The sequence below is a fragment of the Sebastes umbrosus genome, chromosome 4 (assembly GCF_015220745.1).
Source record: "Sebastes umbrosus isolate fSebUmb1 chromosome 4, fSebUmb1.pri, whole genome shotgun sequence".
Taxonomy (NCBI): Eukaryota; Metazoa; Chordata; class Actinopteri; order Perciformes; family Sebastidae; genus Sebastes; species Sebastes umbrosus.
The window spans coordinates 20,766,245-20,878,970 of record NC_051272.1 but is presented as its reverse complement, the minus strand read 5'-3'; the positions used below and the strand labels follow the sequence as shown (position 1 = coordinate 20,878,970).

General features: G+C 38.5%; 9 protein-coding genes across 21 annotated transcripts; 7 read left to right on the top strand and 2 right to left on the bottom strand.

Annotated features, from left to right (window-relative positions):
* Nucleotides 1–5,541: 5,541 nt before the first annotated feature.
* sqor (sulfide quinone oxidoreductase) lies at nt 5,542–16,440 on the top strand. Of its 2 annotated transcripts, XM_037767717.1 has the most exons (11): nt 5,542–5,720; nt 6,496–6,700; nt 8,516–8,686; nt 9,557–9,610; nt 9,705–9,899; nt 9,992–10,201; nt 11,100–11,283; nt 14,913–14,980; nt 15,100–15,278; nt 15,370–15,444; nt 16,328–16,434. In XM_037767717.1, exons 2-10 carry the CDS (start codon nt 6,503–6,505, stop codon nt 15,425–15,427), a joined length of 1,317 nt encoding a protein of 438 aa, XP_037623645.1. In that variant the 5' UTR covers nt 5,542–5,720; nt 6,496–6,502; the 3' UTR covers nt 15,428–15,444; nt 16,328–16,434. The 2 variants fall into 2 exon arrangements, with proteins under 2 accessions (XP_037623645.1, XP_037623644.1); XM_037767716.1 differs by having other exon boundaries at nt 15,370–16,440.
* Nucleotides 16,441–18,948: 2,508 nt separating this feature from the next.
* On the top strand, nt 18,949–29,630 carry ctdspl2a (CTD (carboxy-terminal domain, RNA polymerase II, polypeptide A) small phosphatase like 2a). The gene is made up of 13 exons (XM_037767749.1): nt 18,949–19,267; nt 21,751–21,962; nt 23,057–23,192; nt 23,335–23,481; nt 23,579–23,806; nt 24,253–24,346; nt 25,133–25,244; nt 25,347–25,433; nt 25,522–25,584; nt 25,682–25,761; nt 26,526–26,652; nt 26,757–26,852; nt 28,429–29,630. The coding sequence occupies exons 2-13, from the start codon at nt 21,774–21,776 to the stop codon at nt 28,492–28,494; spliced, it is 1,425 nt and encodes a 474-aa protein (XP_037623677.1). The 5' UTR covers nt 18,949–19,267; nt 21,751–21,773; the 3' UTR covers nt 28,495–29,630.
* A 3,378-nt stretch (nt 29,631–33,008) lies between these two features.
* Nucleotides 33,009–34,947, top strand: si:ch73-330k17.3 (IGFBP domain-containing protein). The gene is made up of 4 exons (XM_037766971.1): nt 33,009–33,339; nt 34,241–34,328; nt 34,411–34,606; nt 34,711–34,947. Exons 1-4 carry the CDS (start codon nt 33,009–33,011, stop codon nt 34,768–34,770), a joined length of 675 nt encoding a protein of 224 aa, XP_037622899.1. The 3' UTR covers nt 34,771–34,947.
* A 3,954-nt stretch (nt 34,948–38,901) lies between these two features.
* parp16 (poly (ADP-ribose) polymerase family, member 16) lies at nt 38,902–46,889 on the bottom strand. 5 transcript variants are annotated; one of them, XM_037768036.1, is made up of 7 exons: nt 46,744–46,889; nt 44,447–44,643; nt 42,876–43,013; nt 42,585–42,791; nt 42,278–42,449; nt 42,049–42,193; nt 38,902–39,642 (listed from the first exon to the last, which is right to left on the bottom strand). In XM_037768036.1, exons 2-7 carry the CDS (start codon nt 44,633–44,635, stop codon nt 39,507–39,509), a joined length of 987 nt encoding a protein of 328 aa, XP_037623964.1. In that variant the 5' UTR covers nt 44,636–44,643; nt 46,744–46,889; the 3' UTR covers nt 38,902–39,506. The 5 variants fall into 5 exon arrangements, with proteins under 5 accessions (XP_037623964.1, XP_037623962.1, XP_037623963.1 ...); XM_037768034.1 differs by lacking the exon at nt 46,744–46,889 and adding an exon at nt 46,351–46,737; XM_037768035.1 differs by lacking the exon at nt 46,744–46,889 and adding an exon at nt 46,441–46,737.
* A 2,543-nt stretch (nt 46,890–49,432) lies between these two features.
* Nucleotides 49,433–58,644, top strand: scamp5a (secretory carrier membrane protein 5a). The gene is made up of 7 exons (XM_037768769.1): nt 49,433–49,648; nt 50,493–50,567; nt 50,708–50,827; nt 54,702–54,858; nt 54,953–55,054; nt 56,786–56,903; nt 57,752–58,644. Exons 2-7 carry the CDS (start codon nt 50,561–50,563, stop codon nt 57,959–57,961), a joined length of 714 nt encoding a protein of 237 aa, XP_037624697.1. The 5' UTR covers nt 49,433–49,648; nt 50,493–50,560; the 3' UTR covers nt 57,962–58,644.
* Nucleotides 58,645–63,437: 4,793 nt separating this feature from the next.
* Nucleotides 63,438–74,120, bottom strand: LOC119486855 (ubiquitin-conjugating enzyme E2 Q2-like). Of its 3 annotated transcripts, none has more exons than XM_037767321.1 (13): nt 73,853–74,120; nt 71,096–71,200; nt 70,837–70,959; nt 70,697–70,753; nt 70,463–70,612; nt 68,395–68,479; nt 68,248–68,308; nt 68,070–68,160; nt 67,926–67,984; nt 67,167–67,215; nt 66,865–66,960; nt 65,902–65,968; nt 63,438–65,811 (listed from the first exon to the last, which is right to left on the bottom strand). In XM_037767321.1, exons 1-13 carry the CDS (start codon nt 74,009–74,011, stop codon nt 65,780–65,782), a joined length of 1,134 nt encoding a protein of 377 aa, XP_037623249.1. In that variant the 5' UTR covers nt 74,012–74,120; the 3' UTR covers nt 63,438–65,779. The 3 variants fall into 3 exon arrangements, 2 of the variants coding, with proteins under 2 accessions (XP_037623249.1, XP_037623248.1); XM_037767320.1 differs by having other exon boundaries at nt 70,463–70,615; nt 73,853–74,118; XR_005206601.1 differs by lacking the exons at nt 63,438–65,811; nt 65,902–65,968 and having other exon boundaries at nt 66,867–66,987; nt 67,096–67,215; nt 70,463–70,615.
* Nucleotides 74,121–76,284: 2,164 nt separating this feature from the next.
* On the top strand, nt 76,285–86,905 carry LOC119487625 (UDP-glucuronosyltransferase 2A1-like). 4 transcript variants are annotated; one of them, XM_037768665.1, is made up of 3 exons: nt 76,285–76,429; nt 82,820–82,994; nt 85,333–86,905. In XM_037768665.1, the coding sequence occupies exons 2-3, from the start codon at nt 82,839–82,841 to the stop codon at nt 86,779–86,781; spliced, it is 1,605 nt and encodes a 534-aa protein (XP_037624593.1). In that variant the 5' UTR covers nt 76,285–76,429; nt 82,820–82,838; the 3' UTR covers nt 86,782–86,905. The 4 variants fall into 4 exon arrangements, with proteins under 4 accessions (XP_037624593.1, XP_037624590.1, XP_037624592.1 ...); XM_037768662.1 differs by lacking the exon at nt 76,285–76,429 and adding an exon at nt 78,694–78,794; XM_037768664.1 differs by lacking the exon at nt 76,285–76,429 and adding an exon at nt 82,065–82,148.
* Nucleotides 86,906–90,031: 3,126 nt separating this feature from the next.
* On the top strand, nt 90,032–107,069 carry nptna (neuroplastin a). 3 transcript variants are annotated; one of them, XM_037767977.1, is made up of 8 exons: nt 90,032–90,373; nt 99,589–99,757; nt 99,881–99,975; nt 100,986–101,119; nt 102,381–102,654; nt 104,247–104,268; nt 105,901–105,977; nt 106,115–107,069. In XM_037767977.1, the coding sequence occupies exons 1-7, from the start codon at nt 90,283–90,285 to the stop codon at nt 105,959–105,961; spliced, it is 846 nt and encodes a 281-aa protein (XP_037623905.1). In that variant the 5' UTR covers nt 90,032–90,282; the 3' UTR covers nt 105,962–105,977; nt 106,115–107,069. The 3 variants fall into 3 exon arrangements, with proteins under 3 accessions (XP_037623905.1, XP_037623907.1, XP_037623906.1); XM_037767979.1 differs by having other exon boundaries at nt 90,033–90,373; nt 104,262–104,268; XM_037767978.1 differs by lacking the exon at nt 104,247–104,268 and having other exon boundaries at nt 90,033–90,373.
* LOC119487256 (neuroplastin-like) lies at nt 96,066–98,339 on the top strand. Its single transcript, XM_037767980.1, has one exon. The coding sequence runs from the start codon at nt 96,491–96,493 to the stop codon at nt 96,887–96,889; it is 399 nt and encodes a 132-aa protein (XP_037623908.1). The 5' UTR covers nt 96,066–96,490; the 3' UTR covers nt 96,890–98,339.
* Nucleotides 107,070–112,726: the final 5,657 nt, after the last annotated feature.

Sequence of the window (112,726 nt, the reverse complement as noted above, 5' to 3'; positions counted from 1 at the left end):
AGTGTGTAGGATTTAATGGCATCTAGTGGTGAGGTTGCAGATTGCAACCAACCATGGATGTATAAAGAGAACTGGATACAGCGTCGGAGGCGGGCTCCCGTTCATTCCTATGAAAGTTTCTCGGTGGCGCATGAAGACAAAATGGCTCAACACCCGAGTGATAGTAGAAGTACCAGGATTTTTATTTGTAACAGAGTATTTCTGTGGTATTGCTACCTTTAGTTAGGCCTATAAGGTCTGAGCTATACTGAGGAGCATTTTAACCACACTAAAGTGATGAAATACAGGTTACATTTACAAAAACAAGTCTATCTTTCAGTCTTTCAGGAGTCTGAAAGCATGATTTAAATAAGTGTCCTACAGCTGTATTAGTTTAAATGTTGCTCTATCGCCCCCATAAGGACATACACTAAACATACACTATATTTTCAAACCAAAACAAACCAGTGAAATGATGATCCATCACTACAATTCTCCTCCAAAGTGAATGTCTCTGATTCAGTTAAATTATTTAAAACAATGAGGGAAAAAAAGATTTGTGGGAGAGTGTCTTTATCTTGTCTTTTTTAGGTGGTTATATCTGCATTTTGATTGATTTCACCACAATTTCAGTGTTGTATTGTGATTATAGTTTTAAAATTATAGCCCCCAATCAGTGTCCTTTTAAAAGCCAGGGCACACTGCAGAGACAAACTCTTTGCTGATCTGAAGCGAAAGGCGAAAATAAGTTCTGGAAATATTTAGTATTTATCAGCATATGTATTTGTATTGAAGCATTTTCAAAATTCTTAAGTGATGCAGTTCAGTAGCTTAATTTTCCATAACATAAACCAGCAGATAAAACACAGAACATGTTGAACACTCGAGATGAAATGGAAAAAATGCCTTTTTAACCCTTTTAGAGAACAACCACGGTCAGAGTATGCACCTGTTTAACAATATATACTAAACAATATCAAATATTTATATCAAAATCCAATCATCTTGTCTTCCCGTAAACTAAAATATGATGTGTGTACCGACTAATACCTGGGAAATACTCAGTACAAAAGACTCTCTAACTTCTGTTTCACTGGGTAAGTAAATAACTAAAAAATAGAGTAGTTCAGGCTTTGTAGTTTATAAGAAAGCTATCATCTTTTCAGTACTGGAAAGATCCAGTTTGTCTGAGGTGTTAAAGTCTTAAGAGTGTTGATTGATATAACTTCTTTCTTGTAGCTACCTGCATTGTATGTATAAGTTGTACTTTCCCAGGAGCTGCTGAAAACTGGTGTGTTGTTTGTAAACAAGTGTTGTTTACAAATCCCCTACTGAATGAATACCATTGAATTTCCATTGTAAAAATGCAGTTCCCATCGCAGATGGGAGAAAGAGGGATTGTTTGACAAAGGCAGCAAAAAAGAGCGTTCCCTCAGGGATCTCTTGACCTGTTTCCATACACAGATAGCGCTATGAACGGGGTTATAAAATTCAAATTCAAATTCAAAATAAGCTTTATGGTTATAAGGGTTATCCTTACTTGTATGTAGACTTACTCATTGGCACTGGTGACAATGGCGTTAAAATCCAAGGGCACACAGTCCAACAGTCCTCTCTCGTTTTAACCAAAACGTGAAGGTTCATATTGGCTGCCCAGTAGCTTAATACAGTATAGATGTGGAAGAGCCAGACCATCTTCTGACTAGTATTTACACATAGCCTAGATGTTATTTGCTTTCTGTGACCGTCTCAAATAAAGGATACTATAATAGAGTCCATTTTAAAAAGAAATGGGCAATCAAAGGAGTAAAGTTTGCACCCCATCATGAGGAGTATTTCTTGGTAACCTCAATTCCCAAGTATGCAAGTATACTGTATGTATCCAACTTGATCTTAAAGGGAGACTGCTCGAGCAGAGTCTTGAACATTCAAAGGCATCAATTCACTCTTTGAGTTGAGTTTATGCGATATCCAGAGAATGCGCCAAATTCATTTATTAGAGCTAACGTAGGCTTAAATACGTGGCTTAGGATGGGTGCAGATTCTTTCAGCCATGGGTTCAATCGCTAGAGTGAACAGCAATGGCGAGAGCACTCATCCCTGTCTATTTCCTTTGTAGAGTGTATCGAGTTTTGGCGATAGATTCGTATTTGTAAGAATTCGGGCAGAATCTGATCCAATTAAGAAAAGTTTCTCCCAAGTTAATTTTTTAAGCACCTCAGAAAGACAGCCCCACTCGACTTGTTCAAAGGCTTTCTCCGCATCGAGTGAGTTAATGTCTGGAGGTTTTTGTGGTAGTCTGGGAGTGTACATAGGAGACTACAGTCCAATACAAGCACTGAGTGAGTGCATTGAACAAGTCAATAATTGGATGTGCCAGAATTTTCTTCAGCTGAACAGAGACAAAACTGAGGTCGTAGTTTTTGGAGCCAAAAAGGAAAGATTAAAGGTTAGTGCTCACCTACAATCTGTGATGTTAAAAAGCTCGGACCAAGTCAGAAACCTTGGTGTAGTCATGGACTCTGACCTGAGCTTTAACAGCCATATTAAGACAATTACAAAGACAGCCTTCTATCACCTGAAGAATATAGCAAGAATTAGAGGACTGATGTCTCAGCAGGATTTGGAAAAACTAGTCCATGCATTTATCTTCAGCTGACTTGACTGCTGTAACGGCGTCTTTACCGGTCTTCCTAAAAAATCAATCAGACAGCTGCAGCTGATTCAGAACCTGCTGCTGCTAGAGTCCTCACTAAGACCAAGAAAGTGGATCATATCAGTCCAGTTCTGAGGTCTCTACACTGGCTGCCTGTCTCTCAGAGAATTGATTTCAAAATACTGCTGCTGGTTTACAAAGCACTAAATGGTTTAGGGCCAAAATACATTTCTGATCTTCTGCTATGTTATGAACCATCCAGACCTCTCAGGCCATCTGGATCAGGTCTGCTTAGTGTCCCCAGAGTCAGAACTAAACATGCAGAAGCAGCGTTCAGTTTTTATGCACCAAATATTTGGAACAAGCTCCCAGAAAACTGCAGGACCGGTACAACTCTGAGTTCTTTTAAATCAAAGCTTAAAACTTTCCTGTTCGCTGCTGCACTTTGTCGCAATGTTCTTGAATGTTTATGTAAAGCACTTTGAATTGCCCACCCCTGTGGTTGTGGAAAGATTTACGCCCTGGTATGAAACTGGTTTGGTCCTGGTTGATTAATTTGGCCTTGACATAGCCAGTCTGCAAGGGATTGATTATCAATATGCATACATCCTTTGTAACAGTGGTGAGACTGGGTCTACGAATTTCTTATAAAATTTGTTACAAACCCATCAGGGCCGGGGGTTTTACCTGATTGTTAAGTTTTGATGGTGTTTCTGGATGGTGATTGCAGCACAGTAGGCGTTGGCGTCAGTCTCGCTCAAAGATGGCAGGAATTACAACCGTACCGATGAGTGATCGAATGGGTAGGAAATCAGTTGTTTGTTTGTTCCTTCTTTCCTTTTATTTATATCAGTGTATGAATCGATCTCTATTCTTATTAAATCTGATCTCAACCAACTCCACTGCCTATAATCCATCTGTTTCACCTCAATTTGCTTGTAAAACCATTGTTATATTAATATCATTTGGTTCGCATTTACAACACTTTTTATTTCATGTTATTTCTGTGAAACGGATAATTGATGAAGACTGTTTGTTAATAACCAGTGATTTTGTTTCTAGAAAAGACAGTCATATAAGTATAAGCATATACTATACCAGTACCACTATACTTTCCTTCATGGAGCCTTGAATAATATGACTGTAATATCTAGGAGACAGGGTTGGGCAGTTTACCACCATATCAGTGTGGTCCCTCAATAAAACATGCATGAAGAACCAGACTCCACTCATATTTATACCAGGAAATACTTCCAAAAGCTGGAAACTGAAATACCATTCGGCTCCTTGCCCAAAAGTATAATTATTCTTATAGCTGCCCAGCCCTCTATTAGATGATACCTTATGGTGTTGCTTAATAACCGAAGAGGTGTGCTGAAGGTGAGGCTTAGCCTAGAAGAGTATAGAACCACCTGATGTTCTCAAACAGAGCAGACTGTTTATTTTTTTATGACACAATTCTCCAATAATGTTGCGTTATGTGTGGGGAAGTTGTGACGCAAGTTAACACACCTTTTCTTTTTTACATTGTAGACCTACAGAGGTGACACTAAGCTATGTGTAAAAAAATAAAATAAAAAATGTGTGTCTGAAAAGCAGAATAGTCACCATTTTGACAACCCAGTAATACGAGAAAATCACTTCTGGGACGTCAGTTGTGAAGATGATTGAAATCTGCTCCGTTGTTACATAAAGTTCAGATATATGATGTTTACAGGTGCAATGTGTAAGATCTGGCCATAATTTTAGTTTAAAACTAGGGCTGTCAATCTATTAAAATATTTAATCATTGTCCAAGGTTAATCACGAGTAATCGTAAATTAATCAGCAAATATGCTGCTTTATGCAAATGTATATATTTATTAAAGTCTCTGAGACTAAAGTTTTCCAGAGGGAGGACCCCAGACCCCCGCTTTGGTTTTGAAACCCTCCCTTTTTTTGAGGTCTCAAGGTTGGCAAGTATGCAATCTGGCTACGAGACGCATTTTAAAGGTCCCATATTGTAAAAAGTGAGATTTTCACGTCTTTTATATTATAAAGCAGGTTTAAGTGCTATATAAATACTGTTAAACTATCAAACCGCTCAATATACGGAGAAATACACACAGCCCGTATTCAGAAATTGTGCATTTGAAACAAGCCGTTAGGATTTCTGTCCATTTGTGATGTCACAAATATACAATATTTAGACCATCACACGGTTTTAAATGTAAACATTCTAAATGTGTCCCAGTTTATTTCCTGTTGCAGTGTATGTGAATGACATCAGCTGACAGGAAGTAAACATGGACCCAAGCTGTTGCCTAGCAACGCAATTCTGCTGCAATTCCCTAAATCTGAGCGTTTCAGACAGAGGGTAAATACAGTAATATATTCAGGCAGACAGTATGAGGAAAATAAAGTTTTTTTTTTAACATTACAGCATGTAAACATGTTCTAGTAGAAACACAAAATGCAAGTATGAACCTGAAAATGAGCACGATATGGGACCTTTAAATACTTGAAAAATCTCCCTTTAAGGTACATTTTGAAAAAAAAAAAAAAAAAATGTGTGATTAATTTACGATTAATCGTGATTAACCTTGGACAATCATGAGATTAATCATGATTAAATATTTGAATAGATTGAAATAAAGTTTTTTTTTCCTTACTGTAAACATGTAGTAGAAACACAAGACACAAGTATGACCTGAAAATGAGCATGATATGGGACCTTTAATGCCAGGTGTAAAGGGGGTCAAAGTTTCAGCAGAAATGGTCAAATTTTAATTTTGTAGTTGGCTTTTTTTTCTTAGATAGTATGGACTCAGGTGAAATGCTGACCCCTATTAGTGCATGTTAAAACATGTTGGTCTCTTGTGATTGGTCGAGTGAAGGAGGAGGCGGCACTTCAACCGTCCCTCCTTCCGTTCCTCCGGGTGAAGACTCAGTTCACATCAGGGTGACGGTCCACACCGAGCTGGAGGACAAGTCCTGCTGTCTTTACCGAGTCGCAGTGAGGTCGGACTTAATTCTCCCGGATTTAATCTGAACTGACGGTCAGACAGACGGTTAATAAACGTGAGGAGAACAGCAGCTGGTCAAGGTAAGAATCGCACAAGTCTGGTGTAGTTTCACAGACTGAGACTCTCTGACTACGCAGCATGCAGCAGCACCGGTTCAGATCAGGTCAGGCTGCACAGAACAGCACAGAGAAATACAATACCATTATAGTAACACTATTAGTAACTTGTGCTATGAGGATAAGAGTCTCTGGCTTCTGTCAAACTAGAGCAGAGACTGAATGTCAAAGTTATATAATCTCTCTCTCAAGCTACAGCAGGTGCTCTTATTATGCTGGCATTTACTCTGCAATATGTTAAATCACCTTAAAGAAGATATTCTGTGGTGTGTGTATGTGTTTTGTTCAGATTCATGATCTTGTTGTCATTAGTGCATGTCAGAACACTAAACATTAAATAATTTTAAATAACACATTAAATAATATAATATTAATAGCATAATATTTAAGTTTAAAATCTACTCCAAACCTAACCCCACTTGGATTATTTACAGTGGTCATTACTGTGATAATAAATGCAAAACTATAGTTACTTTACCTCCTGATAGTACAAATGTAAATGTGGAGCAGCCAAATAGGAAGTGCAAGTTGTTGACAGATTTTGTACATTAGGGTTGGAAATGAACTTTTTCTGCCACTGAGGCTGGTGGATCCAAAGACCTAGCAGCTAATCAATACATTACCATTGTTTTTATTTGCATATTGTACCAGCTGGTAGCTGGTGCTAATTTCCAACTTTGCCAGACAGACAGCATAACTGATTTTATTGCCAATCCAAAGTGACATTTTATTCTTTCAGACACAGAATGGCTGCACTGCGTCATCTGAGGCAGTGCCACTCCTCGGGCATTGCTATCTCTCATTTTCACACGAGCAGCTGTGCCTCTGCCAAACAGCACTACAAAATGCTTGTCCTCGGAGGAGGAAGTGGGGGCATTTCAATGAGTGCAAGGATGAAGAGGATGATGGGGGCTGAGAACGTGGCCGTTGTGGAGCCCAGTGAGGCAAGGATCCAGTCCAATATATTCATGTTTGCATTTTTATGTTTCAGTCCCTCAGAAACAAAAGAGTATTGTCCACTGTCCTATAAGCCAAATTACAGAAACTTCCTATCTTAAGTCTTAAATTAAAGAGACTATTTGTAACTTTCAGAAATGCTTGTTAACAGCGACATCTGTGGCCGTTAAGTCAACGAAAGTCAGCGTCGGGCTCGCGCTTGCTCGCTCTAAATAGACATGAACGAGCATCGCTCAAAACAGTGAGGCGACACACGTCAGCTAAAACCACAATACCACTCTATATTTCACCTGCTTGGCAGTAATGTTAGTTGACCAGACGAAGTTCCCCATGAATCAATGCTGATCCTAGTGTTGGCTTTGAGGCTGAAGCAGGAAGAGAAATGTTATCGCTAACTTCTTCTGCAGTGTGGAGTGAGCGCGCATGCACATCTAGAGGTGGAGCGAGAACGCGCGTGCGGTGTTTGTGAAGGCAAGCAGGCAGAGGAGCAGAGACTTCAGCCACACGCGAGTGTGCATATGCGAGCGCGCATGTGTCCCGACCCGGTACATTTATAAGCTTAAAAAGTTACAAACAGTCCCTTTAAGATAGAAAGAGTCTAAGACAGGATTTTTCCCCAATTTGACATTACAGAAGCAAATCCTAAATAACTTGAGGAATCCTGTTTTATCTCAGGTAGCGATGCAGCAATCCGACTTTTTCAGTTCCGATACCGATAGCGTTAACTGGGCTTTAGGTATCGGCTGATACCGAGTACCGATCCGATACCAGTGTTTAATTAATATGCTGTATGCCTCACTGTGTGGAAGTAACTGGGATTATTCTTTTATGTGTAAGGAAACATCAGGCTTAATTTAAACATTGCTTTCCTAACTTGTAAAACAAAACGTAACAAATAAATACCTAGATATAAATCTCATTAATTATTTATTATTAAAATAAAAAGAATCGTACACCAGTGATTTGGTAATCAAGTGTAAACCTTTTTAATGCAGCTACAAACTTAAACAATAATTAAAATTCCAGTATACTGTATGTAGTATATACTGTAAACAGAATTAGATAGATTGGCCGGGCCCAGTCATTTGAGTTAGTATCGGCCCGATATCCGATCCGGTATCGGTATCAGTGCATCCCTAATCTCCGGTTAGGAAATCCTAAATACTCAATCCAACACCTCTAATCAACTTCTATGTCTGTTACCTACTCATCTCGTTGAGCTCAACAACTTGTAACCATTGTTTTACTCATTGAAACATATTGAAACGTACAAAAAATGGAGCCAAAACAACAACAGGCACTTAAAGACAGAGGAGTTAAAAGTGTTACATCTGGTAACATCTGTAGAGAAATCCTAAAGATGTTTTGGGGAAATTTACAACATGACTCACTCTGTTGATAAAAGAAAGAGAGTGGGCTCAAATAGCAGACACAGTCTCCACCGTATCTGGCGTCTAACGGAGCGTTGATGCTATCAAAAAGAAAACAAGTACACTGACAAGTGATACGAAGAGAAAGGCAGCTCTTGAAGAAAAGTGGTGGAAAGTGAAAGTTAGGACAGCTTAACAATTATGCTAAAGTTAGGAGAGTTTATTTAAGATTTTTGCAAGTTAGGATACTTGTGTAATACACTTTTCCTATCTTAACTTAGGATAGGAACTGTTCATCTGTAATGGCTTTTTTCCTGAATTAGTTCCTAACCCTAATTGCCATGGTTACCAAAGAAGTTAAGATATGATCTGCAAGTTAAAACGTTTTTGTAATACGGCCCCTGATGTCTAATAACTTTTTCTATTTTTCAGATGCACTACTATCAGCCAATATGGACCCTGGTTGGTGCTGGTGCAAAAAGTTTGACCTCATCAGGTCGTTCCACTGCCAGTGTTATGCCCTCTGGAGTGAAGTGGGTGAAATCTAAAGTTCAGGAAATAAACCCAGACACAAATACTGTCCGCACAGACGATGGGACCGAAGTATGTTTGCTTTAATCTGACAGTATGTGATGTATATTGAAGTGTGTACTACTGGCTTCCATTGAGTGGTAGTTTGTTTATGAATTAGGGCTGTCAATCGATTCAAATATTTAATCGCAATTAATTGTATGATTCTCCATATTTAATCACGATTAATCACATATTAATCACACATTTGTATCCGTTCAAAATGTACCTTAAAGGGAGATTTGTCAAGTATTTAATACTCTTATCAACATGGGAGTGGGCAAATATGCTTGCTTTATGCAAATGTATATATATATTTATTATTGGAAATCAATTAACAACACAAAACAATGATGAATATTGTCCAGAAACCCTCACAGGTACTGCATTTAGCATAAAAAGTATGCTCAAATCATAACATGGCAAACTGCAGCCCAACAGACAACAACAGCTGTCAGTGTGTCAGTGTGCTGACTTGACTATGACTTGCCCCAAACTGCATGTGATTATCATAAAGTGGGCATGTCTGTAAAGGGGAGACTTGTGGGTACCCATAGAACCCATTTTCATTCACCTATCTTGAGGTCAGAAGTCAGAGCTCCTTTGAAAATGGCCATGACAGAGTGACAAGCTAGTATGAAATGGTTGGTACCAATGGATTCCTTAGTTTTTCTAGTTTCACATGAGACCAGTATCTTCACTCTAGCTTTAAAACTGAGCCCACTACAACCTAAAAAGTTGCGTTAATGCGTTAAAGATATTAGTGGCGTTAAAACATATTTGCATTAACGCATTTGCATTGCTGTTATTATCGCAGTAACTTTGACAGCCCTAATATGAAGCAGATTATTTTTAAATGATGATGATCTATGTAACCTACTTAGACTTCCTTTCACATTGCAGATCACCTACGAGTATTTGATCGTGGCTCTTGGTTTACAACTCCATTATGAGAAGGTGAAGTAATGCTTTGTTCATTCATAGTAAACTTGTGCCATTGTATCTGAATTCAATGACATCCCAGGAAACTTACACTCTTCTTAATATGTAGATTAAAGGACTGCCCGAAGGATTTGAACATCCAAAGATCGGGTCAAACTACTCGGTCCAAACTGTGGAGAAAACATGGAAAGCACTGCAGGATTTCAAAGAGGGCAACGCTGTGTTCACGTTCCCAAATACTCCTGTGAAATGTGCCGGAGCTCCACAGAAGATCATGTATCTGTCAGACGCCTTTCTCAGAAAAGTACTTACATTTCTGAACACAATAATAATGTTGAAACTATCAAGGTGTGGTTCTGCAAAGTAAATGAACAAGTTTTTATGTTGCTCTCCAAGACAGGAAAAAGGGCAAAGGCTAAAATAATATACAACACATCGCTGCCTGTGCTCTTCGGGATCAAGAAGTATGCTGACTCATTGTGGGACATTGTGAAACAGCGTGACCTGCAAGTGAATCTGAGGCAAAACCTAATTGAAGTGCGGGCGGACAAGCAAGAAGCTGTGTTTGAAAATCTTGACAAACCAGGCGAAACCAACGTGATTAAGGTAACTGTGTTACTGTACCTCAACAGTAGCTTTCACATAGTAGTATAGTGTTAACTGCTTTGTACACTGGACAACTTGTCCTATTCCACCATGTGCTGTCATTTCCTTCCTCTTTAAAGGGATAGTTTTTTTTTTTTTTTTTAGTAGGGTTGTATGAGGTACTTCCATCCATAGTAGATATATTACCTACAGTAGATGACAGCCTGCGTGCCCCCAGCATCGAGAAATAGACAAGAGTACCGACAACAGAGCAAAGCGTTGTACTGCTGTGGACGGGGACGGCAGAAAAACACGTTTTAGCCACCTAAAAGAAAATCTCATTGTAAAAGAATTATATCGGTTTAAGTCTACGCTTTATTCAGCATATTTTCCGACGTCTACCTGAACTGAAAATGAAACTTATCTATATATCTATACTGTTTTTGTCATCTGAGCCTGCTGGCTTTCGAGAGAGCATAGATAAGTCTTAGTTCAGTTCCCCATCAGAAAGGAGAAGGAAAGGGCTGCCTGACGGCAAGATAAAGCAGTGAAAATATTCTTAAACGGATATTGATTTTTTTAGGTGGTTAAAATACGTCCTTTTCTGCCGTCCCCGTCCACAGCAGTACATTGCTTTGCTCCAGTGTCAGTGTTCCTGTCTGTTTCTCCAAACTGGGGGCGTGCCGACCGTCATCTACTGTAGGTAATACACTGACTATGGATAAATACCTCATACAACCCTACTTCAAAACACCCGATCTATCCCTTTAAATCCTTAAAAAAAAGAAAATTGTGCCTGTATGTTATAAACAACCTAATACACTATACATTGTTTCTCCCTTTGCACCTAAATATACGCCAAATTAGAAAAAGAGACTCCAGTGAATAACTCTTAACCTTTGCTGCTTCTCTTTATTAGTATGAAATGCTTCATGTCACGCCACCAATGGGACCCAGTTTGGTGATTAAAGGCGGTCCATTGGCGAATGAGGCTGGCTGGTTGGACGTCAACAAAGACAACCTCCAACATAACAGGTATCCAAATGTGTTTGGGATCGGAGACTGCACCAGCCTGCCTACAGCCAAAACAGGCGCTGCTGTCGGTAAGTATTGTGTAATTAGTTTGGACATTGCGTCAATGCAACCCTGGAATGTACTCTATTGCTTCATACAATTCATGCATGAATATCTCTTGTTATCTGCTTGAGGGTTTTTTGTAATTTGAGAGGTACCTTCCTGAGTACGTGTATGGCACACAGGGTTGGGTACTAACAGATTACTTTTAATCGGGGTTACATAATCAGATTACGAAAACTATAATCAACCCAGATTACATTTAAAAAAATGTGCAATTAGATTATAGTTACGTTGTCCAGGATTAGTTGATTACATTTTGATTATATCTTTAAAATACAGCAATTTTAAAATTCTGAAACTTTTTTTCATGATAACTTTTGTGTTATATTGTCTGTTATACATAGCAGCAGTCTGCTATAAAGTAATAACAGACCTTAGAACGCCGTGAGTGACAAATCAGAATTGAGTATTCAACAAAGCCGTGTAATAAATCAAAGTAAGTTACTTCTCTCAGGTTGCTAGTTTTGTTAATGGTGACTTAAAGGGACTATTTGTAACTTTCAGAAATGCTTGTTAACAGCAACACCTGTGGATGTTAAGTCAACGAAAGTCAGCGTCGGGCTCGCGCTTTCTCGCTCTAAAAAGACATGAACGCGCATCGCTCAAAACAGTGAGGCGACACACGTCAGCTAAAACCACAATATCACTCTATATTTCAGCTGCTTGGCAGTAATGTTAGCTGACCAGATGAAGGTCTCTCCATGAATCAATGCTGATACTAGAGTTGGCTTTTCCTGCTTCAGCGTCGGTGCCGGGGCTCCGCAGCGAGACATGTTATAGTCTCCCCGACCGGGTGTCGGTGTTTCCCGTCTGCGCCCGCAACGCATAAAAAACAGCTGCAACAAAAACATGACAAAAGAAACACAAACAACAAAGAATACACACAGTACTCCTGTTGTTTGACCTAGTACTGTTTTTGTAAGGGTAATATGATCTGAATGTGACACTACAACAAAGTAATCTGACCCAACCCTGATTGCACAATGGAGAAAAAGTTTAACCCTCTGTGCCGAGCTAATTCCAATTCCCTGTGTTTGTTTCCTGCCGGTAAACTGACGGAAAGTTTCTGGCAACTCCACATTACTGATGATAATCAGTGTTTATCACTTCCTGCACAACTGTAATCTGACTGCAGTAAAGAATTTAGCTTAATCATGTTCACCATGTGGACATTCAGTGTTTTAATGCGAGGTATGTCATTCTAAATGCTGTTGGGGTTTTTTTTCAATGTGGAGGATGTTGGTGTTTTTAGCCACATGAGCAACTGTGAATCAGTACATCTGTCTGTTCTTAGATCAACTCTAATCCAGAGGGAAAAATCTCAACAATTATCATGTGGCACCGATATTCATGATCCCCGCGGGGTGAATGTTGATGATTTTGGTGGCCCGCTGGTTTTTAATTATTTACTTCATGGCAAGATAACTCAATGATGCCCTCGTTCAGTGAGCCTCATAGTGATTAAATGTCTTACATACATCAGTTTAACTTAAAATCAAACGGCTGTCACATCCAATATAAGGAAGTGTTGCCATAACAAACTTGACCAAATTAAAATATGATAAATGATTTAGGTAGAATGTAGACCAAATTCACTTTGTTTGCTTTCGTCAGGGCATATCAGCCTCTCGATTCACACATAATGAGTGGATAATAAATACACACATTGAATTTTATATTACGCCACCAAATGTCAAACTTTAAAGGGGACCTATCATGCTCATTTTATGGTTCATACTTGTATTTTGGGTTTCTACTAGAACATGTTCACATGCTTTTAATGTAAAAAAACCCCACAATTTTTCTCATACTGTAAGTCTGACTATACCTGTATTCATCCTCCGTCTGAAACGCTCCGTTTTAGCACCTGTCTATTTAAGCCCCCCTCCAAAAAAAGCCCAGTCTGCTCTGATTGACTTGCGTGAAATATGATGCACCTTTGCAAAGGTAGTCCTCAAGCCGTGGGCGATATATTCTAATGAGCCTGCATGTGACATAGGAAGGGGAGCCTGTTGAATGGCTTGTTGAATCACAAGTTTTCTGATTAAGGCAGCCCACAAACTAATTTTACAGTTTGTGGCAGGGTACGCAAATAACACCTGCCAAGCGCCAAAGGTGGGTAAATTTTCCGCGTGGCATGTAATCTCAGAAGGCTATCTGCCACACTGGCGGGTATACATTTGTACCAAAGTAGTCATGTAAGAAAAAACTATGCTTGGTTACACTGACAGTCTGTACCGCGTTTTGGTGTCATTTTGGACGCGCCGCTCCTGTCCTCTTCGCTCTTTGTCGGAGTTTGACACCATGGATGTATAAAGAGAACTGGATACAGCGTTAGAGGCGGGCTTACGTTCATTCCTATGAGAGTTTCTCAGTGGCGCATGAAGCCAAAAAGGCTCGACTGAAGAAAGTTCGTGTGTTTTTTGGGGTGGCAACGAAAAAGACGGGTTTCTGCCAGCCAGTGTATTGCAAGCCCGGCGGCCCTTAACGTTAACGGTGTCCGGTTGAGAGACACAGAGAGAGAGAGAGAGCAAGCAAGCGTGTGACTGATGGTGAGTATGAAGCTAGCAGTAGCGCTGTGGCTGAACGTAGCCGTGCAGTGTGTGTGTACAGTTCAGACTGTTCCTGTTTTGCTTGCTACCTGCTGATTAAAGTGAAGGCGGTCAGCCCTGAAGCTAGCGACAACAGCTGACATTTAAGGTGAACCGACTGTTGTCATTTTAGTGACAAGCCACTACACCCAGTGAAATGTCAGATTGAGCCCAAGCCTAGTATTCAGCCTTGAATTGATAAGCTGTCAATATATTTAGATTATTTTATATATATTTAGATAAGTTTGCATTCAACATAATACCTTATCATTTCAATGAAGTGTTCTGAAACAAATGTATATGTGACACAAAAAGGCAATTTATTATTTTGGCCGGTGGAGTTTTTCATCTACCAGTCCCCTTGGCCGGTGAGTCAAAAAGTTAATTTCGGACACTGGTTTGTGAGTTGGTGGGCACTCCAGATACCTAAATGTATGTGCACAAGCACTGAACGAGAGAGTTTTTCATGATATGTCCCCTTTAAACTATATGCCCTACTAACTTCTTGCCTTCTGCTGTGTATAACTCCAGCCCTTCAGGGGCTGCTAGCATGTCTGTAAACTGGTACAGCATTTCCCAGATCCATACTACATCCTGATTCTAAGCAGACTTTTAGTATATAGTGTACTCAAACCAGACAACATGCATACTAAATACGGTCAATTTTTGAATGTGCTGTTTGCTGTTGATGGATACTATTCTCCCACAATGCAATACACAAAGGAAATAGAGGAGCTACTGGAAAAAAACTACGTTAAATTGTGGATGGTGGTGAAGCAGCTCCACAAATATCTTGGAAAACAAAAATACGTAATCAGTTTTAAGAAAGGCACTTTGCTGAGTTTGACTTGCAGTGACATAAGTCTGCTATGACAGTTAGTAAGTAGTTCATACTGTAGAGAATTAGTAGATGGATTTGGGACACATTGTTAATCTTCTTAATTCCTAAAAAGAGAATTTAGACATTTATTTTAAAAACGTACCATTTGTTTTCTCATTCTCAGCTGCACAGACCGCCATCTTGAACAGAACCATCAGCAAAGTCCTGAAAAACGAGAAGCCAGACAAGACGGTAAGTGACACACAAACATCATCCATGATTCATCTTTTTGATTTTGAAATATGTTATTATTTCTCTGTTGGAAGTATCTCTGTTGAAAAATGTGCAATAAGTAACCTCCTTGTTTACAGTATGATGGCTACACCTCGTGTCCGTTGGTTACCAGCTACAACACGGTGATTCTGGCAGAGTTTGATTACAACGGACAACCACTGGAAACATTTCCGATCAACCAAGCCAAAGAACGAAGAATCATGTACCACATGAAAGCTGATGTGATGCCTCACCTCTACTGGCATGGGCTTCTACGGTGTGTATTAAGTTAATTAACAACATGTTAACAGTTGGTAGTATTGAATCATACCACATTTTATTAATGCTCTTTATTTTTCTTACTTCAGGGGCCTGTGGGGTGGACCAGGACCATACAGGAAACTCTTCCATCTTGGGATGAAATGAAGCCTCACCATCAGTTTGTAAGTTAGTTCCCTACACGTTTAGGGGAAGAAGTAGCACATTAAATCCATCATTCTCGAAAAGGGTGAACACATGTAATGGCTAGTGTTGTGGCCTGGACATCATGATTAATCACTACAAGTTCTCGTGAATTTAAATATCTAAGTTTAGTTAAATCTGCAGTAAGTGGTGCATTGATATTACCATGGAATAAAAGGACTTCCTGTTATGCGAGAGAGTAGAGAACATTGATAACCAACGCTCAACTCTGCAGTTCTATGTATCTTTTAGCTGCTATAAGTCAATCTTTCAGTTCTTTTGCGGCACATTGAATGTAAAGTCTTGCTGCTGCCATTAACCAGCAATGAAATTTCATTATCCAACCAGCAATGTGAATTCATAGGAGCCCTGAACAAAGGTTAAGAGAGCATTCTTTGATTCGCAACCCTAGGTCAACCAGTGTACTTTTATAAGCCTGCAGGTTTCACCCACAACCTAACGGAAGTTAGCCAGACTCCACCAAAGTTTATTCCACTTCTTGCTGCAGATTAGTTCAGTGGTTCCCAACCTTTTTCCTTAAGGGACCCCTGGTAAATATGGCTTACTTTCAAGACAAAGAGGTTATTTTGTGGTTCAGAGCCTCCATTAGCATCTACTATGGACCTCATTCAGTTATATGCCAGTGGTATCATTGAATAAACTGACAACCCCTGACTAAGTGACATATTTTATGGATATTAAATATTATATTCAATGCATAACAATAATGGTACAGAACAACTGATACACTATACATAATAAACTTACTCACTTTGGCCTTTTTTTTAAATGTTCACATAGTGTAAATGAACAATCAAAAATGTATATGTTTTGGTACAATTACATGATCATTTGTTTTTGCAGGATATTGGATGGACTCTGCAGCTGTAATCATTGTGTTGACAGTAGTCATTAATTACAGTATACAAATATGGTATTTCAGATTGCTACACTAAAAATGGTGTATATTGGTGGAAGACCGTTATTATGTCCGTTATAGAGCGGTGCAGGAATCAGGCCTAAATCCCAGAAATGAGTTAGCATTTTAGCACTTCTGGTTCTTCATCTGGAAGTCAATGGGTTTTTAGTTAGATGGCTGAATTAAGGTCTGTGGTTTTAACACAAGCTGAAGAGATTTTTAACGTTTTGTTCTATGATATTAAATCTGTCTGTAAATACCCCACTCATGAATTTTGAAGCTTTTACGTGTCTTAAAAAAGGCGGTTGCTAACAAGTGGCTAAATGAGACTATTAAACGTCATCACGCCAACTCGTCCGCCTTTACAGCCTCGTTGTGTTTACTCCTGCTCATGGGACCATGGTGTAGTTAGTTTATAGCCTAACGTTAGCTTTTTACTTCTGCCGATTGCTTTCACACTTCATAAATCATAAAAGTGGTGTTCATTTGTGAAGATTATCTTGCTGAACAAAACGCGTAACTATTACAAACGAGTGTTTGCCACAGAGCTTATTTTCTGCAATAATCCAAAACCCAATGGGATAATTCCATTGGCTTTTTGTCGAGGGAACCAGGGCGATGCTAACTTCCTGGTCGGCCTACAAACATACGTCATCGCTGCACCACACTTATTAGTCTTCTTCAGGTTTGTCTCCAGCTTAAATGCTAAAGCATCCTGCCTGTGAATCTATTAATCATTTGTGCCACCAAACATTATACAAGTGATTGTCTTTGGGAATGCTTGACCATCACCATGCAAACTACCATAAGTGCTTTTCGTACACTTAATCATCAATGTCAGAAATAGAGTTTTGTACATAGTGATTATTTTTCTATGTGTGCTTAACTGAGTTATAAACATGTTGGTGTTTATACAGTCAAATAAATCTAAAGCTAAATTCATTATTGTATTAATTACTGTTTAATCATTAAAATGACTGTGTATACTTGTAAACCCAATGTGATTATGCTATTGAAGTAAAAACTGAAATCGTAAATCATATTTTCTCAGTATACTTTCAACCTTGTTGCACTTTATTTTACATCCAACAGTGTTACTGAAATAATGAATGTTATATTTGACATAGTTTTGCTGTGTTTTTTGTATGGCTAGTATTATTTACTTTTCTGAAGTCCCTGATAAATATTATCACTTTAGAGCTGAGGACACAACCTTTCTGCTCAACTGCCAAGAGTCCACATGGTTCGCATTCAAATAGAGAGAAAGTCATCATTAGTGTGTTGATGACAGTGATTACTTCCCTCTTGGCAGGCAGTTCACTTTCGTATGAAAGTCAACCCCTTAGGGCTTAAAACTTGCTTGAGAATCTGTTTTAATGAATGTCAAAGTTTTCTTGGCAATGCAGCTGAATGCACCGTGTGTTTCAAAGGCTCTTCATTGCTGATGCAAAGTTTGGACAGCCAGGACTTGATCCCTACCGGAAAAGTAGTATACTTCAAGTTTATTTTATGAAGTATACTTAAGTAAAATTCAAGTATATTTCCCCGAAGTATACTTTATGTAGTAGGTGTACTAATTCAATACTTCTTTGGACTAAATTGGCCCACTTTTTAGTTTGTAAAAGTATACTTTTAAGTGTAAGAACAGTAAACTTTGAGTACACAACTTGTTTACATCTAAGTTGTATTTTGTACTGCCACTATAAATAAATTGGTATACTGTTTGTTTAATAGTTATATACTTGTAGCCCACTTTTTAGTTTATGAAAGTACACTTTCTATACTTTAACTTATAGTACTTAGCCAATGATTTATGTATTACATGAAGAGACTTGCTCCTTTTGCTATTTGACTTGATGTTTTGTGATGATAAAAAAATTTTTTTTCTCACATGCTTCCACGGTGAACGGAGAATCTAAAAACGTAGAAAATTCTTGATGAATTGAAGTAAATTCAAATCCAAACATTCGTTTACAAACTCTCACTACTGCAATACGACATTCATGTTTAAATCTTAAATTTGTAAGCAAAAAGATGCCAAACTTCTGCCTGGTTCTTCTTAAATGTAACAAGAAATTATAGCTAATGCACATAATGACACAAATAACTGTGCGTGCACCGGTCTGCACCTTCTTTTTTTCTTCAATATTATATTTATTGTTTTTTTGTTCATTTTTAAACAACAGAACAAGCATTCTCAAACGTCCCCAATAATAACATTCTCGGTACAATGAAACTTAACAAACCTAATATTAATATAAAGTAAGCCAGTATAGATACAGGAAAAACACATTATATACAAAAATATAGATAAATAAGTCAAAAGAATATACACAAGTAAAATAAATAAATAATTAAAAACAATAAAATCTATTTATATATACATATATATATACTGTATAAATATATACATACATACACATACAAAAACACATATACACATAATCAATTAACAAAAGTCAGTCTTCATCCTATTCTATGTCCCTATTCACAAGTCTGCACCTTCTTCATATCTTCCTTGTAGTCGCATAACAATACCAGCAGGGATAAAGAGTGGTAGTGAGTCTCCGTCCAGCTGCAGACACATCCACCACCACAGCACCGTGCCTCTCTCTGTGTTGACTCCGCGCTCCGCCACGTTGGTCTCTCTCTCTACGTCTGTGTCGCATTCCTCTGCGCAGCACGAGCGTTGTGTTTGTGATGAGGCGGGAAATGGCGTCCGCAGCAGACATGTTTGGTCTGTGACTACCTACCGACCGAGCGACGGACACACAACAGCTGCTCAGCAACAACCGACAGCACCGACCTCTACCGGGGGCTGCCACGGTTCACGGCGGAGCGTTGCCAACGCTGCGGCAAGTTTAGAAGAGCTTCCTCGATCATCAGTAAGTAACAACAACGTCAACATGTAAACAACAACGGCTTGTCCCCCCTCTGATAGCCGTTAGCTAGCTGTTAGCAAGGCCTATGGAGATGAGGCTAGGACACGCGTCATATCTCTTGGGGTACTGCACATGCGCAGTAGAATCTAATCTGCACTCCTCGTTATTGAGCCAATGGTAAAGCAGGACCGCAGCTTAAGTTACACTGCGCATGCGCAGGTTTCCACAAACGCCTTGACCCGTGTCCTAACCTCCTTCCATAGGCCTTGGCCGTTAGCTAGTTAGCTTAGCGGCTAACGTTAGCCAGCGAAGGGGGCGTAGTCTAATTGCTGGAAATAATGATGGAAGCGATCAAAATGACGCGCTCAGCTAGCTGATAAATTACTTCATTTTACAGATGAATTAACGGATAGTTTGCGTGTGAAACACATAACATGTTTACAGGGACACTCTGTGAAGTGAAGTGAATAAAGTCACGGCCTTGCTTTGACTGCCACTGGCGGGTCGTTAGCCTGGATGCTAACTGTTAGCCTGGATGCTAACAGTTAGCATCCAGGCTAACAGTTAGCATCCAGGCTAGCAGTTAGCATTCATTCCAACCGACAGCTTTAATTTAAAGATAAATTCAGATTGATGGCAGATTATATTTAGCTGACAAGTTGTCCAGCTGTTGTTACATTGACTCATAGTTCATGTGGAGAACCAGTGGTGGCTGTCCGCTGGGCTTTTTAATGCTAACTACCATTAGTTGGCTGCTAACGTTAGCCGCTAGCTAGCTGACGTCGTTGGTGTTAACAGCAGCCTGTGTGACGTTACATAACGACCGTTGTTATGCGACCAGATCTGATTAGCAACAAGAAGCTAATGAAGCTGCAGCATGGAATGAAACAAACAGACTCTGTTTACTAAACAGCAGCTCCATGTGATCATATTAAAGGCCTCGCATTAATGTTTATATCACGTAACGTTACACACCGCCCACTGCACTGACCGGTCTGCCTCACACACACTGTGACTTGTTCTCTAAACTTTGTTTATAATACATATTTAATGACAACTAATAGGGAAGTTTATCTGAATTACTGAAGATACAGTACTACCTCCTTTTTATTTATTACATCTGCCCCACCTATTTTACAAGTGTTTACATTATCTATTTTATTTTATACCTCTAGTGTAACACTTCTATTTATATTTATTTATAACATCTACTTCACCTGTTTTATTTGCTTTATAACTCTGTGTTTTACCTGTTATATGTTTTATCTGCCTCGTTTAGTCTTGTATTTGTTTTTAAAGCACTGACCAGAAGTGGCAACTGTGAATCTCGTTGTATTTAATACGATGACAATAAAGCTTTCTATTCTATTCATGCTAACTTGCCCATATTAGTGAAAATTATGATTAAACAGTTTTACTAAATTGGTCTCATGTAATGTTACGACACTTATTTTGATTAGTAATTTACAATTTATTTATTTTACACAAATATGTATATAGAAAATAATGGTATTTTTTTTTAACAGCAAATTGTTTCTACACAGGACAAATATATATATATATATATATATATATATATATATATAGCCGCGTAATTGATTTTTTTAATACTTTTTAAATTCAGTGATTAAACCAAAAAAGTCTGAAAACATAAATTTTGAGTAATCAATAATTTAGCTATGTACAAAAATCACGTATTTGATAGAGGAATTGAACAAACATACTAGTTATATTATACTGTCAATTAATTTTACGTGCAATGTATAGGGCTTTTTGTTTGTCCTTATCACCAATTATCAAACACTGTATACTTCAGTAAGTTGGCATCAAATATCCGGATAGATAAATAATCTTGTTTACTTATTTTTTGATAATATAATTACTGATTTTAATCAGAATTTGCCGGTTTTAGACTATTTTATTCAGGTCTTGTTAGGGCTGACCCAAATGCCTCGACCGTTGCCATGATAATCAACCTCCAAATTACTATTCGAATGCTTTGTTTTTTAATTTTTTTTTATATAAGCATGTAATAATGCAATAATAATGTATAAATCCCCAAATAGCCCTGAAATAAGGAAAAATCCTACATTATTCATATTCAACATTATTAGTTATTTTCAGACGGATATCGCTGTTTGTTGTGTTTAGAGGTGCGTGTGTACAGTAGTTCGGCAGCGGCGCTGAAACGGGGGAGATGGAGACAGACATAGCCTACAGAAGAACATGTCAATCTGCTGCGCCGCGAAGCTTTGAATACCTTAGAATATTTCTCACCGAAGCTTCGAAGCCCAAAAAATGGTATTCGGTACAGCCCTAGTTCTTGTAAAGCTGCTTGTGGTTGGAGAACCTGTAACATTTAACAACTTTATTTTGTTCAGTGAAAACAATGATTTTGTAGGCATCCACATTTATATTTCACAGATTAAGGTATTGTTTTCATTATTAAAGCAATGTTTTGTAACTTTTTTCCCCCCCTTTGTCAGATTTTTCTATGTGACGCTGGAGCATGATGAAGCTGAGAGTGCGTAAAGCTCCTCAGCAGCCAAATTTAGGCCGTCGAGTCCTCCCGTCCCAGGCCAAACGGAAACACCGTGAAGTGGCGCCATCCCCGGTGAGAGGTCGAGGCAAAATGCAGAAGAATGAAACAGGCCTTTTCTCCACTATAAAGAAATTCATCCGTGGAAATGCTGTCAAGGTGGGCTTGCATCAGCTGCTCTTTCACAATTTAGTTTTTGCTACTGTAACATAATGATACACTGTAGGAGCACACACCCTGACTTTATGCACAGAAAGCAGTGCTTCAGCTGCTTTTTTGTGCTGATAATTTGAAACAGTGACTCACACATAATAGCTAGGAGTGTTTTTAGACGCTTAACAGAAAGTCTCAACACAGCCAACATTGTTTCCTACTGGCTTTTTGTAAGTTTCTGTGAGCGTCCTCTATTTTCACTCTGGCAGCTGTTATAAATTATAATGTTAAATGGTAATCTAATTGGCAACTTTAAAACCAAATACTGTCTGTTTATTTTATTAACAGCATTTCTCTAAAATGCAAAACTTTTCCCCACTAAAGAAATTGCTTTACTTTATCTTGAGACCCTTTTCAGACATGCAGCTCACTACCTCATTACTTGGGTGTCTGAATAAGCACCAGAGTCACTTTACATAAAAGTCTTAATGTCAATCATACTAGGTCGGCCTTAGTAACCTTTCTGTAACTCTCTCAGAACAGTCTCAATTGAATGCCGTCACATTAACGTAAACGGTGCAGTGGCACAAAGTAAAATGCACATGATATTGCATTTGCGATATTAGAGGTATGATCATTTTTACATAATTATTCTCATTTTCATTGTAAAAACATTAAAATGATTATGGTTATGTTTTCTTAAGTCTGTAGAATATGATTTGTAGGCCAGCGGACATCTCCGCAGCATGATAATATTTAATCTAAAATGCTATTTTAACACACACATTTCACCTTTAACAAATATTGCGTCAAAATTAAATGCATGTTTTGTTTGTCTACAATCTAAACTCTAAAAATCATCTTTCCTCCTGTGCACAGAAGAGAAATCAGTTTTTATTTAGTGTTGTGGAAAAAAATACTTTAGGGTAATTTAAATTTTTTTTATGTGGATTGAGACACAATGGTACCATGAATTTATGCTGACATATCTATCTATGTATCATTTCAGATTAAATGACTAAAAACACAAACAAAGCTGAAATTATGTGAACAATTTGTAACCTTTATCGGTTTTGTGTCCCTGTTTTTATTTTTACCAGGTGGAGCAGGATATCCCCGCAAAGAGGAGTCGTATTGATTGTAATTCTGAGAGTGATCTAATTACTTCAACACCACAGACTAGAGGCCTTTCCAACAAAACAGTCTCCAAAGTTTGCCGGAAAACTCCAAATAAAGGTATTAAAGACCCTGTAATGAGTGTTGTAAAAGAAATATCTCATCTTCTCAACAGATCATATGCCTTTTCCAAGGTTACAAAAAAAGAAAACATACAGATATCTTGTTTTTGGGTTGTTATTAAAGAGTTGTGTTTTTTTAGACACGATGACCTGCAACAGTAAACCCCTGAAACCGAACGGTAAACTAGAGGCACCCGTCGAGGCAGCAAGCAGCCCACCACGCACCACTCTGCTGGGAACCATCTTCTCTCCAGTCTTCAACTTCTTTTCACCAGCAACTAAAACTGGTAAGCAAAAGAATCCTTAGATATTAAAATCTAAAAATATCTAATATTTCTGATATGTGTCCAAACCTTACTGAGCGCACTTGTCATTTGTGTTCAGCCACTCCTGGTTCAGACTCTCCAGGCCAAGCGATGGAGGCCGAGGAAATCATGAAACAGCTGGACATCGAGCCGGCAGAAGAAATGCCAAGCAGCACTCTCACATCCACAGAGGGCATCACTCCTTGTCACACTGCCCCGATGTTACCGCAGAGGCTTCAGATTACCTCTGATACAACCATAGAAGAAGGAGAAATAGTCACTGAAACTGACATGCCACCATTAACGGGTATGACCACTCTCACATTTAGGGCTGCTACTAACGGTTATTTTCATTGTTGATTAATCAGTTAATTAATTTCTTAATTACTCGATTAGTTGTTTGCTCTATAAAATGTCAGAAAACGGTGAAAAATGTCATTTTTAAAAGAATGATCTAATTTTCAACATTTCAGTTGTTTAGTGGCCTTTTAACGAACAGCATTTCCCATAAGACCTGGACTATTGTGGGTAAACGTATGCTTAATTAATTGTTTTTAAACTCTGGTTTCAACTTCTTCCCATAGCAGGTACTGTAGTAGATGCTGATTTGTGTTAGAATATGAAGAACAGGTTTCATTTTGATTTAACAGAAGCTTGTGGAACAGAGGTTACCCCAAACGTGACGTCACGACTCTTGGTTGCTCAAGAACATAATATTTGAACTCCTTTTCCATCTTTCTCTGTCTTTCTCAGCTCCTGGTTGTATGCCAGATGGTGTTTACCCACATGCGTTACCTCCAGCTCCTCCAGAAACCTCATATGAAGAGGAATGGGAAGTTTTTGATCCGTAAGTTGATTTTTAACCAGTTTATAACATCAATAGCTATTTATTTATTTATTTATTTTTAAAAAATGAGATGGTAAGTAAAAATAAGGTTTAAATTGAGACAGATTTTTGGGTTAAAGTTTCAACTGTACTTTTGTGATCAGATATATTCAAGGCATTCAAGGTGACATTGCATGTTGGCCTGTGAACAGAGCTGCAATGTGACACTTTAACCACTAGATGGCAGCAGAAACACAACTTTCAGCCTTTGTGTGACTACTCTGTGATGATATGTGACACCATGTTTACACCACTACTGTGGACTAAAGAATTCAGTTGATTCAAACATTCAAACTCTTATTTGAATCTTTTTTGACCCCTTTAGTACTGAAATTAGAGTAGACATTTTCTGAGTCCATCCTGTTTAAAGGGCACTTAGAACAACATTTCACAGAGAACAAGATTAGTCATCACCTCAGGTCTATCCTTTATATCATCTAGTTCGACACTGCTCTATTAACTGAACAGCAGCTAAATCACAATTTGGATTTGCTCTGGTTATAAAAAAAATCCTTTAGAAACTGAATCTAAACAGACAGCCTCACGCCAAATGCTCTGGTTTGGGTCTGAAACTTGGGGTGAGGGAAGGGAAGCATCTGAAAACTGGTGGTGAAAAGGCAAAATCTGTGCCATTACTACTTCACATTTCAGCCAGGATGACTAACACTATATTTTGTTGCTCTTTGTTGGGAGACTCCTTGTTTGTTTTGTTAAATGAGGGTCTTTATATTGTTTCTCTGCTTTAAGGTACTTCTTCATCAAGCACGTGCCTCCGCTGACAGAAGAGCAGTTAACACGCAAACCAGCACTACCTTTGAAAACACGCAGCACGCCAGAGTTTTCTCTCGTCCTGGATCTGGTAAGCAGTGAACACTTTCTTGTGCTGCATCTCATATTAAAAGTAAATTCACTTAAATAGATTTTTCCTACTGATTTTCTTCTTTTTTTTCTCGGTTGTCAGGATGAAACTCTGGTCCACTGTAGTTTGAATGAGCTAGAAGACGCAGCCCTCACATTCCCTGTGCTCTTTCAAGATGTAATATACCAGGTATGAACTGTTACATGCCGTTCTCTAATCGAAACGTCTACATCTCCTTGCTGCTGTGATAACATTTCTTCATTTTTTTTATCTGAAGGTGTACGTTCGGTTGAGGCCCTTTTTCCGCGAGTTTCTTGAGCGCATGTCTCAAATGTATGAGGTGAGATGCCACTTTCATTTCACTCCAGACTGTTCAATCTGCCCTGCCCCAAGTTTACGTATTACTCATTTATTGCTGCTCTCCGTTCCAATTTCAGATTATTCTCTTCACCGCTTCAAAGAAAGTGTACGCCGACAAGTTGCTCAACATCCTGGATCCGAAAAAACAGTTGGTCAGGTCAGTGACAACACAGGACTCTGGAGCAGCTTTTATAATAAATGATGATTTAACAGGATGTTCAATCACAATAAAGCTAGAGGAAGTTGTTTGTCACCCACGTCACAACCAGGGAAGTTGACAACAGTTGGCCTAGGGAAGTAATCGAAGATAAACATATGACGTTTGTCAGCGGGACAGAGAAGGCTCGAGCTCTTTGCTGCTTTCTTTTCTCATTTTTTTTTTAACGGTCTCACATAAAGGAGAAAAAAAATTGCTGGTTTTAAAGTGAATCAAGTTTGCGCGGCGTAGCGAGCCAGCAACAGTATATGTATTGATGTTTTTGTTGATCCTTCACACACAACCATGCTTTCTGATCCTCCACACCTCTGACCTCTTTATTCATCTTCAGCCACAAATACAATATGTACAATAGTCTGGTGGACGCAGCTTCCTCTTCCTTTTGTCAAATGAACAAATGAGAGGAAGAACCTGTTTTGCTAAGAGAAAGCAGACAATCACTGTTCACATAACTGGTGAATGCTTGTGTAGGCTGCTTTTTTAAGTTTTATGAAGACTTCTTTTCTCAGCTAGTAGAAGTTTAAATTCCCGTCATTTAACCTAGAACCCACTGCAAAATTTAGTTGTGCTATTTTTCAAATAAATGAGGATTATCACCACACTTAGTGCGTGATTTTTTAACTCAATATGGCCTTTTAAAATAGAGATGTATTACTCCATGTTTTAACTGAGGAATATTCTCTCTTTGTGTTTTGTTTTTTTAGACATAGGCTATTTCGTGAGCACTGTGTGTGTGTTCAAGGAAATTATATTAAAGACCTAAACATTCTCGGACGGGATCTTTCCAAGACGATAATAATCGACAACTCACCCCAAGCCTTTGCCTATCAGGTAGAATTTTTTCACACTTTTTTTTCATTCATTACAGACATGCATTTTTCTACCAATGTTTCTGTCACAGTGATACTAGAGCATAGATTTTGTGTCTTTTGCAGCTTTCCAATGGAATCCCTATTGAGAGCTGGTTTGTGGATAGAAATGACAACGAGCTTCTAAAGCTTGTTCCTTTCCTCGAGAAGCTTGTGGAGCTGGTATGTATATACACTTGTTTCTTTCTAATTTACAGGGGAATGTGAAGGAGGTTACAGGAAGTAATGACTGTAATATAAAATACATAAGTTGTATGTATATATCAATAATTTTAGACATAGTAAAAAAAGAGACATAGTTTAGCAAAGTACTTGTCAACAATGCATCCAATAAACCCCCATCTGTTACACAAGTATATTGGATCAGTCATAGTCATGAGACACACGCAAGAAGACTCATTCATGAATCACTGTCCTTAACAAACTCAGAGGAATCACTCATGTGACATGGCGTAGAGCAAAGACAAGAAAGATAAACAGAAACTAGAGAGAAAATAATGAAAGAAAGAAAAACAAACTGGTTAATTTTTAAGAAAAAAACGCAAGATGACGTGAAATACAAGAGGTGCTTTTCTTTTAGTCCGTCGCTCTGTTGACTCCGTGAGCTTTGGCGCTGCATTTCTAAGTGAAGCTAGAGGAGCTGAAACTTTAATGTTTTGAGTAAATGTCTTGACTTTTTATTTTATTTTCTGTTGTTGGCTTTCCTGAAGTTTATTGTCGCATTTAGATCAGGCCATCGTTAAGGTCGCTCTGACCGATAGGCCACCGATCATTATCAGTTTATATTGGTTCTAAATGGTTTGATCGGTTCTCTCTATAAAAGCCATTTTCATTACTCATGTGCCTGCTTTCTCGACTGCTCTTCAATTCGCTCTGAATTCCAGCAAGAGAAACTTTCATAAGATTTCTGTTGCAGTGTAACAAGTAATTTAATTAAATGATGCGTGGTTTCTTTATCTCTGAAAGAACATCTTAACAGCTGAAATGAAACGATATCCACTTCAATGGTCTCTTTTGTTAAACCTGAACAACTGAAGCTCCTGTGAGGCTCCAGTCTTTTGAGGAAAAACACCATAAAAACCTTCTAAAAGTAGCCTGAGAAAAAGTTAAAGATACAACTGAATATCTCCCTGAAAGCCTTTTTGCACCCATGTTAAATTAACCTATTTTAAATTAACTTGTAGACCGAGTCCGACATGTTTAACCAAAAATCAAATCATATCAATCAATCCTATAAATCAAAAATATTCTCGGTGGTTAACCGTTGACATCCCTAGTCTGGAGGCTGATGGATCTGAGGCTGATATTTCACAGATGAAGGTCTGTTATCTTAATATATCACTGTTGAGACGACCCATGCAGCTCATTGTTTTCACCTCATAAATCTTGTTCCTGCCAGCTTTACCCACATTGCTGTGAAACTAGAGGCGTTATGCTTGATTCATGCTTGCTGCATCCGTGAGTGTCTGCACTGCCAAAGTGACGTCACACCATCAGACACGGCCCTTCACGGGGGTTAAATGGAGAACTTGAGGAGCTTTGTGGGTGCGTGTTTGCCGCAAGGAGAAATCCGCACCGAGCATAAAAGATTCAAACGCTTCCTTGTCACGATTCCACGTCAGCTCATGTCCGTGCGGCCGTCCTTGTGGAAATTATAACTGAAGCTTTAGTCGTAAACACTGAACTAAAAAGTCAGGTTTCCTTGTAGTTTCTGATCTGTTTTCTCTCTTTATCGCAGAACGAAGATGTCAGACCGCACATCCGAGAACAGTTTCGTTTGCACAACCTCCTTCCTCCAGACTGATGACCTCGTTGTTCGTCTCTCACTTCAAGATGGTATCATTTGAAAAAAAAAAGAAAAAAGACTCCCAGAAGAATATATTCAGTGGATTTCTCTTTGCAAACATTGCCATTATTATTATTAATATTTTTTAAATCATGCAAAAAATTTAAAGTTGTGTTTGAGTCAAAAAGCCCTGGATGTTTTTATATATACACACATACACATACACACACACACACACACACACACACACACACACACACTCGAACCAGATTCAGAACAAACAGACTTTTCACTTTTTGCGACTTTGAAGGCGGCTTCCTGGAAGGTATTTTGTCTTTTTAAGAACCATTTTGGACAAAAGTGAATGTCATGCAGTGTTGGATCACATGGACCCTGGTGGCTTCAGCCTGACCTGGAACGGCCAGTCAAACCTGTACAATATTCACTCTATTTACTTGTAAATATATGTACATAGTTTTTTTTCTTCAAGGTTTTTAAGTCATTTTATTTCAGATTTTAGTATGTTTTCTTTGATTCGGTTGCTTTTATAAACCAACAAGATGTTAGTGTGTTTTGTTTGAAGTTGTTGATGAACAGCTGCTTTTCTGTTGTATGCCTGCATTATTCCTGTGATGCTTTACTCCATTACATGCAGTTGTCTGTAATAAGGTGCAGTTTAAAAAAAAAAAAAAAGTATCGTTGGGAGGAAAATGTTTCTGAAACAATATTTTAAAGCTATGTAATGTAAGCTAGACTTGGGTCTCAACTGAATACAAAGCCATAATGGCTGAATTATAATTTTTGGAGATTTGTATTTGACAGTCCATTTCTGATTTAATGAGGGGAGGGGTGGGGGGGTTCAGGCATCTTGCACTTTGACATCCAGCCCTTTGTAAGTTGATGTAAAATCTTGTCACTTTTCTATACAGGTGTGTATCACCTCGATTTGTTATGTGGGAAGCGGTGGGTAAATGAAATTGTAGCACCAGCAAATTGCCAACATGTTTGCTTTGAAATCTTGTTTTCCAAGACGTCTTGTATGTGGGATCTTTATGATGTAGGAGTCACAAGTTTTATTGACTATTGAATGATCACTCCTGTTGTATTCAGTGTTACTCAATGGTTTCCTTGAAAATAAATACATTTTTTTACGACTCAAAGCCTCCTAATAATAATTAAAACACATAACATTGGGTCTATTTTAGGGCTGTCAATCGATTAAAATATTTAATAGCATAATTGTCCGTAGTTAATTCTGATTAATCGCAAATTATTCACATTTTTTATCTGTTCAAAATGTACCTTGAAAGGAGATTTGTCAACAATTTGATACACTAATCAACATGGGAGTGGACAAATATGCTGCTTTGTGCAAATGTATGTATATATTTATTATTGGAAATCAATTAACACAAAACAATGACAAATATTGTCCAGAAACCCTCACAGGTACTGCATTTAGCATAAGAAATATGCTCAAATCATAACATGGCAAACTGCAGCTGTCAGTGTGTCAGTGTGCTGACTTGACTATGACTTGCCCCAAACTGCTTGTGATTATCATAAAGACTCGTGGGTACCAATAGAACCCATTTTCATTCACATATCTTGAGGTCAATGGTCAAGGGACCCCTTTGAAAATGGCCTTGCCAGTTTTTCCTCGCCAAAATTCAGCGTAAATTTGGAGCGTTATTTAACGTCCAAGCTGGTACGACATGGTCGGTACAACTGAGCCCGCTACAATCTCCGAAAGATCGATTGAGTCAATGTTTTAAATAAGTGGCGTTAAAGCGATTTTGCGTTAAGGCTGACAGCCGTTATTCAAATACATAACATTGGGTATATTTATGAACATTTAGATTTCTTTTTAATTTTAATTATGAAAATAACTGCTAATTTGTAAGTTATTATAATTCAACAATACAGTAATTAAAGCATACAAGAAAATTGAGTTTGACTTGTCATTTGGATCTCGGAAACAAAACCTCAACATTGAGTTTGCGCAGTTTTTAACATTTTTCAATTTAACCTTTATTTAACCAGGCAAGCCAATTAAGAGCAAATTCTTATTTACATTGGCAGCCTGGCAGTTGCCATGCCAACTGTAGGTGTTAAAACTGTCCCCGCTGATGAGGACCGTGTGATTTGGTCGAAAGCTACACAACAAATACGTAGGTAAGTGGATCTTGAGTTGAAGTTGTTTTGTCAACATACAAGAGAAACTTTCATGAAGAGCTCTGTTGCAGTGTAACGAGTTAATTTAATGGAATTATGTTTGGTTTATGGATGAGGTTTCTTTAATTATCGATGAAAGAACGTTTTAAAAGCTGAAACTTGCTTTAAGGGTAAACGATTTTCACTTCAATGGTCTCTTTTATTAGACCTGAACAACTGGAGCTCCTGTGAGTCTTTTGAGAAATGAACCATACAAATCTTCAAAAAAGGTTGAAGATCCAACAGTTTGAGTGAGTTCCAGTACAAACAACTGAAGCTCCCTGAAAGCTTCCTTCGTTAATGTGATTATTTACACCTGTGCTGTTCCTGCTTTAACAAGTCAAAATGTCAGCAGTGAAAAGTCTCTTACAGAGATACAGAACCCACAAAGGGTTTCCCTTTGCTCATCCAAACACAAACACTTTGATTTTTAGTGTTATTTTTGTGCCCAACATTTATGTCAAATAAAATATACAAGTATAGTATTAGAAAAGGTAATGTGGTAGCTGCTGTTCACTGTCTCTGTATTACTGTAGTGATATGTTAGTGGATAAAATACACATACAACCATCACAGAACAGCACATATTGAATATTTCAGAGCCACTCAAATCATTAAGATGTGTTTATTTGTTTTTTAAACCTTTTTTAATATAAGAGCAGCCTGTGTTTGGGGTAAACACTCTGCCTCTTTGTTTTGAAAGCTGATGAAGTCTCAAACATAGAGATGGGTTTATTATTCCCACAAACTACTTATTTAAAGGTCAAATCCGTTAAATCCTTTTAGAATTTGTTTTCTGGAACATTCTTTACTCATGTGACCTTCAAAAATAGTTGCAAACATTAATAATATTTTCAGTAGGATAGCAGAGTGTAAACAAAGGCTTGATCGCCTGTTTCAAGTGCACCTCTTTGCAATCTCAGATTAAGATTTTTAAGAAAAAAAAACTAAGACGCATTAATGCAACTTGTGATTTTTAGGTTGCAGCAGGCATCGGTTTTAAAGCGAGTGAAGATACTGTCATCATATGAAACTAGAAAATCAAAGGAATCCATTGGTACCAACCATTTTATTCTAGCTTGTTGCAAAGGTTAAATAACTAGCTTCAGATTTACGCAAAATTTTGGCGAGGAAAACCTGGCATGGTCACTTACAAAGGGTCCCTTGACCTCTGACCTCAAGATATGCAAATGAAAATGGGTTCTATGGGTACCCACGAGTCTCCCCTTTACAGACATGCCCATTTTATGATAATCAAAATATTTGTCATTGTTTTGTGTTGTTAATTTATTTCCAATAATAAATATATAAATACATTTGCATAAAGCAGCATATCTGCCCAATCCCATGTTGATAAGAGTATTAAATATCTCCCTTTAAGGTACATTTTGAACAGATAAAAAAATGTATGATTAATCTTGATTAAATATTTGAATTGATTGACAGCCATAAAATACATAATTTCAAGACCTACAACATACAGTAGACTGATATTAGTGATTGTATATTATCCAGATAATTTCTATGTATCTGATAGTGTCAAATAAGTGCTGTTACTTTGTAATTTTATGGCTTTTACTTTGATTTAAAAAACTGAAATGCTACATAATGCTTTGCCTCGTTCTTACAGTGCAAAGCAGCTCATATTTTATGTTATGCTTTAGTTGCTGATGAAATGCACTTTTTTATGTTGGAATAAGGTGGTAATTATTCAATCTCTTTACAATCCCCTCGTGTCTGTGAATACTTGTGATTTATGAGTGAACTCATTGTACTCTTCAGCTACTCGCCGCCCCGTAAAAGGAAGCCAGATAAAAAAAAGAAAAAGGTATTTATATTGAAACGTCCGGTGTAATTTAATAGATATCCAGTGACAGTAGTCATCTTTTACTGTTATGTACACACTTTTTATTCAGTGATACGACACTTACGAGATGTCTTGATCAGATAACCTGCTGATGTCTCGATCCTTTTGTTCTTTGAAGAAATAGGTCATTACCTGATTGTAGGTGTGCACTGAATTGCCCCTTCCAGAGGTCATGTTACTGAAATACAAAGGGGGCCAGTCTTCATCAGACTTATCTTACAGGTGTTCAAAAGGAGGAATTATTTCAAAACAAAATCACACTGTTGATAGTGTGCAGATAAGATGTCAACTGTGTATTTAGAGTGGAAACCCCTCATCTATTGGCTGCTGGTGGGGGGTGGAGGTTGTGGCTCATAAACTATGAAGCCTTGCTGGTGTGTTAGGGGCCGACGTGTGTATAAAAGGGGCCGCAAGGTGTTCTCACTTCAGGATAACATCAGGTGGATCGAGGATGTGGATGCTCTTCTTCTTGAGTGCCTTGCTGGGGGTATTGGGGTCACAGGAAACGCCCTCTGGAGCAGCCCAGCAGCTTCAGGCCCTTCACTGCCCGCCCTGCGAGCGGATACACTGCTCCTCCCGGCGGGCGCTGAAGCTCCAGTGTAAAGGCGGCGTCACGACGGGCGTGTGCGGCTGCTGCCCCGTCTGTGCCAGAGCAGAGGGGGAGACCTGCGGAGGGACGTGGGACTATCTGGGCAAGTGTGACGAGGGACTAGTGTGTGTTCACCAGGACTCAACAACAGCTGACAGAGCAGACGCAGAGCGCAGAGGCACCTGTGAAGCAGGTGAGAGATTATAGTTTATAACCTCAATTAGTATCAAGCAGGTAATGTGATGACTTTTTAATCATTCATCAATATAAATGAGCCAAATTTATTGATACAATTTAATTTAATTTATTTGAAAAAAGATGCAGCTATCACAAAAAGTCAATAATGTAGATTAAAAAATGCATGTTGTAAATAGCAATATCATAATGTATAAATAGTCCAAAGAAATGCACTTAAAGTATAAAAAAAAAAAAATTACAGCCGTGAGGTAGAATTGCTCCTGCTAGAGTTATAATTATTGTATTATTATTATTATTATTATTATTATAGATTCATTAAAATACAGGATTTATTTATTTATTTTATTGAAGTTCTGGCAACAATTTATTTACAGAAATAATTCCTTTCATAGATTTTGAACAACCTACGCATATAAGATGATTAGTATTGTTGTAGCTGATCGAGGGGGAGCTTCTCTTGACTATTTTATATACTGTTGGGCAGTTCAACATATAGCAGGGCATTATATTTAAAAAACGGATCATATGTTTTGTAAATAACTATAGCTGTGAAATAAATGTAAGTTAGTAAAAAGTGCAAGATCTTCGTCTGAAATTCAGTATCCTTTAGTATCTGTGCCAATGTGGTCAATATAGTTTATGAGCTGTGAAGACTGATAGTGTGGTCAAGGCTTCCTTTGATTCAAAGGTTTCTGCTAACAGTTAAGTCATAATTACACCTCTTATCTCCTCATGGTGAACACAGTTGTCACTGTTATTGATATGATATCAGACGTAGTATGAGATTACAGACATTTTCATGTTTTGAAAGATGTAAATAGTAAATTTGTTATGTCTAATATATGCCTTGTGAATTGCAAGTGCAGTGCAAGTGTTTAAAATGTTGTTTTGTGCAGTGATTGAGTCATCGGATCCAGAGAGCTGTCACCCAGAGTGCACCAGGGAGTACTGTCAGGCCAACCCCTCTGAAATCTGCTCTGCAAGGTGACTAAAAAAGAAAAAGAAAGACGTTATTACCTTGATATCTTCTCGTGCTGCATTTTTATCTGAGTTTCCTGCTCTGTAGGTTTGTATCTCTGGAGAAGACAGCGTGCCAGGGCTCCTGCCAACACACCTCCTGTTCAAGCTGTCTGCTGTTGAAACCTCCATCATGCCCTCAGACCTGCAGCCCCTCCGACTCCTCCTGTCTGCAGCACTTTGGGAAGTGTGTGCACAATCACCTGACAGCCACTCATAATCCTGTATGCCACAACAACCTGCAGGTAGGTGGAGGAAAGCACATCAACATGTATTTCTTCATTATGCTGCTGTACTGCCTTAAATCACTCATTAATCCAACACTGTGTCTCTCTATTTCTCTCTGTAGAGTCATCCTGAGGGGCATTTCCTGTGTTTGGTCCCAGCCTGTCCGAACGCAGCCAAGTAAAGAAAAGAAGTCTTCACTAGTTCATGTAGCAAAATGGAAAAAAGGCAGCTATCTATTAACTTTGTGTATAACTTGAAAATTCAAAAACAATCACATTTTGTATGCAATGTGAATAAAAACCTGTGAAATGTAATGTATTATTGAATCATGAGAAATAAAATGACATGTCATACTGTGCTTTCTTTGATTTTATTAATCTAGTGGGAACAATGGTGACGTTTTATCCATTGATGATTGGGTTGACAGTTTATATCACTTGATGTACATTGTGGGTTTTAACATTTGTTTTCAGTTTGTTGTATGTTTTGTGTATCTTATGTTTAAGCCAGTGCGTGCTCTATGTTTTTACCTTCCTGCAAGTAGAGCTGGGCATTTATGGCCAGCATTTTCTATCCAGATATAGGTTATCTAATATCTCGATAACGATATATATCACGATATAGCATGGTTTCTGGTTATTCAATAAATAAATACTCTAATAAATACTTTACCACATGGTAAAGCCTATTTTTGTATATTCCTGTGTGAATTAAGTGCTTGACAAAGGAAAAAGTACGGAGTATTTTCTCATTTGATTAAGAACTTTAGTGCAAAATAAACAAGTATCAAGTGAAATTATTGAGAAAACATAAATATTTCCAGCTATACGCTGATAATGTTTACATGCATGCACACAATACAGAGTAATCAGATTACAACAGTTTAACTGAGTTTGATCGGATTTTCTGAGAAATTTGAGTCAGTATGTGCTGCTTATTATCAATTTAGATGAAGTAATTGTGTATCACGATAAATGATTTCATCACATTACAATTCCATTGAAAGATGATAAATTATCATATTGAATTATCGCCCAGCCCAACCGGCAAGACACATTTCCCCTCATGGTCACAAAGTTAAGTTTAATAAGATTCAAGTCATCAATACACAAAATCCACCTGCTTTGAAAAGTTCTCTATTGAAAATGATTACACTCCATGTATTTGGACTTGATTAATCCCACAATGCAACAATGTTAGATACAGTTTTTAGCCATGCTAGCAGCGAGGCTCTAGAGATGTCACTTTGGTACAGACTGAAATATCTCAACAACTTGCATATAGATTGCCATGAAACTCAGTTCAGACATTCACGTCCCCATTAGGATAAATCATCTGACTTTTCATGTAGCACCATCATCAAGTCACAATGTTGACAGAGTGCTGCAGGAATGAGTCCTAAAACCTGGAAATGAGTTAGCATTTTAGCACTTCCAGTTCCCTTGTCTGGAAGTCAATGGGTTATTTGAATGGGTTTTTAGTTAGATGCCTGAAATAAGGTCTGTGGTTAACACAGCTTTTACGTGTCTTAAAAAAGGCGGTTGCCAACAAGTGGCTAAATGAGACTACTAAACGTCATCACGCCGAACACTAGTCCGCCTTTAGCTCAGTGGTGGTGACCCTATGTGATGTGACTGTAGGTTGTTTATAACCTAACGTTAACTTTTTACTTCTGGCGATTGCATTCACACTTCAAAATTAATTTGTGAAGATTATCTTGCTGAACAAAACTTGTACGTATCATAAACGTTTGTTTGCCACCGAACCTATTTTTCTGCAATAATCCAAAATCCAATGTGTTTTTGACGACGGAACCAGAGCGATCCGGACTTCCTAGTTGGTATACAAAAATAAGTCATCCTTGGAGCGCTCTATTTGTCCAATACTTTGGTTTATGATGAAATACCTGGAAAACTAATGGCATTCCCATCATCCTCAGCTGTACATTGTGTTTAGTGCTAACATGCTAAACTAACATGGTGAATAAGGTAAACCTGTTATACCTGCAAAACATCAGCACATTGCCATTGTGAGTTGTTACCATGGTGATATTAGCATTTAGCTCAGAGCATCTTTTTCTCAAGTCTAGCCTTACACAAAGAACTCCCTTCATAGTGAATGTTGAACCATGAATGAGTGACCCACACCACCATTGAGTTAAGCAGAAACAATGAAGCCAGATTTAAAAAAAAGAAAACTAATGAGGCAGAGAAATGAAGTGGAATAATTTGGGTAAAACAATGTAGTAAATTAAGCGATCATATCAGTCTAGCACCGTCTCTCTTCTGTTTGAATTGTTCCCCTTTTGGAGAGTTTTTTCTGGTTCACAGGACTGAAGTGAAGCGCCTCGAGTCCCCTCTGCCATCGCTAACCCCCTGACAGTCGATGGTTATTGAATAACAGACGGTTTATGAGGCAGCAATAATGAAGCTTGTACAGAAAGGGAATAAAGTGTGGACCAACAATGGACAGTTTGTTCTGTGTCCTTCAAATGTGAGCCGTTTCTGAAGAGGAGAAGTAGTTTATCTGAAGGATTTCGCAAGAAGGAATCGGGTTTTATACCAAAACAAAGGCCTGCGTTTTCTTTCATCTTCTTTTAACTTGTCAGTCATTTGCATCACTAAAGTAATGCGATATATAAATAATATCCAGCGTTTAATCAGAGAGAAGAGAGGAGTGTGCCGACACTGTCAGTATTATACAGGCAATTATGCTTAAATGAATGAAATCATTATTAAATACAAGATACTCTTATTGTTTACAAATCTGAATATAATACCAGAAAATATATATAATATTTAATGCAAAAACTTTAAACTTTCCTGTTTGTAAAATGTGTAGAGTAAATATAGTACTCATTTAAAAAATTCAGTTAATAAGTTGTCCTAAAATAAAAGTTTTATGGCAAACCATAAAAAACTGTCCAAATTGTCTTCCTTTTGTACATTTCTTGTGCGTCTAAGTGTGGAAACACATCAGCCTATCAGGGCCAAAGCAGGCCGCCTCTGTTATCAATCCCATATAGCCGTCTCACTTTTTTTTTTTACTGATAAAAACAACGCATAACAAAGGACCGTCTGCGTGCCAGCGGTAATAAATGTGCCCCTGTCAGAGGAAACCCATGTTAAAGTTTGAATACAACACAAAACAATAGAAAAGCACAAGAGATTATTATGAAGGAGTGACCTTCAGGTAGATGTTGATGTGCGGGGAGCAGCTACAACCTGTCTGAATAATGCGAGACACTACCACTTTGGAACAAACGAACCTCACTCAAACCCTTGAAACAACTTAAATCAAAAGTATAATTTTATTAGTGCCAAAGATGCAACAAATTTTCAAAACCTGTTGCCTGGTACAAGTTGGTATCTTTGAGCGAATATGATAAATGAATATGAGGCTTGGTTTTGTCTTGACTGTTTTCAACGTGGCGGCTGGGTCACAAACTTTCTCATTTCACAGCTAAACAGTTCACTAAATTTGATTTATATTTGATCAGTGCTGCCTAGATTGACAGTTGATCGGTGTTTGCAAGTTTTGTCATCAGTGATTAACAGCTGCGGTAGAGACAGCTCGGCTCTGATTGGTTGTTTTCCTTCGGGCGCAGTGAAATCTTGCAAATGCACAGAGGAAATTTTTTTTCACAGATTATCTGTTTCTCTACTGTCAGGATATAGTGACCGTCTTATAAAAATAACTTTTTACCATATTTACTCAAAGTTACCAACTGCAGCTTTAAGTGGATAAACAGTTTACTTCCTTTACTAATATAAGGATATAAAAGCATATCCTAAATTATAGTGAATGAGGTCATCAGTGGCCTTTCATCATTATAAATCAGGCTGTTCTCATACAGTGTTCGTAGCTACACCTATGAAAAGTAACGCACTGTAATTCATATATATCCCACAATTTGTGTGTAATTAACGTAATCGTGAACCAGGAAATACAGATAGCAGCGAATAATGTGTAGGGAGGAGATCGGGGTGGATAGATGGCTCAAAAAATACCGGACTTTCACCCCGTTCGTGTCCCCATGTAAAACCAGACGGTGATTTGTCACGTAACTTACATACTTCAGTAACGCCACTTCCGGAGTTATTTTAAGCCAAACCACAATCTTTTCCTAAACCTAACTAAGTAGTTTTAACGTAACCAAGTTGTTTCCTGTGAAGACGGGTGTGTATTTTGAACTGTATGCATATAAGTAGCAGAAATTGACACGTGTTGCTGGACATTCACATCACATGAACCGTTGTATGAGAATACATTGTATGAATACAGTATGTCAGCAATCATCACAACAAAAATGGCCACCTCATATATTCTATCTTTATTAAACCTAACCATTATATTGAATACCTTAAAATTACACTTAAATCATGAGTTATAAAAAGGTCCCTACCCATAACTGAGAGATACAAAATCATAACATTAAAAAGTAAGAATTTAAATTGGGACATTGTCATTAGTGCCATTCAGGCATCGCTGGCACTAATGAGTCCATGCAATCAGTTAATGTGCTAATAATCCTCTCAGAACTTAAGACCTAACTTAAGACCTAACAAACCAAAAAGGACATTTAACGCTCGACTCTTCGCTGTGAAGTTATTTAAACAAGAAGATGTTGTTTTCTTTTAATTCTTTGGTTAGTAAGACTGTGTCCTCACTGGACTAAAACCACACAGCAACAGATCTTATCTAAAATCAGGATGTTTACTAAACCAAACAATTTACAGTTGAAACATTGCATAACATTTTCAAAATGCAGAATTACCCATTTCAACAAAATTAATAAACAAGAAAACAGTATAAAAGGTGCATAAAACTTTTATCTTTGCTCAGGCCTCGAGCCAGTCTCTGATCAGGAAGGCACTGTGGATAATAAACATCCAGGCCGTCTGTCCCGTTGTTTCGTCACCTGAACAGTCTGTTCCAAAAGGATACGAAGTTGGTGGAGTTAAAGGCACCGATGAATATGAGCAGCAGAAGGTAGAGACTCATCATGATGGCAAAATGATGTCTCAGGAGCCAGGAGGGTCTGCGGGAACGTCTGAAGAAGAAAAACACAAAAATGACCATTTGTTTACCAGCACCAACCAAAACTGACTCTTTAAGTTTAGTTTACTTGTAGAGATGCAGCAGCAAATATTTAAATTTCTGCCAAAGGTTTGAATAACTGTTAATGGCTTTAATGTGACCCTCTTTTATTCCGAAACTACGGACAAGTATTTATAAAAGTATAGTTGTGTATTATCAACAAAAACAGTTCTAATGCGTGGAGTTGTAGTGAATTCACACATACAGATACAAAGTGGGACGAAGTCTCTCGTCTGTCACAAGCCTGAAGCTTGTTTGCATTGAGCACATCATTTACATATTCACGTGCAATTGGACAGTCTTTTGCCTACACTGCCACTACACTGGCACATAAAGTATTTTATATTCCTGAACGATGTGTTTCCATGCATCTTTTTTCTTATTAATGTCCCAGTAGCTCACTCAAGTTACATCAAAGGTAATTAGCATTGTCACCACTGACCACAATAAGAAGCCTTTTTCCACCAAAATTAGTGTGTTTATGTTTAGGTTTTTTTTTAAACACAGAAAACCTGCTAAAAATAGGCAATAGTCTCCTTTCCTTCTGCCATTCTGTTCCACTGACCTTCCTGTTTTTTTCCTACTGTGTCACGTTTGATGTCACGGACACGCCGGCAGCAGGGTTAGTAACCATTGAAAATGTTACATGGTTACTTATTTTTTTTATATCTGTTACTTATTCAGTCTCTTTTTCAAACTCATGGTGATTGTTGGATCAGTGGAAAGACTAACAAAGACGGTTTTGATGAGTTTTATTTTGGTTCTGTCTAGTTTTGAATGAAGTATGTTTTACAACGATCAGTGTGGTAAAATTACTGTTCCTGTCAATGAAGTCTGGTGGCTTTGCGGACAGCATATGAATTGTATGTTTTGTACGTTAATAAATTAGAATAATTGCACAAATCCCTGTTGATTTTATTTATTATATATATTCACTTCAACGCACGCCACATAGCATCACACCGGAAAAGGGCAGAGTCATTCAGAGTCATTTGTCCCTGGAATGAATGCCAGTTGTAACCTTCCCTACTGAAGACAAAAGCCAGATGTTAGTGGGGTTTTTGTCCAGAGGGAAAGGGGTTTAAGAAGCTTTTCTTCATTTTGCTTGAATTACTTTTACATTGTTGAGTGGAGAAGAATACAACATTGTGTTTCTGTTCCACGTGGGAGTGAAAACAAGCAGAGTGGTTGTTGCTCCTGTATGCTTAGAGGACATTTGCATAAAGTTGAACCTTTCTCAGCTTTCCCACATCGTGTCACTGGGCACATTTTGCACATTTGCTTTTCAGTTAAAGCTGAAGTAGGCAAGATTGGAGCAAATATGATTAAAGAAATTTATTTTTATAAAACAGTCACTATATCCTGACACTAGTGCATGAGACAGGAAATCCGAAAAGAATCATGTGCCTCTGTGTCCTTCGGTGCTCCTAAAGACATCTGCAAGATTTCACAGACCGGAGGAAAACAACCAGTCAGAGCTGACCTGGAGACAGTCGTCCAGCTGCCGTCTATGAGGGACGTCTGTCAATCACTTGCGAACTCCGATCAAACTAGGCAGGGCTGATCAAATATGAATCAATATTATGTTACGTTAATACCTATTTCTTTCCTCAAATGTTTTCAGAATTATCTTGTAGTGTACTGTTTAGCTGTAAAATGAGAAAGTCTGCGACCCGGCAGCCATGTTGAGATCTCTTGAGGGAATACCAAGCACTGTTCACATGGCCGGAGCACAGCCAATAGGAACGCTCTCTCTCTGAAATGACCTGTGATTGGTCAAAGTCTTCTGTCACAGGCTAGATTTTCTAAAGCCTGAAAACAGAGCCATGAGGAGGTGGAGAAGTCTAGTTTTTTCTCAGAACACTTGAATTACAATATGCTGAAAGGTTATTATGGCATTTTTGCCCAATGATGCCAAAAAATTATTGCCTATTGAAGCTTTAAAGGTGCAGTGTGTAGGATCTGGCGGCATCTAACAGTGAGGTTTCAGATACAACCAGCTGAAACTTCTCCGTGTGCCAAGCGTGTAGGAGAACTACGGTGGCCGACGCAAAAACCCAAATGGCCCTCTCTACAGCCAGTGCTCGGTTTGTCCGTTCTGGGCTATTGTAGAAACATGGCGGCCGGCTCCGTGAAGAGGACTCGCTCCCTATGTACACATAAACAGCTCATTCTAAGGTAACGAAAAAACAACGATTCTTATTTTCAGGTGGATATACACTAAAGAAATCATACTTCATACTGCCAATAGATCCCCCTAAATGTTACACACTGTTCCTTTGAAAAAAAAATAAATATGTAATTTGGCTCATCAATACTTTTTCAGCATTCACATCCTTTACCCATAAGTGATTCTTACCTGGACATGTGCTTCCTCTGAGAGTAAACAAGCAGGTACTTGACTCGCAAAAGCTGATTGTTGGTGACTACAAAATACTTCTGCGGTACGTCCCCTCCTTCGCTGTTCTTTGCTCTCAAGCGCTGGCGGTCAATGATCTCAGAATCTGAAAGGGGAAGGAAGCGATTTAAAAATCAGTGTTGCAGGATTTAAAATGTGTTTTATTCTGCGAGTCACACGGTTTACACACCTTTTTTCTTCACCTGGCACTTCACATCTGGGTGATCAATGACTTCACACAAGGCAACACAGCTGAGCTGTGGACCCAGGAGACTTTCTCGCCAGCCGCTGCTGTGGGGACTGTAGAGGACGGCCATGGTGAGGTCACTGGTGAGGTAGGTCCCCTCTCCAAACACCGAGTTCTGCACACAACATGCAGAAAAGAAACCAAATCGACTGAGGATCTCTCATTTCCACTTCATCCTTTAGTAATCTCTTCTTTATTATATCAAATAATACAGGTCTATACGAGATGACGCAGTGATGACTGCACTAACCTTGTTGAGGTGACAGTGCAGCCCGCTGTGAATGATAGAGTGAAAGTTCTCCAGGCGGCTCCCGTGGAATGCATAGAAGACGTCTCTGCCTTCCCTCGTCTTCTCAAACCTGGCGTTCATCTCATCGCAGTACTCCAGCTCAAACAGGAAGTCGGGCACAGGCGCAGAGATCCCTTCATTTTCCGTCAGGTCACAAAGTTTGGCATACTGGAAAAGATAGAAGAAACACACTGTAAACAAAAAAGCGAGTAGTAAAAAAACATTTCTGTGTTTATACTTGCAGTGATGTACCTCATCTTTCTGTAGCGTCTTCACAGCGAAGCTCTTTGAAGAGAGAATCCAGTGTGTGAGCGCCAGATGATGATCTCCCTCTCTGGGTCGGAGTCTCACCAACTCTCTCACACCAGGCAAAGAGTGCACATCTGCCAACTAGAGAAGAAAACTTTTTGATCATATTGCCACAACAGGAGCAGTCCCACCTGTCCACCGGTAGGTCTCGTCTTCCCTTTCACTGTGTGTGAAGATTTACTTTCATTGAACCATGTGTCTTTCAGAAACCGAGTTGTCATCTCTGCATTAATGTCATCGCAAATGTCTGTTTTGCATTTGGCCATATAAGTGATTCTATATCATGACCATGCCCACAGAAACCAAGATACACATCTGTAATATACAGTACATGATCACTGCCAATCAAAATGTTCTGTACACCTTTAGTTTTAGCATTTTTGATCAGATGTTAGAGACATGTTCATTGCAATGCAAATACCCTAAAATGATAAACTACTGTAAAGTAGACAGAAAAAGTTTCAGCCTTTTATTCCTGAGAGTTGTGTTGCCAAAAATATCGACGTATTGATATATATCAATGCTGAATATTTGAAACGGTTTCAGTACTCATTTTCCACAGTATCAATACATGAGTACCTACTGCGCTTTCTGCTCTCTCATCTCTTTGACAGCGAGTCGGAGAGAAGATTATCGCTGACATTTATTACCAATCTTCTAGCTTGTTTGTGCTTAATTTATTACTTTTATATATGTGTGTAGTCTTTTTTTTAATACAATGCACCATTTGAGAGCAAAGGCAATTTCATGTGCTTGCGTAATGACAATAAATTACTTGAATCTTGAGTTGACACACACACACACACACACACATTATTTATTCTTTAATAAAAATCTAAAAATGTTATGCCTTCAATGTTGTTTAAATTTTCCCTGTGGTATCGAAAATAGTATTGAATATCAATATTTTTCAAGGTATTGTATCAAAGTTGGAATTCCAGTATCGTGAAAACACTGACTCAAAGTAATAACAGCTTACTTGAGCCTGATATTTGCATCCCAACTAATGAGTCACATAAAGTGGCCCAACAAAGACATAAACCTGCTAAACTGAAAATATCTCAAATCTTTATGTGACTCCTAAACTGTGCTTTAAGTTGTCTATAGAGTTTTTTAGTGAACACAGTTTTGTTTAATTTACTTTCAGTGTTTCTCACCAAAATGCATTGTTTACTGGTATATCTTTGAAACATTTACTTTGCAAAGCCATTTTAATGTTTTAAATCTGCATCACCGTCATGCGGTCTTGTTCTTCACCTTCTTTAACGACACTGCCTCTAACAGCACATTACTGCCACCAAGTGTATGTGTATCATGCCACCACCATACTAATGGTGTTCATGTGCGTTCTTTCTAAACAATAGTCACATTTTTATCTCAATTCACTTACTGCCTTTATTGCTTACTTATAATATCTAAAATGATGTCAATTGATGATGAAAAGTATGTCATTAAGCATAAATGCTACAAAAAGAGGGTGTTCAAAAGCTTTTAACTGTCACTATATGTCTTACCAGCTCTTCAAAGTCCTTATTTTCACCACTTATGTATCTCGGGGGGAAGGGTCGGAGCAAAGAGTCCCTCTTGTAGTTCTGTGCAGCAGCAACAAACAGGCTGCAACGGAGGTCTGCTGCTACTGGGTCTCTGTGCAGACAGGAGCACACCAGCTCTCTGACCGCCTCAGGTGGGAGCGGTGGCTGCATTCCCAGCACTGCAGACAGAGGTGATAAGATATAATGGCACACAGGTGAGCACAGCCAAAAAATAAGTTAGGTGTTAACAGCACAGCAGAAACGTCTTGACAGACAACATATGTGAGGGCTAAAAGAAATTGGTTAAACACTGGTGTGTTGTGACAAACTGTGTACTCTTATCGATATATCGGGATCGGTTTCCCCCAAGTTATTGTTTTCATTATTAATTAATCTGGTGATCATTTTCTTAATGCACTAATCAGTCACTTGGTCTTTGAAAAATAGTGAGATCACAATTTCCCAGAGACCAAATTGCTTGTTTTGTCAAACCAACTGTCCAAATCCCCAAAATATTCAGTTGTTTAGACAAGTAATTGCATAAAATCCTCCCATTTAAAAAGGTACTATTGATAACATTCAGCCACTAGATGTCGCATTCTCCATCCCCCGTTCCATTGGATTCACTTCACAACAAGTCGTTGCCAGGCTCTTAACGCCAATAGCCATTTATCTGGTCTTTCCACACTCACTGAAGATTAAGGTGACCAGATCTCAACAAAGGTAAGGTAAGTTATATCTAGTGAGGCCCGTCTTGCTAAACAGTGTCGGCCGCGGTCAGAGGACGCGGGGGAGACCGTAGCATTGGTCTCCAGGACCGGAGTCTCTGCTCCTCTGCCTGCTTGCCTTCACTCAGCTCGCTCCACCTCACGTGCATGCGCGCACACTACACACTGCAGAAGACTTGGGAGAAGTGACGGGGCTCCGCAGCGAGACGCGTTATCGTCTCCGACCGGGTGCCGGTGTCTCCCTCCGGCCGCGGTCGGGAGGCTGAAGCAGGAAAAGCCAACACTAGGATCAGCAGTGATTCATGGAGAGACCTTCGTCTGGTCAGCTAACATTACTGCCAAGCAGGTGAAATATAGAGTGATATTGTGGTTTTAGCTGACGTGTGTGGCCTCACTGTTTTGAGCGATGCTCGTTCATGTCTATTTAGAGCCAGCACAAGCCTGACACTGACTTTCGTTGACTTAACAGCCACAGGTGTCACTGTTAACAAGCATTTCTGATTCTTACAAACAGTCCCTTTAATTCACAATCATAATATTTTTTTCAGGAAAAATCATACTTTTATTTGGCACCTTTCTAAAGGCTTTGTATATGTTTTTTTAATATATATATATATTTGTCTACATACAAATGTTATCAATAAGACCTTTAAGAAGCTGGATCCATGAAATATTTGACATTTTTGATTAAAAAAAAAAAGAATAATCAATATCAAAATGACTACTGATTAATTCTCTGTGAAATAGTTTCTGTTTTAACATCATCATAGTCCAACATGTGTTAAGGAGAAGGGGATGCATATTAAGTCTTCTCTCCTCCTCATCTTCTCTTAACTTTGAAGGGAAGACATTTTCTGACAGGGAAACTTAACTTGTCATTACACCTACCCTAGCTTAGCTCGTTTAGCACCTGTAGTGAATTGGCTCAGGTTAGCTCATCATAATAAACCTTACTTGTATAGCACCTTTCCAAACATAGTTACAAAGTGCTTTACATAAGTTAAAATAGTGCAAACATCAAGATAAAAACAATACAGAATAAAAACACAAAAACGTAGGCCAAAATAAAATATTGAACTTAAGACTTTTGTACAAAAAGTCAACAGTAATGAAATGTATCATCTACTAATTTGGCAAAGAGTTAACACTTAAGCTTACTTTCATCAATAGTTACTTTTATGGTCAAAACATCAAAACAAAAACTGACACTCCAACACCAAAAGTCCCACACAGGCTGCTGTTTTTTACCTGAGCTGACACCTTTGCTGTGAATCACCTGTTCAGTTATCTAGTGACGTCCCATTGAACACGTCACACCTCCTGTTGTTATCTACCTCTTCACCAGGCTGAGAGGAAGCTAACACTAGCATTAGCGTTAGCTGAGCTACAACAAGTGAAGATATCTGTCGCTGAGTGACGAGTTACTGATGACAAACACGCCATTATCGGACTACTGTTTGATCCTGAACATATGAGGAATAAACCCCTGTAGCACACAGACCTGTTTCACTCGACAGACAGTAGTTTATATCATTATGTTGCCTTAGTTACCTTCAGTCCTGCTCAACTCATAACACACTACAGGAAGCGCTGCGTTAGCTTTACGTACTGCTGCGTTCACGGTCCATACAAATAGGCAGAATTATTCGCTGCATGGATGAAATATGTTAAACACAAACCTGGCAGATTTAGAGATGTAGAAAGGCGGAGATGAGCGTGTCAGTAGATTAATACATAAAAAAAGAGCACGTAACTTAATTTGGCATAAACGTCAATACATGTTTGGTGTGTGTTTTTCATCTCCGTTCTATTATGTTTCAGAAGCGCCAATAAAATTCAAATTTACGAGGAGATTTGAAAGCAGCATTCAACATACAGGACTGAGTCCAGAGCAGCCTTTTAAATATCACAGCAAAAACAAACTATTACAGTAACCCTATATAACTCTGTTTCTCCTGCTCCAACAGCTGCTCAGAGCCATGCACAGACTGTGTCAAGTACAGGGCAGTCAAAAGCACAAAAAAAAAGAAAAAAAAGGGGCATGGTTGATTGTGAAATAAGCCACAAACATGCATAAACTTACCTTGCTTTCTTATATCTTTGAGGCAAAATATGTATCATCAGAACACAGGTTTTTATAGCCATGTCGAGGTAGATACAGGCAGTGTGTTGTTGTTTTTATTCACCCCTTAAAAATAAAACTTTTTGCATCCAAGAGTAATGCAAGTAATGCAAGACTAAAAGGGCAGGGGAGGTCACTCTGCTTGCTCAACTTGTGACTACAAAACAGGACATGCATATTTTCCTACTCATACAGTCCAGAGCCGACATATTACCTGAAGACTATTTTGATGCTGACATCAGATCTGATTTTAAAACTCTTTTTGTGTCTTAAGTAGCAAAATCTGACCTTTTACAGTCTATACAATCCAACAACCTACATAAAGACTTTTGTCAGGAAAAGGCCTAGATAAACCAAACCTATTCTTACATGTCATGAACCTGCACAGACAAATAAACTCCCAGCATGATTTGTCCAAAAATTGGTCTTAGATTAAATTAAAATAATTAAAGAATTAGAGGATTCATGTCCAGGCTTCAGTTAGAAAAACGTGTCCATGTTTTCATTTCCAGCAGGATAAACTACTTTTATGGTCTTTTCTCAGGTCTCGCCACATAGACTGTAGATATGGATCTCACCGAAAAAATCTCAGGCAACTTCAGCTCATTCAAAATTCCTTTGTTAAAGTGATAATAGCAACCAAAAAAATGTAAGTCTCTCACTGCAAATCTACTTCTGTTTGTCCATATGAACCGTCTCTGCTTCTCAGATCATCTGGTAGTGGCCTACTAACCATTCACAGATTCCAAACTAAACATGGAAATGAAGCATTGTGCACCCACAGAGCTGGAACAAACCTCCAGAAGATGGAAGACTTTGACTACCCTTAAAGCTAGAAAACATGGTAGGCTTCCACTTTCTCATGAGGCATCCATTATAAAGGGTTTATAAATTGTTCCTAAATCATTTACTAAGGCAGAAAGTTTTTTGGTATAATTTGGCAAAAAATCCATAATAACCTTTCAGCATATTGTAATTCAAGTGTTCTGAGAGAAGACTAGACTTCTGTACCTCCTCATGGCTCTGTTTTCAGGCTTTAAAAAATCTACAATCTCTGTGCTCTGGCTGGAAGGCGGTGCTTGGTATTCCTCAACTGAGCTCAACGTGGCTGCAGGGTCACATACGTTCTCATTTTACAGCTAAACAGTACACTACAAGATGTTTGTGAAAACATTTGAGGTGAGAAATAAGCATTGCAGTAACATAATATTGATTTATATTTGATCAGCGCTGCCTAGTTTGACCGTTTGATCGGAGTTCATGAGTGATTGACAGCTGCTCAGAGACAGCAGGCTCCAGCTCGACTCGGATTGGTTGTTTTCCTCCGGTCTGTGAAATCTTGCAGATGCTGTTAGGAGCACTGAAGGACACAGAGGAACATGATTTTTTTTCAGATTACCTGTGTTATGCACTACTGTCAGGATATAGTGACCGTTTTATAAAAATAACTTTTTAAAATCACATTTGCTCCAATTATACCCAATGCAGGTTTAAGTAAAACATTTCCTAACATTATTTATGCAGATTAATCAGCTACATTAATCTGCATAAATGCTAAGAGTCAGAAACACTCTGCAAACCCAGGGCAACAAAGAGGAGTGTCTGTGATAAAACTCTCCTGCACCACCACACCTTAAAGGTAAATAAAGGCAAGCACTTGTGTATGTGTTGTGTTTATATTGTATTACAGCACACTTTTTAAAATCACATTTGCTCCAATTATACCCACTGCAGCTTTAATAAAACATCTAAAAAAAGTAGTAAATGTTTCTCATCCTGTTCACTAAGTTTTTTTAACCCCTGTATCACTGTCATATTATTTTCCTTCAGAGTAGGACTGTCATACATCTTTTTAATGTTTTGCTGTGATATTTGTATATTTGCATATGTAATAGAGTGATAACAGGCAGCCAATCAGATCAGTTTGTGTAATAATGCCTCTTGATATTCAGCACTGTGGACAGCATCAGAGGGGGCGGGGCTTTTTGGAATATTCCTGCTTTCTGATTGGTCGGTTCAGGTGTCAGTTATCCTCCTCCCTGGTCCTCCTGCCTCCTCCTGCCTCCTCCGGCCTCCAGCCCGGGCGGGTAAAACCAGCAGATGATGAGGAGGAGGAGGGGTATATATGTGCGTAAAGAAAAGACCTGACGTCACGTGACCGCCTCTTACTCCCAAACCCGTCATTTGAGGAATAACGTAACATATTTCTTGTTTCAGCCCAGCCAGGATCTGTCTCTTTCTTCCTTTAATGTGTTTTAATGCAGATTATAATTCAGAGGATGCTATTTAAACGAGAGGAGGGATTCTAGCAGCATTCTCGAGAATAAACTGGAGGTAAGGCTTTTTTTTATTCAATGCATTTCCATTCATTACAGGAGGAGGGAAATAATTAATGTGTTTAAATAAACCTTATTCAGGGGCCTCAGTAAAAAAAAAACTCGAAATCTGCATCCTGGGTGGTTTATTGTGAGGAGTTTGACCTGCTCGGATGCAGCGATGCACCGTGTCGCACAGGCTGCAGGCTGAAGGACGCTTCTTCTCCATCGCCCTGTGATCACGATGTCCTACTGCAGCATCACTGAAACAAATACACACACAGAGGGCAGTTTTAGCCTCATAATGCATGCAAATCAACCAGGATCAGAGTGTTTTTCGTTACAGAAATTGCTATATTTTGTTGAAGAAAGATGCCCTTCAGAGCTCCACATCCACCATCATATAGCCTATATGCATTGAAATGTGGCTTACAAACATAGTCAAATAACATGGACGCTGGTTGATTATAGCCTGTTAGAGATAAATAAACATATCTGTCATGCACAGCCCAATCTGTTATCTCTGCAGGCCTGTAAACGCCTATTTTGCGCCCATATAGGTTATGAATATATTTTAGGACTCACGACAAGGCCACAGTGTTTCTCCCTCCGCGAGGATTACACAGCTTTAATATGTGCAAACATGTTTGTCTCTGTCGATATAATGAATGATGCTGCAATGGATGCACTGGAAGGGCTGGGCACCACTTCTACTGCAATCATGTAAGGATTTAAAGTGTTTTATTCCAGTGAAGTGTGTGCATGCATCCACAGGAAAGGCCTATATGGAGGATTGTGGCCCTACAAGAAGAGCAATGTGTTGCACTTATAATAAAACAGCTATATCCTGTGTTCCTCTGCAGTTTGGTTTTCAAGGCAGCTGAGATTGAAGTCTGTGTTTGGAAGTGGAGGAAAATACTGAACGGTCATCATGGCAGGTAAGCTATCTGTTGTGTGAGTCTATGCACACAGTCAACCCATTCATCAAATTGTAATCTCTCATGCAGCTGTTTGCTTGAATTCTTTATGTATTTGGTGTGTGGGCAGCTGCGTTGAACTGTGTCTTTGTGTGTCCTAGAAAACAACTTCCCTCCCCTGCCTCGATTCATCCCCCTCAAGCCCTGTTTTTACCAAGACTTCAATGAGATCCCAGACCAGCGTCGCACGATGTGCAAGAGGCTCTACTACCTATGGATCTGTGAGTTTTGCCTGCAGTAAAAGTTTGGGTTGTATAACATTTACAACATCTTTTTACTGCAACTCATGTGTCATGAATGTTGCTTGCATCATGGTATAAGCTGTTAACCTGTACACGGCTTCTGTGTTTTCATGCTGTGTCACTTTGTTTTTACCCAAAACAGCATGAGAGCCAAGCATCACAGACACTCCAGTATAGCTGTGAGACCAGATTGACCGGTCTCACTGTCACAGAGACAGTTTACCCCTCATCCTACCAACATATTTAACATACAAGGACTACCGACCAAGAATAAACTGTACACGTCTGGGGTTACTGGCGGCACACCGGTTGAAGCAAATGTGCATTTCTGTGACCATTGGACTCTGCACGCACAAGTTAGATGTTATTTCCTGCGTGGGTTGAGTGGCACAGGAAATGGCAGATTGCAAATTTTGCACCACTTAATAATGCATCACCACTGTGATGCACAATGTTGCTCTATGTCAAGTGTAGATCACACAATGTAAATTTCATGTAAATCGGATGTTTGTCATATAATGCAGACTTTCTGTTGCCAGTAGGTGGCGCTATGACTATGAGTCAATATTGCCATGTAGATGCCCTCAGGCCTGGACTGCTATGAAGTAGGTCAAGTTTGGGGCAGATTTGACCAAGTACAGTCGAGTTACAACAGTTCGTCGTTCAATGGCGAATCATGTAAATTCTCTGCCACGCCAAAGCTCAAACTTTTAAAAGCTTTTCATCACAAAGGTCTTTAGATTGTACTGACCACAGCAGAAGTAAATCAGGTTAAATCTCTAGGAGGAGTTTGTTAAAGTTCAGAGCCTGGAAATGGCCAAAAATACATGAAAAATTCACACAAAATTCAAAATGGCCGACTTCCTGTTGGGTTTAGAGCATTGCCTTAAGAGACTTTTTTTTAAGTCTACATGTGCCTACCAAATTTCGTTCATCTATCTTCTCAAAACATTATTAGTTATGTAATTAATGTCATCTAAATAAAAAAACAAACAGATTATTATTATTAGTAGATCCTTCAAAATAACTGACAGAGTGCCTAAACCCCCTGATAGTGTGTCAAACTTTAAATTAGGACCAAAGGCAAATATATGATCTATTCTATCTTAAAATATTTTAACTGCATAGGCTGCAATTGGGTGCTTTTGACTGGGTTCCCCAGGACCCCAATATATTGGTATTTTTTAAAAAGCTCTAATTAAAGGACTAGTGTGTTACATTTAGGTGGATCTATTGGCTGAAGTGGAATATAATATTAATAAGTATGTTTTCTTTAGACTCTAAATTGCCCGTAGGTGTGAATGTGAGTGTGAATGGTTGTCTGTCTCTATGAGTCAGCCCTGCGATGGACTGGCAACCTGTCCAGGGTGTACCCCGCCTTCGCCCAATGTCGGCTGGGATCGGCTCCAGCCCCCCCCGCGACCCCTAACGGGATAAGCGGTTGTAGATGGATGGATGGATGTTTTCTTTAGTGTATAATCACCTGAAAATAAGAATCGTGTTTTTGTTACCTTAGAATGAGCCGTTTATATCTACATAGGGAGCGGATCCTCACCACGGAGTCCGCCGTGTTGCACCGCCATGTTTCAACAATAGCCCAAAACAGACAAACCAAACTCGGAGTCGATAACGTTACTCGCTCCCGTCGCTGCCGCTCTCTCTCTCTCTTGCTTCACCACTCACTTCCCACGTACACACACACTCTACGCACTGGCTCTGCTCCAAATGGCTCTAGAGAGCGCCATTCACTTTTCGTGTCTGCCACCGTAGCTTTCCAACAAGCTTGGCACACGGGAGAGGCTTCAGTTGGTTGCAATCTCCTAACCTCACCGCCAGATACCGCCAGATCCTACACACTGAACCTTTAAAACAGGAACAGTAAACAATGACATGAAGTCATTAGGAACAAATTGATTGACAAAGTCATGAAAAACTGGAATAATAGAATAAAGCTCCTGTGAGATATGACAAAAGTATACCTCTGGGGTCTGCGGGGACAACAGTTGGTAGGATGAGGGTTAATATATTTTCTGTTTTCTTGTGCATTTTTAAGCATAAATTGAAATGTTGTGTCTTAAGTTGATTCAATCTTGGTGGAATATGGTCTCAAACCAATATAATATGCAAGTCTCCTTCAAAAATCACTTCAGGAACAATAAAACAATTATGTTTTGATATAGTGAACTATTGAAGGGTATAGTGATTTTGTAGTCAATATGTTTGTAGGCATGAACAGAACAATGTGAACCAGGTTATAGATTTAGGGATTCATCATGTGTAAACCTATATAAAGAAAGTATTAGGTCCACCTTGAATTAGTAGTCCCATTATATCATATCGTGATCAATCTCTGTTTTAATCATTTAGGTTTTCTCCTCATCTCCTCTATCTTCCCTTCCCTTTCCTCTCCTGTCTATTGATGATGTATCACTTCCTTGTTTTGGACCAATAGGCTTACACATTGATGGAGAACCATCCTCCACCTGTATTGTGTTACACTAATCAGTAGAGGGACTGATAAGTGTAACACAATACAAAGTGCAAGCTACTGCTGACTGCTGACAGAGACCCTGATGAAGACCCAATGCGTTGGTCATTTTAATGCAATGAGCCCTTCACAAGATTGAATAAGCACAGTACACCTGAGTACCTGTACTGTATGTGATTACTACAAGGACCCAGCAACTTCTACTCCATTGTCTTCATTGTGTCTAAGTTTGACACATTTGCTTTTTGCTTTTACTTTTGAGAAACTAAATCTTGACAAATCTTAAACAGGAGGTCGGGTTGGTTTTGATCAAGTCAATTGGCAGAAAATGATTATTTTGAGGTATTATTCAAGCAAAATGACAAATCTCTCTGGCTCCAGCTTCTTAAATGTGAGAATCTGCTACTTTTATTTGTTGTAAATCATTGAAGAATGAATATCTTTGAGTCTTGGTCCAAAAACAAACAAGATATTTGAAGACATCTTGGGCTCTGGGCAACTTTTTGTCACAATTTTGTCGTTACATGGACTAAACGACTTATCTATTAAAGGAACAGTGTGTAACATTTCGGGGGATTTATAAGCAGAAATGGAATATAATATTCATAGAAATATTTTCATTAGTGTTTAATCCCCGGAAACAAAGAATCATTATGTTTTCATTAACTTAGAATGACACGACACGCTTGTGAAGCTGCGGTAACGTGAGCTGCAGAGTGCAAAACTGTGGTACCACCAGCCACCGTCTGACTTCCGTTGCTCCTAAAGTAGTGTTATTATGGTGAGGATGACCTCTGAGTGAGGCGAACAGCGTTACCACGGTTTTGCACTCTGCAGCTCAGGTTACCGCAGTCTTGGAAATGGAGGAATGAGCGGAGGGGTACTCAGTTGGTTGCAATCTGCAACCACACCACTAGATTCTGCCAAATCCTACACACTGTACCTTTAATCAAGAAAAATAAATGGCAGATTAATCATTTAAGAACACAACTGTTAGTTGCAGCTCTTGGTGATAACAGTAGGTTGTAGTAATGTGTCAAATTGTAATATTCACATGACCATCATGGTATCTTTTTCCATTACCACATTCAGGTTCTGCCATTTGAAAACAAGAATGTAAGTCTGGTGAAAAAGTAGATTAGTCTCCACAAACTGTTTGGTACTTGTAGAGTAGAAACTGTGTGCTGTGAGTGCAATGTTATAGCTTTAATATAGAACTGAACACGTGGTGTTGAGTAGCTGCTGAGATTCGTAGTGATTCAATCCTGCTGAGTAATGCAGCCTGTGGCATATTCACCATGGAGGCTTTTGTCTTCAGTCCGTCATGTTTTGGTCATCCTCGCTCCTTCTCTGTGACGTTGACAGTGAATAGTGCCACGCTGGCTTTTAATCTGATTGGCTGCCTGGCGTGGATGTGTGGAGGTGGCGGAGCGACCAACTTCGGCATGGCCTTCCTGTGGCTCATCCTCTTCACCCCCTGCTCCTATGTGTGCTGGTTCAGGCCCATCTACAAGGCATTCAAGTGAGCTGGTCCCACCCTGAGTTTACTCAACACTTTGTACCTGTCGTTCTGTTGAATCACATCATTTCTGACGTTTATTATCCTCTCTATGCAGGACTGACAGCTCTTTCAACTTTATGGCTTTCTTCTTCGTCTTCATGGCCCAGGTGGTGATTAGTATCATCCAGACTGTTGGCATTCCAGGCTGGGGAGTATGGTAAGAGCTTTGACAAACACAGAGATGTTTGATATGAAGTGTAAATACAGATGGGAGACAAATTAAAGAAAACAAACACCATTCTTCTAAAATATATTCACCCATTTGGATCTTTGATTATAGTGGTGGAGAGTCACCGTCTAACACTCTCACTCCAAAATCTCCCAGAAGTGACGGTATATGCCCGAGCACATGATTCACATCATTTTCATACTTCATACTAATAATTTTTAGGGCTGTTAATAAATTAAAATATTTAATCGCAATTAATTGCATGATTGTCCATAGCGATTAATCGCAAATTAATTTTTTATGCGTTCAAATGTACCTTATAAGGGAAATTTGTCAAGTATTTAATACTCTTATCAACATGGGAGTGGGTAAATATGCTTGCTTTATGTAAATGTATGTATATATTTATTATTGGAAATCAATTAACAACACAAAACAATGACAAATATTGTCCAGAAACCCTCACAGGTACTGCATTTAGCATAAAAGATATGCTCAAATCATAACATGGCAAACTGCAGCCCAACAGGCAACAACAGCTGTCAGTGTGTCAGTGTGCTGACTTGACTATGACTTGTCCCAAACTGCATGTGATTATCATAAAGAGGGCGTGTCTGTAAAGGGGAGACTCGTGGGTACCCATAGAACCCATTTCAATTCACAGATCTTGAGGTAAGAGGTCAACGGACCCCTTTGAAAATGGCCTTGCCAGATTTTCCTCGTCAAAATTTAGCGTAAGTTTGGAGCGTTATTTATCCTCCTTAGCAACAAGCTAGTATGACATGGTTGGTACAAGTGGATTCTAGGTTGTTTTCTAGTTTCATATGATGACAGTATCTTCACTCTAGCTTTAAAACTGAGTCTGCTATAGATTGCGTTAATGTGTTAAAGAAATTAGTGGCGTTAAAACAAATTTGCGTTAACGCGTTATTATCGTGTTAACTTTGACAGCCCTAATAATGTTCCATCACCTCAGTGTGCTGTACCACACCTAGCACTGAACAGAAGGTTTCCTTTATTATTTACACACAGCACAGTTCTTTGAAAGGTGAGAATAGGTTAGTGTACAGCAGGCTTATTCAATTGGCGGCCCATGGGTTCAATCCAGCCCTGACAGTTATCAGACTTTTACCTTTAGAAAAACCCTCAAATAGTGTCCCATATTACCTTAAACTAGAGGATTTCAAAGTCTGACACTGTGGCCACCTCAAACAATATTGAGACCTTATATTTGTTCACATTTTGGCAAATTGGCACCATTAAAAATATGCCGAATTATCTATTAGCAGTCCCTGTTTACAATGTGCTCATGGATGTACAGACCACTATCACATTACTTTGATACATTATAAGGAGCGTCTTTTTTCTATGATTTCTAAGCAGGTTTTTGGGTTTGCATATTTTTTGATGGAGAGATAATGCTATCCACGGGAAGTACAAGTCACACACAGAGTTATGACTCTGAGGAGGAGTGTGAGTTTTGGCACTAAGGGTTTTAAAGTACCTTAACTGCACCGGCATGCACCTGTCTCTTTCACATCCCTCCGTATCCTCCCCTAAAATCTCCCACGCCTTCCTGCGGCGGGAGGCGCGCCGCCCCGTTTGAAAACCTCTGCCTTAAACCAATTATTACATATCATTTTTAACAATTCTGCATTGTCATAGGTCATGAGTGCCATTGGTGTGAGATATTACTAACTCTGTTGTTGTTCCCATCAGTGGCTGGCTGGCTACCATCACCTTCTTCAGCACCAACGTTGGCTCAGCTGTGGTCATGCTGATTCCCACCATCATGTTTACTGCGGTGGCTGTACTCTCCTTCATCGCCCTCACAAAGGTGACCGTTACATTTCTACCCTACTTTTTAGAAAAGGACTCTTTAAGGTCAAACTGAAATTTGAGTTCTACTCCCTCTTTGTGTAATAAAAATAAACTAAAATGATACCGCTAATATGATACTATTATATAAAAACAAAAACTGGATACAGCCTTGTAGGCGGGCTCTCGTTCATTCCTATGAAAGCTCAGTGGCGCATGAACTGTTGCGTGATAAAGTACCCGGATCTTCCGGCAATCTTCTGCAGTCATTGGGCCCAAAGAGCAGGCGCAGTAGCATTTTCTTTAACTCCGTATCCCAGCCCTCGCTCCAGCCTCGGTCTTGGTCTCATTCATATGAACGGAGGAAGGAAAATAAATCTGGATTCTGCTATTGGTGCATTTTAAAACTTTTAGGACCTAATGATTTAAATAAGAGCTATTCCAGTGTTCATACTGGGAAGTTGATACACCTAGAAAAAAAAAATGATCCGCTGAGTTAAAGATGTCTCTTTCCCAATGTAAGTCTATGGGAAAAAGTCATTTTGGGCCCAATGGACGTGGAAGTTGTAGTACCGCTGTCTGGCCACTATGAAAATTTGCTTCAAAGCCTGGCACACTTCCTGGGGGCTTAGTGGCCCACACAGATATTGCACCAATCTAATTACAGTCCCAACATCATTAGTAGTATGAAAAATTCATGCCACTCGAAGAACACTGATGTAGGGGGCGCTATCACTGCAGAAAAATAAATATAACTTGTTTCTTCTTCACTTCTTGGCAAAAATGTGTTTTAATTTCAGTTTAACTTTCCTGCTGTGGACATTTTTCCCTGAAAGACACTACTGCTATTAACACCTTCTTTTGCAGGTGCATAACCTCTACCGTGGCAGCGGTGGCAGCATGGGTAAGGCCCAGGAGGAGTGGGCCACCGGGGCCTGGAAGAACCCCCACGTCCAGGAGGCGGCTCAGCAGGCGGCCATGGGAGCGGCGCAGGGAGCGATGCAGCAGCAGCAGCAGCAGCAGAACCAGAACCAGTACTCAGCAGCTCCCACCTACAACTACGACGACCCGATGTAGGGCAGAGGAGGGGGCCGAGTGTGAGAGATAAAAAGGGATCAATTAAGAACACAATTCAGAATTAGGTGCCCTTCATTATAACACTGTACAAGCTGAATTCAACCAGAACAACGTAGAGAAGAGTCATGTTTTTTGGTGGAAGTTTGAATTCTGACACATGTGGGAGTTCATAATTTAAGTCAGTTCACATTTAAATCAACAGCCAGTTATTTAAAAAGCTGTTTTTTTTTTATCTCTTATGCTGCTCTATTTTAGCTGGTCAATGTTGCTTTCCAACGGAGACACATAATATAGCTACAAACAATCCCCTGAGCTTCATCAGTTTATTCAGGTAGGTTCATCTGTGGTCAGCACAGTGACGTCTCTGCCTCTACCTGTGTCACTCTTTTAAAACATCTTTTCATTACATTTAATGTGTTTATTTATGTACTGTAGTAGCTGTATTGTTAAAAGTGTTTACTTTCATTAGCCTTGAAGGTCACCAAACACTAAAGAACATTAGTTGTAGCTTCTTCATACTCAGCTGACGAGTCTCATTAAAGAGATGGTTCAGCGATTGGGAAATACGCTTATTTGCTTTCTATTGGTGCCTTCAAGTGAAACTCGTGAGCTTGTGTTTACAACATGGAAGGTCGTGTACACGATATGCTCGGCGTTCAAGTGGTTAAGTCGTGAGAACACCGCTGCTAAGCAACGACATTATTAACGTTACTGTCGGCATCTAGAAGCCACAGAGGCTAACAATTTAGCAAGCTAGCAAGCAAGTAGCATAATGTAGTAAATGCAAAGGCTTAATGACAGAGGAAAAAGATGAGGCCGTTGGGAATTTCAACATTTTCCTCAGACCGATTATACAATTACGAAGAAAAACAATGCACTAAAATTACAATATATTAACTTATAATGCACTGAAAAATTATCTTCCAAGGCCTCCGCCATTTCTGACAACGTCAACAAACACGTCACAACTCGTGAACTCTGAGCTTTCAGAAACTTTCCACTTACGAGGTCATGAATACGACATGAGGGGGGCGTTCATATGGACTCTTCTCGTGAACACGGTAAACACCACCCCATTTGAAGGCACCATATATCGAACGATTCTTTTAAGGTTAGGGTACAGTTAAATGTTAAGTTATTTATTTATGAGCATATTTTCCTTTTGATACTGGCTAATCTTTTTTTTATTATTTTGTATGTAAACTTTGTTAATTTTTTGTTGAAAAAGAAAAGTTGAACTTTCAGCAATAGAGGCAGCATTTCAAAATATAAAAAAAATAAAATTGAACAGGATGATTAATAAAAAAAAAAAAATCCAATAATTTGTCTCAAACATAATTTAATCGAGAACAAAATGTATCAAGCAGTTATTTTCCCAACTCAAAAACTTTAAAAATCTTTTAAAGTTCATGTTGTGGTGACCTGATAGTGTTTCTTTTTTTTACTTTTCACTGTAATTCAACTTTTGTTTTACATTCTCAGGAAAGATGTGATAGCTGGTTTGAAATTCTACCTATAAAGCCCTTACAGTGTCAACATGTAGGGCTTTTGTCTCCTTTTAATCACCATTATCCAACCATCCGGGGTGTTTGGTTTCGTCAGTAGGCTCTGGTTACGTGTTTAGCGGGTTGATTTCAGTGAAATGAATTATTATTACATGTTAAAGTGAAGCACATGCAGCATTTAGGATTGCTGTTCATTGGATAAAACATTCCAAATCACATTGTACAGGTGAAAAGTGAAAGAAAGCCAAAACACTGCAGGTTGGATACAGTAAATATTAATAATCATTGTTGTAGGTGGTCATAGCATTGTATGAAGTGATGGATGTTTTCACCCCAAATTCTCCCACTTCCCCCTACATGTAAAAGCTTCAATGACTACTTGGATTTCAGGCCTTTCAGTGTGTCATTTCGTGGCTGTTGGTGTTATTCTATGACTAGGTGTAATATGATATTTATATAAAAGAAAATATAAAATTCAAGCCAATTATTTCTTTATGAGGTGAAATTGAAAGAGAGGATATTTGTGTGTGTCGCCGTTCGGTCAGAGAAAGTGTCATGTTGATTTCCGTGTCACTCAAGTCTTCGAGGTTCAGTAGATGGTTCTTATTACAGTAATACAGTATTAGACTTGAAACAGATGTGAAGATTCGTGTCTGAATGCTCGTTATTTCAAAAACCTGTGAGTCGTCTTGTCTGATTGTGATGATGTGGTATTCAATAGGCTGTTTGTTGTTTTACATTTTAGTTGTTTTTTGTACCAATCTATTATTTTGTGTATTTTTTGGATGATGTGTGGATGAGTTTGAAGCACATGTTCGTTGTGTCTTTCCATGGCTGTGGGTAACAGAATTTTTTTTTATTATAATTTAAAAAATAAATTAGATAATGTTTTGCACTGGGTTACCTGTTGACATCAGTGCAAACCAAATTCACAGTGGATCACTATGAGGGGTGGAAGTAACAGAAATTCACTGATAATTATGGAGGTGATGAAAACGCATGTGGAAAAAATGGAGTGATAAATTAACAAGCGATTTGACTAATTTAACCCGCGAAATTTAAGTCGCGATATGGTGAAAACAGAGCCATTTTCCACGTCCTACACTCATCATTCACAACACTAAATTGCCATTTATCATTTAAGGAAAGTGGCCTCAAGGGTGCAAGTAACAAAAAAGAATTGAAGAAAAGGGATGTGATGAAAAAGCGTATGAATTATTAATGGGAGTGATGAAAATGTATGTGAATTAAAAAATAGAGTGATAAATTGTCAATTGATTTGATAAACTTGATTGACAGAGTGTTTGATAGAGCAGAAGTAACACAAATTGTAAACGATAAATGTCAGTTGGGTGTTGTGAATGACGAATGGTCGACAGTTGATTATCAGATCAACACTGTTTCAAATAAAATGTCCATCAATTCATCACTCTATTTTTCAATTCACATACATTTTCATCAATTCACCTTTTCTTCAATTATTTTTGTTACTTGCACCCTTGAAGCCACTTTCCTTAAATGATAAATGGCAATTTAGTGTTGTGAATGATGAATGTAAGACGAGGAAAATGATTCAAATCAGCTTTAAATTAGTCAAATCACTTGTTAATTTATCACTCTATTTTTCAATAAATATGCATTTTCATCACAATCAATACATTTTTGTTACTTCCACCCCTCATACAGTAGATCACAGTGCAGCAATACTAACATAAATATATTAAACAGTAGACGTATTAGTGAGGTCCTGTTGTGCAGGCTTCAAACATAGACATGAAGAGTAACGGCCATAACATAAACTGTTATGAATTAGAAAAATGGGCCTGTTTTTAAGTTAATATGATTTTACAAATGCATAACATTTTCACCAGCAGATGCACTACAGCAGTTATGAAGTATAACCCTGTAAACCGTACTATCCACACGCTCATCTGTTAGCAAATGCACAACGTTTAGCTGATCAGTTCTGTAAAGTTAAATGTGAAGTCTGCACAAAGACAAACAAACAAGCTCCTTCTCTCTGTGTGTAGTGAGTTATCAAGGTGAATTTTGGATCAGTCCAAACTTGCCACAATGTACATACAGCACAGTTAATGTGATTATGGAAACTACAGCTGTATAGTTATCGTGCAGCAGGAACTGCAGTGCATTGGATACTACAGTACTACTAACTACTAACATTTCACGCTGCTGTATGAAAGCTTTTTACCATCAACTCCCCCCATGTTCCCACATATACTGTATGGTGTTTGATATGTATTATCATGTACTATATCACGACTAGGTATAAATATATAATTACTTGAGGTGAGGTGAATATTTGCCATGGATAAACACGTTCAATAGAAACCTGCTCTAATTAGGTGAATGAAGCGTCTGAGGAGGCTGTGTCTCCATGAGTGAAGAAGTAAACGAGGAATACATTTTTGTGTATTACTTTTGTATTATTTGGTCTTACCCTAATAGATATTAAACAGTTCTTGTTGCATCCTGTTTTGTTATTTGATGAGTTTGCATGCATCGCTGTAGTCTCCATATTAGGTGATCTTTACGTTTTAAAGAATGAAAAAAAGACTTAAAAACAACAAGACTGTTTTCTTATCTGATGAAATAACAGATAGCAGCATACAGTTAACATATAACACCCTGCTATCCCAAAAAAATGTTTCAAAGCTTCATCTGCCCTCCAACCAAATCTGATTTATTTATTGGTTAAAACTGACTGAAAATCAAATGTAGTGTGAGCATCTCTGTACTCTTGATGGATACTGATGTGTTGTTAAACACATAAACAACAACTGACCTGTTGTGAATATTTTCCTTTTGAGGACCTGACTTGAAAATACAATTAATTCAAAAATAATTTTCCTTAGCATGTTGTAGTTAGACTCAGGTAAGAGGTTTAATGTTACTGGTTGGGATGTACAACAACTGTTTGTGATTGACCTCTGCTTCACAGGATTTAGGAAAGATTTGGGCCGATGCTGCTTACTGTTGTCAGGGCTGAATGATAACTAAGTATATTTACTCAAGTACTGTACTAAGGCTAAGTACAGTGCTGAGGTTCTGGTACTTTACTTTAGTTAGTTATTTTGCAGATTATGTTTCATATAAAACATATTGCATTGCTCAGTGAAACAAAGCTCCCTTTTATGAAGTCATTTTAGCCTGGAGTTGAGTTGTCGAAGTTTTATTTTCTTAAAAAAAGCGAAAATATTCTTTTTCTTCTTCCTTGTTTCAATACAGACACTAATTATTTTTTGATATAAATTTAAAAACAGGTTGAAATAGTCTCACTGCACTATAAAATCTGATTTTTAGGACTCAACTATGGATATAAAACAAGTTTTTAAATGATTAAGACTTTTGCGGATTACACTTTGACCAACTACAACCAAAATGCTGCCCTTTAGTTATAATAACCCTATAATAAATATACAATTCTAGGAAATGAACCATTCATCACGAGCACTTTTACTCGTTATATTAAGTAGGCCTAAATTTAGCTGAAAATACATCTGAACTTTTACTTAAGCAAGATTTTGAATGCAGGATGTAATTGTAATGCACTATTTGTACATAGTTGTATTGTTCAAATAAGGATCTGAATACTTCTTCAACCACCTGTTATAATAATAAAAACAATTCAAAACCAGGTAGATTTGAAAGAAAATTATTTGAACATGTCAACCGGTTAATGATCGGATACAATTTTTTTTTTATCCTAGGGATTGTGGATGTTTATCTAAGTGTAACTATATTCCGATGATTTGATACTGTATTGATTTCAATATCAAGTGCCTCAATAGCAACTGATTTTTTTTTGCTTTGTCATCCCTGTTATTGTAAACACAAAAGTTCTGTGAAAACCTGATCAATGAAAGATTTTGATGTGGATTTGCAGGGCTGTAAGACAACAAACAACACTTTAATACAAAATCAAATCAGTATGAAAGTTGAGTCAGCAGTAAATTATTTTATTAATTTAATGAAATATCAATATCAGCCCAACACATCTGCAATCCGTTAAGCAACAGTGAAAAATAATACACAGGGACCCCAGTAAAACAGCAATAATCTTAAAATTCTTTATTCATAAACTTGATGCAAGTTTACAAATTACTGTACATGGTCAAAATTTCTTCAAATGGAAAATGAGAAATAAAAGAAAATCAAAGCGAGCCAACGGTGCCTGACTTGATCGTGTTTGGTTGGTGCCAGAAAATGAATCGACAGTTGAGATAAATTAATCTTTTCAACACAGTCCAGTTAGAGAAGTGTGCAAGTCTATTCACCACGGCATGACTATCAAACTCCAATCGTCTCTGAGCATCCTCTCTGACCAGAGTCCAGACAACACAGGCCCTTTACATGAGGACACTTGTCCATAATGTGACCCGATGATTCCTCCCCCCTCGGCACCCCCTCGGCTTTATCAGACATGTAACAACAGGATGTGTGCTGAGAGAAAAAAATCCTGATTTTAAAATATTTAGCTCTGAATGTGTTTGTTGTCATAATCCAGGCACGTTGTTGCCAGTGTGCAAATATTTTTTATCAGGAATATTTAAAGATCTCACACTGAAATCAACTCTACCTCAGTATGTGGGATGAAAGAAAAAGCATAAAATAGTACAGTTTTGAGCCATTACATGCTACTGCAATCCTGTTAAAATGGCATCTTCCTCTTACATTGCTTGAATTAAAAGAAACATGTGGCCCATATTATTGTAAAGCTCATTCCATTATCTGTTTTTGACATCAGATCAGTGGGTGAGTAAACGTCAACGGTAGAGAGCGTTAATTAATCCAAGAAAATAACCCAAAACTCGACATGTACATGTACAGATTCCTCTCCTAAGTATTGTTTGTTACCTGAGTTGCCATTCAAACATACTTTTGCAGACAGTGTTAACAAATAAACGGACAGGTTGATAGATACAGTGTGTGTCCTGTAGTATGGGGAACAGCAGTAGCGAGGATGTACTACGGTATATTGCGTGGTCAGAGTTTCAGGTCAGTTGCGAATGACCCGTCTTGTTACACATCAAAACCGACACCGAAATATTTATGGTTCACTGTTGTGGCAAAGGAAGCCCTGTAAATGGATGTTTAGCTGCTGAGGAGATGAATCCAGCTGCATGTGACGTCATGTAACAGGGACGCAGTTTAAAATCTAAACTGGGCAGCGGCAAACCACTACAATCCATGTATGTCAGGGAGATGTGACATACAGATTTGCTGCTAAACTGGGCAAAGTTGTGAAAAAAACATCCAAACACTCTTCATTTATTCCCACTGTAAAGCCAATCCCAGTGTGATTCTACTTGTGCACCACGCTGTTAGCTTTGCACACACAGGGCTTCATTTTCAGCATCAAACCAGCCACCAAAGTCTACAGCTATAATCAATAGAAAGGCCAATAGCCAAACTGAGCGCCTGCGGGCGGCGTTGTGTTTACAGAAACGAGGCAAAATGAGCTTTTGAGCGTCAACATTAGATCTGTTAAACCTTCTGGTGAAAATATATCTATGTTTCCTCTTCCCAAGATATGCAACATGCAGATTCTGAGATATTTCATGTCCATTGGTTTTATTATCAACCACTGGTGGATTTGTTCACAGACAACAGTTAATCTTAGTTCAACAACATCGCAGCATTTTGATTCTGCTTGGCCCGATATTCTTCACATATTTTAAAAAGTAAGAGCTAAAAGATACCGAGTGGTTGTCCATCTCAATTTTAAGATGAGCTTCCAAAAGATGAAATATTTATTAACTGTCTAGGAAGGATGCTCAAATAATAAAAAAAAACAATTGCTGAATAATATGTCTACAATATTTGCATTTATGTACCAGTTAATTTTCCAGTGGCCAATAAAAAGAGGTGCAGTGAGGTGCCACATCAAGAGCTTCAGTATCAATCTGCTGTTAAATTTCCCATTTAAAGAGGGGGAACTGACTGGTTGTGAAGCCCACTTTGTCAAAGCAGCTAAAGAAAAAGCATTTCCCCACATTTAAAGGGAGAATAGTCTTTTTTTTTAAAGACAAATGAGCATGTTTAGAAAACAGGACTAGTGATACCCTCACATCCTCCTCCTCACTAAAACACTGAGGGGAGAAGCAGAGTGATACCAGAACAAAGTCTTTCCCAGAGCAGGGCGGAGGAATACTTGTCAGATGAGCCAACGAGATGGTTTCCGCGAGAAAGATGATATATCCCCCAGTGAAGTCAGAGGAGGGGAAAATAATCCAAAGAAAACAAGATACTTTGACCCAAAGACATGTTCCCAGTGCATAGTGGTAGTAGCTCCTTATCCGTCCTCTTTAGGTGGTGTGTACCAGCCTGTAGATACAGAAAGAGAAACCCTTTTGCTAATGGATCCATACCACTGTGTGTCTACTGACACCCAACTATTTAAGAATATTTACTCACCATTCTTTTCATGAATCTGCACAAGGGATTTGTACGACTGTTGTGCTCTGGCAAGATTGTACTGGTTCTGAAAAACAAATTATGCTGTTAGATGCACAGAAATTGCTTGATAGGAAATAAACTACAATCAACGAAAAACACAAAGTGTAATGTTTCCGTAATGTGTCTGGAGGGGGAACTTTGTTGCATGGCATCCCCCGTCTCTCTTTCGCTCATAGTTCTTTCTCATCATCTTTCTACTATTGGCTCCAATAAAGGCATAAAACGGCAAGACGCGTACTCAACCGTTACACCTCCGAAGTTTAACTATGTCAGTAAACGGTCTGAGGGAATAGCCTCTACAGCTGATTTATCCAGATACAAGACACTTGAATTGACGGGTGTAAACGGGACCTATGATTTAACTTGAGACACTTTTCCCTTTTTTTGCCAGGGGCCAATGTCGGCACTGGCCCGTCTTGAAACACGGACCCAGTCTCGTTGACAATGCTTATGCAGTGTGACTTTTTGCCATCAGCATTCATATCCAAACAGTAATGTGTTTATGATTAAATTTGTTTACAAGAGCACAAAGTTCTTCCTAGATCTAGCCTCATGATTTTGCTCTCAAAGTGCACCAGATTGATGCATTTAAATTTAAAATGTAGCCTACAAAATATTATTTCGGGGGAGCATGCCCCTGGAGACCCTTAGAGGGTCTGAGGTCCACCGCAGTCTCACAAAATCCTGTGGAAACACTGTATTACATCATCCAAAGCTGGATGCCCCCCCACTTCAAAACTCATTCTGGTGCCGCTGGTCTGGGTATCCCCATTTATAGGATTCATCGCCTCTCTCTGACATCGTCGGGCTTTTCAACGCGTGGCCATTCGAAACAGCTATAAACGTGGTTTAGACGTGGTTGAACGACATGTTGTGCAGCCTCGATCATTTTAAGCAGACCTGACCAATGACATCAGTTACCTTATTGGCTCCAAACTGCACCCTGGCTTTTCCTTTCACCAGAGTTGCATTTATCTGCATAATGACAGATTCTATGGAATAGGCACTGCTCCAGCCCTGAAAACACACACACACACACACACACACACACACACACACACACACACACACACACACACACACACACACACACACACACACACACACACACACACACACACACACACACACACACACACACACACACACACAAAACCATTAATTCTGCTGTTAAACATTGAGCAACACGATGTCATAACGATGCATCAAACTCCTTTTTAAACCTGTTTTGTGAGAAGCTCCATGCACAAGGCCCCTCCTCCTAGAACATAACTGAAATGAAAAAAGAAAATCAGAATAAAAGGATGAATGTTAAATAATACATATATTAGAGCAGGTATGTTCATTTGATCAAGAAAGTGTTCACGGGACTTTTTGCAAATTTGTTGTGCTTCAAATTGATTTCACAATACCTTGATTTACCTTGTGGGAGAGATTTTCACAAAGAGGCAATTTGAATCCAGAAACCGTTGTGTATGCAACTTTTGGATGTACCAAGAAATTCAAGCATAATTTTCCAGGCACATTTGTTTATGTCTATTAATTAATAATCAGAACCATTGAAGAATCTGAATGATTTGAGATGCATGATGGATTTGTATCACAGAGTTAAAGCACTGATGTAAGGCGATGCTTTATTTACTTTTAAGAGTCAGAGACGATAATTTGCAGCCACTCATAAGCAAACCACATGGCCTGTACTATGCAGCAACATAACATTAAGTTAACCTTGCGCCTAAAAGCATAAAGGATCGGACATCAGGTTGCAAAGCACAGTATCAACATATCTCCAACAGCTGCCAGCACAGCATACGATGTGAAACATTTGGGTTATTTCATCCACGATGGGACAAGTTAATGTTGTGAGTAAATCTCTCCCAACAAAGTCCATCTCAAAATTGTTCGCACAACAAATGTTGACCATGTCCCCGTCAGTAAATACTTTTTTCAGAGCATTTCAGGGGAGATCACTTCACACTCACCCTCCGGAGAGCACAGGTGCGACAACCCGCACAAAAGGTGGGTCAAAAGGAAAATTATCCTGTCATATGAAGAAAAAACAAACAAACCTTGAGTCTTGAGAAAACTTGAATAAAACAACTGACAAATATTATTACAGCACTCACTTTATAAGAGAAATTGAGCAGAATGTAGTCCACTCCTTCCTTTTCTTTTAAGACCTGCAAGTCACTATGTAATGGACTATCTGGGTCTACCCTGGAATACAAACCAACAAGTCAAATCTGACAGAAAACACCACACAATATTTGTAAATTTTTAAAGCAAACTGAAGGTGAGACTTACGTCCTTAACTTGACGTGCCATTCATAAAGGCTGTCGCCGACTAGTTCGCATGAATAAATACCTGTGACACAAACACAGAGCTTTACGTCAGTCTGCTGATGAGATGTTAAAACAATAAAAGTCACCACTGTGGGGTAATGCAGTCACCTGTCTTGTAACTCTGTGATCTGTAGATCTCCCTGAGTTCCTTCATTAGGCGGTCTGAGGCTTGCACGGAGCCAGACACTGCACCCTGCAACATAAATCACAAACGTGAATCACACAGATGGTAGGACACCTGGACAAATAAGTAGATGCAGAGCAGTCCGTCAGGGGGTCCACAAAATAATTAGCTATAAATTATAAAATTGTGCTGTATCATTAAAAAGTGCATATCTACAGATGGGGATCATTTGCGACAATAAAGCAAGCGTATTGTTTCTATTACCCCTACCCATGTTAGCTTTGGGCCAAATAGAAACTCTGATATGATTGTGACACATCAAGACAATCTGTCATGAGTCACGAAGCCATGAAGCTAGCCAAGTTAAGGCGACATCTGATTGACTGTAATAAGCGGGATAATGTACAGCTAGCAGGTCATTATTGTGAAAGAAACCCCTTCAGGGCGATGAGAGATCCCTCCGCTTCGTGTCGGGGTTTCTTTCACAACAATGACTGGCTCGCTTTACATTATCCCCTTACATGTTGACCTTTATAGAATCTGAATAAATTCAGCAATTTAAATCAGTTCAGTTTTTGATGAAGTTTGGACTATTTCTGGTGTTTTGTTCCTGATTTCAGCAGGCATCTTTTATCCACTGCATTGCCTGATGATGGCAGGACAGCGTGCACTGCTGCTAAAGTTGAGAGCCAACTAAACTTTTTGCAGGACAGCCTTTCTGGTGGAGCCCTCTGCAGCAGCAGCCACACTGTGTCAGCAGTGAAAGGAACAATGAGTCTGCATTTTGGACGCAGTGCTACTGTTGATGTGAAAATGGTGAAACTGACAGAAGGAATAATAAAAATAAGAATTTATGTCCAGTGTCTGTAGTATAATCCTATAGTACTGTGAAACTGTCCAGGAGAAGGGTTGGGTTCAATAACGGTTCCATTTTGCAAAATGGTTCCTGGTTGGCAAAATACCCAGATTCACTAAACTCTAACGCTAACAAATCTGTTATTGAACCTTTGATCTCTCCTCGTTCTTGTTATTAGTACAGAACAGTGTAGAAGAGCGATTCTCAAAGTGGGGTCCGTGGCACTCTGTCAGGGGGTCCGCGAAATAATTTGCTATAGATTAAAAAAATCAGTCATTAAAAAGTACATATCTACAGATTGGGACTATTTGCACCAATAAAAGAAGCATATTGTGTCCATTACTCCCAACCACGTTAGCTTCTGAAACTTTATTATGTTTGTGACACACAGCAATGAGTTCATTATTTTTTAAGTTGAAGCATTTCATGAAAGTCAGCTTTAGACTGGTAAGTTTAGATATCTGGATTTATTAGGACTATGTGAGTCTTACAACTGTTTATTTTCTGAAATCTTCGATCTTACATCAATTACTTGAAATGTAGGCTATAAATGCTGTCATGTTGAGTCCAAATTCACGTTGAATAAAATGACCCTCTGTTTAAAAAAAAAGAGAAAAGAATTAACTTAAAAAAGTATATAAGCGGTATAAATGCGTTTCTGTTTATCACTATGAAACAGGTCTGAGGTATTTAGGTTGAAAAGTTTTAGAATACAAATGGTAGTAAGCATAATGCTAAATTAGTGTTACGATTATGACGGGGTCTCCCATGTAAGGGGTCCCTGGCCCCAAAACGTTTGAGAATCCCTGGAGTAGAAAACAAATGATCCATGACATAGGAATTTGATCCAACGTCTCATTTTCAGGTTGTGTATATTATTTTGGGCTGCCACTAGAAAGTACAGAGTTTTGGCCTTGTCAGCAAACAAAAGGTGATTACAGATCTAAATTGATTCTTTGAGGTTTAATTCTGTATAACTTCAGTTACCTACAAATGTGAAAACACATTAGATTTGATAAAGGTATTTGAAAGGATTTGGATTCAATAAGTGGATTCAGATTCAATAAAATCCAGAGACTCCCATGTTTTTGGGGTGAGTGATACTGAGGTTGCTGCCAAAAAGTTAACATTTAAAAGAGAATTTGCAGTTTCCTCCACTCTATTGCTTAATAAAGAAAACCTCAAAGAGCACTTACATTCAAGTGATCCTGTCTCTGGCTTTTACGAATCTTCTCCAAGATGGCCAGATTTTCTTTCTCTATCCCGTCATCTTCTGACTTTTTTCCATCAACTGGCTCCTCTTCTTTCATGTCGTAATGGTCCAGGTCTTGGTCCAGGTCAATGTCCTGCTGTCAGTGTGTCAATTATGTTTAGAAACAGGATGTACAACTAATTAAGCTATGAAGAATATCATTAATACACATTGGTACCTCTCCCATTTCTTCCTCTTCTTCCTCTTCAGATGTCACCTCATCTGCTGGCCCGTGCTGCAGCGTGGTGAAACATTGTGAGTTGACAGACATTGAGTTTCAAAAAGAGATTGAATTTTACTCTTGCTTTAAGCGAGTACCTTTCGCTCCTGGGTAATCGGGCCAGCGGGTAGAGGCTGGTCGAGCATTTCTACATCTGGATGTTGTGGCAGGTTGTAAAGCCGACAGAGATCACAAATGAGGCGCTTCAACTGCTGAAGGAGCTGTGGGTGAAATCAGCAAGATAAGACATCTATAGTGAAAACTGCAATTCTACCAAGTTTCTACTGTTACAGCAGTAACCTTATGTGACATTTTGAGCAAGCCTCTGTGAAGCTGGATCCATATCAGTTAACTTACCAATGTGCTGCCTTTTCTCACATCCTCTAAGCGCTCCAACACTTCAGCCAGACTAGGATCATCAGAGTCAACAAACCATATTGGGGGTGTTGAGGGATAAGATTCCTGCAACAGAGTCAACAGTAGGACATGGGAATTTAGCCGGTCATGCTTGTACTGTATGTTAATGGCTTTATTGTCTACAGATATTAACAGAGAACCACCAAACCAAAATGTTGCCCAGGGATATTCTAATCTACATAAAATGTTCAAGTTTATTCCAAAGCTATAAATACTTCAGACCGAATGTCTTAGCCCACACAGACACCCACTGAATAAAATGATTTGTCTACTGCCAGCTGTAGAGCATCTCCAGCATTGGAAGACAAGTGGAGTGCTGCGCTGAACCTTAAATTAGACCTTAATACAGTTGTTAAATCATGAATGACCTTCAGTTTGTGACTGAAGATGCATGGCATAAAGTTAAAAATGGGTTGGGTATGACTGCAGCATCATGTTAGATATGGGAAAGTCTCCCATGTTTACGACTTGCAAACGAACATCATCGGGCAACTCAAGGCGGTTGAATGATTATGTTGGGCTTCAGTTTTTCTTTAGCTGAGGTTAACTTGGTTCAGTCGTTAGTCAGTAGCTGGTCTGTTAACTTGTTAGTCAGTAGCTCTGGTGTTAGCTTGTTTGTCAGTAGCTGGTCTGTTAGCTTGTTAGTCAGTAGCTCTGCTGTTAGCTTGTTAGTCAGTAGCTCTGGGCTGTTAGCTTGTTTGTCAGTAGCTCTGGGCTGTTAGCTTGTTAGTCAGTAGCTGGTCTGTTAACTTGTTAGTCAGTAGCTCTGCTGTTAGCTTGTTAGTCAGTAGCTCTGGGCTGTTAGCTTGTTTGTCAGTAGCTCTGGGCTGTTAGCTTGTTAGTCAGTAGCTCTGGGCTGTTAGCTTGTTAGTCAGTAGCTGGTCTGTTAGCTTGTTAGTCAGTAGCTCTGGGCTGTTAGCTTGTTAGTCAGTAGCTCTGGTGTTAGCTTGTTTGTCAGTAGCTCTGGGCTGTTAGCTTGTTAGTCAGTAGCTCTGGGCTGTTAGCTTGTTAGTCAGTAGCTCTGGGCTGTTAGCTTGTTAGTCAGTAGCTCTGGGCTGTTAAGTTAGTTAGTCAGTAGCTCTGGGCTGTTAGCTTGTTAGTCAGTAGCTCTGGTCTGTTAGCTTGTTAGTCAGTAGCTCTGGGCTGTTAGCTTGTTAGTCAGTAGTCAGTAGCTCTGGTGTTAGCTTGGTAGTCAGTAGCTCTGGTCTGTTAGCTTGTTAGTCAGTAGCTCTGGTGTTAGCTTGTTAGTCAGTAGCTCTGGTGTTAGCTTGTTAGTCAGTAGCTGGGCTGTTAGCTTGTTAGTCAGTAGCTCTAGGCTGTTAGCTTGGTAGTCAATAGCTCTGGTGTTAGCTTGGTAGTCAGTAGCTCTGGTCTGTTAGCTTGTTAGTCAGTAGCTCTGGTGTTAGCTTGTTAGTCAGTAGCTCTGGTGTTAGCTTGTTAGTCAGTAGCTCTGCTGTTAGCTTGTTAGTCAGTAGCTCTGCTGTTAGCTTGTTAGTCAGTAGCTGGTCTGTTAGCTTGTTAGTCAGTAGCTCTGGTGTTAGCTTGTTAGTCAGTAGCTCTGCTGTTAGCTTGTTAGTCAGTAGCTCTGCTGTTAGCTTGTTAGTCAGTAGCTCTGCTGTTAGCTTGTTAGTCAGTAGCTGGTCTGTTAGCTTGTTAGTCAGTAGCTCTGGTGTTAGCTTGTTAGTCAGTAGCTGGGCTGTTAGCTTGTTAGTCAGTAGCTCTGGGCTGTTAGCTTGTTAGTCAGTAGTCAGTAGCTAGGGTTAGCTTGTGTAGTCAGTAGCTCTGGGCTGTTAGCTTGTTAGTCAGTAGTCAGTAGCTCTGGGTTGCTAGCTTGTTTCAGTAGCTCTGGGTTAGTTTTAGCTGTTCTGTTAGCCTGGTTGTTAGTCAGTAGCTCTGGTGTTAGCTTGTTAGTCAGTAGCTGGGCTGTTAGCTTGTTAGTCAGTAGTCAGTAGCTCTGGGTTGTTAGCTTGTTTCAGTAGCTTGTTTCAGTAGCTGTAAGGTTAGTGTTAGCTGGTCTGTTAGCTGGGCTGTTAGCTTGTTAGTCAGTAGCTGGTGTTAGCTTGTGTAGTCAGTAGTCAGTAGCTAGGGTTAGCTTGTGTAGTCAGTAGCTCTGGTGTTAGCATGTTAGTCAGTAGTCAGTAGCTCTGGGTTGTTAGCTTGTTAGTCAGTAGCTCTGGGTTGTTAGCTTGTTTCAGTAGCTGTAGGGTTAGTGTTAGCTGGTCTGTTAGCTGGTCTGTTAGCTGGGTTGTTAGTCAGTAGCTCTGCTGTTAGCTTGTTAGTCAGTAGTCAGTAGCTCTGGGGTTAGCTTGTTAGTCAGTAGCTAGTGTTAGCTCGTGTTAGCTCGTTAGCTCTGCTGTGTTAGCTCGTTAGCTCTGCTGTGTTAGCTCGTTAGCTCTGCTGTGTTAGCTCGTTAGCTCTGCTGTGGTAGCTCGTTAGCTCTGCTGTGTTAGCTCGTTAGCTCTGCTGTGGTAGCTCGTTAGCTCTGCTGTGTTAGCTCGTTAGCTCTGCTGTGTTAGCTCGTTAGCTCTGCTGTGGTAGCTCGTTAGCTCTGCTGTGGTAGCTCGTTAGCTCTGCTGTGGTAGCTCGTTAGCTCTGCTGTGGTAGCTCGTTAGCTCTGCTGTGTTAGCTCGTTAGCTCTGCTGTGGTAGCTTAGTGCGCAGAGAGATGTCTGTCTGCTGGCCTCTGCTCTGGACTCACCGTGATGTTGCAGTGAATGATCAGCAGCTTCTCTCCGGTCACGTTGAATTGGCAGCTCAGCTCGTCTGGTTTCCAGTCTATTATTCTAAATCGTTCGTGGTTCGGGTCGAAAATTGACTCCAAAAACTTCAATTCGGCCTTCAGCCCCGAAACCGACATCCTGTACTCATCTCAAAGCACCAGGCCGCTGGCAGAGAGAGAGAGAGGGGGAAGGCTGGGCGGAATGTGACCGCGCAGCAGAGAGGCTCGGCGGATCTCGCACATTAGCGTGAGAACAACAACAAAGGGCTGGAGGGTTAGGTCCATGGTGAGCCCTGTGTCAGCGGGGATTTCACTGTTAGGACACTACACAACTCATATTAACTATAAATAAACATCACTGTAGCTTGTTTTATTTATTGTGTTGGGTTATTTTGTTGTTATTATTATATGACATGATTTTATTTGGTACTAATTCATTGTAGTGCTCACAGCCTAGGAGGAGCCTATATACAGTATATACTGTATATATAGATCTATATACAGAATATATATATGTATATATATATATATATACATATATATATGTATATATTTATTTATATATAAATGTATATATATATATAGATATAGATATAAACATCTATATCTATATATACCAAATAAAATCATGTGATATAATAACAAGATATAGTGATGTTTGATATATATGCATATGTATATATTGATCTATATATAGCATATATATATATATATATATCAAATAAAATCATGTCATATAATAACAAGATATAGTGATGTTTGATATATATGTATATGAATATGTATATGTATATATTGATCTATATACAGCATATATATACATAAATCTATATCTATATCTATATATCTATAGACATAGATATATCTATCTATAGATATATCTATATATATACCAAATAAAATCATGTCATATAATAACATCAATACATATATAATACATACATACATATATAATAATTTGATATATATGTATTATTATATATGTATTGATCTATATACAGCATATCTATATCTATATATATATAAATATGTATATATATATAGATATAGATATAGACATCTATATCTATATATACCAAATAAAATCATGTGATATAATAACAAGATATAGTGATGTTTGATATATATGTATATGAATATGTATATGTATATATTGATCTATATACAGCATATATATACATAAATCTATATCTATATCTATATATCTATAGATATATAAATATATCTATAGATATATCTATATATTTACCAAATAAAATCATGTCATATAATAACAAGATATAGTGATGTTTGATATATAAAATTTGCAGGACAATGCTTGATAAATATATACACAGTGTTATTACCCATCTTGACATAAAAGAAAAATAATTACTAAATAATGTGATTTAATCAAATTTATGAGGCATTTTGCCACTGCCTAACTTTAATTTAAATTACCATTACTATAGCTTGTTTTATTTATCGTGTGTTGTGTTACGATGTTATTGTGTTATTATGTTATTATTACATGATTTTATTTGGCACTAATTCATGGTAGTGCGCTACATTTGTGTGTGTGTATGTATATGTGTGTGTGTTAGCTAATATATGACTCATGGGTGTGGATATTAATGTAAACATGATCTGAATATGATGATTAAAAGCTTTCTCCAAAGTTCTACTGCCCGGTTTGTCATTAAGGAACTCAAAGTGGATTCCATGTAAAAAAAAAAAAAGACAAAAAGCTAAATATGTTTTATTTAATTATGATACTGACATTTTAGACATTTTAAAGCTTCCGTATAGGATTAAAGTATCACGTAAATGGTAAATTAAATACAACGAGATTGACAGTTGCCACTTCTGGTCAGTGCTTTAAAACAAATACTTGACAAGACTAAACGAGGCAGATAAAACATATAACAGGTAAAACACACACAGTTATAAAGCAAATAAAACAGGTAAAGTAGATGTAATAAATAAATATAAACAAAAGTGTTACACTAGAAGTATAAAATATAAAAATAGATGTAATGTAAACAGGTAATTGCACTTGTAAAACAGGTAGGGTAGATGTAATAAATAAATAAATGTAAACAAAGGTAGTTGCACTTGAGGTGTATATTGCATCAACGATATTGCTTATCTTATCTTATCTTATCTTATCTTATCACATTTGTAAATAATGAACATGATTGACTGAATTGATTAAAAAAGCAAGGCACTGATACTAGACCTGCTAATATTCACATCTTAATATTTAACCCACTCAAAGAAGCCTATAATGAGGGGGTTTCCAGTAGTAGCCATCTCTTTCCTGCAGTAGCTGTTGTTGTCCAGTAGAGGTCAGTGGTGGCGCTGCAGAGAGAAACACAACAACAGGCCTCCAGGTTAGAGGAAGAGTAGGATGAGACAGCAGAACCATAGCTAGCTAACAGCACCAAGACTCATTCACAAGAATAAACACAACATTAAAGTTAGTTTGAAGGTTCTTCTGAACGAAATCTGTCACAAAATGGGTTACAAGCTGTAACAGGTCAAAGTTCTACGATGATTTGTGTGTTTCATTCTCTGGTGAGTCTCTTGCATATTTAGCGTTACCATTCTGTGCTAGCTAACAATGCTAACAATGCTAAATGTATTCTGTTAAGTTACAGAGAGTGAGAAGTTCTCTCGGCACGAATTATTGACATTAAGCTGAGTTGTGGGCTTTCTTGATAATACATTTTCTAAAAAATAATCAAATTATGACTTGAGTTGAATAAACTAAAGCATAATTACAAGGAGCTGAGGTGGTGTGGTATGCTACAGTAGTGCCAGGGTTTTACATGTGCAGCAGCAAGAGGATTGAATGTATTGTATATTCTTGAAAGTAACGTTACTGTCATTTTTTTAATGTGGATTTTTTTGAGTGATATTAGTTCCAGATCTGGTATTATTTTCATTTAATACAGAATAATTAAAGGGACTGTTTGTAAGAATCAGAAATGCTTGTTAACAGCGACACCTGTGGCCGTTAAGTCAATGAAAGTCAGCGTCGGGCTCGCGCTTGTGCTCGCTCTAAATAGACATGAACGAGCATCGCTCAAAACAATGAGGCGACACACGTCAGCTAAAACCACAATATCACTCTATATTTCACCTGCCTGACAGTAATGTTAGCTGACCAGACGAAGGTCTCCATGAATCAATGCTGATCCTAGCGTTGGCTTTTCCTGCCTCAGCCTCCCGACCGCGGCCGGAGGGAGACACCGGCACCCGGTCGGAGACGATAACGTTTCTCACTGCGGAGCCCTGTCACCTCACAAGACATGGGAAACCTCTGTTGGTCTGGAGGAGCTGCAGCATTTATTTCTGCACAAACGTCCACTGTACATTCACTAGATATTCTCAGAGCTAAACTAACTCTTCTGCAGTGTGTAGTGTGCACGCATGCACGTGAGGTGGAGCGAGCTGAGTGAAGGCAAGCAGGCAGAGGAGCAGAGGAGCAGAGTACAGCAGAGACTCCGGCCCTAGAGACCAAAGTTACGGTCTCCCCCGCGTCCTCCGACCGCAGCCAACACTGCTCAACAGATGGGCTTCACTAGATATAACTTTGCGGTTTTGGTGCTTCTGTGTAGTTTGTGTTGGAGTCTTGTCTGAACAGCGTAGCCACACGCGAGCGAGTATATACGAGCGCGCATGGGACACCGACCCGGGTGATTTATACATGTAAGAAGTTACAAACTTTAAATGTCCCTTTAAAGTCCCTTTAAACGTTGCTCTGCTTATATAGTTTTTTTCTTTTTCTTTTTTGCACCTGATTTGTTAGACAACATAACAGCCGACGATGCACGGCAGGTTTTCAGAGGGGCATCTCACCAGTCCAGAGGACCGATTCACTCCACAATCTTCATCACATCATACAGATAAGCGCTGCGATCACAACACACTCCCATTTTCCAAAGAAAAAAAAAAGCACATGCTACCCGGGTGGATGAACATTGGTTTTATTTGATTTGGTTTGTTATTTTCTCAGAGCAGTGAATTATTTATGAAGTTTAATTTTCTCCTCAACTTGAGTTGGTTGGGGGGGGCAAGGAAAAGACACTGATCTTCCCAACTTAGGGCAGGATAAAAAAGAACAGCAAACTATACTTATAAAACTATGTTTTCATTCCTCTACATGCTCCTTGAAAAGTAACTAGGTTAAAGAGGAGTTTGCAGGTTGATTTTTTCACTAATTTACGCTTAACCTTTCCTGAAAATTGCCATTTCAAAAGCTGATGCAGGATTTTATATGTTTTACAAGACATGAGGGCATAAATTCAGAGGGGAAAATAGCTTTTGAGTACTTTTGAACACTTTTTTCTAACGGCTTACGTCAAACGCATCATATTACGCCACAGGGGGGGGGCCTTGTCCTCGACTCTGCCTCAGCGCAATGTGCAGTAGTAAATGGTAGAGCGTTTCAACAGTTTTAGTTTAGTGAGTCTGGATTTTTTTCGGTAGTTTGACATTAAATTTCACATTTATCATCATGTTTAATTAGTCAAGTAGTTATTTAATTAGTCATTTGTGCATGATACACAAACTCCGACCTATCAGGACGTGGAGTCTGTAATTTACATGAAGAAGCGTGGAGCTAGCTTTCGTGTCTGGGTGTGTTCAGGTGAAGAGACGGGACTTCACTGCTGCATCTGTAACGGAAAACACGGTCATCGTTACGGCGCTCCTTATGGACAGTAGGATTATTTACCCAGTGATGTGATGGAGTTCAGGATGGTATGCTGAAGGCCAGGACTCATAGTTGAAGCGGCTCCTTCAGTTCACACAGGTGCTTGATTGGCTCCGTCAGCAGTAACGTTAGCTTCATGGTGCTGCCGCCGCCGCCGCCGGTGGTGGGATTGATGGTCAAGGTCATGGAGATTCACCTCGACAAAAACATGAACTGTGCACCGTAAGTCAAATTTTCTAACGTTTGCTTACTTCCAAATTAATCCGCATGTTGGTTTCAATAATAAGAAGCAACGTGTGGTTTAGTATTTATTGTTGTAAAGCACTGTAACTTAGCTATCTTGTGAAACCCACCAGCTAAATAATGACTAACATTAATGTTAGCTAGCATTAGCATCGTATTTTGTAAAACCTACAATTTGATAAGGCACAATTGGTAACTTCAGTTTGCTCACGTTAGAACCCTGACATGTAGTAATGTTAGCTTGTGACTTTGTTTGCACAGCTAATAGATTTGTAATTTATTATTATTTCTATGTGGTGTAATGTTGGTATGTTATAAGGTTTGGGGAGATAGTGCAGATAATGTAACGTCAGGGACAGATGCACCTATAGCCAGAGCTGCAGTGTTTGTAAATTTACTCTTATATCTAGCATTAGCTAGACATGTTCTATAGCAAACTGATAAAAACACACCACGTACATGATGTAGGAGGGCAAAATGTTAGAAACATCTCTCATTATAATGCAATCTGATAAAACTCCAACACTAACTGTGACCTCAATGATTAACATATAATTAGATTAACTAAACCTGAACATTGTAAACTATGTAAAGGTAGATTTTATGGGCAGTTGGTAGTGTTGTTTAGGTTGGCTGTTGCTATACTTAAGTTTTCAATGTAACATTTTGTTTCTGTTCTGAAACAGGTCAAAGGAAAACGTGGGGGCTTCCGCAAAGGAGAGGAAGCAACACACCAACAAGTACTGAAGCAAATCACTGGCAGGTCTGCAGGGAAAAATTAAAAGATGTGTTAAATTCTGCAGCGCCATCATGTACAAGTCATATTTTATATTTGCTATTTCAGCCCAACTGCACTTTTTCAAGATAAAGAGTAATAACACATGAACAAATCACACCTGATAGTAATTACACAACCATGTATTATTTATTTACTTAATAAATGCATATGTAGACAGATCTATTAACATCAGAATAAAATAAGTGTTCATGCAAGATCAGCTGTAATTAATCTACAGAGTGAAGCTACTAGAACAGCACTGGAGAAGATGTTGGGCTGTTGTCTACAGCATCAGTCCCTCTCAGTCCCTCATACTCCACTTTGCACCACAGCATCCTGAGTTCTCCTTCCTTGGGATGTACAGCAGGTAAATATTATGTGATGGTGCAAGAATGAGTATGGCTAAAACTAATGCAGTCTAACACAGCAGCTGAGGGCTGCAACGATTAATAGATTCATTGTCGACTATTAAAATAATCGCCAACTACTTTGATAATCGGTTTGAGTAGTTTTTTTTTTTTAAATAGTCAAAATTCTTTAATTCCAGCTTCTTAAAGGGACTATTTGTAACTTTGTACGCGCATAAATGTAGCGGGTCGTCACACATGCGCGCTCACATATGCGCGTTCGCGTGTGGCCGCTGCCTCTCCAACTCTGCCTGCCTGCCTTCGCTCAGAGAGCGCGCGCGTTCTCAGCTCGCTCCACCTCTAGACGTGAACGCGCGCTCACTCCTCACTGCAGAAGAGTTAGTTTAGCTCTGAGAATATCTAGTGAATGTACAGTGGACGTTTGTGCAGAAAAAAAATGCTGCAGCTCCTCCAGACCAACAGAGGTTTCCCGTGTCTTGTGAAGTGACGGATCTCCTTAGCTAGTAATGTTACCCTTTCGTTACCGACCGGGTGTCGGTGTCTCCTCTGCTCTCTCCGGCTGCGGGAGGAGAGAGCAGAGAGACAAGCTGCAGAGCGCCGCTGCTTCAGCCTGCACTTAGGCAGGAAAAGCCAACACTAGGATCAGATCTAAATCATGTTCATGAAGAGACATTCGTCTGGTCAGCTAACATTACTGCCAAGCAGGTGAAATATAGAGTGATATTGTGGTTTTAGCTGACTTGTGTCGCCTCACTGTGTTGAGTGATGCTCGTTCAGGTATATTGAGAGCGAGCAAGCGCGAGCCCGACGCTGACTTTCGTTGATTTCACGGCCACAGGTGTCGCTGTTAAGAAGCATTTCTGAAAGTTACAAATAGTCCCTTTAAAGCTAACCGGAAACACCAGCAAACAACTAATCAATTAATCAAGAAAATAATCGACAGATTAATCGACAATGAAAATAATTGTAGTTGCAGCCCTACAGCAGCAAAAATTAGGTGGACAAAATATAAGAAACACCTCTCAGTATTACACAATACAATTCAACAGCAGACTCAGAAATAACCATAAAGTTGAATCTCTAAAACAGTTTGAGCAAAAAGCTTTATAAACTGCATGATGATATAATGTATTCAAGGGTTGTTGTATCAGACTGCATTAGTTTTAATTTGTGTACGTAATAAATTGGGAAAGCCTCTTTTTAGTCAAAAGGATGGCAGCCGTGCACTACTCTACACAGTACAAGAAAATGTGTTTTTACAAATTTTCTATATGTTGTCACTATTTTGGGTTTACTCTCAAGACTTGTAAACTGCATAATCTGCTTTTTCTACAGGCTTCTCTTGACAGCCCTTCATTTCAACTATGATAGCAGCTGAGACATCGAACCAGTGATGGTGACGTCTGATGTTCGCCCTATCAAGTAGTCTCCATCATAATGCAGTCAGCCATTTCACTGAGTCCCTAAATATTACTTATTATGTGTGAGCCAACTATAATATCACTGAATGTGATCCAAAGACGTTTCCTTCCTTAAGCATATGCATCAGCCCTCATGGAGTCATGAGAGAGGGCTACATCACGGCACCAAAGACAGAGAGCAGTGCGGTGTTGTCCTCTGCTGCACCTGCCCCCCTTTCCACATCCTGCCACCAAGGATGAGACAGTTGGCCTGTATCTTACATGGTATTCACAGTTTAACACAAGGCATTAATGTGAAACCAGCACAAATTGTGTTCCCGGTTTATGGCTCAGTGCTTTTTGGAAATTGTTTTTTCAGGACATGGGTGCAGAGGCTGGGAAAAACTGGTTTATATTACTGCTCTGTTGAGGTAAACATTAATGAGCAATCTAACATTAACAAACTGACTTGACCCTAGATGGCACAACAAATGAATGTGTGTTTTTTTACAACTAAACATTAACTCTTTGCCAGCCATGACTTTGCATAAATTTGCGCACATACTGCTCTGTTCGTGTAAACATTCATGAGCAATTAACCATTAAACACTGCCTTGACCTTAGATTGTACAACAGATTAATGTATAATGATTAAAATTAAACATTAACTCTTGTTCTTTTGCTCTTTCCATCTGTGCACAAAACCTGCCATCTTATCGAATAACTAGTACTGTCATTGAACTGACACTCTGAAGTTGGATTATCTTTCCTGTACCTGTGGATTTGGGTAAGTGTTAATAAAATGTTGATAATAATCTGTTAACTTATGCACACGTAAAGTAAAAACAGCCATGGAATGTGCGAATGTGTGTTGAAACATGGTCTGTGCAAGTTTTGGTAGTTGCATGTACTATATGTGTAAATTTTAACAGAAGGTGATGCTTGTAAACGGTTATTACAATCACCTTATGTTTTAAAATTGTATTGCGTTGGTTGTTGTGTTTTGTTTTTTGGCCTCCAACTGTTATTTAAATGAGACCATCTGAGAAGTTTAGAGGGGAAATGTCTCTTTTGTTGAACTGCTCAAGAACTCATAGACATCTGAAACGTGATATGAGTCCCCAACCACTGCTTTATCTTCATCAATGCACTGTATTTTACAAGCATATCATATGATTTTTCTGTAAAATTTGAATTTGCAGTAAGTAACTATTGCTGTCAAATAATGTAGGAAGGAAAAGTGCAATATTTCCATCTGAAATGTCGTGGAGAAGAAGTATACAGTTAAGAAGCATCAAAGTACAAGTACTTCAAACTTATAATCAAGTACAGTACTTGAGTAAATGTACTTAGTTATTTTTTGTCACTGCATTTCATGTTATAAGATGACTGTAAACACAAAAACATGTAAACCAGACGGGCAGTACTCTCATTGATTTGTTTTTGTGCATTTTTAAGGTCTCTGAGGGACGTCAGTATGAAGGTGCCTCACTCATCACTGATCAACTTTGCTCTACTGTTGATTCAACTATCCTGTGCATCTGGGGGCAAAATCCTGGTGTTCCCATTGGATGGAAGCCATTGGGTAAACATGAAAGTACTAATAGAGGAACTGCATGCCAAAGGCCATGAGGTCACTGTGGTTTGTTTACAACTCTGTTGATGTCATCGCTGCTTTGTTGGCAGTTGTTCTGCTAGTAACGTTCATCTGCATTTCAATTGTAAGGTTACTGTGGAGAATTATTTTTCTTGGGAAAAAAGTTAAACATGAATGACATGAAAAATAAAATGTGGGTTTTGTGTGCGAAATTCAAGATTTACCAAACCCAACAATTCTCTGTGTGATGTTTGTTAATGTCGACAGCATTAGGAAACATTGGCTGCCGCATGCCAAAAATATTTGTTTGAATCATAAAATATGAAAAATAACGTCAGCTGACATAATTAAGGCTTCTTAACAGATCATAGATTAGGAATGTATATTAGCTAATATATGACTCATGGGTGTGAAAATTTATGTAAACATGATCTGAATATGATGATTAAAAGTTTTTGCAAAGTTCTGCTGTCTGACTTGTCATTAAGGAACTGAAGGTTGACTCCCAGTTAAAACATGAAAAGATAAAATAATGTTTTAATTTGAAACAATTTGTCTTCTGTTATTAAAGACAAAAAGCTATTCTTGTCATTTACCATACATTTTTATTTATTTCTTCATCTATTTTTTATTTTGCCAGAGCTCTGAAATATTTATTTTATTTATTTTTCTCCTCAACCTGAGTTGGTTGAAGGGGCAAGGAAAAGACACTGAGCTTCCCAACTTAAAGGACAACCTAAGGGAAAAACAGAGATCTATGTTTAGTGTTACTGTTAAATAAATGCTGGCCATATGTCCTGAGTAATCTAAACAGGTGTTCTGGTGCTTTCATTCCTCTACTGCTCCTTGAAAAGTACCTTGATTAAGCATTTGTGCATATACTGTATCATTTCATAGTGTGCTAAGGAAATGCTTACAAATACAAAACAGTTCTTCAGCCATCTCCATTCTTTTGTGTTTCTTCTGGATCTTTGTGGATTAATTAAGTGTAATGGATGCAATATCAGAGGCCTCTTCTCCAGTTTGTTCACAGTTTGCATTTTTGTCTGTGCTTTCTTGTAACACATAATGTATGAAAGGAGTACTGTAGAGCATGAGTAAAAATGGGACCATTGCATTCTGAAACCTTAAAAAGTGGACAATTGACAGATTTCAGTAAGACACAGAATCAAAATGCTTATCATCACGGTCATTATCATCACGGTCATTATCGTCACGCTCATATAAACAGACATATTTTATGGGAAGCTGGTGCTCCTATTTTACAGATCAATTTCTGACATTTGCCAAAACAAAAGCCCTCATCTTTTTATTACCTGGGACAAAATATGAAACCTGTATGAACGATTCAGTAGTTACCATGGACAGTACGCCCATTATACAACAGGGCCATAATCTGCAGCAGTACATACCTTCTTATGCAACAGAGCTGTTCATAGTACATTGCAGGTTACGACATGCAAGCCAGTCATGACTTTGAAAGAAAGACTAGGAAGTGCATTCACCACTCTTTCTTTCCAACTATGCGCAAAACCTACCATCTCATTGAATAACTAATACTGTTGTTGAACTGACACTTGGAAGTTGGATTGTCTTTCCTGTACCTGTGGATTTGGGTAAGTGTTAATAAAAAGTTCTGTTAACTTATGCACACATAAAGTAAAAACAGCCATGAAATGTGTGTTTTGTTGAAACATGGTCTGTGCAAGTCTTGGTAGTTACATGTACTATATGTGTAAAGTTTAACAGAAGGTAATGCTTGTAATAAGTTATTGCAATCAAGTTATGTTTTATAATATTATTTAATTAGTTATTATTATTATTAGTTGATCATAGAATCCCGAAACTTGACATGATGCCAAAGCCACTGATTTAAGCTTTACCAATACACAGTATTTTACAAGCATATCATGTTTTTATGTAAAATTTGAATCTGCAAAGTAAGTAACTATTGTTGTCAAATAATGTAGGGAGTGTAAAGTGCAATATTTCCCCTCTGAAATGTAGTAGAGAAGTATAATGTAGCATCAAATTAAAGTACAAAGTACCTCAAACTTGTAATCAAGTAGAGTACTTAAATAAATGTACTTAGTTATTTTTTGCCACTGCATTTCATGTTATAAGATGACTGTAAACACAAAAACATGTTAACCAGACAGACAGTACTCTCTTATTGATTTGTTTTTGTGCATCTTTAAGGTCTCTGAGGGACATCAGTATGAAGGTGCCTCACTCATCACTGATCAACTTTGCTCTACTGTTGATTCAACTATCCTGTGCATCTGGGGGCAAAATCCTGGTGTTCCCATTGGATGGAAGCCATTGGGTAAACATGAAAGTACTAATAGAGGAACTGCATGCCAAAGGCCATGAGGTCACTGTGGTTCGGGCATCCGATAGCTGGTACATCAGTGAAAAGTCTCCTCTCTACACCTCTGTCACTCTTCACAGCCCTGGTGGATTTGAGAAAAACTACTTTGAAGCCTTTTTGTCTCGACAGCTAGAGATCCGGTTTCAGGATAAGCATGCCTCTTTTTGGTATAAAATCTGGACTCGTATTCAACTCGAACGGCTGGTTGTGGACCAGTTCTCTCTGCTCCACAAAGGAATGAGTGAAATTGTTATTCAGATGTTTGAAGATGAAAACCTGATGCAGTCTTTCCATGAAGCCAAATATGATGTGGTTTTGACTGATCCCGGCATCGGTGTAGGGGCAATGCTGGCACGTCGGCTCCAAGTTCCTCTTGTTTTTAATGTCAGATGGACCATTCAAGGTGAAGCTCATTTCCTTCTTGCCCCCTCACCTCTGTCATACATTCCCTTTACTGCAACAGAGTTGACAGATAAGATGACCTTCCCTCAAAGAATAAAGAATGTACTAAGTTATATTTTTGGGATGTACACAATGTCATACATCACAGAACCTCATTACAAACCAGTAATTAAGAAGTATTTTGGTCCCGATGTGGATTACTCAACATTTTTCCTGGATGCAGATATATGGCTCATGAGGAATGATTTTGTCTTTGATTATCCACGTCCAACAATGCCAAATATAATCTACATGGCTGGATTTCAGTGCAAGCCCTCAAAGCCGCTCCCTGTGGACCTGGAGGAGTTTGTCCAGAGCTCTGGAGACCATGGGGTCATTATAATGACCTTAGGGACTTTAGTCGGGGAGCTTCCTCAAGATGTTGCTGAGGAGATTGCTGCAGCCTTTGCCCAGCTGCCTCAGAAGGTTGTATGGAGGTATATTGGACAAAGGCCAGCCAACCTGGGCAACAACACATTAATGGTCAACTGGCTGCCACAGAACGACCTCTTAGGACATCCCAAAACTAGAGTGTTTGTGGCCCACGGAGGCACTAACGGGGTTCAGGAGGCAATTTACCACGGAGTTCCTGTAGTGGGACTTCCCTTATTCTTTGATCAGCCTGACAATCTCTCCAGAATCAGAGCAAAGGGAGGAGCTGTGATTGTGGATATTGCCGAGCTTGACAGACACATCTTTGCAGATGCCCTGAAGACAGCTCTTTACAATTCCTCTTACAGGGAAAACATGCAGAGGCTCTCAAGGCTGCACAGAGATCAGCCCATGAAGCCACTGGACCAGGCAGTGTTTTGGATAGAATATGTCATCAGACATAAAGGAGCCCGTCACCTGCAGATACAGTCCAACAAAATGTCCTGGTTTGTTTACAACTCTGTTGATGTCATCGCTGCTTTGTTGGCAGTTGTTCTGCTAGTAACGTTCATCTGCATTTCAATTGTAAGGTTACTGTGGAGAATTATTTTTGCTGGGAAAAAAGTAAAACATGAATGACATGAAAATAAAATGTGGGTTTTGTGTGCGAAAAGCAACTAATTATCATTTAACATATGTTTTCATTTAATTGTGATACAGTTAATGCTTTCATGAAAAATAAATATTTTATTGTTTCACTTTATTCCTTTAATTTGTTTTTATTAGACATTTAAAATCATCCGTACAGAAGGTCCATGGTGTCACATAAACGGTAAATGCACCACAAAACATCTACTGAGACTAGATACAGGAAACTTTAGCTTGACAGTCTTTGGTTGGAATAATGTAATATACATAATGAGACAGATACATTACGCATTACCTGTACAACTCTTATGTTTACAGCTCTTGTTTTAATTAGGAAATCATGTAAAGAGTAGATGTAAAATTCGTGTACAGATTTTAACACTGAAATAAAAGTTTTTTTTTCTCCATAAATTAAAGATTTAAATGATTGTGCATAAATGATTTCAAATTGGACAATGTTTAAAATAAATCTTTATATTAAAACTAAATATTTCTTCTCCATTTTCCAGGTCTGATCTTAATTGTTATGTCTACTGTGTTTGATTTAAGAACAGGTGAAAAATTATGTTTTGCCAGGATAATCTTCCTAAATTGCTTTTTTTCATCTGTGAAACAGATTTAGATCATCTGGTAGTGGTGCACTTCAGCCTCTTGTGGCTGAAATGAGTATTACAATTTTTTTCTCAATCTGTTTTCACATATAAAAAAATGAAAGAATTTATAAAGATTATCCTGGCAAAACATTTTTTTCACCAGTTCTCAAGTCATAAACACAGGAGAGAAAACCATTTAGAACAGACTTAGAAAATTAATCACCAGATTTTTTTTGTCACTTGCCTCTCAGGGCTTCCATACATATATGCATACAAATATATTTTTTTAAAAATTGGTTCATACTTCATACAACCGGCTGATAAAATAATGCAGCAGAAATATAATCGAAAAATATGAAACTGGTTACAGAAAGCTTTATCTTGGCAGTTTTTGCTTGAAATTCAGAAGTGGGTTAGATGCATCTTACATGCAATATAATAAAATATATATGCCATGATCTTGAGATATATTGAAATAAAAAACATTTTAAATCCTTTCCTTATTCCACATACTGCATCATATTTGAAAAATAATTAACATGATTTACTTAATTGATTACAATAGCAAGGCACTGCATTTCACTACTAGACCTTCTTAACAATACAAAACAGTCCATCAGCCTCCTTCATTCTTTTGCGTTTCTTCTGGACCTTGGTGGATTAATTAAGTGGAATGGATGCAGTACTAATGGCTTATTCTCCAGTTTGTTCACAGTTTGCACTTTTTGTCTGCTGCGTCTTGTAGGCTTCATATAAAGTATATAATGAGTAGTATGAGAAAAATGGGACCATAGCGTTTCAATATAATTGGGAGGAGAACCACACTCTCAGAACCACCTATGTCCTGTTTTGTTGCCACATAATGGCTGTTGGATTGATATTACAGGTGAGTAGGCTAATGCTCTCTTTGGACTCACTCTGCCCTTTTTGGATTGGAGCCGAGTCCATATCCTTTAAGTCCTACTCCAATAAGTAAGACATGATTCCAATTCCAAAGACAGTAATCACTGACCACAAGTAAAGTATGTTTAGGCCACTTCACAAGCTCCATTTAGTTTAAGAACAAGGTTACACTGTCAAAAAAGGGAGAAAGTCCAGTGTCATGAAGGTGCTCTTTGGTAGGGTATACAAAGGTTAAAAAAAGGGGGAGTCCAAGGCACTCTTCTGGCAAAAAATAAAAAGCCTTTATTCAAATGGCTATTTCATGATGAAATGCTAAAAACCATGCTAGTACATGTTCAGATTGGGTAATACCCCACGCGTAGTGAGACAAACAGCATTCTTCAGGGTGTAGGCCTATGTGTTGTTGTTGTTGTGTGGTTGTTACCCAATCTGAACATGTACCAGCATTGTTTTTAGCATTTCATCCTGAAATAGCCATTTGAATAAAGGCTTTTTATTTTTTGCCAAGGTTACACTGCGTGTACTGTTTTATGTGTGTGAGGCTGCCATTACCCTATATTAGTTCAAAGAGAAATAGGATTAGAAGTCTACTTAAAGCCCCAGGTGCTGTTTAGGTCAAGGCTTATGTCAGCCTGAGTTACTGCTTGACCCATAGCACAGTTTCAGGCTTAATAGCGATTTGTTAAGCATTGGATACGGTTAGTATCAATACCTGAGCAATACTTGTTCCTGATTAGTTGGCAGATGTCTGTCAGAATCTGTCAAACATAGTTCCGGTCAACAGTTTAATCAACGTTCTAAATCATTGCTCACTGGTAACCACAGCGCTGCCTATAGTTTGACCATTTGATCGGAGTTTGCGAGTGATTGAGAAACCTGGCTGAGAAAGTTTCTGACTTTTTTCTCGTAATATAATGACTTTATTCTCATAAGACTTTTTTCTCATAAACTTCTGACGTTTTTCTCATATTTTGACTTTTTTCTCGTACACTTCAGACTTTTTTCTCGTAATATTACGACTTTTTTTCTCGTACAGTTATGACTTTATTCTCGTAATATTACGACTTTTTCCTCGTAAAGTTATGACTTTTTTCTCGTAATATTACAACTTTTTTTCTCGCAAAGTTATGACTTTATTCCCATAATATTACGACTTTTTTTCTCGTAATATTATGACTTTATTCTCGAAATCTCTGATTTTTTTACCCTCAACGTGGCCCTAATACTCCGTTGTACATTTGCACTGTGGCCCTCACTGCATTAGACTATACATACTTAGACTATAAACTGTACTTGCCTTCATCACAATGCTCAAAAGTTTTGCGGCTCCAGACAGATTTTTTTATTATTATTTTTGCCTAAAATGGCTCTTTTGATAGTAAAGGTCTCTGACCCCTGACCTGAGCAATACTCGTTCCTGATTGGTTGGCAGATGTGTTCTAGAACCTGTCAAACATAGTTCCGGTCAACAGTTTAATCAACGTTCTAAATCATTGCGCTTTGGAAACTACTTTACATAACTTAGTCGATCTCTATCATGAATTAATCTTGTTACAAGCAATTTTCTCAAGTTGTTTCCATTGTTAAATGACTATGGCTGAGAAATAACACCGTCCATCTTGTGTATATTGTTTTCATATAATTGATTTCTGCTCCACTTTAAGACAGGACGTTGTGTGATGTACCAGCTTGTCTCTCTGCGCTCCTCCTCCAAGATCTCGCGGGATTTAAGATTAAACGGGTGGTTAAAAAAAAAAAAGAAGGTGGTTCCCTCCTTTCTGCACCGGGCTGACAGCACAGAGCTGCACAGGTAGCTGGCAGTAGTGCCGACGGGCTCCTGCTAGTCCACCTATAGCGACACTTCCCTCTCTGCGTGAGATACAGTCGGAGTGTTTTGGAGGTGAATCCAGCGCATCATCATCATCATCATCATCATATCCAGCTCAGGTCACCTTTACAGCGCTGCTCTCCTACCGGCATTTTCCATCTCCCGAAGATGATACCTGGCAAACGAAGAGCTGCAGTCATGTCCTTCTCGGTGGTGATATTAGGAGCCTTGATGCTGCAGTCCGTCTCTTCACAGAACGGTAAGAAAACGCGCTATCCTTAGAATAAGAATAATCTCTTTATAATAAAAATAATCTCACATCATGGCAGAAAATACGGGTTTTTCATGGAGGGAGGGATGTGTCGCCTGCTTTTCTGCAGTGGAGGCATTTATTAATGATTACAAGACGTGTCTGTGTGTTAAGAAGGTCTGTCCATCACGGATGTCTCACCAGAAGTCTCATTATATAATCCCTTACGTTACACTAAAAGAAACCTTATATTAGTCGAATGAAGCGCGTGTTTTTTGGCTTTGAAATGAAGGGTCAATAAATCTTTGATAGGCTACAATCTGTATTGGTTGGGCTGAAGTGAAGTGGGCCACAAGGAGGCCTAGCTGTGTCCCTTAAAATGTCCTTTGAAGTGTGGATTCAATCAGCAAGGACAAGCTCATTATAGGAAAAGGTGGATAGGAGACATGGTGTCACACTGAAGTTCAAAATCTGTCATGCTTTTCCTTAGAGATAAGCACAGGTCTGCTCAGGTATGTCAGGATTATATGCCTTTAGGAATTCAGTATCCAGCAGTGAATATCACCAACTCCTCTCCTATACAGGGTGAGATCATTCCCCTGCATCAGTCTTTGCAACAGAGCTTATGACATGCATGTAATTAGATGTAGGACCTCAGAAGTGCTGTAAATAGCACCAGTCCTTTTTGCTGCATGCTTCTATTTTTAGAGCAGAGATGCTGCTGCTGCTGCACTGGGGGAACCATGGCTTTAATGTCCTCTTGCAGTAACAGTGAATCTGTTCAGCTCTTTCGCTTTCGAGATGCACTGCACTGCAGAATGGCATTGATTTCTCTGCAAGAGGTTCTACTTGTCCAATTGACCCCTGGGCTCATAAATCTCATCCCCCCACCCACCAAACTGTTTAGGGCAGAATAAAACCCATCTCAGCTGAGTATTTGGAGGGGGTGGATATACTGTAAGTGTGCAAGTGTAGATTTGCAAGAAGCATTGGGTGAAAATCGGCTCTGGCCTTCCCTGGAGTTGACAATGTGTAGGAATGCATTACACATCTCCTCCTTATACTGCACACACCCACTCATCACATCTCTTCTTCAATCAGCACGCCAGTGGATGAAGTTAAATGTAATGGCTTTTTATCTGAGCTAGAACATCTGATATTGTCTTATCTTCTTTGCCTGTTTTCAAAGAGGCTGGATGGTTCAAGAAATGTCACAGTATATACTGTATAAAGCAAATATTATTTATATACCATACCATTAGTCTGGTAATGCAAGATATTAACGCGCACAGCAGCCAGCCTCATCACAGAAGCCATTTGTATCTGCTAATGGATGTTCAAATATGAAGCTATTCCTGACAAGAATCCCTAAGGATGTGTGTTTCATCTAAAGTAGAGTGGCTTTTTACCAAGGAGGCTGTTTAATAGTATCATTCAAACTATTTTTTTGGAGGTAATTTCTCACACAAAAGCCACAAAAAACTGCTAAAAAAAAAATGCAGGTCTCAGTTAATGAATGGATCAATGCAAACAGAGAATTTTGTTGCTCCAGTAATGAATTGAGTGCAATCAATGAGTATTTGGGGATTGTCAGTCTCAGGTTCATATTACTGTATCAGCAGATGTGTCGAGGTGTTCATCAGTACACAGGTCAGAGTGCAATCATCCTGACAAATAAGGGATTGCAATTGGGCTACAAATGTTGATTATTTTTGTTATTGATTAATCCGATGATTATTTTCTCATTAATTGTTTGGTCAGCAAAATGTCAGAAAATAGTAAAAAGAAAATTTAAGTGCCTTAAACGATTAATTGATCATCAAAATTGCTGATTATTTTTCTGTCAGTTGACTTATCGATTAATTCAAAAATCATTTCAGTTTTAATTTGCATTTCTGTCATATTTAACATCAAAGGCATCCTAACCGGGGAGTGTTAGTGACTTTCTTTGTAGCTCTGCTCTTTCTCGGACTCCCAGATACCCTGCACACAAAATATCAAAATGCCAGGACAATTAGAGACGCGGTTGGTAAGAGCAGAACTTTTAAATTCAAGATATGAAGTCAGCTGTTCAGAGATAGACATCAGCATCATTAAACATCAGCACTGAATACTACATTAATGTCCCTCAAGGAAAATGTCAGTACATTTACTTTATATCTAATTCTATTGACCAGCCAGCATGTAAATACTGTATACTCTGTGCTTTCTGTCACCTTGGTCGCTATATAAGTCCAAGTCCATTTACCATTTTCTAATCTCTAGATGTCTCTGGACTCACTTCTGTTCTGATCTGCATCCTGAATTTCGAATTTAGCCCCTTTAATTTGTGGTTATTTTCTGGTTTAAGCTTAACCATCTTCTCTCTGTGCATCCTTCTTTTACGTGAAAGGAAACATCAGGCTTGACTTAAATACTGCTTTCCTAACAAATAAATACATATATATATATATATATATATATATATATACATTTACTGAATCGTTATTTATTAATGAAATAATAAATCGTACAAACCCCTTCCAATTTAACAGGAAGTGTAAACCTTTTTAATGCAGCAATAAATTGTCAAAACTTAATCCGGAATAAAAATTCTAGTATAAAATGTATATGGTGATTGAATAGATCGGCTGCATTGTCACCGATACCCGATCCAGCTGTTTGAGTCAGTATTGGCCCGATATTCGACCTGGTATTGGTGCATCCCTAGTTCCAGCTTTTCTAATGTGAAGATTTAGTGCTTTTTTCTGTTTTATATCATCATAAACTGAACTTTCTTTTTTTTTTGTTGGTCAAACATGACATTTGACAATGTCACCTTGGGTTCTGGGAAATAGTAGTTATTATAGGCAATAAGGGAAATGATTTTGGGGTTTTATTCTGTGATAATATCATCTAATCATAACACACACTTTTCCACATATTCACTAAGAAAATGAACAGAAGCCAGGGTAAAATATGGATATAGAAACACAAAACAAATAAGATAAAACAAATAAGTGCTTTACAGACATTTACGCTTTTAAAAAATGAATTGGAAACAAACTGAATGTGTACAAATTTGGCAATACTGACATAAAAAAAGAAAATAAAAGCAATAAAAGCAATAAAAAGCATTAGAAGGCAGCAGAAAATAACAGGTTTTTAAGCCTTCCTTTTAAAGGCGGTCAGAGTTAAAGCATTAATCGAAAAAAAGAATCGACATATTAATCGATAATAAAATGAATCATGAGTTGCAGACCTAAAATGAATGGCTGGAACAAAACAAGTTATTTTAAAAGATTGTGATGAGCATTTCCTTTCAATTTTCTGACATTTTCAAAAAAAAATTGATAAATCAATTGATAATAAAAAAGGATCAGTTGGTTGCAGCCCAACATTCAAAGGTTAAGAATATGTGGACAATTTAAGATTTATCAGGATCTATAAAAAAAGTACAATGCTGCCATTATAGTTCTAAGATCACCCACGTGAGACACACACAACAGTATGCCAAAACTAAACCAACGTCAACTTGACATGAGTGACGTTATTCAGACGTGTATAGTACAATGGCGTGCAGTGGGACAATGCTACTCGCTCAGCACTTTTCATACATCTAGACTATCCGAGGTGGCAGCATCTGTCTCTCAGCAGTTTTCTGTTAAGAGCTGCGGTGTTGCTTTTAGTTTTCAGTCCGTCACGTTGTTTCCTGGTCCTTATATACACTCGGTTGCCAGTTTATTAGGTGCACCTAGCTAAAACTAATGCAGTGAAATACAACAATCCTACAATAAATCCTCCTACCTTCATGAAGGTGATGACGTTTAGTTTTTGTTGAAACGGTTTAGAGAGGTCTTGATTCAACTGTATGGTCATTTTGGAGGCCGCAGTTTGTCTGTTGAATTGTGACAGGTGTTTCTATTATTTTGTACACCCTAGGGCTGTCACGGTGAAGGAATTTCCCTTGCGGTGATAATGATGGTCTCAATAGTGCGATATGTGGTATTATTGACGCTTTTTTTGCAAATTACTTAATTTATTACCGCCGGTCTATGTATATTAATTACTCCTCCATTGTATTTGTTGTTCAGCACATGTAGGATGTGACTGAGTGCAACGTTTTACCCAAAGCTGAACATTTTTCAACTCTCTCAACACAGAATAAACGCTCAGCGCCTCATCACGCTGCTGGCGTTTTGTAGCATAGTGTAAATGTGCGTGAACATAAACATGGCGGTTGTGGCGGTTGGCTTGTCAATAGTGCGGTATTGCAATATTGCGGTTATTGTGACAGCCCTATTACACCCCATTTATATCAATGAGGGTATACTAAATAACAGAAACACCTGCCAGTTTAATGCAATACAATTCGACATTATAACCTTCATGAAGGTATTGCAAGACTGTTGTATTAGACTGCATTAGTTTTAGCCAGGTGTACCTAATAAACTGGCAACTGAGTGTATATAGGAATCTATTTGTGCCGACAGTAAATGTGCTGGTCTTGATGAACCAGTTGTGGGCTGTGCAGCAGGGTTATGATGTCATCTTGACAAAAAAACAAAACGTGTCTGCCTTGTGATGATCTGCCTGGTCTGGTTGGCCGTCTCTTCTCTTCCCACTTTGTTGCTGTAGAGTGCTTCTATGGAAACGGAGGGGGTCTTTCACCATGCACCCACACACTCCCCAGAGACCCAGAGCTGCAGTTTCTATAAATCTCCTCTCAGTCTCATGTACTCAGTCTCCACGTTGCCTATAGACCATCCTTATGACTACACAGCCCCCCGTCCTCCTCCTCCTCCAATCTGTGCAGCCGTGATCAATTGTTTAATTTGTTTTTATTGCTGTCAGTTCAGACAGGGGACATTTCAATCCTGTTAAATTAACAGTATACAGTCGGCCCGGTGTCTGTGTCCGATTATTGAATAATTATATAAACAAGCACTAATGCTGTTTTCATTATACAGACAAGATGTACGGAAAATGACAAGGTCACTTGGAGGACTTTTGGATGTGTGTGCTGCACGAGCCCGGCACAGATTTATATAATGTCATTAATTGTACAAAATCAAGTGAGAGCAGCCTCGCAAAGACGTCCCAGCAGAATTGAATGAAAACTTCCTAGAAATAGCATTAATAATGGCTTAGGCAGATCTGAGGTCATCTCTCTCTCTCTCTCTCTCTCTCTCTCTTTCTCTCTCTCTCTCTCTCTCTCTCTCTCTCTCTGTCACCAACCTGTTCTTGACAGACAGTTTGATGTTAATTTTCCTGTTTTATATTTTACACTAAGCTGAAACCATTAGTTGATCATTTAATGCAAAAAAATGGCTTAAGTTTTCTATGTCCGGCTTTTCATTTTTTTTTTATATTTGCATAATTTCTTAGTCTTCTATGAAAGTAAATTGAATAGCCTATCTTTGAGTTTAGGACTGTTGATCAGTCCCAAAAAAATTAGTACATGACCATAGGGATACACCAATCCGACTTTTCCAGTCTCGATACCGATTGCGATACCTGGGCTTTGGGTATCGGCCGTTACCGAGTACCGATCCGATACCAGTGTTTAATTAATAAGCTGTATGCCTCACTGTGTGGAAGAGACTGGGATCATTCTTTTATGTGTAAAAAAAATCTTCAAAATGAACAGGAATTCAGGTGTAAACCGTTTTAATGCAGCAACAAATTGGTCAAAATTTACAGGAATTCAAATTCCAGTATGTAATGTATATAGACAGTATATAAACATAGAATTGAATAGATCGGCCCCATTGTCACTGATATCCGATCCAGCTATTTGAGTCAGTATCGGCCCGATATCCGATCCTGTATCGGTGCTTCCCTACATGAACTTGGGCTCTGGAAAATTGTAATGGACATTTTTCACTTTCAAACAATTAATCAAGAAAATTACCGACGGATTAATCGATGATGATAAAAGTTAGCTGCATCTCTGTTGTATAATTTACATTTTCTACATCCTTTGTTTGATTTTAAGTTGTCTGTCTGTCAGTGTCTTTTTGATTATTTCATATTATCTTTTTTTCTGTTTGTCTTTCCTTTTCTGTTTCCTATTTAATTCACCCTGTTATTTTCTGGCCTTTCCATCCTCAACCTGTTTTCCTTTTTTGGGGCTTGTCCCTGGACATGCTGCCCCCTAAACCTTCACCGCCACCACCAGCGGGCTTTGTGAAATCACCTCTTTCTGAGACAAAGCTCACGGGCGACACCTTTGAGCTGTACTGTGACGTGGTGGGAAACCCCACCCCGGAAATCCAGTGGTGGTACTCTGAGATCAACCGAGCAGATTCCTTCAGGCAGCTGTGGGACGGCGCCCGTAAGCGGCGAGTGTCCATCAGCACGGCCTACGGCTCCAACGCCGCGAGTGCGTTAGGTGTCTCTCGTCTCACGCTGGACGATGCTGGGACCTATGAGTGCAGAGCCAGCAATGACCCGCGACGTAACGACCTGCACCAAAATCCAGCCACCACCTGGATCCGTGCTCAGGCCACTATAACGGTGCTGCAGAGTGAGTGGTCACTGTAGAGGAAACACCTCCTTCCCTTCCGTTAGCAGACACATTGAACAGTTCCTGTGTGATCCAGCCTCCCTCAAACCTCTCCAGAGGACCTCTAGCTTCCTCCGTAGGAGCCATCCTCCCCTACAGACTTGGAAAATTAAGAAAAACACTTTATGTACTTTTACCAGCCTAGTTGAGTAATGTTTTACATTGTCGGTTCAGTACATCCTTCAACCTGAACCCTGTAGAACCCAATCTCCTCCCCGTCTCCATTTCCTCTCTACTTAATTTATCTCTTCCTTTAGCTCTCACCTTCTCATTTCCCTGAACTGTATATCATTATATTCCAAAGATGTTTCTTTTGGTTATTATTTATGTCATAACAAGTTTTAATTCTGTTTTTAAAATGTCAAATTTTGCATACTGACTATACTTCCACACACAAATTTGGCCAATGTTTGGTGTGACCTTTTTAATTCCTAATCTATAAATGTTTTTTTCCCCACAAACTATTCTGTACCAGAATCTGAAATGCACAGAACTAAATGGAAACCAAAACTTGTGGATACTGAACTTGGGTGTCGAATGTCAATGTTTTTTTGGTAGGGAACGAAATGTTTCTGTAGCCCCAAGTGTTAATAAGTGCCGAAAGCTGCCATCAAAAGTCTCGTCATATTAGTAATCTTGTTTACTTATTTGTTGATCAGATAGATCCAGATTTATAATCAAAATTTTATCAATTTTAGATGATTTTATGAGGGCAAAGTAGTTTTACAGCTGATGGTCTTTAGGTTTAGACAACATTTACCAGCGCTAGTATCGGCACTAGTTTAAAAAAAGAAAAAGAATTCAAAACGATGCCGAGCTGTTCTGTATATATGAGTGTTTCAGCTTGTGGCAACTCAGGTTGAGAGGTTCACCGGTGTCTACATGTACGAGATGTAGATAATCAGGATTAAGCAGAATACGTCCAATTAAGGTCTTTGCTGTCTGACAGCTAATCCAAGCGAGGACTTTCAACAGGTTGAATTTCAACCAGATTCAAATGTATGTTATTGTGAGTTTCTGTGTTTTTTATGGGATTCCTTCGGAGCTATTTAATTAAAGCTAGAGTCGTCCTCGCTGGCTCCCAGCATGAGTACGTCTTCCATAAAAGGTGAATCCATTGTGGTAGGCTTAGCTACAAAAATACAATCTGAAGGAGTTTATTTTAGCTTTTTAATCAGCTTTTGGGAAAAAATAAATCAAAGTTTAGACCTGCCTGTATTCCAGTGAGTGTAATAGAAATGTCTAGTTGTATCCTGTTCAGAAGCTGGTTCCAGAGGAGCTTTTCCCCACTCAGTCTCTCTATTCTTAATTCCTGATCCTAACTTTTTAGTCAATGAATTCATCAAAGTAATGATACTGTAGGTTTACGTCATGACCATCAGATTCAATATTTAATCCTGATTAATCGCACATTTTGTATCCGTTCAAAATATAACTTAAAGGGAGATTATTTAATACTCATATGAACATGGGAGTGGACAAATATGCTTGCTTTATACAAATGTATGAAAATATTTATTTTTGGAAATCAATTAACAACCCAAAACAATGACAAATATTGTCCAGAAACCCTCACAAGTACTGCATTTAGCATTGCAAACTGAAGTCCAGCAGGCAACAACAGCTGTGAGTGTGTCAGTGTGCTGACTTTACTATGACTTGCCCCAACCTGCATGTGATTATCATAAAATGGGCATGTCTGTAAAGGGGAGACTCGTGGGTACCCATAGAACCCATTTTCATTCACATATCTTGAGGTCAGAGGTCAAGGGAACCCTTTTGATAATGGCCATGCCATTTTTTTTCTCGACAAAATTTAGTGTAAGTCTGGAGCGTTATTTAACCTCATTTGCAACAATATAGTATGACATGGTTGGTACCAATGGATTCCTTAGGTTTTTCTAGTTTCATGTGATACCAGTATCTTCACTCTAGCTTTAAAACTGAGCCCGCTACAATCTAAAAATTGCAAAATGCGTAAATGTGTTAAAGAAATTAGTTAAAAATAATTTGCGTTATCGCATTAACTTTGACAGCCCTAGTTTTAATTCATTTAATCTTGTTTCTAAGAAGTCGTGTCCTTTTCTGTTATTGTGGTGGACTCATCATTACAGCTGAGACCACAGTGCAGCACTTTAGTTGCACAATTCATCTGAAATTGAGCTATAATATTAATTTAAGCTGCAGATTGTACTGTAAAAATTTGTAAAAAACGTAATCTTCAGCTTTCGCTCATTGTTAGTGGCACATGTAACAGACATTTAAGCTCAGTGTGGATGCTTCTTGCTGAAATGCACCGTGGGAGCTGTAGTTGGCTTCTCTACTTGCGTTTTTATGTACACAGGCTTGTACTTAAACTTTTTATCAAAGAACCAGATATTTTCTAATGCTGTTGGACTTTTTTGTACTGATGATTCAACCGAGGGAGAAGTGCTCCCACTTTCCAGTCACCTAGCAATGCAGAGAATAACTTCTACTTAAGGAACCCTGGATGCCTAAAATAATTCCTCCCACTTCACAACTCTATTCCTGTGCTATGTTGTATAAGTGTGTATAAAGTGTGTTGTCTGTCTGGACCTTTTGTGTGTTCTTGTTTACATCCTTCAACACCTCCTCTCACCCACGAGTCCCAGCGAACATCCCTTCTGTCCGTAGCTAATCTGTGTCTCTCTTACAGAGCCGACAATCGCCGCCTCTGATCACGCCACACTTCCTGTGGAAGGCGACTCTTACCTACTGCAATGCAACCTGACCGGCGCCCACAGTGCCCACGAGGAGAGCTACTGGATGAAGAACGGGGAGGAGATCCCGGAAACACGCACCCCAAATAGAAACACTGAGTACAAGTAGGAGTCACGGCAAAACTTTATAAAACCTTTTGTGTTTGTGTGTGTGTGTGTGTGTGTGTGTGTGTGTGGGAGTTTAGCAGCCTGCTGTGAGTTCACGTGTGTGTGTTTCTGTTTCTCCAGGCTGAAAAAACCAAGAGGAGACGACGCCGGAATGTACATGTGTGTTTACACCTTCGAGATGGCTCCTCCAGCAAACGCCACCATAGAAGTTAAATGTAGGTGTTGATTTGTGAGCTGCTGGCGTATTTGTCAGTTTCAAGGCCACATTAGCGCTGTCCCCAATAAAAATGGCCCAAATGGCCTTGAGCACCAGCAGCCCTGTCATGCGAGGACCTGTGATTTCAAACGGCTCTGCTGGCTGCTCATGGGGCAGCCGGCGCCCTTGACACCTCCATCTAACCAATGCCCGGCTCAGTGGCAGCAGATGGTGTCTTGTTTGTCTGATGGCAAGGGATTATGTCTCAACGGTAAAATCTGTCAGCCTTTTCTGCCGTCACACGCATCACTATGGAGGCAAATTGGATTTTATTTGCTTTTATATTACGGAGAGTTTCTTTTCATCCGGGAAGAAAAAAGATTTACAGGCCTGGTAGATTTATAATAAACAGAATACACAGGTATTATTCAGGAATAATACAGGCAGCTTGATGCTACACAGGATCACATGTTCCTCGTAGATGAAATGTTGTGAAGGAAATATTAAAATTTCACTTCTTTTCACACAGAAGTTAGTCAGTCTTGCTAACATTGTACTCCATGATCATGGCTAGAAAACTTCATTATCTTTATTTGGTGGATAAGTTCAACAACAACACTGTATTTAGGTTTTATAATTATGTTTCTCTACTTATTGCAATCTTGTTTGGTGCATTATTTACCCCCTGCAGCTGTTAGTTATCTTCCTAACTCCGGGAAGTGCTTTGTGCATCTTGCTTGAAAAGTACTGATCTGAATACAGTGAAGCAGCTGTTCATTGCCTGAAAAACTTTATTTATGGAGCCGTTTTCCATAAGCATTGCTTACTTAACTAATATTTAAAAGATAGATGCAATAAAAAAATGTAATTAGTTTGTACTTGAGAAAGAAAAGATGAAAAGCAGAAATTAGCACAAACCCATTTATTATTTTCATACAACTCACAGTAGAGCTGTAGCACTTTATTTTTTTTTTAATTTCTTGAATGTATTCCTGTTTAACAATTGATATTTGTTATTTTTTTTTTAAGCTGCTCCTGACATCACAGGCCACAAGCGTAGTGAGAATAAGAACGAGGGCCAGCTTGCTGTACTCTACTGTAAGTCTGTGGGCTATCCTCACCCTGTCTGGACCTGGCGCAAGTACGACAACGGCATTCATAGGGTATGTGATATATGATAGTAATGTAGTTAGTGGTGGTGTTTTACTGGACTGCATTATATTGACATGTGTTTCTAATATTCTTCCTCCCTTGTTTTTGTAAATGGGGTGGGCAAAATATTAGAAACACCTTAACACCACTGAAAACTGCAACTGCGATAATAAACATATACTCATCAAAACGGAACATTATTATGTTTTTAAAGGCAGAATTTATGGCTAGTATTTAACTGGCTTAGTTTTCTACACAAACCTGTATTAGAAGACGTCCACTACTCATTTACTAGCTACCTCAACAGAAGGGAAACTCTTTGCAAAACTATACTTATACTGAGTTACTGTAAATATTCAAGCTCAAGAAGCGATTCGTTTAAGACTTCACGATGACCTCAAATGGAAAATCATGGGTTGTACATCATTTCATAATAATAATGATAATGAATGACTTTATTTGTACAACACCTTCCAAAACGAAGTTACAAAATGCAAAGTTAAAGTGCTCTATAGGGGAAAAATAAGATTAAAACAAATCAGCATTACAATTAGATAAAATCCAGGCAAATAAAAGTAGAGAAAATTAAATAGAATAAGATAAGATATAGTAATATAAACAAATAAAACTGATATATTTAAATACAATTTAGGAGGCTGTCCATGAAATACCTTTATTATGTTATTTCATAACATGGTCCTGTAATACAGTATGAAATATTATGTAATGTTTTAAAACCTCATAACTATGGCTGTCAATTGATTAAAATATTTAATTGCGTCCATAGTTAATCGTGATTAATCACAAATGAATCACACATGTTTTTTATCTGTTCAAAATGTACCTTAAAGGGAGATCTGTTAAGTATTTAATATTCTTATCAACATGGGAGTGGACAAAAATGTTTGTTTTATGCAAATGTATGTATATATATATTTATTATTGTAAATCAATTAACAACACAAAACAATGACAAATATTGTCCAGAAACCCTCACAGGTACTGCAGTTAGCATAAAAAATATGCTCAAATCATAACATGGCAAACTGCAGCCCAACAGGCAACAACAGCTGTCAGTGTGTCAGTGTGCTGACTTGACTAGCTAGCTTTAAAACTGAGCCCGCTGCAACCTTAAAATCGCAAGTTGCATTAATGCGTTGAAGAAATTAGTGGCGTTAAAACAAATTTGCGTTGATGTGATTTTATTGCATTAACTTTGACACCATTGACCCTCAACATTATTTAGTACATTGCTTTCTTCTCCCTCAACAGGAAATTGACAACTCAAGCGGACGCTTCTTCATCAGCAGCAGAGACAACTACACTGAACTCAACATTGTCAACCTAGACATTAATCTAGATCCAGGCGAGTACCACTGCAACGCCACCAACATGCTCGGCACCCGCGACGAGAAGATTGTGCTGAGGGTCCGCAGCAACTTGGCCCCCTTATGGCCTCTTCTGGGGGTCTTGGCCGAGATCATCATCCTGATCGTCATCATTGTCATTTATGAGAAGCGCAAGAAGCCGGATGATTTACAAGACGGTGAGTAACCAGCGGCGGTGCTTAAAACTGTTTTATTATTTCACTGTTCACTGTATTGTTCAGCTTTGACAACGATCTCTCCGATGAATTTTGTCCAAATTCTTTTTGCATCCCAAACCCCTGTCAGCATGGTGTTGTGCAATGAGGTGACTGTGAAAGGAGGCACACTTTGTTTTCTGGTGACTGCCTTAAGTCATTCCGTCGTCAGAGACACTAACAGAGTCACCTGACACTGTGCTGTGCCTGCATTCAATAATTCAGTCTGGCGAGGTTGACCCAACAGGCAGACACTGTTGCAGGAGGTCGCACCTTGTCAGGACAATTTCATGCATTTAATATTCATGAGAAATATGATACTGCAGTGTTGCGGAGGTGGACAGTTTCAATTATTTACGGCTTTCCAGGGACCTTGCGCTGTCCCCAAGCTACTGCAAGCTTAACCACGAGACACATCATTTAGCTATACAATCTGCGTATGCCAGCCTGGGATTTTTTAATACTACAGAGTACTTAATTTTCAAGAGTCTAGCTGCATCATAAATTATGCATTAATGGTATTTGGGTGACCTTTTCCTCTCAAACAGAATTTTGATGTTGTCACATGCTGATTAGATGCAATGTGCAGCGGATGACTGACAGCTCAGAGCTGTGTCAGTCAGTCAGTCGGCAACACTGAACAGGAATATATTCATTATGGTTCATTACATGGTGTTTAAGTCACCTTGAGAATCCTCCCAGTCTTACAAAATAGATTGCATGAATCATAAAGCAAATTCTCGCATGTAATGTCACTACTTCATATTTTACTTAGGTTAGCTGGTGAATATTTTAACAGATTGTTCCCCTTTTCCCTAAATTGCAACACCTAAACCATGATTGTGGTAAGTGTGAGACTTGTGCATGCGTCATGAATTTCAACAGGCATTCAGCTTCATCTTGTTCCAGTTCACAGCACAGTACACAATTCTGTTTAGCGCCTTTCAAAATCTTCCGTTTTTAAGATTTTATTTGACAAACGGTGACTCCATGTTTTTGCATCGAGCCGCAGCAGTGAGATGGCATGCAAGCAATCATTTCTACCGTCACTGTTTGACATCGCTTCAATGACTTTATTACCCTCAGTAGAGGGCTGATATTAATGGAGCTGCTCTTCACTAATCTCGCTGAGTGAACAGCTGTTCTTCGTGAGCGCTGCCTGTCTGTGCATGACAACAGTATTATTTTTTTTTTATTTGAATTTTGCCTGTATGTGATTGTTTTAATGTGGTGTTGTGCTGGATTTCACTGTGTGTTTGTGAGTGACCTCATGAGGTGGTTTTTCCTGCGGCATGACAGCCTGTTGTTTCCTATTTTGTTACTTCATCTAGGCTACGTTTTCATCCAACAACACAGTCTGCACACGCAGTACTGTTGAAACTATAAAACACTCTGTGCACCATGTGTCAGTCACAGCTAATTGTTCTTAATACTTTATGCTTTCTGTAAAAAAGACTTAAAAAAAACACTTGTCACTTCATCAACGTGTGCAACTTCCTTGCGATTATTTTATTTTATTTTATTTCATTTCTCCATATCTTCCCTTGTTGCCTCAGACGATGACCCGGCAGGTCCAGCGTAAGTATAAACATTTTACCTTCAATAACTTCTCTCTGTTTTGCTTGATGACGTGTGTTTTTATTGTAGCTTATCACGATATATCCACTCCTGACTGTCTTTAGAGTGCAGTGTACAGTACACCATAAATCTGGGTCATAAAATAACTGGGAGCATCATGTTTTTATAATGAGTCAAGTAAGGACATGTTTTCCTGTCGATGACAAGTCACCATCTGAATTGTCCGGAAGCCCTGCCCATGATACTTGACTTAAAAAGGCCACACATTACTTTAAGTACCCCTATTACCAGTCATAAGCAGTATAAAAACATTTAATAAATGGATTATAACACACTATAGTGCAGTTGTAAGCAGGAATAATTGTTAATTGAGATGAACAAACCTACAAATCATCAACACCATTGGTAGCTATCGTGAGTGATTTTAGTGCAGGTATTTTTTGCATATGGAGCTCAATTCATTGACGGAAACGGATCCATTTCCATTTCCAATTTAGAATATATTTAAATAGGGCTGTCAAAGTTAACAAGATAATAACTTGAAAATTTAACATTTTCAAAGGGGTCCCTTGACCTCTGACCTCAAGATATGTGAATGAAAATGGGTTCTATGGGTACCCACGAGTCTCCCCTTTACAGACATGCCCACTTTATGATAATCACATGCAGTTTGGGGGCAAGTCATAGTCAAGTCAGCACACTGACACACTGACAGCTGTTGTTACCTGTTCCTTCTGGACAATATATGTCATTATTTTGTATTAATTGATTTCCAATAATAAATATATACATACGTTTGCATAAATCAAGCATATTTACCCACTCCCATGTTGATAAGAGTATTAAATACTTGACAAATCTCCCTTTAAGGTACATTTTGATCAGATAAAAAATATGCGATTCATTTGCAATTAACTATGGACAATCATGCAATTAATCAGGATTAAATATTTGAATCAATTGACAGCCCTAGTTTAAACCTTTGTACGAAGCAGTGACAGTATTGTTACTTACTGACAGCTGTTGTTGCCTGTTGGGCTTCAGTTTGCCATGTTATGATTTGATTTAGATTTTTTTATGCTAAATACAGTACCTGTGAGGGTTTCTGGACAATATTTGTCATTGTTTTATGTTGTTAATTGATTTCCAATAATAAATATATGCAAACATTTTCATAAAGCATATTTGCCCACTCCCATGTTGATAAGAGTATTAAATACTTGACGAATCTCCCTTTTAAGGTACATTTTGAAAAGATAAAAAATGTGTGATTAATCACGATTAACTATGGACAATTGTGATTAAAAGTTTGAATCGATTGCCCTAGTTTTAGTTCTAAATAGAATTTAGTCTATAAAATGGCAAAAATTAGGCTAAAATTACATCACAATTTGTCAGAGCTCAAAAAGATGACTTGAAATTGATCAATTATTCTGAAGTATCGCATTTATAATTACGTCAAACAGAAAAGCAAATTTCTTGTGTTTTTATTTGATAAATGACTACAATGATTTAACAGTTATTAGAATTGGAGTCACATTACTTTCTGCCAATCATTTAACTGATCATTTGACTAGTATGCACGTTTCATTTGAGATATGAACTGATTGTGTTGTTTACTTCCTGCTAAAGGAAAACTAATTCAACCAACAACCACAAAGACAAGAATCTCCGCCAGAGGAATACGAACTGAGCAGCCTGTCTGCTGAGTGAGTATTACATTATTAAGAGGAAGCCTGATGATAAATATGTATGACAAGCCTGTGGCTGTCCACCATGTGATCTTATCACTGAATGCTCTACTGTCAGACTGCGCTAATGAGCTGAATGTTCTCTTTATTTGCAGGTTTCATTACACATGTATTGACCATATGAAGGTAAACAAGAAGGGAATCCTCACCAGTTGTTAACAGGATGTATCTGCCGTTAAGTATGGTTGTTGAGGAGTTCAGTGAGGCATGCCTTATGATTTTACTGTGCGAGGGTGCGAATATGGAATTGTTAACATTATAACCATTGTTGCTGCATGCAGTTGTTGACGTTTATGATTTTTTCCCCTCTTATCCACTGATTTTACATTTTTACTACTTCTAAAATAATGCATGCAAGATGTTGACCTTCTGTTTGATACAGAAATGGCTTTTTATTTTGGGCTCTTTTCTCTGAGAGTGGCTTCATTTAGATAATCTGTACTGTGTGTTCTAGAGGAAAAACAAAACTTGGCAATGTAAAAGTAAATGCCACCATATCTGGTATGACAGTTGTGTACAGTTTTAACATTCCCCTGCATACCATTTTATCAGAAAATATTTATTGCATTTTAAGGGCTTCGCAATGTCCCTCTAAAATTGATTAAGATTTACTTTACTGTATGTACTGTATGTATTAAATCACTATAACTATGTATCAGATCACCATTAATATAAATATATTCATATGATATGATGCACTTAAATGTTGAGGATAATGAAAACTGTATAAACCTACTTTAGGAAATCTGTACTAATCATTCTAACATATTGTTTTATAATCATGTGTATTGTACAGCATGGCTATTATCCTATGCAACTATTATCCATATCAATATAATGAAAATCATTGCAGCTTTTGATTTCTCTGTGACAAAGCTTTAAACTAGTATAGGATCACCGTAGAGCGTTGACGGCATACTACACGGCTGCATGAATTCTCTACAGCTGACGTGGGAGGCGGCGAAAGAAGCCCACGTCAGGACTGACACATGTGAAGCAATTCCAAGATCCCCCGACTCATTTTTAAGAATAAATATCTCAAAAAAGAAAGTGTGTCTGTTGAGTTGTCTTCTTTGTACAAAATATTCAGTTGTACCATTTACAGTTTTTCTCAATCGCTTTGTCTCATTTTTTTTAAACAGTCTCAAAATTCTGTTTCATGGAACATCACAACTCTATTGCATGTTTGCAAAAAATGGTAATTCAGCCAAAACACTTCAGTCATGCTTCAAAACCTAGTTATTGTGTCAGTAAATTGGTCAATGCACCAAAATGAAAAGTTGTCTTGTCATCGTGTGAGCCGTACTGGTCAAAATGTTTAGGTGTTTTTTTCACCACGGCAGTCAACCCTGGAAATCTCTGTTTTGTTCTATGTTTTTGTTGAAACTGACGGCTTCGGCCTACTATACATGAATATCAATTTTATCTAGCTGTACTGTTGTGTATGGCATGGAGATTTTTAGATTCCTATTTCAACAGTAGGTCAAAGTTTATTGGGAAAAGTCAATACTGTAGTCACTACACGGAAAAGGGATATGCACTTTTGTATGTATAGTTAATGTATTTGTGTAGCAATGTGTATGTATTGGAAATTAACTTTTGATCTTTCATTAAAGTCATATACTGCGAGCGAAATTTTGCCACAAAATGACATCCATGCCAAAAAAACAACATCCCCACAACAATGAAAAAACCTGCGGTAGTGCAGTTAAAAAACTACAAATTGTACCTCATTGTCACAGATATTTATGGAATATATACAGTATGTACGTCTGACAGATTTGGATAATTGAATGGATCATTTTGCATGTGACGGCTCAAACGATGAAAGAATGTTTTGAAGACAATTTCACTGAGAATCAACTCATCAGTTTTGATCTGCAAGCCATGTGCAAGTTGCTTTTGTGCTAAAACACGTGCAATTTGCTTGATGAATGAGAAAGTCAAAGCTGTTGTTAACAACAAACTTATTGTTTAGAGATTTTAACTTTTTGTTTTGAAAAAAAAAAGTATTCTCATTCAAGAATTGGCCCAAAGCGAGTGAGGAAAAACTGTAATGATGCACACAGGCCGTCCCATGAGGATGCAGGAAAGAGTTTGTTGAGAACGGCGCCATCTAGTGAGGATTTGAATGACTCTCAGCAGACGTGTTGAACATGATGATGAACCTCACATCAGAGGAACAAGTTTCAAGAGCTTATCATATGCACAACAATTACAGTGAAGCAGCCAATTAAAACTTCCATTGACCATGAAAATCTTAGATCTCAGGCTCGGACCAACAATGCTCATTAAAAATGTATATTTAAAAAAAAGGAAAATCACACAAGTAAAAGCAAAATGAGAATCTGCCTTGATTAATAATTTCTCACTTGGTTCACAAAAATCCCTGTCCGACGAAAAAGATCAGTTAAGACTTATGAACAATACATACTTGATATGTTGTTTTATTCTACTTTATGGAGTTCCTTTTTAGCATCTGCAAGGATACAAGATGGAAACAGACTTTGAAGCAAACTTGGGCTCATTTACAGCTCAGTTTTTTCTCTTCATCAATGAGCATTGATCAAAAATATAAAATACTCAAAAACCAGACACCTAAGTTCAAGAGTAGCACTATATTTAAGCACACAAAAGGTTATTTTTTTACTCTTCCCTTACCATATTTTTTCTTTCCAGTGTTTATGATGTATAAATTCCAGATTACATGTGAAAAGATGGAAAATGTGACACTGCAAGTACCCAGAGTTAAATTCTAGAGCTGAAGTTTCTGGTTAGGATTGGTATTTAAAATCCTGATTACGTGCCTAAAGAGATGAACAAACCTACAAATCATCAACACTATTGGTAGCTATCGTGCGTGATTTTAGTGCAGGTATTTTCTGCATATGGAGCCCAATTTATTGACGGAAACAGATCCGTTTCCATTTTCAAAGGGTTCCCTTGACCTCTGACCTCAAGATATGTGAATGAAAATGGGTCCTATGGGTACCCATGAGTCTCCCCTTTACAGACATGCACACTTTATAATAATCACATGCAGTTTTGGGGCAAGTCATAGTCAAGTCAGCACACTGACACACTGACAGCTGTTGTTACCTGTGAGGGTTTCTGGACAATATTTGTCATTTTTTTTGTATTAATTGATTTCCAGTAATAAATATATACATACGCTTGCATAAAGTAGCATATTTTTCCACTCCCATGTTCATAAGAATATTAAATATTTGACAAATTTCCCTTTAAGGTACATTTTGAACAGATACAAAATGTGCGATTCATTTGCAATTAACTATGGACAATCATGCAATTAATCACGATTAAATATTTTAATCGATTGACAGCCCTAGTTTAAACATTTGTACGAAGCGGTGACAGTATTGTTACGTACTGATTATGTGCAGTTTTTATGGTTTTACAAAGACTCATTATAATATACACTCAGTTTATTTGGTCCAGCAAGCTCAGACTAATGCAGTCTAATACAACAGTCCTGCTATAAATACTACCTTTTATGAAGGTGTTGATTCAACTTAATGGTTAGTTTGGATGCAGTTATTTGTAGTGCTGGTTCATAATATTTATATATAATATGATATTATAAATGAGATGGACAAAATATTACTTACATGTGGCTATAGTTTTAGCTCGGTGTACCTAATAAATTGGCAGCTGAGTGTATTTTTCTCCTCTGTTATTCTCAAACAGTAGTGGGCAGCACATTCAACACATTATGTGGGAAATTGCAGCAACATACCAAAGGGTAGCGCTATTTTATTGTGGCTGCTGTCTGGTAACACCAGTGGTCTCATTGTCTGAAGCTGATTCCCATGATGTAATGTTGTGTCCTGGATTAATATGTCAGTGGGATTCAAACAATAATAAGAACAGTCCATTTCCAGAGCAAAGAGACATCTGTGACTTTATGAACCCTGAGAAAAAAACAAAAAAAATGGGACACAACTTTTGACAAAAATGATTTGTAGTTCTGTCTGTGGGGATTAATCTCTCATTCAGGTGAAGTTTAAATAAATCTGATGGACTAGTTCTCAAACAAGTCAGTGGATTGTATTAAACAACACATTTAGTGGGTAGATTTGAACTTTGTTTGAAAGATTTATAGCTTTGTTTGTAATTAATTCACAGTAGCCCTCATTTTCAACTTGCTCTACTACTTACCTCGTCTGTTACCAGACTGAGTCTACTTTAAAAGATCCCATCCAGACATGTTTTACCACATTATAATATAATAATCGGTTCTTGTCAGATAACATCTTTGCGACCTAGTACCCAACATTGTGAGGACGTTGAGATTGACTACTGTACAGTATGTGTTTCCCATTTGATATTTTGCACGTGTTTATCATAAAGTGGGCATGTCTGTAAAGGGGAGACTCGTGGGTACCCAGAGAACCCATTTACATTCACATATCTTGAGGTCAGAGGTCAAGGGACCACTTTGAAAATGGCTATGCCAGTTTTTCCTCACCAAGATTTAGCTCAAGTTTGGAGCGTTATTTAACCTCCTTTGCGACAAGCTACTTTGACGAGGTTGGTACCGATGGATTTTTTAGGTTTTTCTAGTTTCATATGATGCCAGTATCTTCACTCTCTTTAAAACTGATCCCGCTAAAACTTAAAAATCACAAGTTGCGTTAATGTGTCAAAGAAATTAATGACGTTAAAACACATTTGCGTCAACGCGTTATTATCACGTTAACTTTGACAGCCCTAGTTTAAACCAAACATGGTAATTGTGTTTGACTGCATTGGTATCAGTTAGGTGTACCTAATAAACTGGTAACTAATCAGCCATGTGATCTGAGATGACGTCCCATACTTGGTGATAATTGTGCATGCAAACATAATGGAGAGTGATTACTGGAGTGTACTAAATAAGGCCCAGAGTGTGAACTCCTAATCTGGCCAGTTTATGATCAGGAGAATGTAAGCTTCAAGTGCTGACGTTTTAGTCTCTGTAGGATGACTACTGAAGGGAAGAGAAAGAAAACAGCATAGTTACATACATTTTTATAAAGAAAATAACTTCCCACTGACAGAAAAATTGAGAGATATAAATGAGGTGAAAGAAAAATAGTATCTGTCGCATATAGTAGCCGAATCTTGACCTCCGATAGATTAACATTTAGTGAGGAAATATTTTTGGCAGAAACAAACTGTTCCCTTCTCCCTGCCACATGGCATTATGCCATATGAAATTGCTGTTTAAATCAATTCAGGGAAGTTTGCATTGAATCTTACAAAAGTAATGCAGCAGCTGCCAACAACCTTTCACCAAATTAACTTGCCGTGTTGGTCTTTTCCGGGAAGTCCTTCAACACTTTTCCACATAACTGAATAAGGCTTCTTCAGGGAATAAAAATGAAACACTGCAGAGAGTACCAATGCATCTGCCATTATACAGGGAGGTGGCCAAACAGGTTGTACCTCAATGTAATATATTCACAGCGAGTGATGAAACAAATCCACCATTAACAAGGAAAGTATTGAACTTTATTCACCTTCACTTTTATCTGCAACTATGGAAATTTTTTTTTTTGTGATCAATTTTTTATTGGTATTTAAGCAAAATTATATAGGGTGAGGTTACAAATTGATAGATCACCAATAGAGTAAAAAAATATATATATATATATATAATCACAAATGTCCATGTACTAATCAATACAGAATTGGCAAGCAGCTACAGAAAAAAGAAAATGAAAAAAAACAAACAAACAAACAAACAGGAAGAAGGAAAATAACAGCAAACAACAACAAAAATGTATAAAGTGAACATTATTGTAATGTTGCGATATAAGGACAGTTTAGTATAAGAACAAGTGATAAAAAAATAAACATGTTACAGATTAACATCTTAACAACTACATGTAATTGTGTGTATACCTGTTAAGATGTATTTCATACTCTGATGGTTAAAATCAGAGTCGGATCAGTACATCCCTAGAGAATATCATGACATCCCCTATTTGAAAAAAATAAAAACATAAATAATATCTGTATTTACAATGATGTACAAAGCTTCATTAAAATGAATTTAAATGTCTCACAAATATTATAGTAATTAAAAAAGCAAAATGTATAAAATATAATATAAAAATATATATATTATTAAAAAAAATAAACATGTTACAGATTAACATCTTAACAACTACATGTAATTTTGTGAGCACCTGTTAAGATGTATTTCATACTCTGATGGTTAAAATTAAAACAGGTTGTTTTTTTTATTTTGGAGAGTCGATAGTAACCGTATAGTTGCAGAAACACCCTTGTGATGCATAAAGACTTTATTCTCTGACATCTCAACTAATAGTGAACTATATCAACTCTGAGTCTGGATCCTTGACTCATCATCCTCTCCTCCAGCTCAGCTGTCCTGACTGGGCGGGGTGAGCGCATGTGCCACCCTGGTCTCCTATGGCAACCAGATCGATTATAGCCCCCATCATCGATATATTAGAAAGGCTGATGGATCAGTGATGTCAGCGCTCTGAATACCGGTGCTTTGCTGCGTGCATGTGTGTGTCATCACCACCTTGCACACTGACGGAGAGAGCTCAGATGGTATTTTTGGGGAGGTGGAGATCATGCATTGTCATTGAGGAGCTCAGCAGCATCAGCAGCATCAGTACCAGCAGCAGCAGCAGCAGCATCAGCAGCATCAGCAGCATCAGTACCAGCAG

Excerpts from the sequence above, each read along its gene's own strand:
- LOC119486855 (XM_037767320.1), bottom strand. The coding sequence starts at position 74,011 with ATGTCGGTTTCGGGGCTGAAGGCCGAATTGAAGTTTTTGGAGTCAATT. Across the intron at positions 67,985-68,069 it reads TGCTCAATTTCTCTTATAAA|GATAATTTTCCTTTTGACCC; the intron begins GTGAGTGCTGTA and ends TTCATATGACAG. Across the intron at positions 66,961-67,166 it reads TGGAGCTTCTCACAAAACAG|GGCTGGAGCAGTGCCTATTC; the intron begins GTTTAAAAAGGA and ends GTGTGTTTTCAG.
- ctdspl2a (XM_037767749.1), top strand. The coding sequence starts at position 21,774 with ATGATGAAGCTGAGAGTGCGTAAAGCTCCTCAGCAGCCAAATTTAGGC. Across the intron at positions 21,963-23,056 it reads TCCGTGGAAATGCTGTCAAG|GTGGAGCAGGATATCCCCGC; the intron begins GTGGGCTTGCAT and ends TATTTTTACCAG. Across the intron at positions 24,347-25,132 it reads GAATGGGAAGTTTTTGATCC|GTACTTCTTCATCAAGCACG; the intron begins GTAAGTTGATTT and ends CTCTGCTTTAAG.
- si:ch73-330k17.3 (XM_037766971.1), top strand. The coding sequence starts at position 33,009 with ATGTGGATGCTCTTCTTCTTGAGTGCCTTGCTGGGGGTATTGGGGTCA. Across the intron at positions 34,329-34,410 it reads TCTGAAATCTGCTCTGCAAG|GTTTGTATCTCTGGAGAAGA; the intron begins GTGACTAAAAAA and ends CCTGCTCTGTAG. Across the intron at positions 34,607-34,710 it reads TATGCCACAACAACCTGCAG|AGTCATCCTGAGGGGCATTT; the intron begins GTAGGTGGAGGA and ends TTCTCTCTGTAG.
- scamp5a (XM_037768769.1), top strand. Across the intron at positions 50,828-54,701 it reads GCTCTACTACCTATGGATCT|TGAATAGTGCCACGCTGGCT; the intron begins GTGAGTTTTGCC and ends TGACGTTGACAG. Across the intron at positions 54,859-54,952 it reads CCCATCTACAAGGCATTCAA|GACTGACAGCTCTTTCAACT; the intron begins GTGAGCTGGTCC and ends CTCTCTATGCAG.
- sqor (XM_037767716.1), top strand. The coding sequence starts at position 6,503 with ATGGCTGCACTGCGTCATCTGAGGCAGTGCCACTCCTCGGGCATTGCT. Across the intron at positions 14,981-15,099 it reads ACGAGAAGCCAGACAAGACG|TATGATGGCTACACCTCGTG; the intron begins GTAAGTGACACA and ends CCTTGTTTACAG. Across the intron at positions 15,279-15,369 it reads TACTGGCATGGGCTTCTACG|GGGCCTGTGGGGTGGACCAG; the intron begins GTGTGTATTAAG and ends TTCTTACTTCAG.
- parp16 (XM_037768034.1), bottom strand. Across the intron at positions 42,450-42,584 it reads TGCACTGTCACCTCAACAAG|AACTCGGTGTTTGGAGAGGG; the intron begins GTTAGTGCAGTC and ends TGTTGTGTGCAG. Across the intron at positions 39,643-42,048 it reads CAGAGGAAGCACATGTCCAG|ACGTTCCCGCAGACCCTCCT; the intron begins GTAAGAATCACT and ends TTTCTTCTTCAG.
- LOC119487256 (XM_037767980.1), top strand. The coding sequence starts at position 96,491 with ATGCTGCCCCCTAAACCTTCACCGCCACCACCAGCGGGCTTTGTGAAA.
- LOC119487625 (XM_037768662.1), top strand. The coding sequence starts at position 78,709 with ATGGTGCTGCCGCCGCCGCCGCCGGTGGTGGGATTGATGGTCAAGGTC. Across the intron at positions 78,795-82,819 it reads AAAAACATGAACTGTGCACC|GTCTCTGAGGGACGTCAGTA; the intron begins GTAAGTCAAATT and ends TGCATTTTTAAG. Across the intron at positions 82,995-85,332 it reads TGCATGCCAAAGGCCATGAG|GTCACTGTGGTTCGGGCATC; the intron begins GTCACTGTGGTT and ends AAAGGCCATGAG.
- nptna (XM_037767977.1), top strand. The coding sequence starts at position 90,283 with ATGATACCTGGCAAACGAAGAGCTGCAGTCATGTCCTTCTCGGTGGTG. Across the intron at positions 90,374-99,588 it reads GTCCGTCTCTTCACAGAACG|AGCCGACAATCGCCGCCTCT; the intron begins GTAAGAAAACGC and ends TCTCTCTTACAG. Across the intron at positions 102,655-104,246 it reads GCCGGATGATTTACAAGACG|ACGATGACCCGGCAGGTCCA; the intron begins GTGAGTAACCAG and ends TTGTTGCCTCAG.